Genomic DNA, 143,055 nt, shown 5'->3' with positions numbered 1-143,055 from the left:
AGTATGGACATTGCTGTCACTGCTAGAGCAATTTCGTGAGGAAAGACCTGCTGGCTGAAATGCTTTTTTCTACACACAACTACTTAGGGCAATGTTGCTCATTCTTAGAGCAACTTTACATGTGACAAAATGAGTAGTTTAGGGATGAGTAGCCTGCCTCAGGTGGCTGGACGTCAGGCCCCACCATCCCTCACCATTAGATAAGCCTCCTGAGAAATCAAATCTTGTAGGAATCCCAAACACCTAGAAATTTTCTGACAGCAGGCCATCATCCATCAGGTGGAGAAGAATTTTACTTCTGTTAGGCTGCGTGAGCGGCTCAGAAAGAGCAGATGTGGCCAAGCTCACATAGATACCCCTCTACCTCAGTATTTGGTGTGTTTAGGAGCAGCACATTGAACTGAAACCTGAAAATACAGGAATTTTGGCATCCTATTTAGTGCTCATGTTTATTTATTTCACAAATTTATATCCCACCTTACTCTCACAATAGGATTATTTCTGGCCTGTAAATAAGGGACACCCCTTACAAAGAGTGCAACCCAGCAAATCTGTCATTAATCATTGGTGAGTTACAGGAGTGATACCAGTTCCAGGCTGCTTTGGCCCTTGTTTCCATTCCCACCTTCTCCCAACAGCTCAGGAAAGGTGATCTTCACATTTATCTTGTGTGTCAGGTAAAGGCAGAAATGTGAATATGGATTTGCTTCCCCCACATGATGCAAACCCAGCATTATTTGCTGCACCATACTGGTTTTTTCCCTAGCTCCCAGTGCTTTTCATACGGGTTCCTACAGGATAGTTCCTACAGAAAACTGTATGCTTCACTTAGGGTTGTATCTACCATTTTATTTGTGCTTTTCCACCCTCTTTCAGAGCTGAAGGGCTTATCGCAATGTGGAGCAGACAAGGTCTTTCTCCAAGGCCAAGCAGGCATCCCAGGAATTCCCGGTGTGCCAGGAACAAATGGATTGCCTGGGATGAAGGGTGACCCTGGCCCTCAGGGGCCCCCAGGTGAGCCAATGCCTAGCTGGGCTGGAGATCTGGGACTGGCAGATGCAGCAGCTTTTTTGCTGTGTTACATTATTAATAATGGGAATCAGACACAGAATGCTTTTGGAAGAGAGAAGGTTCCTTGGAACTATTGTTTAAAATGTGAAATAAAATTGGAATTGCATTGCATTTCACACACACACACACAGCATTGTTGCTTATTACCTCTGTCTTTCTCTGATACAAAATAGGAGCAGTGTAAAAAGAGAGAGATAGCTGAATTTAAAATAGCCATCTCTCTCTCTCTCTTTCCCCCCCCCCTCCCCCCTCTCTCTATGTGTATGTAAACAAGCACTGCAAGAACCAGTGGAGTAGCTTTCTGGAACCTTGGCAAAAACACACAGCCCTTTAAAGATTTCTCTTTACAAAATAAAATGCATGGCCAACAACATGAAGAGGCACAAAACCAGAGCTTTCTCCAAATTGCCATGATTTTTCTACCAAGTTCAATCATAGAGTTGGGAGACACAGGGCCCTCACTTCCAACCCCCAGCCATGCAGTATTTCACGGTCAGTGACAGATGGCCATTCAGCCTCTGTTTAAAAACCTCCAAAGGAGGGGACTCCAACCCCCCCCCCCTTCAAAAAAAAAGGCAGTGTGTTCCACTGTCAAATAGCTCTTATTCTCAGCAAGCTCTTCTTAATATTTAGGTGGAATCTCTTTTCCTGTAGTTTGAATCCAGTGCTCTGTGTCCTGGTTTCAGGAGCAGCAGAAAACAAGCTTTCTCCATCATCAGTATGACATCCCTTCAAATATTTAAACATGGCTATCATGTCAACTCTTAACCTCCTTTCCCCTAGGCTAAACATACTCAGCTCTGTAAGCTGCTCCTCATAGGGCTCAATGGTTTCCAGACCTTTCCCCATTCTGGTAAAAGTTATGCACAAAACTCCATCTATTCCACTCCGTATGAGGAAAACGATCTCTCTGAGGCTTTGTTCGCATTGCACAGGAATGATTTTTAAAAGAAGGGGGAATCCCCCTGTTTTCTTGGAGAGGGGAGGGAACCAAAGTCTCAAAGGCTCTTCTTGCTCCCCTCCCAGATCAAAGTCCATCAGAATTTTATTAATTTCCTTTTAAAGCTAGCTGTAAAGTTAAAGGGGTGTTTTCATCAGTGAATTTGAAAACATCGCATTTCAGCAGAAAATATACATACATAGTATTTATTTAAACAGATGACAAAACCTGTTCAGGGAGCCAAAGCAAGTTACAGAAATGCATGCATGCACTTTTTTGAAGCAGGGAGAAAAAGCAAATGATTAACTGTGATTAAAGGGAAAGAGCACCTTGGGGAAAAGAAGTTGAGCTGCAAGGCTCTGTAGTATAAAATGCACAGCCAGCAAGCCATCCACAAAGGCAGTGATGGCATATCTTGATGTGTCATTCTCATGCTCCAGAAACAAATATTTCCCCTGCTTCCATTCCACATTTTCCTCCCCACATCTCCAGTACAACTGTGCTCTGCTTCTGCACTTTCCTTCTTCAGTTGGGTACAGCAGGTGGGTGGGATCATACTGCTATAACTGTGGGGTGTGACAGGGCCTTGATTGTCCTTATAGTTCTGATGTAAGAGAAAAGATAGATGCAACATGGGAGGAAAATGTGGGCTGACTACAAATGGATCAGTGTTATCTGGATGAAAATAAATGAACCACTGTGGCCACACAATTCCACACCCTCCATCAGTCCCAATTTAGCAAGGACAGTCCCAGTTAGTCCCCTCTTGTCTCATGCTTTCAGCTGCATTTAAAATGCCCCACTTTTCTCTCTCCTCCTCCCACTTTCTGAAAACCAACAAACCCCAATCTCTCGGCTCTCTCTCATAGTCTGGTCTCTAGTGATTCCTGTAATTTAGATTGGCTGTTTTGAAAACACTGATTCCAGAGATGTGTCAAATTTTCTCTGAAAGATCACTGATCTCTTCCTCTCAGGTGAGAGAGGCTCTGCTGGGACACCTGGAAAGGCTGGACCCAAGGGAGATAAAGGAGACCAAGGTAAGGCCCCTACAACCTCATTTGAAGGAATGGAAGAAGGGTTGCAGGTGAAGCCTAGCCCACTCAGAACATCAGAAATTTCACTTGACTTTATGCTTTACCTTATTAACTCAGTCTGCAAAAACAGGATGAGGGTGTAAGAGCGTTTACTTACCTCTACTACTCCATATGAGGAGAAAGGTATATATTCCCGTTTTACTTCTGTTGTGGGCTTCATTTTTGTTCACTTCAGAATAAGTTGCTATTCTCTTCCTACAGGAGAGGCTTGCAGCACAGAAAGTCTTGCCAGCTGTCAGCAGCAAGGTATGTCTTGTCACCACTACCATCTTCTGCATGGAACCAGAATGGGGTGAGGGTGGGTAGTGCACTTAAGTTAGCCTAGGCCAAAGGACCAGAGCCTCCATGTTGAACCAACGTGAAAATGAGTTGCCTTAGGAATTATCAGTAAGAAGTGTCTTAAATGATCAAGCACACACACACATACACAATAGATTATTATTATTATTATTATTATTATTATTAGCCTTTATTTATGAAGCACTGTAAATTTACACAGCGCTGTACATGCAATCTTTTTAGTTAGACGGATCTCTGCCCTCGGGCTTACAATCTAAAAAGACATGACACAGAAGGAGAAGGGAGTGGTGGAGGGAAAGGGTAAGAGGTCCAGCAGTTCCTCTCTACCTCCGAGGCCTGGACCAAGGCAGATGGACTGGAGGGAGGGCTTGGCTTCAAAATGGAAGGTTAATCATTTTCCAGGGAAAATACATACTCTCAAGTAGGATAATGCATATACAGTACATAGCAATACAGGAAATGGTTTGATAAATAGGCACCAAAAGAACATCAAATAGTAAGCAACAATTATGCAATGCCTGGGAAGGCTTCTCTGAACAGGATGGTTTTCAACTCCGTTTTGAAGCTGGTTAAAGAAGTGATGGCTCTTGCTTGTGGGGGAAGAAGGTTCCAGGAGTGAGGGGCAGCAAGTGAAAAGGGGCAAATCCGAGATGGGGCAGAGGAAATCCTGGGCTTGGACAGCAGACCTTGACTACCAGAATGGAGGGCCCGAGTGGGAAGGTGAGGAGAAAGAAGGTCTGATAAGTAAGGAGGGGCCAGTCCATGGAGGGCTTTAAATGTCGACAGCAGGAGCTTATACTGAATGCGGAAAGGGAGGGGGAGCCAGCGAAGGGATACCAACACAGGAGAGATGTGGTCAGAGTGGTGGGCGGATGTGATAATGTGTGCAGCTGAATGCTGGACAGAGATTAAAGGATGGAGGTGAGAAAGAGGAAGCCCAGCCAGGAGGACGTTACAGTAATCAAGTCGTGAGATCACTAGGGCATGGACCAGGATCTTGGCAGTAGAGGCAGAGAGATATGGTCGGAGATCTGCATGTGAAGTATGGTTATCAGGTTCCCTCAGCACCAAGCAGATTAGTCTTTAAAAGGGCTTTTGTTCCCTCTTTGTCCACATGTAGGGTAATAAAAAGGTGGTTGTGTGGCTATGTCAAGAGTGATGCTTGGGACACAGGTGGAGGACTGTGTATTGTGCATAGGGTTCATTCCATTTCAAATGGTTTCCCACACTGATGTTGTAGAGGATTGTAGCACATAATTAAGAATTTCTAGGATACACAGTCAGTTAAAGTAAAAGAGATCAGGCCTACTGGTTCTCAGTGTTAGGATATGTGTATTGAGAGTGTGTGCTATAATGTACCCACCACTCCTTTCTGATTAAAGATAGGGGGCAGCATTTAATAGTAACAATACAAAGTACCCAGCTTCATGAGAGATAGAAGTTGCCATATCAACACAGACCTTCAGTATCGGCTGTGCATCAACCAGACGTCCCCTTTGACTCTTTCAGTCAAGGGCATACTAAACTGCAAGTCCAGCAGATATACCTCATGGATTAATACACATGCACACAGGCCCTTTTCAGTGGAATCATCATCAGTTATTCAGCCTTTTTAAAATAATTGGGCAGTCACCAAATCAATTTCCAATCATTACATATAAAATTCACACATAGGCTGAGATTTTACATGGTCATTTGTAGCATTAAAAGGTCTGCATGCGAAATTCTGCCACGGTTCCCCTGTCATCCACCCAAGAACTCACACATAGGCTCAGATTTTACATGGTCATGTATGGTCACTCCACCTGTAGCTGTTGCCCACAGCTGTCTTAAATGTATATATATGCATTTACTAGTCCAGATTTCCTCCTTGATATTTCATCCAGGGGCAGGAGCCACAGACTGCAAAGAGCTCCTGGGACGTGGGGAGACACTGAGTGGTTGGTATATGATCTATCCTACCACAGGGAAAGCAATGACTGTCTTCTGTGACATGGAGACTGATGGAGGAGGCTGGCTGGTAAGCTTTAACAAACAATGCAAAACAGATACGTGAAATAGTTAAGCCTCAAGTCTGCACTAGCAATCACATAAGGCGGAGGAAAAGTTACTGAAGTTTTCCAAAGGAAAACATGGTGCAGAATGATTAAATCCAGAACTGTTGTCTGAATCAAAGGCCATGGGGGCAAGATAGAGAGAACAAACCTTACAATCCTTTTAAAATCATCACCCAAAATCCAACTGGATCATTATGCTCACACAACTCCCAGTTGCACCCATGGTTCAGCATTTTCAAACCTTGCACACTTGTCCTGTTCTCTGTGCTGGTCAGGAAAAGGTCCACACCATCACATCACACACACAATCATTGACCCAGAACAAGACATTAGAGGCACCCAGCCAACTCAGGGAATGCCAGAATAGCCTATCACTTTTCTGACCACTGCTGGATGCTTCCATCCAACTCGGAAGCAGTGTAAGTAACTAATCAGGCCTTTGGACAACACCAATATTATACTGGACATCAGATATCATATAGAAAGCCACCATGGTGTAGTAGCTTGAGCTATAGACAAGAACTCTGGAGATCACGTTTGAATCCCCACTCAACCATGGAAACGCACTGGGTGACCCTGGGCTAGTAACACACTATCAGAGGGAGGCCAAGAAACCCCTGTGCTATATTTACACTAGAGTCATCATAAGTTGGAAATGACTTGAAGGCACACAACAACAACAACAACAACAACAACAACAAAAGCAGACATAGTGTCAAGTAGAGAAGGTCTGGCTGATGTTCATCCTCTGCCTATGGTTTCACCAAGGCCTTGTTTTGTTTTTTCTTCTTCTGTTCCTTTAATGGTCTGATAGTAGCAATCAAGATTCTTTCCTTGATTCTTGATTTCCAATAGTCTTGATTCATCACAATCAATGTGTGGGATAAATTCGGCTGAGAGAGGTACTTGTCCAGGAGCATCATATGAGCTTGAGGGCATAGTAGGGGACTGGAATCCATGGGTCCCTGATGCTATTCCAATACTCTAACCACAATACTGCATGGCTCTTTCCACTACATAGTGCAAATGATGCCTCTTTGTACCAGGAAAGGCTTCTTCAAATCCATTAGGCCAGCCTACAAAAGCCCATACAACACTGATCCAGAAAATAGCTTGCCTCTCAGTGGGTACATTGAAATATCACTCTTCTGTCCCCATCTAGGTCTTCCAGAGGCGACAAGATGGATCTGTGGATTTCTACCGTAACTGGGAGTCCTACAAAAATGGGTTTGGAAACCAAGCATCAGAATTCTGGCTGGGAAATGATAAAATCCATCTCCTCACAAGTTCAGGTAATCCGCTGCTGCTGCTGCTTGTTGCAAGTAGAACAGTATTCTCAGCCTGATGTAAAACAAAGTGAGTATTTCTAAGGAATTATGCAGAACAGTGTGGGTATGTGGCTTGCTAGAACGGATGTTGGTTGTGAATCCGATTGTGGGAGAAAGGCAGGATATAATCCTTGAAACAAACAAACAAACAGTTTGGATCTTATATTTCCCCATAAAATCTAACAATAAAAGCTCAAGAATCTGCCACATGAAGGCTTTCTGAATGAGTTTATTACAACTATTTTGCAGGAGAAAATAGTGATTTTTATGGATGCTACTTTTTAATATTCCTCTAAAATTGGAATAATGTTTGTAAGGGCCTCCAGATGTTGCTGGAGTGCAGCTTCTGTCATCCTTCACCATTGGCTATATGGCCTAGGGCTGATGGGAGCTGCAAGCCAATACAATCAAGAGGATTACACATTGCCTACCTTTACACTCTTCAAAGGTACTGAGTCTAGAACAAAAAGATCCTGATATCACAGATCTTGGGGTCACATTAGCCATACTGTGCACCCACACTGCATAACTGCATAGTGCTTTGATACCATTTTAAGTGTCAGGGCTCCATTCTCCAGATATCCAATGGTGAAGGATGATGAAAGTTGGTGAGGTTACTTAGAATTCTCTACTAGAGAGCTCTAGGCCACTCTTCCTGATCTATGGCTCTTCAGAAGCCTTGATTTAGTGCCTCCCATCTTAGTGTATTTGGGCAACTGTGCTCTCTAGCAAAGAATTCTAAGTACCTCACTAAGTTCCAAATCCCAGGATTCCATAGGATGCATGTATGGCAATTTAAGTGGAACCAAATTGCTGTCAATGTATAGTGTGGATGCACCCATAGCTGCCTTCACTCATGCCATGCCACTAGAATTCTTGGTTTGTTCTTCTGATTCATGGAAACAGACCAATAGAGACATTATTTGAAGAAAACCAACACCTTACACCTTGATCCATTTCGAATGGGCTTCAGGACCAGGTATGGGGTGGAGACTGCCATGGTTGCTTTAACTGATGACCTTTGTCTAGCCATCGACAGAGGGAGCATGACCTTGTTGGTGCTGCTAGACCTCTCAGCGGCATTCGATACAGTAGACCATGATATTCTTCTGGAATGCCTGAGAGAGTTAGGAATTGGAGGCACTGCGTTTCAGTGGTTCTGCTCCTTCCTCTCGGGCAGGTTCCAGAGGGTGATGCTCGGGGACAGTCACTCTTCAAAAACAGAGCTTAATTGTGGTGTCCCTCAAGGCACCATCCTGTCCCCGATGCTATTCAACATCTATATGAAGCCGCTGGGAGAAATCATTCATGGATATGGGGCTGGGTGTTATCAGTATGCTGATGACACCCAAATATATTTCTCCATGTCCCAGTCATCAGTGACAACAACAGATGGCATCTCTCCCCTCAGTCAGTGTCTTCAGGCAGTAATGGATTGGATGAGGGAAAACAAGCTCAAGTTGAATCCAGACAAAACAGAGGTATGTACGATAGGGGCCCCCAAACCAGGTATTGGACTGCAACCTCCAGTCCTAGAGGGGCTCACACTCTCCTCGAAGGACTGTGTTCACAGTCTGGGGGTGCTTCTTGACCTGTCGCTTCAGATGAGGATGGTGAATGCGATGGTCAAGAGCACCTGTTATCAGCTTCAGCTGATACGCCAGCTGCACCCTTTCCTGGAACAAGGTGACCTCTAAACTGTAGTACATGTGCTGGTAACCTCAAGACTTGATTTTTGCAATGTGCTCTACATGGGGCTACCCTTGTGCCTAGTTAGGAAACTCCAGTTGGTACAGAATATGGCAGCCAGGTTTGTCACAGGAACAGCAAGGAGTGACCATATAACACCAATATTGAAGTCACTCCACTGGCTGCCTATCAGTTTCCAGGCACAGTACAAGGTGTTGGTTATTACCTTTAAAGCCCTATATGGCTTGGGCTCAACCTATCTAAGGGATCGCCTGCTTCCATACAATCCGCCCCATACCCTCAGGTTCCCTGGGAGGAATTTATTACAACCCTTAAAGACCAGGTTGAGGGCGACCTCCCAGAGGACATTCTCTGCAGCCGCTCCCAATTTATGGAATGGCCTGCTGGACGAGATCCGTCAAATTACCAACCTAGAGAGCTTTTAAAAGCCATTAAGATGGATCTCTTCCAGCAGGCCTTCCCGGAATAAAATACTTGGCCATGAATAAGACTTCCCATCTCTTCCCATGATGATTATTTTTTGGATTAGTTGGATTGGATTAGTTGGTTTTTAATATGTAGTTTTTAATCTTATACTGTTTAATCTTGTTTTAAGGGGGGTACTATGTATATAAGGTTGTATTTTAACTTGTTGTACGCCGCTTTGATTGCTTGGCAAAAAGCAGGATAGAAATAAAAAAATTATTATTTATTATTATTATTATTTAAATTTTATTACTCTTTCATTTCCCATATCTTTGACTTGAAATGCCACACTATCCCATTATGAAACCTGGAACAGGAGTTTTCTTTCTCCAGTGTGATCTAAAACAAGGTTCTTCTTATGGGTTGCAAACAATATTTATTCTGTGACATCTCTCATCAGGAACACAGCAGCTGCGGATTGATGTGAAAGATTTCAATGACTCTAGAACCTTTGCAACATACAGTAGTTTCAAAATATCAAGCGAGAAAGAAAACTACAGACTATCATTGGGCTCTTATTTAGATGGCAACATGGGTGAGTTACACTTTTAAACACAAAGTGTCTCTGTAGCAACTACTGATAAAGATGTGGAGAAAGAAGTATGTAATTTTAGTGCAACTTCTTGAGGTGTCAATAATAATAATAATAATAATAATAATTTTTATTTATATACCGCTATTCCTTTTTTAGATCATAGCGGTGTACATACACGTCATTGCCCCTGATGGTTATGTCCTATCCTCCATAAATGTGTTTGAAACCTTTGAAAAACATAGATGGGGTTCTAACCATTCAGTGCCACATTGTGCATAGTGAATTCTGTAATTATGTTTCATATACAGAAATGTGAGCCAGTATGCTTTAGTGGTTTCATTGCTGGACTAGAATTCTGGAGGATCAATCTCTGCTTAGCCATGGAAACCCACTGGGTGACCTTCAGAAAATCACACACTCTCAGCCTCAGAGGAAGGCAATAGCAAAACTCCTCTGAATAAATCTTGCAAAGAAAACCCTACAATAGGGTTACTGCAAGTTGGAGTTGACTGGAAGTCACATAATAACAACATGACAACAATGAAGGAATATTTCTTTATAGCTGCAGTTGTAACAGAGGAAAGTCTTCCCTCTTAGGAGGAGAACTGACCTCAGATCCTCACCCCCTTTGGGTTGTGCCTCCTGGTATTAGTAAAAGCAAAAGGCTGGGAGATTGAGGTTGTGGGTGTGTATTATCTGGATGTACTGAAGAAAGCACCAGAAGCCCAGACATGCCTCCAGCAGTGCAAGCTCTAGGGCATACACTAGTTCAAGTTTTATTATCAGAATAAAAGTCAAAGCAGTTTCACCACTCCACTGACATTGAAATCACTGACGACTGCTTTTGAGCTGGCCAAACCCAATTTGATGAGATGACTCTCAAGTTATTATGTTATAAGTCAATGGATTATTTGGTCCTTTTGTTGTTTCTTCAGTTTGTAAGCCACTAAGTGGGAAGAAAAGTAAGATAGCTTTATAAATGCTGACTGGCATCCTGTTTAGTATTTACAATGACATAAACTGTACTTACAATATTGGAATTATTGAAATTCATGATTAGGATCATTGCACCATTGCAAGAGCAGAATCACTGCACCATTGCAAGAGAGAATGGGTATTGCAATCTAGCCCAAATGCCATGACTTGGCAGCTCCTGCTTTAGCCTTTGTTAATAGAGATGTTAAGGTAAGCTCCTGAGGCCTAATAATCCTAGGTGCCTTTTCTGGAGCTTTTCCAGTTCTGTGGTATTCTTGTCTAAAATGACATGACCAGAAATGCATGCGGTATTCAAAATTGAATTGCACTTTAGAGTTGTGTAATGGCACAATGCCATAAAGCGTGTTTATATGAGACATTGGGCCCCCTAGCTCACTATGGTGTATACCTAGGTAGGCAATATATGATCCCTGTATGTTTTTGTTCTCTTCCTTGTAAGTGTTCCCTCTTGTCACCACAGCCACTATGAGTGGGGGGGGGGGGGGGCTGCTTAACAAGCAGCTCAGGGCTTCCAAAAAAATTAATTTGCTTGTCCATGAATCAAGGTTTTCTGGAAGAAGCCATATGTTAGATGTATGTCTAGCCCCACTAAGTTGAAGTGAGGAACATGACTTTCCACTCCTTCCACCTCAAAGGTTTCCCATACCCTAGTCTATATGGACTGGCAGTGGATCTTCCTGGTCCCAGAAGGGGTCTTCCTCAAACCTTCAGGGAAAGACAGGAACTGATCATAAAACTTTCTGCATGCAAACAATCTCTTTTGTTTTGATCTCTTGCATAAAACTTCCTAAGAATGAGTTTTCATTTTTATCACATCCATAACGCATACTGAGTTGGTTTTGAACAGTCCCAAAATTTATATAGGGTTTCCCCCTTTTTCTTTTCATTTCAGGTGATTCATTTTCAGGTCACAGGGACCTTGCATTTTCCACACGAGACAAAGATAACGATACCCATGAAACAATAAGCTGTGCTGTGTCTTTTAAGGGAGGTTGGTGGTATGGTGCTTGTCACTCATCCAACCTAAATGGCCTGTACCTCGGAGGAGAACACACCTCTTATGCTAATGGCATCAACTGGGCTTCTGGAAAAGGACATCATTATTCTTACAAATATACAGACATGAAAATTCGACCTCAGTAAAGGAAACACTTCTTTTCAGACTCTTCTATAAACCTGGTTCTTGAATATACAAGCAGGTTAATTTTCTTCTTAACTGTGCACCTGACAGAGCAAACTTTGAATGTTGGGCATTTGAAATGCTGGGTGCAAGGCCTATAACGTACCCATACAGTTTCTGTGTAGGTGATCTCCCTCTTCCTAAATGGCTTGTGAAAGTCTTGCATGATACATAGAGGACAACAGCAGTTCAGTCCAATGACTGGGAAAAGCCAGTCTCTTGCGTTGGGCTTCCTTTTGTCCAATTTGGAATGCTATAATGTTATGAAAAGGGTCTTCTTATGAAGAAATCTTTTAGATGAAGAAATTGCTAACACACCACACGCACTCACACACTGATTCTGTAATGATCCTGGGGTATGTTGAACATCCACAAGTATTAAATAATACTGGTGCAACTGCTTGTTTAAAAACAATTACAACATTCAGCCTTAGATCTGAAGCTATGACAGGAAGAGCAAAGCTGTGACTGGGACAAAATCCAACTCAAGGAAACAAGAGCATTTTTGAAGGCACACAAAAATAAATTTGAACTGGCAATGGGGTATGCATGTTTAGGTCATCTTGTTCTGGCTTTGTCAATTTTGAGTTGGTAAAGATGGGGAAAACGTACCATGCTGAAGGACTTACCTCTTAACAAGACTGTCCTGTTCATCAAACAAGATGAGGTTAGCCTAGTAGTAAACAATTCCTGGACCTCCTCTGATGTGGCCTCTCAGATGTGGAACATCCTCTCCTTGGAGGGCCAACAGGCACCTACGATGCCGTCATGTTACCGCCATGTGAAAACATGGTTGTTCACTAAAGCCTTTGGGCCCTATTTGTTTTACACAACCCTCTCATGTATGTAGTTTTAAAACATTTTAAACTATCTTAATTAGTTTTAATTTGTCTTTTTAATTCCTTGAAGCATTTTGAGCCATTAAAATATTTTTAATGATTTGCACTGTTTTAAATGTGTTTCATTGGTTTTATTATCATAGAATCATAGAGTTGGGAGAGACCGCAAGGGCCATCCAGTCCAACCCCATTCTGCCATGCAGGAAATCTCAATCAAAGCATCCCTGACAGATGGCCATCCAGCCTCTGTTTAAAGACCTCCAAGGAGAGAGATTCCACTACACTCCGAGGGAGTTTGTTCCACTGTCAAACAGCCCTTACTGTCAGGAAGTTCCTCCTAATGTTTAGGTAGAATATCTTTTCATGTAGCTTGCATCCATTGTTCTGGGTCCTAGTCTCTGGAGCAACAGAAAACAAGCTTGCTCCCTCCTCAATATGGCATCCCTTTAAGTATTTAAACATATCACCTCTTAACTGTCTCTTTTCTATGTTTAACACCCCTAGCTCCCTAAGTCGTTCTTCATAGGGCATGGTTTCCAGACCCTTCACCATTTTAGCTGCCCTCCTTTGGACATGCTCCAGTTTCTCTATATCTTTTTTGAATTGTGATGCCCAGAACTGAACATAGTATTCCAGGTGAGGCCTGACCAAAGCGGGATAGAGTGGCACTATTACTTCCCTTGATCTAGACACTATACTTCTATTGATGCAGCCTAAAATTTCATTGGCCTTTTTAGTTGCTGCATCACACTGTTGACTCATGTTCAATTTGTGGTCTACCTGGACTCCCAGATCCCTTTCACATGTAGTCTTGTTCAGCCAGGTGTCTCCCACCCTATATCTGTGCATTTCATTTTTCCGCCCTAAGCATAGTACCTTACATTTCTCCGTGTTGAAATTCATTTTGTTAGCTTTGGCCCAGCTTTCTAGTCTATTCAGGTCATTTTGAATTTTGATCCTGTCCTCTGGGTATTTTCTGTCATCCAAATCATTTATAAAAACGTTGACTAGCACCAGACCCAAGACAGAGCCTTGTGGGACCCCTCTGGTCACTTCTCTCCAGGATGAAAAGGAGCCATTGTTGAGCACCCTTTGGGTTCGGACAGTCAACCAATTACAAATCCATGTCACAGTTACTTTGTCTAGCCCACATTTTACAAGAATGTCATGGGGAACCTTGTCAAAGACCTTACTGAAATCAAAATATACCATATCCATAGCATTCCTTTCATCTACTAAGATGGTAATTTTATCAGAAAAAGAGATTAGATTTGTCTGGCACGACTTGTTTCTCTGGAACCCATACATCTCCCTGAGATCTCCCATTATACATCTCCCTGAAATCTCAAAGTAGAGGTAAACAAATAATGCCTAAACTGGCATTTTCTGTTCTGAGCAATTGCACTGCCAAAGAGGTGAATAGGTTTCTGCCCACCAAGCAAGGGTCTCTTTCTTGCAGTAGGTCCACTAAGGTTACAGGCTCACAACTTGGGGTGGGGAGGCAGAAATTCTAAAAGGAAAGTCTTGTTCATTATCCAAAACCTGGGAGCACAGCACTAAAAGGCAAGCTCACTACCCCCCACAATCTATTTTAAGTAGACTACCTAAAGGAAATCCTTTGTGAACTCATTGGCAAGTGCAGTCTCACTTGTCAATAAGATACAAATCATAATCATTGGCTTAATAGAAACCACACCTTTATTGGTTACAGCTGAAGAAGCTTGGCCCCAGCATGGTTCTACATCCAAGTATTGGTCAACCCGACTGCTGACCACTGACAACTGCTGGCTATATTTGGTGTAACGGATGGAGGATTCCATGTGAGCAGCATTCCTAATGTCATGTATCTTTTGAGTTATAAAGTATGGCTATGCCTTTCTTCCTGTACCATATAATTATGCAATCTTGACATTTCTGAACAGATTCCCTCCTATTTACCTGGAAATGCTCAGCCATTTAACTTGTGAGCAGGGCGGAAGAGGTACTCCCACAACCATATTTTCTCCTTAGTGGAACATTGCCTCCAAACTTGAGTTTTGATGCCATCAGTTGGTTGATTTTCTAAGGCTAACATTGGTCCTTCAATCCATTTTTCTATGTTCATTGGTGTCTGTTCACAGATGTTACTTCAACCACTGGATGACAGATGGCATCTTGTTTAGTGGTTACAATATTGTAAAATGGTTTTACAATATTGCAACTATTGGGGAACTAATGTTTATGGTCATGAATGATAGAATGTGACCCCCCCCCCCCAAAAAAAAAAGAAACCCTGCCTTCACAGCCGGACAATACACCAACTGAAGCATTTCCAGAGTGCTGGGTAATGTCATTTGCAATGTACTCCCAGCCACAGAGTGCCTTGAGACAAGCAGAATTGGCAAGACTTTGTCTCTCCAGCTCCATATTCTCAAGCCACCCCATGACCAGGAATGCACTGTGGACATCATTTCCCAACACCCTAATCTTCAGTACCTTGGGAACACTTTGTTGAGATGCTACCAGCTACAAAGAAAACTTTGGAGGGACAACTTCAGTTATAACTACCAGTGGTATCCCTATGCCTGGTGTCACCAGGCACAGGGGATGCTGCCAGCAGGATGGCATAACCTAAAAGGGCATGTTCAGTCCACTCCTTTGCCACAGTGATGGAAGCTTCCTCATGAGGCAGCTGATGGCACTGCTGCTGCAAAGCTGGGAGAGGCACGCTCAGTGTTTGTTACTCTGCAGCAGGAGGAGGACCCAACCTGGTGTCACCCAGTGGGTGTCACCCAGTGGGGGCCACATCTCTCACACACACTTTTGATACCACTGGTAACTATGATGATGGAGCTTGTCTCCATAGTTACAAAGATGATGCATGATCTTGAACATCATTTCAATTCTATTATCTGGAAAGACTCAGTGCTTTCACCCCAACTCCTTCAGAGAAGTTCTCATTCATGACTGGTGCTCATGAGGTCAGTGATAGGTATGGGTGGGATTAGTGGTGTATGTATCAGCCCTTGGAGACATTGTAAGAAAAGATCATTGAAGTATGAAGAAAAAAGTCAAGAAAAATCTATTCCTTCCTTTGCCGGTATCAAATTTCAATATTAGATCAAGGGAAGTAATAGTTCCAATTTATTCTGCCTTGATCAGGCCTCACCTGGAATACTGTGTCCAGTTCCGGGCACCACAATTCAAAAAAGGATGTTGAGAAGCCAGCTTGTGTCCAAAGGAGGGCCAGCAAATTGGCGAAGGGCCTGGAAACCCTTGTCTCAATCAAAGCATCCCTGACAGATGGCCATCCAGCCTCTGTTTAAAGACCTCCAAAGAAGGAGACACTTTTCTCATTTTCCCTTGTACAGTACATAATCTATTTTGTTTAACAAAAACAGCTCTGGTTGGAGCAGAATATTTATCTGCAATATTTCCTGCATCACCTTATGTATATTCTTCCAATAAATTTTAACTCTTTCACATTGCCACCACATATGATACATGGTTCCTACCTTATCTTTACATTTCCACCAGCTGTTATTTTGTTTTGTCATTTTAGCTAGTCTGGAAGGTGTCAGGTACCATCTGTGCAATATTTTATAGTAATTTTCTCTTAAATTATTACATTTTTTATTATTTCTCCATGTATTTTCCCACCTCTCTAAGGGTATTGATTTATTTATGTTTTGCATCTATTTGATCATACTCTCTTTAACCTTCTCCTCTCTTAACCCTATATCTAACAATAATCTATACATTTTTATCAGTTTTTTCCCTCCTTCCATTACTGTCTTATCAAAGTCTGTCCATTCATTTTCTATTCCACACTTTTCCATATCCTTTTTAAAGTCTTCTTTGATTTGCAAATAGCAGTTCCAGTCTGCTCCTTGTCCTTTTTGTTCTAGTTCTTCTTTTCATATTTGGACCAAGATCCTTTAAAATACTTTTTTTTTAATGGAAACTTCCTATGTGGAAGTCCATTTGGGTATTTTGGAGTAGAAGTGTCTCTTGTATAATTTCCAAACTCTTATTAGGGTTTTTCCTATGCAGTGCATATTAAATTCTTTATCAAAGTTTCATCTTTGGTCCTGCTAGTTCTAACAATTTTTGATTTTCTAGTAAAATCCAATCTTTTACCCATGAAAGGGGGCAAGCATTATAGTACAGTTCTAAATTTGGCAGACCTAACCCCGCTTTCTCCTTTCTGTCCTGCATTACCACACTTTTAATTTTAGGCTTCTTCCCTTGCCATATGGAATTTGTTAGGTCTAGAAGGCAATGCCATAATCACAAAAAGTCAACATGGGTTTCAGAGAAACAAGTCATGCCAGACAAATCTAATCTCTTTCTTTGACAAAATTACCAGCTTGGTAGATGAAGGGAATGCTGTGGATATAGTATATCTTGATTTCAGTAAGGCCTTTGACAATGTTTCCCATGACATTCTTGCAAACAAGCTTGTAAAATGTGGGCTAGACAAAGGAACTGTTAAATGGATCTGTAATTGGTTGACCGGCCGAACCCAAAGGGTGCTCAACAATGGCTCCTTTTCATCCTGGAAAGAAGTGACCAGTGGGGTCCCACAAGGCTCTGTCCTGGGCCCAGTGCTATTCAACATCTTTATCAATGACCTGGATGACAGAATTGGGAGCATACTTATCAAATTTGCAGATGACACCAAATTAGGGGGAATAGCTAATACTCCAGAGGACAGGATCAAGATTCAAAATGACCTGAATAGACTAGAAAGCTGGGCCAAAGCTAACAAAATGAAATTCAACACAGAGAAATGTAAGGTATTTCACTTAGGGCGGAAAAATAAAATGCACAGATATAGGATGGGTGACACCTGGCTGAATGAAACTACGTGTGAAAGGGATCTAGGAGTCCAAGTAGACCACAAGTTGAACATGAGTGAACAGTGTGATGCAGCAGCTAAAAAGGCCAATGCTATTTTAGGCTGCATCAATAGAAGTATAGTGTCTAGATCAAGAGAAGTAATAGTGCCACTGTATTCTGCTTTGGTCAGGCCCCACCTAGAATATTGTGTCCAGTTCTGGGCGCCACAATTCAAAAAGGACATTGAGAAACTGGAGCGTGTCCAAAGGAGGGCGACAAAAATGGTGAAGGGTCTGGAGACCATGCCCTATGAGGAACGACTGAGGGTGCTGGGGATGTTTAGCCTGGAGAAAAGAAGGTTAAGAGGTGATATGATAGCCCTGTTTAAATATTTGAAAGGATGTCATATTGAGGAATGAGCAAGCTTGTTTTCTGCTGCTCCAGAGAACAGGACCCGGAACAATGGATGCAAGCTACAGGAAAAGAGATTCCACCTCAACATTAGGAGGAACTTCCTGACAGTAAGGGCTGTTCGACAGTGGAATGCACTTCCTCGGAAGGTGATAGAGTCTCCTTCCTTGGAGGTCTTTAAACAGAGGCTGGATGGCCATCTGTTGGGGATGCTTTGATTTGGATTTCCTGCATGGCAGGGGGTTGGACTGGATGGCCCTAGTCGTCTCTTCCAACTCTACGATTCTATGATTCTATGATTCTACTTCCAGATTTTAAATGGTTGTTTATTATTTAATATGGGGAGTGCCTGGAATACAAATATCATTTTAGGTAGTACCATCATTTGGAATGTAGCAATTCTGCCCATAAGGGATAATTGTTGCTTATTCCATCTTTACAAATCTTTCTTGATATTGTTCCATGTTGTCTTGTAATTGTTTTTATATAATTCCATATTTTTATTCGTGATTATGACACCTAAGTACCTATCTTTATTGATTAACTGGAATTCTGTAACTTCTTTCAAGGCCTCTTCCTCTTCTGGAGATAGATTTTTAGTTAATATTCCGCTTTTACTTTTGTTAACACCTGCTACTGCTCCAAATTTTTCTAAGATTTCGTCCAGTTTTTGGATACTCTTTGCTGAAATCTCTAGAAAAATTACTATGTCGTCTGCAAATGCCCGAAGCTTATATTTGTATTTACTTATTTTTGGTGCTAATACTGCTTCCTCATTTCTTATTTTCTTATTCAAGATTTCCATCATCATTACAAAAACTAATAGTGATAGGGGGCATCCCTGGCATATTCACTTAGTTATCCTACAGTTTACTGTTTTTTTCACCATTTACTATTATCTGTGTCTTTTGTATCTTATATATGTTCTGGATTCCGTTCATAAATCTGCCTCTAATTCCACATTTTTCCAACATTATTTCTATACAGTCCCAATTTATATTATGAAATGCTTTTCGTAGATCTAAAAATATAGCACCTAATTTTCTATCTTTATGCAACTCTTAATATTCCAATATGTCCACTGTTGCTCTAATATTATTTTTTTTAGATATCTTTTTGGCAGAAATCCTGATTGATTCTCATTCATCCATACAGATTTAAAAAATTTCAATCTTTTTGCTAATCTCTCTCTCTGGCTTTTCTTAGCGAATGAAGATTTCTGCTAATATGGATGCATAAACCTTATAATCTAGATTAAGCAGTGTAATTGGTCGATCATTATTTATATATTCCAGATCCTTACCTTCTTTCAAAATTAAGGTTGTTAAAGACTGACCCCAAGATTCTGGGAACTTCCTCTCATCTATTTATTTAATTGTACTATACAACATTACTGATAATTCCTCCTTAAAGATTTTATAATATTTTGATGAAAACCATCTTGGCCTGATGCCTTGTTGTCTTTCATATTCAATATAGCCTTGTCCACTTCTGCGAGTGTTATTGGAGCATTTAATGTTTTTAATTGCTTTTCTGAGATTTGTTCAAATTGGCATTCCCTTGTGAATTCCCTCATTGCTATTCTTTTTTTGTTGAGTTATTTTTCCTGATGTAAATAATTTATGGTAGTGTTTTCCGACTATATGCTTTAAATCGAGTAATGTAATATTTCCCTCTTTTGAATTTGGAGTTTAAGCCATTAACATTCAAGGAAAATATCTTTATTGGCATTTTGTAATTTAATTAGCTTTTGTTTTGTCGTAATATTTTACATTTGGTCTTTTACCTTTGCTGTTCCTCGCTATTTGTTGTATATATTTTATTTTCTCTGATGCGTTTCCCCTCCCTGAATCTTTCATTTGAGATGAAGTTCCTTCAAATCTTTCAGTTTTCCCTTCTTGTTTAGCATATTCTTCATTTAGATTATAATCTGTTGAATTTCCTTCTTCTACATCTGATAGCTCACCTTCTTTGTATTCTTCTGTTTCTGATGGGTGCACTGCTGAGTTTTTTGGATCGTTTTCTCATTGTTTTTCCCATTCTAACTTTCATTTTCTCTTTTCCATTCTTGTTCTCATTTGATTTTCTTGTTTCTTAATTTTGGGACTTGTTTTCACTCTGTCTTCATCTATTGATTCTTCCTTTCCTTTTTTGTTTTTCTCCAGAAACTCATTTGCTTTTTTCCTGTTTATCAATCAGAAGCTTTCTTTTGTCAAATGAAAATATAACAGTCTCTATTCCCCCCCCCTCCCCATTTATAGTCTATATTATTCTGTCTGGGGTATTGTATCAGTTTGTAGTAGTCTTTTCCTTTTTTAGTATTTGTGACAGAATATCTTTAAATATTTGTAATTCCTGTTTCTGATCCTCAATAAAGATTTTTTTATAATAGTTAACCTCCAGGAAAATTGCGTACCCTTCCTCGCACAAAATGGATTATAATATCCCTCAGCAAATTTCTGTTTGTGGCCACCCATGCGTTCACTCTGTATAGTTTGTCTATCTCAAGGTTGAGTTGTTTTGTGGACCAATCAATGTATTGCGCCAACACTGGGATCAAACGTACACTAAGATCTTCATTATATTTTTCCTGTAAGCCTTGTATTTTAATGCTTTATCTTTCAATCACAATTCTATTGAGGCTTTATAGTTTTCTTCTTGTTGATATGTTTTTTCTAAGTGATCAGTTTTCTTCTCCAGCTTGGCTGCTTTCCCTTCGACTTCTGTCACTTTTTTTGTGCTGTTTGCATTTCTAAATCTTCTAAAAATGTAAGTTTTCTTTGAAGTCGAGTAACTCTTTAGGCATTTTTGCCTTTATTTCCTCTTTCCATTCTCTTATTTCCAATCTTATTTCTGCACAGATTTCTGCTTTTATGTCCACTCTAATATCATCTAAAATGAGCCTATTTTGATCAGTGTTTTCTATCTTATCAGTTTTTGTCACTTCCAGTATATTTTCTTGTTACTGGGAGTTAATCTGTCTTTCTTCTCCAGATACCATTGTAATGATTATAGTTTGGATGATTTAAAAATTTAGTACTGAAAACAGAGTTATCAAACGACCTTTCAAGGCAAACCCAGTAATCACTGCTAATTTTCCTTCTTGAAAACTACTATCAGAGTTTATATGTTATAGATTATTGATTATTTTAAAACCAGAATTTTAACCAGAAATCAGCAGGGAGACCAAGGAGCTTGATTGGAAAGGAAACGTTTATTTTCAGCTGCAGCATTGTTCCCAGAGGAAATTCATATTCCAAATTCTGGGACCCCGAATTCAAAGTGAACAAAGTTTTTATAGCATTTTGAGCAAAGGAAACTACAAATCACATTTCATTGATTACACTGAATTAAACATTTACACCTCTGCATATTCATTGGATATCCTAGCCTACGTCTCTATCCCATGTCAATCAATCTTTTATCTATATGTTTTGTTTCACTGTTTTCAAACTGTATATGCAGTACTTCCTTTTATTTGGGCTAGCAACTTAAAATCTGGAGCCATTCAGAGTTGTTTACATTCCTAAACAGAACATTTGACATGACCTCAATAACAACTTTTGCTCTAATACATTTCACATTTCAGCACTATAACCTTCAGCTCCTGAGCATAGTAAAATTCCGATTTTAACCATGCTACCACATATAGACCTGCAATCCGTTATTTATACAAGGTTTAACATAAAGCTATATTGTCCAAGTATCCTAAATCAGGATAATTCATACATAATGTCCCCCTTACATATACCCAATGCTTTAATTATTAGCTTATCAACAGGGAAAGGTTTAGTATAAAAGTTAATTTCCCAGCTTAGTTTAAATAAACTAGAATAACAGTTAGGTTAAGCCTTTATTAACATGGGTAACTCAATGTTTTCCTTATGAATATATCCATACAATAATATGGGAGTTGCCCTTAAGACATTCAAATCAATAGGTTCTCTAATTTGTAATATGAGTTTATTTTAGTATTATGTTCTTCTCTAGTCCTTCTTCTTTTCTGTCAAGAATGTTCAGATTTTCTTCGTTATTTTAAAAACTGGTGGGTATTACTTTTGTCCGGGGGCTCAGACAAAGTAAGGTCAGAATCCCATTTCCCCATTAACCACCTATTTTTCCATTAAAAAAACCCATTAAATTCAAAACTTGAGGGATTTGCTGGGTTTCTTCAAATTCCCTTTTGCAGGGAAATTCTTTGTTGGTTGGTTTGTTTTAGTATATTATAATTCCTTATTTTATTAATTATTTTATGAATTTTGAACTAACACAAACCTTACTGCTAAACTGATTTAGGGAGTTTATTCCCAAAATAAGCTGGGTGTTCCGCCATTCACCACCAGGACTGCAGCCCACTGCGTGCTGAAAATTGATTCTCCTGACTGCCGTCGCTGGTGTTAAGGGCAGTTGTGGGTGGAGGTTTTAAGGCCTCCCTTCCATGCTGGCTTGTTCCTCCGCTGCCACACCCTGCCTGGTGCTGCCACTGCCGCTGGTGTTAGGGTAGTTGGGGCTGGAGGTTTAAGGCCTCCCTCACTCGCTGTCTTGCTCTGCCTCTGCTGCGCTGTGCCCAGTACTGCCACTGCTGTTAGGGCAATTGGGGGTGGAGGTCTTAAGGCCTCCCTCCCACACTTACTTCTCCACCGCCACACTGCACCTGCTGCTGCTTCTGCTGCTAGTATTAGGGCAATTGGGGTTGGAGGTTTTAAGGCCTCCCTCCCTCGCTGGCTTGCTCCTCTGTTGCCCCGCCGTGCCCAGTGCTGTTGCTGCTGCTGATGATGATGTCAGACTAACTGGATGATAATTGTTGGGATCCTCTCCCCCCCCCCTTTTTTTTTTTTTATGATGAGGACAACTCCATTGAGACTCATGTTCTCTGGATGCTTCCAGATAGCAGGGTCCTAGTGGCAATAGTTAGAAGGCACTCTGCAACTGACTTATCTTATGAATCTTAGGTTTTCTGGATAAGCTGCATGAGAGCCAAAGTGGTGTAGTGGTTTTGGTATTGGACTAGGATGCTGGAGACCAAGATTCGAATCCCAGTTTGGACATGTAGACCCACTGGGTGACTTTGGGCAAGTCACACACTGTCAGCCTCAGAGGATAGCAATGGCAAACCTCTCTAAAGAAACTTGCCAATAAACCCCATGATAGCTGTTTATCATTACCATTACATTCAGTGATATATGGGAAATATATTGTCAGATTCAATGCAATTTATGCACAACTTCGTATGGAAACCATTTGCGCATTTGTGGCTAATACACTGGATAATCACGGGTTCTTACCCATTTAAACTTCCAGTTTTCCCTGTGTGATAAATTCCTAAGATTCCATACAATGGAGCTACAGCACTTAAATTGGTATCAAACTGCATCATTTCTAAAAGTGGCATAGTGGTTTGAGTGTTGGACTATGACTCTGGAGACCAGGGTTCAATTCCCAGCTTGACCATGAAACCCACTGGGTGACCTTGGACAAGTCACACGCTCTCAGCCTCTGAGGAAGGCAGTGGTAAACTCCTTCTATGATTCTATGTGCGAGCATTTGCTTGCCACATCTTTTTTCTCTGGGCCCATCCATCCCTCTCCCATGTACCTGCTCTCCCTGTAATTTGCTTTTGCCAGGCATCTAGGCCTATCCCATATATGTCTGGCTTCTGGCTGCATTTGATAGTGTGTGATGTGTTGTGTACACCTGTGTGTGCTCAGTTTATTGGGCTGGCTATGGGCATTATGCAATGCCATGGGTTGCACAATGGTATTTCCAGCATAGCCTCTTGCATGTGCCCATAATACAATGTCATGAACCATAATTCTTCTCTTCTGCCTTTGCCTAACAAATTTGTCTGGTAGGCAATGCTGAGTTCTTTGTTCCCTGTGCATAGCACCTATTGCGCATATCAATATTGCTTCCTGAATTCAGACCTATAAATTGTATAACAATATGATGCCCACATTAAGCCACGTTATGATGGATCAGACTTCAATTTTTCCAGCTAAGAATTGTCCACACTAACCATCAGTTGTCCCTGAGAATCTCAAACAGAGGTCTTTCCCAGTTGCAAAGAGTCCTCAGTGGATTTCTTCAGCCTTGCATAAGTGGGATAATGCTGGTGTAGGACATTGTCATAAATCTCTCCCACATGGCCTGAATCTTCACTCTCTAGCAGAACAGGAAATTGTGGGGAAGGAAGTAATGTATCAGGAGCTTCGTAGAGACAAACTACATGTCCAGGCCTCTTTTTGGGTAGCCTAGGTCTGGAGATAAAGAGGTAAAGCCTGTCCCTAACCTTCTCCCACTTGAACCCTGTGTACCACTGTGATTGCACATTGAAACAAGATGTGATGATAATCATGGGCGAATGGAATGCAAAAGTAGGAAACAGAGCAAAATCAAAAATGGTTGGAGAATTTTTGGCCTAGGATCAAGAAAAGAAGTAAGAGAGCAACTAATTTAATTTTGTGAGGCCAACAGTTTGTTCATTGCAAATACGTCTTCAGGCAAAAAAACAACTATATACAAGGATGTCACCTGATGGCTAATATAGAAACTGAATAGATTGCATAACTGGAGACAGAAGATGGAAGAGATCCATTCTTTCTGCAAAAACAAGACCAGGAGTAGTTGTGGCAATGATAATGAACTGCGAATATTAAAAATTAGATTAAAACTAAAGGCAAACACTAAATTAATCATCATGCCAAAATGTAACCTGAAGAACTTCTCTGTAAAATGTAAAGATAATGTACAAAAATACATTTGCACTATTAAGTTGAATTCACTGGGAGACAGAATGTTAAACTTAGGGTTGCCTTAAATTCGAAATGACTTGAAGGCATACAACAACAACAACAACAACAACAACAACAGAACAACTCTGGACTGGAGTCAGGGACTTTGGACTTTATCACATGTGAGGAATTTCTCTTAATTTCGAATGAAAAGAAAGTGGGGCCAGAACGAATTCATGTGAATTTGCTAGTTCAGCGAATTTACATGAATGTGAATTGCATTTGAACTGGCTTCCTATTGCCCAATAATAGCATGTCATTGCCTGAATTTGTCTGTGGTAGTCTATCACGCAATAACGTGAAACCCCATGATTGTGCTCGGACTGACTTCCCATTGCCCGAATTTGTGTGCAGTAGGCTATCACGCAATAACGTTAAACCCCATGATTGCGTTCGGATTGCCATTGGATTATACTTCCAATTTCTCTTGTCTCATAAACTCCTTTGTGAAGGAAGATTTCAAAACAATACTATCTGCAACCAAAAGAAGAAGAAAACCTCGTTGGGTGACAGAAAAAAATTCTTCAAACAGTTAAGACACGAAGCAAAACTAAAGGGCGATAGAGGATCCTGAATCCAACTCTTCACCAACTTGTACACAGGGACAAAGAGAACTATTGCAATAGTCAATGCAGAGAAGTAGGAGACAACAAAAAGGTATAACAAGAGGCCACTTCCGAGTGCTGAGAAATTAAAGGAAGATTTAAACCAAGAGTGGAGATGCTATATGCCCAGCAGGAGTACACACTACTTGATCAATAAGAAATTAAAAAGGTGATAGAAACAGTACACTGAAGAGCTATATAAAAGATATGAAAGGATGATAAATTCATTTAAGGAAGTCATTTGAAGCTGAATCTACAATCTTAAAAAGTGAAAAAGCTGCTGCTCTCAAGTCCCTTGAGAGAAATAAATCACCCAGAACAGATGTCATACCAGACAGAATCCACTCAAATTCTAAAATCCGTCATACAGAAAACAAAGCAATGGCCCATAGACTGGAAATGCTCAATATACACTACAGCTCCCAAGTACTGGAAGTGCAGTAACCACCAGGCCATTGCATTAGTTTCCAGTGCAAGCAAAGTGGTGTGAGAGAGACAGAGACAGAGACTTTGACTTCTGGCATGGCAGAGGGTTGGACCGGATGGCCCTTGTGGTCTCTTCCAACTCTATGATTCTACATGAAATTAGGAGAATGCCAGATGGCCATGCTAGGTTCAGAAAAGGGATCATATTGTCAACATACATTAATAATGTATAATTAATCATTGATCATGGATAATGGAGGACATGGATAATGGAGTGCGTATCAGAATTTCAGAAGAAAATCAGCCCATGCTTTAAAGCTTATAGCAAAGCCTTTGATTGTGTAGCTCATAAAAACCAATAGCTCACTCTTAAAGAGAGTAGTGTACCGCAACCTTTTTTTTATTGTACTGTGTGTAGCGTATACTGTATATACTCAACTATAAGTCGACCTCATGTATAAGTTGAGGTCAGATTTTGGGGCCAAAATTATGGCTTTTGCTATGACCCGTGGATAGGTCGAGGGGAAAAACTTGGGGGCTCCTTCAGTGTGTGTATGTGTGTGTATGACAAGAGCGACTGTCACTGAGACGTTTCTTCATCGTTTCAGCTTGCATTTCAGCCAGGCACACTGGCGGGAGGCAGACTCTTAAACAAACAGCAATATCAATCCATCACCCAGGGCTCTTTCTGTTTGGCTATTTCATGCTAAACTCTTCTCCGCACTGCATGGGGAAATGTGAAATAACTGCTATCACGCTTCATTAGTGATCCATAAATAAGTCAACCTGGGATTTGGGGGTCAATATTAGGACATAAATGTTTAGATTTATAGACGAGTATATATGATACTTAGAACAAGTCAGCATATAGAGACCTTGTATTGGTAGAAAGGCAGGATAATAATAATAATAATTAATAATAACAATAATAGTTAATAATAAGTTAATACAATAATAGAGACATAGAACAGTTTGACATTGGCACAGAGGTCAGGAAAGGCTGTGTATTATCATCCTAATTCATACACTAACTATACCAGGGGTCGGCAACCTCCGGCCCGTGGGCCGGATGCGGCCCGCGGGCGCCTTTTTGCCGGCTCCCGGTCCCTCCTGCCGCCGAAATTGCCGCTTCAAAATGGTGGCGCCCATTAGGAGGCCCGATGCGGCCTCTGGAGCCCTGAAACGGGGCTCCAGCAGCAGCACCGGGCCTCTGGGAGGCCCGATGCGGCCTCCGGAGCCCTGAATCGGGGCTCCAGGAGCCGCACCAGGCCTTCAAATGGGCACCGCCCACCTCCCTCCTGGCTCCATCCTCCCTCCTCCCTCCTATAAATGGAGGGGCAGGGGGGGAAGGAGGAGGAGGCAGAGAGAGAGGGAGGGAGGGAGGGAGGGAGGGAGGGAGGTAGGGAGGGGAGGAGGAGGAGAGAGAGAGAGGGTGGGAGGGAGAGAAGAGAGAGGGAGGGAGGGGAGGAGAGAGAGAGAGAGAAAGGGTGGGAGGGAGAGGAAAGAGAGGGAGGGAGGGGAGGAGAGAGAGAGAGAGAGAGAAAGGGTGGGAGGGAGAGGAAAGAGAGGGAGGGAGGGGATGAGAGAGAGAGAGAGAGAGAAAGGGTGGGAGGGAGGGGAGGGAGGGAGGGAGGGAGGGAGGGAGGGGAGAAGAGAGAGAGATAGAGAGAGAGGGGGTGGGAGGGTGGGAGTGAGAGGGAAGGAGGAAGGGAGAGAAAGAAAGTGGTTTGAGACAGTGGCATGCGTGTTTTGCTGTTTTGTGGCCTTGCCTAGTCGCTTCCATTCTTGCAAATATTGCTATTATTATTGTTGTTGTTATCCTTTGGTATTCTCTTTGCAAAATCCCCCCACATGGACTTGTTTGCTCTTTTCTGGGTTGAGACAGTGTGCATGCATTTTTCCTGTGTTATGGCATTGCCGGCCCTAGTAGCTTCTTGCAAATATTATTATTATTATGTGGCTCCGCCCCCGGAGGGTGGAAACTCCGCCCCTGATATGTGGCTCCGCCCCTGGATAGTGGAAGCTCTGCCCTGGCATGTGGCTCTGCCCCAGAGGATGGAAGCTCCACCCCCCATGTGTAGCTCCACCCCCGGAGGGTGGAAGCTCCACCCCGGGCTTCGGCCCCCCAGTTGTCCGAGGGACAGCAACCCAGCCCCCAGCTCAAAAAGGTTGCCTACCCCTGAACTATACCATACACAAGAATAAATAGAGTTGTTAAATGAGCAAAGCTACTTCTGTTCTGTGGGAGAGTTGATGATGACACCTTGTTTATGCCTTTAATCTCTCTTGGCTGTTTTCCTGGGGAAAACATTTCTCTGAATAAAGATCTGCCTCCTGCACAGATTAGCAAAACCTGAACTCTTTTGTGTTCATTCCCAAAAGAAGTGTGGAACTGCAGCCCAAACATGACAAGATGCTGTTGGAAAACACAGGGCCATCCCTTGGCACTCTCCCCACTTAAAACAAAAGAGAGCCAGTCAATCCAGATCAGGATTGTGATAGAAGGGAAGGCATTTAAAGCCCCAGTCTTTCTTTTTAACCAGCTGAAACTCTCCTGAGGGCCTCCTTTGTGATTTTCTGCATTAATTGCCATGTTGTTATGCGTGCCTTCAACTTATTTCTGATGGCGAGCGACGCAGTGCATCCACATTGTAGACATAATGCAGTTTGACACTACTTTTATTACCATGGCTCCATCCTACAGAATGCTGGGATTTGTGATTTGGTGAGGCACCAGCACTCTTTGGCAGAGAAGGCTCAAGACCTGGGGAGACTACAAATCCCAGGATTTCAGATAAGATGGACCTACAGCCCTGAAAGTAGTGTCAAACTGCATTATATTTCTGCACTGTAGATGCACCCAGAGGGGGATTTATCATGGGGTTTTCCTGGCAAGGTTTGTTCGGAGGAGAGCTTTGCCTTTGCCTTCCTTTGAGGCTGAGAGAGTGTGACCTGCCCTGGGCCACCCAGTGGGTTTTTTAATGCTCAAGTGGGGATTCGAATCCTGCTCTCCAGTGTCGCTCAAACCACTGCACCACTCTGGTTCTTCATTGCCATCCATGGTGGCAAAGCCTTTTATTTAAACACCATCCTCCACAAGACTATATATATATATATATATATACGGCTGTTTTTAATTTTTTTTTTTAAAAAAAGATGTAGTTTTGTACAAAATGAGCCTCTCATTTCGCTGACTCTTCTTTTACACAGGCTGCCTCCGCACTGCAGAAATAATCTGGCTTGATACCACCTTAACTCCCATTGCTCCATGCTATGGAATCCTGGGAACTATAGTTTGTTGTTCCACAACAGCTCTCTCTCTGTCTCTGACAGAGAAGGCTAAAATGTCTCCCACAAAACTACAAATCCCAGAATTCCATGGCAGTTAAAGCAGTGACAAAAGCCACAGGCCCAAAACACACCTCAGAAATAACCCACTTTGAGACCGCTTTAACAGCCCTGGCTCAGTGCTAGGGTATCCTGGGAACTGTAGTTTGCTGTGGAAGCAGAGCTCTCTCTTTGACAGAAAAGTCTAAATGTCTCCCAATTCAGTTTGATACACTGCTTTAATTATTATTAATAATAATTGTATGTGGGTTTTTTTTAAAAAAAGTACTGGTTTAGTTAATATTAAATAGTTTAATATGAATAAGATTTAGATAAGGTAGTAAAGAATGGATAATTAAGGTGATTTGTTATGTATTGTATGCGGAATATTATGTAAAAGATATTTTTAAAATACTATTGTACGTAGGTTATAATATTAATAAAATTAAGTGACAGGGCTCCATGCTGTGGAATCCTGGGAATGTGTAGTTTGCTGTGGCACCAGGCCTCTCTCTCTGACAGAGAAGCCTAAATGTCTGAGGAAAAAACTACAATTCCCAGAATTCCACAGCACACACGGAGCCATATGTTTTCTAAATGTTTGAGGTGTTCTAGATGTTTTAGCTATTTTATTGAATTAACAATAATGTCAGTGTTTTATTGGTTGTATTTTATATCTGTACTGTGTTAATTTGTTGATGCAATCCCGCCTCAATCCGCAGGGAGAGGCGGGAAAGTACAAATAAAAACATTATTATTATTATTATGGCAGTTAAAGCGGTGACCAAAAGTCACACTTTCTCAGCCCGAGGGGGGGAAAGCCACAGCCATTAATTAATTAATTAAAATTAATATAATTATTAATTAATTAATTAATTAAACCTCTCTGAAGAACAAACTCTTTCCAAGATATAATTCACTTTTAGCAGAAGCAATAACATTAGGGCCGCTTCCCTTCACACAGCCATGTTGTCTGGGGTTGGAAAACTGTTTCCCCCCTGAGGTGGCCAATAGGAGCAGAGCGCTGATCCGGTTCGGGATCGGGGGAGGCGTCCGCACTAGTTGCTGTTCTTCCTCCTCGCGCCTTCTTGCTGCCGAGGGACAGGGGCAGCCTTTTCTCATCATCTCCGACGCTTCAGGGGCCTTTTGGATCTCTCTCTGCGAAGCCTCCCCGCAGAACCATCATGCTGCCTTTCCAGAAGGCCTCCAGGGTCCTGATGGCGAGGCTGGGAAGGAGCCAGGTCTTGGTGCAGCCCAGGGCGAACATCGTCCCTAAGCCCCCCAAAGACCCCATTTCTCCCGCTGTGAGTGCGCCCCTCTCCTCCTCCTCCTCCTCCTCCTTCCCCTCTTCAGGCAGAGGAGACCATGATGGTGATGATGACTATGATGATATTGTAACCGTGCCTTACAAATGAGGGGAGGCATTTCACGCTCACTTCTTTCCCCAAGGAGCAGAATGCAGACTTTCCCTATCCCTCCTTTTCCCAGGACCCGTCCTCCATTTCACCCTTCTGTCCAGGAGGAGCTCCCAAAACGTCCTCCATTTTGAGCAGCATCAAGGAGCCTGGGTTAACACTTCTATCATTACGGTTTTTTTGAGCTTTTGTTTGGTCATGGTTTTTGTTTTGTTTTTTTAAACTTTTTACTGTTTTGTGTTTATTAAAAGTGCTGTTTTAGTGTGTGTGTGTGTGTGTGTGTGTGTGTGTGTACACATACATTAAAACAACACTTTAAGCAGCAATTAAAATAATCCAATTAAAACAGTAAAAACGTAGGACATTTATTTATTCATTCCTTCCATTTTTATCCCGCCTTTCTCCCAAGCTGGGACCCAAGGCGGCTTGTAACTATATCTATATATAGTGAGCTGCCTTGGGTCCCAACTTGAGAGAAAGGCGGGATAAAAATGGAAGGAATGAATAAATAAATGTCCTACGTTTTTTCTTGCCCTCCATTTCCACTTTCTGTCCAGCAGCAGTTCCCAATTTGTCCTCCATTTTGCGTATTACCAGTGTTTTTTTAGCTTTTGTTTGGTTATGTCCTATGCTTTTCTTGCCCTCCATTTGAACCTCATGTTTAGAAAGAATTCATAAACGGCCTCCATTTTGAGCAGGACTAAGGAGCATGGGTTTACAGTTATATTATTGGTGTTTCGAGCTTTTATTTTCCATTTCCCCCCCTGGAGGTCCTACATTTCACAGGGCCTTGTCCTCCTTTGAGGTTGTGACATGTGGTCAGCCTGGCTTTTCCAAAAGTGAAAATCGAGTAGGAAATGGCCTCAGTCAGGTTTTGGGTTTAGCTGCCCAACAGAAACCGTATTTGAGGCTATTTTTAAGAAGAGCAAAGGAAAAGGCAAACAAGGATTTTTAGGTAACCTTCTGGTACTTTTGTGGTTTTCCTAACAGAAGTGAGCTAAGGCTGAAGGTGAAAACATTATTATTTTCTGGGGCAGTTATTACCGTTATGGCAGTTGCTATTTGTATCAATTCAAGGTGAAAGTTGGACATCAAACTGCAGCTAAAAACATACCCCTGCCCCCAAAAAAGTGAACAATAAAACAGATCAAACTTTTGACAGTAGTGAGATGATTTAAAAGTACACATGAAAAGATTAAATACCATTAAAAGATAAAATGCTTATTATTATTGTTTTTATTATTTCTATCCCGCCTCTTCAAAAATGATCGGGTTTTAAAGCAGTCCAGAGTATATAGAGTCCCTCCTCACATTACATTGCTAAATTAAAACCGTTATGTTAAAAACTGGCCTCTGTGTTGTGTGTTTGTTGTGAGCCTTCAAGTCATTTCTGACTTATGGTGACCCTAAAGGATTTTCTTGGCAAGTTTCCTCAGAGGGGCTTTCCCATTGCCATCCTCTGAGGCTGAGAGAGTGTGGCTTGCCCAGGGTCACCCAATTTCATGGCCAAGCGGGGATTCCTCTGAGGCCGAGAGAGTGTGAGTCGCAGAGAATAATTCTCCTTTCAGGGCATCATACCACTAAAAAACTCACCCTTGCCACTGATATCTGAAAAACCTAACATGGATGAGGGGAGGAGAGTACATTTCAAGAACAAATTTTGAAGAGAAGCAAGCATGGCATAATGGCTTGAGTGCTGGACTCTGGAGACCAAGGTTCAATCCCCACTTGGCCATGAAACCCACTGGGTAACCTTGAGCAGGTCACATGCTCTCAGCCTCAGGGAAGGCAATGGCAAACCCCTCCTGAACAAATCTTGCCAAGAAAATCCCGTGACAGGGTCACTTTAGTGTTGGCGTAAGTCAGAAAGAACTTGAAGACACACAACAACAAAGCAGACAGCGTTGGAGGCTTGAGCCAACCACTTTCCTCCTGGTTTTTGTTAAGGTGGTGTTGACATTAGTATGCTTAGTGTAACATATAGTTTGGCCAATATTCCCCAGTATTGAGCCAGGGCAGTTAAAACAGTCTTGAACTGGATTATTTCTGCAGTGTGTTTTGGTACTGAGGACATAATCAGTGGACTCTTGTCATACGCTGGTGTTTGGTTCCAAGATCCCCGTGGATAACAAAATCCGTGGACTCTCAAGTCCCTTTAAATATAATGACCTAGCAAAATGGTATCCCTTATAAAAAATGAAAAATCAAGGTTTGGTATTTGAAATTTATACTTTTTTGAACATTTTCAAACTGTGGATGCTTGAATCCATGTATGAAAAATCCATAAGAAGGGCCAACTGTATACAAATATCAAGTCAAGAGAGGCGGGATACAAACATAAGTGCTTTCTAACTACATGAGATACTGTAAGTCCTCCCTCAAAAATCTAAAGGTGAGGACGTTATACCTTCTTCCCCTACATTTTATTTGCAAAGGTGCAGTCCTTACAATTAAAAAATTGTGGCGAATTGGTTTCTATTCATCAACAGTAGTAGGCTGAGTATAGATCTCAGTCCTGCTGCTATAAACATTAGACTGTTCCCATGAAGGAATTAGCTGCAGCATAAACATTTATCAAAATTGTGGTTTCTCAACTGAAGTCTCAATTTTTAGTTTTCCAAAACAGTAACTCCGTCTCACTTCAAGTGTGGCTCCATACATCATTCAACATGCATAATCACACACAAAAGCCCGCAATATGCCACTGTCATCCATAACCATTTGAGAACTTTGAGACCAAGGGTGTTTAAAGGTATGTTTGTGTGTTTTCTACTGCTATCCCTGCTTTGCTACAGGAAACACATGTGAACTTAAAAGGGGAACTACCCAGATGGGGAAGCATTCTTAAATTCCTTCCCCTAAAAGTGACTGAAAACTCCAGGAAACTTGGAGGAAAAAACATTGTAGTTTTGAGAATCACACACAACCCCCCCCCCCCCCACACACACACACATGAATGCCAGTTGCACACTGAGATACCATATCTTATCCTGTCTTAAGTACCAAATCTATCCATAAAAAGAACAAGAATAATTACACATTTTCTCAATCTTGCCAGCTGATTGTCTGAAAGGCATCAGGAACTTTGGCAGTATGCTTCTGTGAAGCCATTGTTCCAAAGATCTGCCACATCTACCAGGAAACAGAAATTCAGCTTTATACAGTGGACCCTTGTCATACGTTGGGGTTTGGTTCCAAGATCCCCCTTCTATAATAAAATCCATGTATGCTCAAGTCCCATTAAATATAATGACATAGCAAAATGGTGTCCCTTATAAAAAATGGAAAATCTAGGTTTGATATTTGAAATTTATATTTTTTGAACATTTTCAAACCGTGTATTCTTGAATCCGTGTATAAAAAATCCGTGAATAATAAGGGCCAACTGTACTCATAGAAATAATTTGAAGCACATGTCAAATGAACTCTGTCAAGATGAGAGCGTACATAATTATATTAGTACATAATAATTCTTCAACTTTGCAGAGTTATAAAGTTCAGGGAAGCCTGGATAAATTTTCACTAGTTAAGTAAAAATAATTTTAAAAATAGCAACTTCCAATCCTTTACCAACTTCATTGGAAAACATATGTATAAGCCCTCCAGATGCTACACAAACATTATTTTTAGAGAATATATAATTGGGTACTCCTCGGTGTAAACAGGTTTTTTAAAAACTATTTTACAAATTACTTTAATCTTCAATTTTTGTAGTGTACAAATAATTTCCTAGGTGAAGAATTTGGAACTTATTTTGTACCATGCCATGTTTTGAGAAAACACCAATTTCAGGGGGAAAGATACCTTTTTTGTTCTTTCATTCTGTGATCAAGTCATTTTTTTAAAATTAATTTTCATTATGATTTTCTAGAATTTCAAAAATAAAAAAATGTATACATTCATATCTACTTTTATACAAAGCTTACTTAGAATATTGCATAATGTTCTGGGCCACTTACTCATTTTAATTGTGGATATTCTACCTAACAAAGTCAACCTTAGTCCTTTCCATTTTTAAAAAAGATATTCCTTTATTTCCCTCTATGTTTTCTTATAGTCATTTGAAAGTAAATCTGAACTTTTATTTGTAGTCACTATGCTAAGATATTAAGTTTGTTGGTTAGTTTTAGGCCTGATTGCTTCTCCAGCATTTGCTTTTTTTGGTTATCTGTATTTTTAGTTAATATTGTTGTCTTGTCCTTATTAATTTTCAGACCTGAAATCTTCCCAATATTCAATTTTATTCAATAAAACTGAAATATCTTTTATAGGATCACTTAACGATATGGCAATATCATCAGCAAACACTAGGATCTTAAATTATGAGCCTGTGATCTTTACCCCTTTTGTGTTTTTAGCTTTTTAGGTTTTATTTGGCTTTGTAGCTTTGTAGCTTTTATTTGGTAATGGCCTACGTTTTCCTCAAAAGCCCTACATTTTGCAGTGCCTCGTCCTCCTTTGTGGTTATCACATCTGTTCACACTGTTGAGTGCTCTCTTAGGCTTTCCTCAAATTGGCTTGGGAAAATCTGACAGTTTTTTGTTGTGTGCCTTCAAATAGTTTCTACCTGAGGTGGCTTAAGGCAAACTTATCAAGGGGTTTTCTGGGCTGAGTGTGTCTGGCTCACCAAAGATCAGCCAGTGGGTCATGGCTGAGTGGGGAGTTGAACACTGATCTCCAGAGTCATAGTCCAACACTCAAATCACCACGCTGGATCTACTGTTACTCAATAGAATCATGGAATCATAGAGTTGGAAGGATTCCCAGAATTCCATAGCCTCGAGCCAAGGACCCCACAACAAACTCCAACTCCCATAAGAAGAATACTTTATTTTTAAAATAATAATAATTTATTATTTTAAAATAATAATAATAATAATAACAATAATAATAATTTAAGTTATTAGTTTGCTGAGGCACCAGAGCTCTCTGGAAGAGAAGGCTCACTGTCTCAGGACACTGCAGTTCCCAGAATTCCATAGCACTGAGCCAGGATAGTTAAACTGGAGTTAAACTGGATTATTTCCCCAGTGTTGATGCAACCTAAGAGAAGGCAACTGCTACAAAGAGAAGGAGAGATGTAGATGAGAATGACAGGAGAATAGATGTAGATGTGGATGAAATGGATCGGGGCTCTGACATGGGGGACCCTTTGAATTTGGCTGCCAGGGATGGGAAAATAGGAGGAAGAAAGGTGCAGCTGTCATTCCTAAGAAAGTGGAGGGGAAATAGCTGTCATTCCCATGAAAGTGGAGCCAGGCTCCCTTCTTCACCCCAGAAGTGCAAAGGTTCAGGATGCCTTCAGGACCCCACTGAGCATGTGCAAGGGTCCCAATCCGAATCGTTGAATCCCCCATGGTATGCACCAGTGTGGAAATACAATTTGCACTCACTCCACTTTCCCTGAATCCGCATCACGTGACTAGCCTTGGATTCGATTCCCCCTCAGTTCGGAAGGGTAACGGAAGGGCAACCAGGTGTGATAAAACAGCCACGTTATAACGTCAATCCGCATCATTCGACCCACACTCACCCCTGATCTTAGCTCCAATAACCTCAGAAAATATACCAGTCTAGAGAACTAGTAGGGGTTGTACTACTGAAGCAGCTGAGAACTTTTTCACACCATGATTACCACTCTATATGCAATGTAGTATGAAACTTCACTTGGTCAGTGTTGAACAGCTGTTACTGTCAGGAAGTTCCTGTAATTTGAATACATTGCTCTGTGTCTTGTTCTCTGGAGCAGCGGAAAACAAGCTTGTGCCATCCTCAGTATAACATCCCTTCAAAATTTCTTTTTTTCATTCACAGGGGCAAGTTTTTGCGTTCACTGTGATGTCTGCAGTCTTCTTGATCCCACCAAGTTGGTTTTTGTGCCACCTTGAGGATTACAAGAACCCCACCAGAGATTGAAGGCTTCTGCTGTGAATATGGCTACCAAGACAGCACCAAAAAAGAAAATTGTATCCTGTTTCGTGGAAAGCTGTCCCTGGAGTTTGTTATAATTCAAGGCAGTTTTTAAAATTACAGTAGCCAAATATGTTTTCTTTGAGAAAAGTGCACTACTAATAGCAAAAAGGGATATTCAGTGTTGTGTTACCAAAAAAAGATATACAGATTAAATAAATAAATCCTTGAAAATATAAGAAAAAGCCATTGCGATTTCTATTTCAGTTTTCAATACATATTCTTAATAACATCTCAATAACAGCTGCTTCAATAACATCTCAATAATATCTACACTGATCTGTACTGCAGTTTCAAATTTGTGATGCAGGACAGATGGGCATAGATTTTATGGGTGCACCAGAAAAAAGATGTATTTCTGTGACTTGTGTGGTGACCAGTGTTTGCTATGGAGATTGCCTTAACTTTTAACAGAACTATCAATCCTTCCTTCTACCTTATCAGGTAGGAGTCAGCTGTCTCTGCCTCTGGAACTCACATTACACACTCTAAGACAGAATACACTACACTGTAAACTGTAGATGAGGATATCTCTACAAATTCACTGCATATAAAAGTCTACCTCCTAAGAAAATGGCTAGACTACAATCCTAATTTTTAGGGTCCCTGCTGTTAACACTAAAGATATGTGGCTTGGAGAGCCCCACAATGACAGTGGATGGTTTTTTTGTGAGTTTTTCGGACTATGTGGCCATGTTCTAGAAGATTTTCTTCCTGATGTTTTGCCAGCATCATTAATAATAATATTTAATATTTATTTACTTATACCCCGCTCTTCAGCCAAAAGGCTATCAGAGTGGCTTACAAATTGTTAATGGAAATTTTGAGTTAATAGAAAAGTCACTCTCTCTTAACGATTCCAGGATACTAGAGGTAGCTCATGATTCCCTAATGCTGGGAAATCACTTCAGTGTTACACACATGCACGCTGCCTTAACAATTCCTCCACGATTCACTCACATTAAGTCCTCGTGTGAGGGAGGGAAAAAATTGCAGCCAGCAAAGAAGCTTGGGAATTGTAGTCTGATTTGAAGGCAATCCAAGGGTGACTGAAACATGCGTTCCATACCTGCCAAATTCGAATTGAATGCAACTTTGGAGTGGAACAGGATTTGCAAATTCTGCATTTCCCGAATTTACACATCTCTTGCTTGACCCTGGATTGGGTTCAAATTGACCTAGCATTGACTTTGATTACGTGTGATAACCTCTCGTGCAAAAATGTGAATCCACATGATTGCATCCGGGATCACACTGCATTGACCTTCCAATTACCTCCAATCTCCCCTGTGTGGTAACGTCCAAAGAGCTGTTGTAATCTCAGTTGGTGCTGATTTTTATGTAGGACAAGCCACTTAACACCTTTAAAATTGTTAGTAGCATTTGAAAATGTCATTCTTCTTCACCATCACCATTTCTGTTCAAATGAAGCCAATTCAGAAAGAATGTATCTGGTGCTGTGATCTCACAGGAATTTTTATATCATAGTAATCCTACTTCCCCCACTTGCTTCTATCTCCTCATGTCCAGATGTTTACACTAAGAAAATTATTTAAAGCACATTATATGTAATTGTTCCCAACACTCAATGTAAGACCAGCTGATCTCAATAAGCACGCATTTTACTTTCACTAACTGCTATGTAATCAAGACAAAAGTCAAATGCACAAAGTACTTTCAAAGTGCTCTAATTTTAACATGGGGCCCCAAACGCAGCTGTGCTAGAGAACACATAGTTAATATGAAGCCTCACCCTAATGTCAATGTGTTTAAGATACCTACTGCACCTTTAAAAAAAGTTACCATATTCTAAAAGCTTACTAAAATCTTTGAAATTTTTCCAAGAAAGGAATGGTTTTAAATCCATGCATTTGCAAACTGTAGTCCATATTCTTTCCCTATCAAGTACAGAATCATCTTTACTGCTTGAGGGAACTAGCTAATAGTACTGAGGTCAGGATAATGTTTTATGATAAATCTCCAAAGAGTAAAAATACTACATCGGTGCTGGTCATAAAACCTCTTAAATTGGACTGTTGTTCAATTCAGGTCACTGTAAAACCACATCAACAGAACTGCACAAGAGGGAAGGCAGAAGTTTATTCGAGTAGTTCCCCCACACCCTGAATCACACTTCCAGATAAAATGGTCATAAAAGAGCAAACCCAAAGAGAATATAAAAACAAATCCATTAAATTTATGACTTTATTCTTGGAAAACTCATTGATGGGATTGAGCAGCGTTTCTACTGAAAAATGTGGGGAGGCTAGGAGAAAGAGGTGTGTCCTCTCAGCTATGCTGCCATTGGGCTAGCAGGGAGAAACGTAGCTGGGAGAGGGTCATGCTCTCATCCCGTATCTGTCAAAAGTGGCCCTTCCTTCCTGCACACCAAGTGCAAAATGGAAGACTTGCTGCCATACCACTGTTGAGTTAATGACCTCCACCCCCTAGCACATAGTCCCCCAGCATCTTCCACTGCAACAGCATCACACCAAGACTGATTAATCCACCATTACGGAGTCCTCACCTCCCCCCTTTTGTGACAACAGGATGGGAGCTCCCATGGAGAGCACTAATGAAATGCTAGTGCGTAAGAGGGAATTCCCGACTCCAAGCACCAAAGGGTTATACAGCAAAGGCCACTTAATCCTCTGTACAAGCATCAGAAAAGTAGTTCTTCCCCTCCTCCCCAGCCCCCCTTTTAATAGAATTCAGTACAGAGTCAGTGGCCAGGGCACTGCCACTTTCAGCAACAGCACAAGATATTCCTTCAGCCAGTGCAAAGTCCTTTATGTTAGGATATCGTGAGCTTGGTGTTCCACCAGCATTTCCATGCTCTTCACATCTGTGCACCAGAACTCAAGACGGTCTTTCATGCCCTTTATCTAGGAGACAAACACAGCATGGAAAAGAAGTTTGTAAAAGACAAACGTGAAACAATTCTATACCAAAGTATCCTACAAGAGTCAATACTAATTGTCAGTTCCAACTTGGTTAGGATAGTAATGCTCCTCTGGCTTCTATCAGAGCTAAGGGGGTCTGCCTTTTTAGGGCCATTGTGCAGAATTTCATGGGCAGAAATCTATTTCTAGCAGTGCCCCCAACAGTGACAGATGACACAGGATATGAAAACAAGGCAGGGTAGGGGAAGTTACATAACATAGGTCTGTTTCAGGGGGCCCAGAACTGAGTTTCTCACTCTGGCTTGGAGGTAACAAAGGATGTAAACTCCTCCACCTCCCCAAAATCCCAACCTGCATGGCTAATGGGGAAAAAACGGGGAGGGAAGCTGAAAAGGGATAAAATTTCTGTCCTGACTGGTAATAGTTAGCAGATTTTGGGTTAAAGAAGTAGATCCAGCACTCTCTGCCTCACACCGCCCTGGTACTAGTAAATGTTTAGAAGCATTAGAATGCAACTAATCTCCCATAGTTTCCACTTGTCCATTTTTCGCTTACACCATTTTTTAATGAGCTGAATGTACCAGAAACGTGAGCTGCTATGAATCAAATGGAATGAATCTGATTATTTTGCATGCTACTTCAATAAAGCAAACTGATTTAAGTTTTCAAGACACTCGCAAAAAAGTAGAGTGATGATTAAATTCAACTTATGAACAACCCTTCTTGTTTTCCTCCAAGAAAGCAACTTTTTCCTAAGAAGATGATTACCTGTTGTAAATCCAGCACTCGTGGTTGGACCCAGGTCATGTGAACCTTTTTATCCACTTCATCAATACTGCCTTTTACCAAACCTACTGAAAGTGCTTTCATCACTAGCAGCTCTACCTGAAAAAAGACAAAAAAAAAATTCTGTTGGCTTCAACAAAGAAATCAGGTTGTTTCTAGCTAAGTTGCTGTGCAGCACACCAGCCTGATCATGTTACAACAAAATGAAATTTACAAATAAAAAGAAGGCAAGGTAATGGTCCCTGTAAATATTTGTGTGGAAACAATACAAATTTAACACAAATTGTTTAAACAAAAACATGGAGTAAAACTGAAGTGGACACATTGCATGAGTTTAATCAATTAACTAATATGATCAACAAAGGCCCAGAACATTTAGATGTCTCCTGTATTAGGAACAAATGTAACTCACCTCATTTACAGTGACTTTGGCACTTTTAGCAATCTCCTCAAAAGTGAGTTGCCTGTGGTTAGCTGGTCGGGTGAAGGTCATCTGCAAGAGGGAAAAGAAATTAAAACTAACTTGATTAAAAAGAAAAGGCACCAGCCAGAAGAATCAGCAGAAACACTGATTTTCCCAACTGTACAACCATTGCTTGTCTATAATATAAAAATTAAGCATACTGATGACACTGAACACCAAAGACATAGCCATGTTTGCCTAGAAGACCAATATGCAAAGGGGTCTTATAGCACCTTTGAGACAACTGAAATAAAGAAGCTGGTAGCATAAGCTTTCCTTGACTTGTGCCTGCTTCCTTAGATGCCTGTTTGGAGTCTCTCCAAACAGGCATCTGAGGAAGCACTCAATTCTACAAAGATTCATACTACAAGCATCTTTCTTTCAGTTAGTCAGATGCTACAAGATCCTTTTGCTGAACTCGAATACTCCCGACAACCTCTCCCAGCAGTTTCATTTAGATGTTAAACAGTATGCACGACATAAAATCATAGAGTTGGAAGAGACCGTAAGAGCCATCCAGTCCAACCCCCTACCATGCAGGAAATCTAAGTCAAAGCATCCCCGAGGGACATCATAAAATAATGGTCAGGGCATCAAACAGACTTCCCCCAGCATCACCTTCTGAGTCTGCCCCTCCAAGGAAGTCTAGAGCCACTATAAAACAATGCCACAGAGTTCCATCCCAGAGAGGCAACCCAAAGGACGTCATGATGGATGCTATCAAAGCCACTGAGAAAGCCAGCAGAACCAACAAGTACACACTCTACATGGAGCTACCTTTGTGTCAAGTTCGGAAACTTCAATTGGTCCAGAATATGGCAGCCAGGCTGGTTACTGGCACACCTAGATCTGCCCATACCTTATCAGTTTTAAAATCGCTTCACTGGCTGCCTATTAACTTCCGGGCAAGATACAAGGTGTTGGTCTTAATCTTTAAAGTCCAACATGGCTTGGGTCCTGACTGCTTGCAGGAATGCCTTCTCCCATATTGTCCTCCCCGCGCTCTTTGCTCTGCCGGGAAGAATCTGCTTCAACCGAAAAGGACTAGACTCTCTGCAATGACCCAGCGTTCATTCTCAGCTGCTGCTCCCAGACTCTGGAATGGCCTACCGGACGGGATCCATCAATTACCACCTTGGAAACCTTTAAGGTTATTAAGATGGAGCTCTTCTGACAGGCCTTTCCAATATTATTATTAATATTATTATTCCTATCTCTTGTCCAAACGGGATATTGGAGATTGGCTGATAGTTCTCCAGTATGGTGGAACTAAGAAGGAATTTTTTCAATTATGGCTTCACCATAGCCTCTTTAAGGTAAGATAAGAAACCTGCCTTCCCATACCCAATCCACCAATCCCCCTCGGTGTGCTTTCAAGAGTCAAGAATGACATGGGTCCAATATCCACATTGTGGTTCTCACCTCTCCATGCATCCTATTCACATCCTCAATTTGCACAAATTGAAATGTATCCAGTAACACTGGACAAGCAAGCACTAAAGTTATGTCTAGTGATCCTTTATAAACTATAGCATCCAAGTCAGAGCAGAGCTGATCAATTTTATCCATAAAATGCTCTGCAAACTCTTCACAATGGGCTGCTGAATGGCTTATATACTGCTCTTGAGGGCCAAAATGTAAAAGGTCCCTGACCACTTGAAAAAGTTCCACTGGATGACTGTGCAGATACACAGGCTTTGTCATGAGCACTAGCCCATAATACAGTATCAAAAAATATTGAGAGATTTCATTTACATAGATGGAAGGATTTTATAGTTGGACAAATCCTTTGGTTGCTTCAATCACAATGAACTATGGGGAATGTGATCCTTTCCTTTGTAACATAAATGACAACTACAGTCCTCTCTCTATTCTTGCGATTTTGGAACCTGCATCCTTCACTTATGCACAAGGGATGAACGGAGGGGGAAACAATGGGGTGCACACCTTCAGCCATGCACCTATATTCAAACCAATGGGGCTTGAATATAGGCAAAACTCTGTTTTCGTGAGGGGGTCCGGAACAGATCTCCCGTGAAAAAGGAGGGGCGACTGTACTTGATGTTTCACAAGAATAATGGATAGATATTTCCAGAACAGCCACTCAATAAGACTACTTATTATTACAACTCTTAAGTATTATCCAGAATGCAATACAAAAGTCACATTCCGCCACAGGTGACTGCCACATATATAAAGAGGAATGATATAATAGAAGAATTAAATTAAAACAGAAGGCCAATACTCATAATTCATACCAATACTTTGGTGAAAAGGACTCCATACTGCCCATATGAGAAGGGGGAGTACCTCTGCTACAGACTCACCTCCATGAGGCAAAGCAACTGGATCTTCTGCAGGAGAAGAGCTTCATTTGCAGCCAGGTCGGGCTGTAAAACATGACAGTTCAGAACTTCAGTTATTGGAAAACCCTTTTCTGCAAGATGAATGCCCCATGCCCATCCTACAAATAGTTTTAGTCATTTCATTTCTCTTGATTCTGTGCTGTAATTTCAAAATAATTACATTCAATATTTTTAATAGCAAACCTTCAGATTTATTAATTCAGTATCTCCTGTGTGGAAGGAATGTCAAACTGAATCTTTAAAGGATTACATAAAGCCAATAGCTTCCACAAATAAAATTAGTAACTATTTTGGCTCAACCAAAAATGTTTAGCTAATGCCCAATGTAATGATAAAGCCCCAAACTGAAATTAGAATTGAACTTTCAACTTGTGACTCATCAAAAGACACACCACCAGTACATGTACTGTACTTTCCTGCTCCCTGGAAGGCTGCAAAAACAGCTGTTTATTAGTTGCTCAATATCCCTGTATCAGGTACCTACCTGTTGGCCCCATGCAGACTTCAAAGCCTGGAATTTTTCGACATTGCCACTGTTGAAGGCATAAAGTGTGTCAATCAGCCACTGTCTGTCAGTGTCCCTCAAAGACTCCAGCACTGGATGCATAAGCTGATGATGGAAATGAGGTAAGATACGGAAATATAATAACTAGCTTTCTTTACCACAATAATTTAACCAATAAATTTCTACTTACCAGTTCCCCAAAGTTATAAACTCCTTCACCAAGGAGTCCTGCCAGTCCTAAAGTAAAGGCTCTCTCCTGCTGGTCTGCCACTGGGAAGAAAAATGTCCTGGCTCAAATAGCAGTCCTACAGTGCAGTCACACTTTTAGTACTTATGTATTTTCCAAACCTACAATAGCTGACAGACCCTAGTGGCATCCATATCATTCTGAATTAGAAGATGGAACACCTATGTCCCATTTTATTAGTGCATATATATATCACTTAATATGCATGCAGATGTCCATAAAAAACAAAACAATTATTCTACACACTCACACAAAATGCAAAATTCCTATACTGAAGAGTTTGTGATTTTTAAAGAAGATAAATTGATTTGACTTTCTGAAGTAACAGGAAGAAAGGAGAGGGAAAACCCCCAAGAATTAGGAGTGAATGGCCAGTTTAGTGGTGGTGGTGGGGTAACTACAAACATAAGGGTCCTACAAAGGATTTACTTTAATCGCTTCTGCCTTAGATGGTTTCAGGCATAGAATTTAGATTACCAAGCCTTTCTGGACAATGAGAACTAGAAAACTTTAATACATAAGAACCCTGCCTCCAAAATACCCAACATTATTATATTACTGAGTCTGTTAACAAAACCCTTGTTATAATGTATTTTACATGTTCGTTTATATGCTGTGTATGTACTACTCCTGCTGTTATTTAATTTGTTGTTTTGTTTTTTATACTGTCTATGGTTTGTTAACTGAAATAAATACATTCATTCATTCATTTTACTGATTAAATAAATGATCTACCATGGCCAAGTATTTTTCCTTGTTCTAGACTTCCTCTTCTAAGACATAGTGTGCCAACAATAATCACAAGAGGAGTCTATCTCCATTTCATACATATCTCCCTAAGTACAAAAATGCAATTTGTTTGACATGGAAAGAAAAAGGAACACTACCTGGCAGATCTTTGACATCTACACATCCCAGAAACCTTAATGCATCCTTGTAGTAAGAGGCATGATTCCCGATTGTCTGGTAATACTTGCTGGAGAGATCATAAAAGCGACTGTGAACAGATGTCACACCAGGAAGATTATTCAGCATCTCCTCGACCTCCTCTATGGTTTCCTAATGGAAATAGATGGGATATCTTAATCTCCAACTACACAGGCTTTATACATACCAGCATATCACCAGTTCTTTCCTCTTAATATCACAAGAAAGCTACATAACATTCTCAAATGGTAAGGAAGACAATTATCAATAATATCTGAAATGAGGAAGAAGACTCTCCAGTCACAAAGAGTCGTACAAATCTGATTAAGTCAAAGTTCAGGATATAAACCTTCTTTTATTTATGCTCATACATTATGTTCCAACCTATCAAAGACAGAGAACTCACAGGTACAGAACATCTAGAGAAGTGATTCCCAAACATTGGCCTTCCAGGTGTTTTGGGCTTCAGCTCCCAGAATCCCTGACCACTGGCCAAGATGGCAGGGGCTTCTAGAGGACCAGAGTTTGGGAATCACTGCTCTAGAGTTTGTTTGTGGCAAATTCAATGCCAGCCTTCATTTCTGCAAATAATAAATGCATTGGAAGCTGTGCCTTTGAGACAAATGCTGGATGGCCATCTGTTGGGAATACTTTGATTGTGAGTTCTTGCATGGCAGGAGGTTGGACTGGATGACCCTTGTGGTCTCTTTCAACTTTATTATTCTACTATTTTTTATGAAATGTGAGATATTTGCAGTTGGTTATCAATCATAGTGTTGGATTACAGTGATGGGATTATAACCACCAAAATAGTCATTTAAATGTGAAAAGTTATTATCTCCACCCACCTGAAGTTATTATCTCCACCATACTTAATTACTGCACTCTTAGTAACATGCACTTGTTAGAAAAGCTCACACTCAGATTTCTAATAGTATGGTGTTTTGAGTGACATCATCAAAACTGAACTCAAGAATCAGCTGGACTTTAGTCTTCCCCAGAATTCAGTATTTAAAACATCCACATACACCAGAAAACAGGAACACTAATAACCAAGTGTTGTACAAAAATTGCCAGCTATCTGATAACACACAGCCAGACAAAACACATTAACATTCAAATATAAATACAGTCTCACCTTTGTGACTTGCAGGTCACCAATATTTAATTTCAGAGCCCCAATTGCTGTTTTACACAGAATCACAGCTTCATCACTGCTTTTCACCTGCAGCCACAATATATAAATACACATCAAAATCAGCTGTCAGCATGTAGGCAGTGCCAATTCTATTAACTTTATTCCCCTTCCCCAAAAGCTGGAACTCAAGCCAGCTTATCACACAGAACACAAGCCCTGTCACCTTAACTTGGTTCCAAGACTGACTTTTATTCCTCTTTCTCATCATCTCTTTACTGAGAAATGAAACTTAGTTTGTTGGCCAGTTTGCAAATGTATTGAGAACAGTTGCATGTGAATGGATCATACACTGTATACATATCATACTTGCCTTTTCTCGGGTCTTCTCCAGAAAAGTAAGGGCCACATTAGGGTCTAAAGAGATGTAAACAGAAATCACACAAAGGTTCACATTATTTCCAGTTATGTCCTTTCACAAAAACTCTTAGTATGTAGAGCCTGTTTTATGTTGTTTCCCCATGAGGTGAATTTGATGGTGATGGTGATCAGATAAGCTCCCTACTTCTATTCCTATGAAAAGCAAATCATCAAATGTTTACTCATACCTGTGGTCTCAAGAGCCTTCTATTTTAATGCCCAGAGTCAGAGACTGCATGCTCATTATCTATAAATGCCTCCTGTGATTGTTCCATTTCTCTCTACATGGAGGGGAGATAGTAAATCTCACAGAGTGTGGGACCCTCCTTGGGATAGGCACTCAACTTTGTTATCGATATTCCTTCACAAAGTAATACATATATTTCTATTAATGTTCTATAACATTAATGGTGGCTATCAACAGAAAACTAAAAGTGTGGCTCGTTCCCAAGACTGAAGGAGACAACTGTTGCCTGACTTTACTAGAGATCTGTTGCCCTGACTGCATCCCAAGCTGCTTCATTCTGGAAAACATTTTAGAATAAAAGAGGAGAAGAATTTTACCTGTCATCTGTCGCACTACATGAAGAATGATTTCTACAAGTGACAAAGGGTTCACCCTAGAATAAAAGAAGAAATAGGGACAAATAAAGTTATAAGCAGTATTTAATATTAAAATGTGAGATATTTTCATTTTTAAAGGTATTTAGAAATTTTACCTGTGTTCAAATTCACTAATAAAGTTCTCATATAACTGTAAATCAAACAAAAAAGAACCAACTTTAGCATAATATCATGGATGTTGATCACTACCACCTAAGATGAAATATTTTGATCAGCACTAGAAGAAATGTATGCAAGATAGTGAACACAATACTGGAGGAGACAGAATATCAGACACAAAATTAGGCACCTTCGTCTGTATGGAAGAAAGACTTGATGCAGCAAATTATAAAATAACTCCTCAAATGTTTTGCTCATTTGAGTTACTAATATCTATAAGCAGCAATGTAAAGTTTCAGTGGTATTAAGGTAAACGTAGGAGTGGAGCAGCTAAGTTTCTCTGAAGATACCAGCCACAGATGCTGGCAAAATGTCAGGAATAAACTCTTCCAGAACATGGTCACATAGCTTGAAAAACCCACAAAAAAGCTAAATGTATGCCTAAAACTCCCCTGCAATCAGGGTCACAGGAAGAAAGTTCAAACAAGTGAGTATTTCCTATATCAAGGGTAGGCAACCTGCGGCCCGCGGGCCGGATGCGGCCCGGCAAGGCCTTGGGATCGGCCCCAGCCCGGTCCTGCCGCCGATTGCCGCCAGAGCCTTTGGCCTCTCGCGTGAGGGCATGAGGCCTTTGGCCTATCAGGAGGAGGCGGGCAAGGGGGGGCAAGCGGCAGGCAAGGGGGGCAATTGTCTATAGAAGCCTCCGAAACATGCATTTATATTAACATTTTTTTAAAAATCAGCAAATTTTTTAGCGTGTCCTCCATTTTTTTAAAAAAGTGTCCTCCCTTTGAAATTTTTGTCCTGGTTTATTTTTTTATGTAATTTTTTTAAAAAAATTATTTAATTATTTATTTTTTGGCTTCGGCCCCCCCCAGTTGTCTGAGGGACAGCAACCCGGCCCCCGGCTCAAAAAGGTTGCCTACCCCTGTCCTATATTAATAAATTCTTGTAACACTGTTTCATATAATTCTCTTAAGAGAAATAACACCGTGAAATGTTTGACTACCATTAGTTCTAAATGATTTTAGAAACTTGCATCTGCCAGTAGCTGTATCACATTTAAAGTGGGCAGTCCTGCTATAAAGAATGAAGCGTGTTTTCAGAATCTAAACCTTTTGCACATGTATCTTCACAGAATTAGTGGGCTAGATAAAAATGTATCTTCACAGAATGAGAAGAGTTCCTTTTCATTGACAAATGGAACTGTGATCCAGCAGAGCCTACCAACTCTGACAATGTTCATCTTCACAAAAGATAAGGAACATACATTTCCTGTTCTCCAACACCGAGGAAACTTGCTATCTTATCGAAAACTAATGACAATTCCAAAACATCTGGGAAATGAAAATGCTCATAATACAAGCTATTATCATTACAACTTATTAAGACAGAACTAGGAACTTTACCTTGATGAGTCCATCTCCTTGGGCAAAGCAGGGGTCCTGTACAAAGTCCAAGACCTGCAGAGTCAGCTGGTGCCAGAGCCTGTAAAATAAACAACAGCACTGAAGGGAACTGAAAATGCCAATAGTGACAAGTCTACATGTGTAAAAACTGAGCCTGAGACCAATACATGCACTTGTGAATTAAAAGCGTAACTTAAGTAAGACAAGCAGCAAATCCACCCGCAGAAGAGGCAAACAACTAAATTAGTTTTATCAGAAAGACATCACAGGAAAAGAGGATGACTTATTGATAGGGCTGCAAAGTTGAATATAGGACATTCTTATTACAGGAGTAGGAAGATGTAAGCTAGCCCTGTTTAAGTATTTGAAGGAGTGTCATACTGAAGATGGAGCAAGCTAGTTTTCTGCTGCTCCAGAGAACAGGACCCAGAACAATGGATTCAAACTACAAAGAAAGAGATTCCGCCTCAACATTAGGAGGAACTTCCTGACAGTAAAAGCTGTTTAACAGTGGGACATACTCCCTCGGAGTGTAGTGGAGTCTCCTTCCCTGGAGGTCTTTAAACAGAGGCTGGATGGCCATCTGTTGGGGGTGCTTTGAGAGTTCCCGCATGGCAGAATGCGTTGGACTGGATGGCCCTTGGGGTCTCTTCCAGCTGATGTTTTACTAGTGCTATTTTAAAAAATGTGGCCTAAACATCCTAAAAGCACCAGATCCTGCCAGATCTTGGAAGCTGAGCAGGGTCAGTACTAAGAGGAGAGACTGCCAAGGAATATGGCATTCATGGGGTCGCTGTATGCTTGCATAATCCTCCTTTGCATACCCTCCCACCCTGAGGCCTGCCATTAGCAACAGAACAATACACATGCAAATCATTCCTGCCTTCCCAGGTCACACAATATATATACCCAACTCCTTTCCAGGCAAGCATTCTCTGAAGATGCCAGCCACAGATGCTGGCAAAATGTCAGGAAGAATCTCTGCTAGAACATGGCCACATAGCCCGAAAAACCCACAAAACCCACAAGATTGTGAGTTCAATCCCATCCAGGGGCTCAGGGTCGACTCAGGCTTGCATCCTTCCATAGGTTGCTAAAATGAGTACCCAGCTTCTTGTGTGCAATTAACTTACACCTTGTGAACTGCTTGGGGAGTGCTTAAGTGCACTTATAAGTGGTAGAGAAATGAAGCTATTGGTATTGCTATAGTGGCACCCTCATGGCCTTTAGAGCCACCCACAACAGCCTTTTGTGATCTATCCAACTGAGGGCTTTGCTGCAGTCTATAAAGCACAGGCTGGTTTTCTTTACAAATACCCCACTTTGCCTGAGCCTGGGCTCCACAGTTCAAAAAGGACGTTGAGGAACTGGAGCCATGTGCCCAAAGGAGGGCAACTAAAATGGTGAAGGACCTGGAAAAATGAAGCCCTATGAGGAATGACTTAGGGAGCTGGGTATGTTTAGCCTGGAGAAAAGAAGGTTAAGAGGTGGTATGAGAGCCCTGTTTAAATACTTGAAAGGGTGTCATATTGAGGAGGGAGCAAGCTTGTTTTCTGCTGCTCCAGAGACTAGGACCCAATGGAGCAATGGATGCAAGCTGCAGGAACAGAGATTCCACCTGAACATTAGGAGGACCTTCCTGACAGTGAGTGCAGTGGAGTCTCCCTCTCTGGAGGCCTTTAAGCAGAGGCTGGAGGGCCATCTGTCAATGGGGATGCTGTGACTGAGAGTCCCTGCGTGGCAGAATGGGGCTGGGCTGGATGGCCCTATGAGTCCATGGCTGGGAGGCCAGGGCAAGGGGCCCTGGGCCCGCTCCCTCCGCACAAAGGGCGCCTGCCCGGCTCACTTCTTGTTGTAGAGCTCCTCCAGGCGGTGCCAGACGGCGGCCTGGCCGGGGCCCGAGCTCTGGCTCTGCTGCAGGTATCCCGGGACGTCCTTCATGGCGGCGGAGCCGGAGGGAAGAGAGAGAGCCGCTCAAGCAGCAACCTGGCCCGCCTCGCCGCTACCGACACCGCCGGAAATGCACACTCACTTCCGGCAGTGGCGGCGCGCAGGGCATGCTGGGTACCGTATGGCCCCGCATTGGCCGCAGCAGCATCGCTTCACAATTCCGGCCCCGCCCCCGTTCGGCGAGAGGGGAGGGGGAGGGGTCGCCATGGCAACCGCGGCCTAGGCTGCTCCGCCGAAGCCTGCGCTTTCCTAACGGCGCTGGTCGGAAGGGAGCCCCGCTTTCCCTGCCTCTTTTGGCGGTGCCTTAGCCTGCTTCCCACCCCTCCCCGGTTTGTGTGACCGGGATGTCTATGCTCTGAACCTCTTGTGCCTCTCGCCGCCCCTGTTCTTCACAGAGTTTAAGTACATAAATACATACATGAATATGCCATAGTTTTTGTGGGTTTCTCGGACCAGCATTTTCTCCGAAGATGCCAGATGCCACAGATGGAGGCGAAACGTCAGGAAGAAACTCTGCTAGAACATGGCCACAGAGCCCGAAAAACCCACAAAAAACTGGATGCCGGCCATGAAAGCCTTCAACGTCACATAAATATGCCACATTGGTGCATCTACACAGTAGACATAATGTGCTTTGACACCATTTTAACTGCAGTCTGCCACAGCTCCATCCTAAGGAATACTGGGATATGTAGTTTCGTGAGGTGTTGGGCTTGGGACTCTGGAGACCAGGGTTTGAATCCTGCCTCAGCCATGTAAACCACACAAGGCAAGGGTGACCTGACCTCTGAGGAGAGCAATGGCAAACCACCTCTGAACAAATCTTGTCAAGGAAACCACAGAATAGGGTCGCCATATGTTAGAAACGTGAAAACACACAACAACAATAACAAAGAGGCAGAGAGGTTTAAAGATTGTAAGGCTACAAATCCCAGGATTCCATAGAATGGAGCTAGAGTACTTAAAGTGGTGTCAAACTGCATTATTCCTACAGTGCAGAAGCACCCATTGTTCTCAATTGCTGCCAAACATGTTCAATGTTTGTCAGGTGTTTTTTAACCCATGTGTGCTGCTTGTGAACATGCATCATTCAGGATAGCAAGCACACACTGTTGTGTAGCGGTTTGGGTGTTATTATTATTATTGAGCCGTACGTTTTGCACGGCATTTACATAATCATCAAAACAATACAGTTAAAATCTGCCTGCGGCGTACAAGTACAATCTACAATCAAAAGCAGCAAAGATTATTAAATAACAGTATCATTAAATAACTCTAAAACAGTAAACTATAAAAGCAACTCACACACTTATCTAACTATCAAAATTGTTGGACTAGGGCTGCATCCACATTGCAGAAATAATCTGGTCTGAGACTGCTTTAATTGCCCTGGCTCAGTGCTAGAGAATCTGGGAATTGTAGTCTATTGTGTCCCCAGAGCTCCCTGACAGAGAGGGCTAAATGTCTCACAATACTGCAGTTCCCAGAATTCCCTAGCATTCAGCCTGGGCAGTTAAAGTGGCCTCAACCCGGGCTATTTCTGCAGTATAGACACAGCCTTTGATACTGGGAGACCAAGATTAAAATCTCTGCCAGGCCATGGAAACCCACTGGGTGACCATGGACAACCACACTGTCTCAGCTTCAGAGGAACAAATTCTTCCAAGAAACCTGCCTTACGGTCCCCATAAATTGATAATGACTTAGGAGTTTATCACACGGGACGGGAGACTCTCAATTTCGAAAGAGAAGATAGCGAGGTCAATTCGAAAATTCATGCAATTATGTGATCACTTATCAGACCTTAAATTCGCTGTAATGGCCTCCCCGAACGCGACCCAGATTCTGTGCAAAGTAAGCCATCACATCGGTGGGTTCTTAATTGTGAATTGGCACCTTGCGCATGCTGAGTGAGACTCCAGATGACTGGAGCATAGCGTATCTAGGCGAGTGACAGGAACCAAGGAACCCCACAATTTACAAAAGAGGTTGGAGGGGAGAGGCGGGAAGAATGGTTGAAAGAACATTCTCTATTCACATTAAAACAAGCATATATTCACTCTTGTCATGTTAAAACGTGAATATAATGGTTATCCAATAGCTCCTGGTCCATGCCTCTAAATTAGCAGGCAGCAGCCCCCCCTCAGCAATGCTGAAGGACAAGTGGAAGCAAAATTGAAGCGGAATTGCAGCGTGGCTTCATGGGAAACCCCCCTTCCAGATTGGGGGGGGGGAACCAGAACCAAAGGAGACATGCACAACACACACCAAACAACAGCGCACTGAGTGCAAAGTTGCCTAGGAATAGGGTTTGTGACTTCGCTAGTTCACTGAATTTACTTAACTGTGGATTGACAGTTCGGACTGCCAGCGATTGCGTGTGGTAACCTTTCGCGCAATAACATGGATACGCATGTTTCCGTTCAGGATGACACTGGATTATACTTCCAATTTCAGTCGTGTGATATCCTCCTTAGATATATACAATAACAATGTGATGTGCAATCACCAGCATGTTTTGAATGTGGCAGCCAAAATCTGCATCTAAAGTTGGGGTGGGAAACTCTTGGTCCAACAGAGGTTTGGGATTTGAAATCCCAGGGCCCTCTGTCATTATAGCCAGTGAGAAACTGGAAATGGAAAATGGATTATGGAAACATAAATTCAAAACATGTAGACCAATGGAAGCAACCTTAGGAGGAAAAATCATGGAAGTGGGAAAGAAGGAAAGATGTAAAAGAACAATTCCCCCTTCCCCTTTACCATTAAAAAATGCACAGATTCTAACTTCAGGACATTAAAAATTTGTAGTATCGTTTCATATTTTAGGATGGTTGAAAACATCTTGCAAATATATTCAGTAAGTGAGACATAATGAAGTAATACATTAGCTTGGTGGAGAAATTGTAGTCATGATTCTTATTTTGAGATGTTTTTGTTGCATTATTTGCTGCATTATTTATATTCATTTGTTTTGCTCTTTCTGTGTAGTAAAAAAAAAAGGAGAGAGAGAAGCTGACAACAGTGACTACTACTGATAAGGTAAGAATACTCCTATATACAGGGAAATGTAGGTGGGGATCCAGTAATATTTTCCATCCTGTGCTGTACACAAATTTTGTTACATCCACAAAATTATAAGCAGAGGCTGGATGGTCATCTGTCGGGGATGCTTTGATTTGGATTTCCTGCATGGCAGGGGGTTGGACTGGATGGCCCTAGTGGTCTCTTCCAACTCTATGATTCTATGATTCTATGATTCTATAAAAAATGTATATAAAATTTCCTTGAGGCTATGTGTATAAGATGTATATGAAAATAAATGAATTTTTGTTTAGATTTGAGTCACATGTCCAAGTATCTCATTATGTATCTATATGCAAATACAAATATTCAAAAATCTGAAAAAATCCAAAATGCAGAACACTTGTGGTCCCAAACATTTTGAATAAAGGATACTCAAACTGTATGAGAAACATGCTTCTTTTTATTTGTCATGAATGTTCTGTCATTCAGCTTCAGTGAAGGATTCCAAAATCTAGTATTATGAGAGAGGAAGAAAACTTTCCTAGCCACTTTATATTATGTATGATTTTATGAAATTCTGTCTAATTTTCATTTACTTACCTTAAGTTAAAGGGCCTTAAACATTGTAACCCTTTTTCATAAGGGACTTGCTGTAGCCCCTTGAGCATACTCATTGCCCTTTTCTGCATTTTCCAGCTCTACAGTATCCTTTATTGTATGGACACAAATCTAGTCATACTATGGATTTACATAAGGGCAGTATTATAGTGGCAGTTTTATTTTCAGTTCCCTTTAAAATTATGACCAAAATGAGGTTTGCTTTTCTCTCCACAGCTGTACTAAACTGGGTAAAAATTCTCATCAAGCTGTCCATAACATTTACTCCAAGATTTCTGAGTTCTCTTCCTACTTATTATATGGACTTTTGTAGTCCTAACATTCTGAAAACCGTTGTATGTTAGAACTAAATTTTTATTGCACATATCACCCCAGCAAGACAATCCATATGAGGGACTTCAGTTGCCAGTTCTGTGCCACTAAGGTCACAAAAATGTGTTCCAAGGTTGTGTTTCAAGGTACATCCACCCATTCTGTGATGTTGCCTATGTGTGTTCTTGGATGGCATGCCCATCACCCAAACAACTGAGCAGTATTGACAGCTTTGATAAAAGTGATAATGAGTTGTAGAAGAAAAAGGGTTTATGTACACTTACATAATAATCCATGTACTCCTTCTCAGCTGTCTCAGTAATGTAACAGTTTCTAGTGTTTATAATGTTGGAGATGTGAGTGAGTACTTGCAATGCAATTGCAGGGGCTAGGTCTGTTGCACTCAGACATTTTTGGAATTAGATAATATATTTAATAATTTCTAACTCTGGAAGGTGAAAGGAGGGATTTCTAATATATTTTTCTGTGATGAATCCCTCTCCCTCAGTTGTACCATACAGTGATCTGGTTTGAGTGATCTCTGGACAGCTCAGTGGAGACCCTAGGGTTGGTGTCACCCAGTGCGGTCACTCATGGTGTCACCCCCCTCATTGACCTCCTCCTCCCATTTCACACCATATAGAATCCTTATATTTACATATACATAGTGAAGTTTTATTTTTACATTTAGTTAAAATGTAATGTTTTTAAATAATTTTTAAAAATTAAAAAATATAATTTAAAGAAATTCTGGGGCCCCTCCTTTCTTCTCCTACAGAGGTTCACCTCACTCCCACCATCTCTTAAAGCATTTTAAAGAAATACAGGCAAACACCACAATGTTTCTGCCAAAATACAGAAGTTTGAGCAGAAGTGGTGTCACACCCCCCCCCCCTTAGAGTGTCGCCTGATGTGGTCTGCACCTCTCACACCCTCCTAGTGACACCACTGGGAGAGCTGATGGGTAAATGGCTGCATTATGACAGAAGGTTGGACTATATGGATTTTCCACATTCCCCATAGCATATGTTAGCCACTAGTACCACACAAAAACATTTTACTATATGGCTAGCTTGCTAAATTCAGCAGTAATTTCATAACTACCAATTGTATAATTGTAAATTAGCTGTACTAATTTTTATTTGAAACAAGCTCTTCTGCAAAAGGAGTGATTTACTGAGACATTCAAGAGACCATGGACCTGTGGGGGGGGGACTGGGGGGTGTTGTAGTAGACTTTGCCTTAATATTGAGATTTTTGAACTCAGTTGTCTTTTGAATGAAATGTAGAATGCTTCTTGGGAAATTACAGCATTGAAACATGAGATGATAGAAAGCCATTATGATTCCCTAATATCTGTGCATTTTCCCATCTGTGATCATTTTTCAAAGGCTAAGCTGTTACCAAGAGTGAAATAAAACAAAAAAGTAAAGAATATTTTTTAGCAGGAGCTGATTTAGGTTCTCCTATTAGGAACATTACGGTAAAGAGCTATTCAGCTGTTCTTCCTCCTGGCTGAAGATCACTGAAAGCAAACAGAAGAGTGTTTTGCCCTATGCTCTAAATCTCCCTCCGCATTCACATCACTAGTAAAACAAGGGGGGTGGGTGAGGTGCTGTGCTGTGCTGTGCAAACCATTTATTTTTCACCAGCAACAGAAGGCAAGACACAGAAACAGATCAGACAACTTTCTCTTGCTTTTCCTATTTCTAGTAGAAGACCCGGCAGTGAAGGGGAAATGAACTGGAGATTACACTTCAGAGTCTCTGTGGGAAAGCATGTGCTTCGTGCTGCAAATTTTGAGAGATTAATGGGTGAGTAGAACACTAATTCAGAAAAGTAATGTCAGAGCCCATACAGACAGGCCAAAATAAAGCTGCTTCAAGTCACTTTGGTGGTATGCTGTTTAAATGATGCATGCATCCTAAGAGGCCAGAAGTCGCACCAAAGCCATACTCCAGTTCTAAGGACTAGAGCACAGCTTTGACACAGCTTCTGGCCTCTTAAGATGAGTGTTTCATTTAAACAGCATACCTCCAAAGTGACCTGAAGCAGCTTTATTTTGGCCTGTCTGTATGGGCCCATCAGTTAACTAAAAATACTGGGAAGACCATAGATAAGTGTGATGGGAAATCTCTCGCATATCTATGTGTAGTCTATTTTTATATTGTTATACAAGGAGGAAAGGTGAATGTAGAAGGCAACCTTATAGTGAGTGAGACCATTGGTCCATCTTGCCTAGTAGCAAGTAGTGACTGCTCTGGCAGTATCTCTTCAAGATCTCTGGTAGGCAGAAGTCTTTCTTGGCTCTGCTGTTGCCATTAGAAATGGCACAAACTGAATGTATACCACTGAGCCATGGCTTTCCCCCAACTCAGAACTGAAACTGCATTACATCTATCCTTATTTGTAAAACACTTTCATATGCTAAATGTTTTATCATTCCAATATCCTCTCAGCAGTCAAAGGAGAATAAAATGTAAGATCATATTCCCAATCTGTATTCCTCTTTAACTCTTCCCTTAGCCTACATAAATTGGTGGGCCTCTTTGGCGGCAAACCCTACTCTTTTCGCTGTACAGTGGCAAACACATCATAGACAAAAATAATTTAAGTTCAGGGGAAACCCCCATATAAAGCTATAATTAACATAACCGAATGGTTTTTATTCTTCATATAACAACCAGCTGCATCTGAAAGTGATTGTCTGTTTTGGTTTGGTTTTTGTTTTAAAGGTTGGAGGTATTTCTGGATATGTGCTCAACAACATCATTACAGGAGCTCTTCTGATTCTACAGCATGTAAAAATAGGCTCCTAGTTTCATTAAGACCTGCCTTCTGCCTTTCAAATGGATATTTATTACAGCCCAGGATTCCAGGAGATAACAAAAAAAATGCAAGCATGTCTGTTGTCAGGTATGAACTCATTTCCCCTTTTTGTGCACTTTCTGGTGTGGGTTTAATTTTCGGACCTTTCTTATCAAAATAAGTGTGACCTTCTGTTTGATTTACCTAATTACTTCCATGTGCATACTGAATGTCCTTGATGACTCTGATAATCTATACTACCATTATGTTTGCAGTTTCAGGCAGAGGGCTTTGCAAGCCATAGACCTGGGACAGGTTACACTATTTTAAAAGTATCTACATTATAGACAGGCCCTTCAGAATGTGGACTGCAACACATACCATTTCTCACCATTGGGTGTAGAAATTGTAGCTGAACAAGCAGGAGGACACATGTTTACCACTCTGGTTTATCACTCTGGCCTTGAAGTGTACCTAAAGGCTTTTGGGATTGCTTAGGAAAAAGTAATAAGTATAAAGTCCGAGACTTAAGCTTCCGGACAACAGTTGTTATTTCCCTTATCTCTGCCCTTTCTGTCCACTCATCAGAATCCTGTCTCTTCTTAGTACAAGAGCTGTCAGATTCAGCTCCTCTTATTTCTGCATATGTATTACCAAACACACTCCACCAGTATCCTGTAACTTGTCCAATCTGACATTGGCTGCCAACCACACTGCAGAAATAATCCAGTTTGACACCACTTTAGCTGCCATGGCACAATGCTAAGGAATTCTGGGAACTGTAATTTGTTGTGGCATCAACACTCTCTGACAGAGAAGGCTAAATGTCTCACAAAACTATAATTCCCAAAATCCATAGCACTGAGCCATGGCAGTTAAAGTGGTATCAAACTGGATTATTTTTGCAGTGTGGAGGTAGACATTGGAGTTTATCACACGGGAGGAATTTCTCTTAATTTTGAATAAAAAGAAAATGGGGCTAGAACACATTCACGTGAATTCGCTAGTTCAGCGAATTTATGTGAATTCAAATTGCGTTCGAACTGACTTCCCATTGCCTGAAAATAGCTTGCCATTGGCTGAAATTGCGTGTGATCACCTCTCACGCAGTAACGTTAAACCTCATGATTGCATTCGGATTGTCTTTGGATTATACTTCCAATTTCCCTTGTCTGATAAACTCCATTGTTATCATCACCAGTTCTAAAACAATGGTGAGATTATGAACTCTGGAGAAAGAGAATAGTAAAATAATTGTAATTTAAAATACACAGGCTCTTTGTTTCTGTGGAGAATGGCTGGATAAAGTACCTCCAGAGCTGGTGTCAGATTTGACAAGGCTCTGCAGAAAGTACTTTTGAGAATCAGCAACACTTCCAAGTTTATCAGGAGATAGTTAATGGTGTTTTAAAGGAATCCAATCTCTGTTTCTTAGGTTAATAGTTTGTCTCCACGGGTGTGTTGCTGGATCTGCTCTTTACTTGGAGTCTGTCTTAAATTCCCTGAAATGGCAGCCTTGGACTTACTCTATTGCCTTATCCTAACTTCAAGTCCCTGGTGTCCAAGACAATGTCAGACTCCTACGAATCACACTGGATAAAGGCAGTGATGTATAAAATCATCTCAGTAGGCTTATCTACTCTCCAGTCTTTTACCCATGGACCTAGATGAGACCAAATCAATTGTCAAACATAGGTTAACTGACACTAGAGTTTATCAGACAATGGAAATTGGAAGTATAATCCAATGGCAATCTGAACGCAATCATGAGGTTTAACATTATTGCATGATAGACCGCCACACACAAATTCGGGCAATGGGAAGTCAGTCCAAGCGCAATCATGGGGTTTCACGTTATTGCATGATAGACTGACACGTGCAAATTCGGGCAATGGCATGCTATTTTGGGGCAATGGGGAGCCAGTTCGAATGCAATGAGCATTCACGTAATTTCGCTAAACTAGTGACTTTACGTGACTGCGTTCTGGCCCTACTTACTTTTCATTCAAAATTAAGAGAAATTCCTCCTGTGTGATAAACTCCACTGATTATCAAGAGCTACAAGGTGCTGCAAAGGGAATGTTTCCCCCCAGTGGTTGCTTGGTTTACCATGCCCTCCTTAGCAGGACAGAATGCCTTGTCTAGGCTGATTAACAATCCCACAATACAGAAAGCCTTTTTACTTGACAAGGTTTAATGTTCTTCCCTGTAACCTATTAACTGGCAGATTTAATAAAACACCATTGAACAAGAGATGCTGCCCCTGTTATAATTATGAAATTGAAACCATATCCCAACCATTTTTCCACTGTAATTTCTATCAGGGGGCCAGAGAAGATACATCATATCCCACCACACAATGTTTCCCTGGGCTCTCTTTCAAGTCTCTTGTGACCGTCCTGCTCCAGGGCTCTGATACTCAATCAGCAAGTGGCAAAATTTATAAACCTGGCCATTTCATCCAGATTATCCTTGTCTATGTAATTTTAATATATGTAACACATTCTTTTTCTGTGAGTTATTTTTGTGTTTAGTTTTCTCCCAGCCTCTGTATTTTCATTTTGGTGAGTGGTATTGATATGTACTCCTTTGTCATCTCTTGCATGTGTAACATGTTGCCAGAAGGATCCAGGAAGTGAGGCCATTTTCCCTATCCACTGCTCCAATGCTGTTCTTTGGAACTGGTAAAGGAGGAGATAATAGTGGAAAGGAGAAGCTCACCCTGAAAAATGTGACAGAATTAATTCAGAAGAAAGAATGCCAAAGGGTAGTGGTGATGGCTGGAGCAGGACTCAGCACTCCCAGTGGCATCCCAGATTTCAGGTAACAACAAACTGCTATGGAGGCCTTGTCCCCCTTGACTGTGCAAATATTATCCCACCCCTACCCCCTAGTTATGTCTTTATCTGTAATCTTTTTTTTCCCAGCAGCCTTCACTCCATTCACATGAAATAGCCTTGAGAAGCAGAGCATAGGCAGAAATAGTTAATTATGATGCTTTTTAAAATTGTAGGGAATCTTTTAACTTTATTATTTCCTGGCATGGTACTGCATTAGGTCTGTTCCCATCTCCTTAATGGGGAGAAACAGTTCTCTTAATTTGACCATAGCCTCTTTCCTGAACAATTGAAAATATGATTTACGTAAATTCAATCTATATGATGAGAAAATTGAAATAGTTAAAGATTTCCATACCATGGCTCAATAATTGATCAGAACTGAAAGTGTATTCAAGAAATTAGAAAAATACCAGGACTGAGAAAGGCAGCTATGAAAGAACTAGACAAGAACCTAAAGAGCAAAGATATAAAACTGAACACTAAAGTTAGGAATGTCCAAGCCATTATATTGCTCATCACCATGTGTAGATGTGATAACTGGACAAGAGAAGAGTCCTGAGGATACCATGGATGGCCAAAAAGACAAACAGATGGGTCATGAAACAGATCAAGCCTGAACTCTCACGTCAAGATTAGTAAACTGAGGCTATTGTACTTTGGCCTCATCATGAGAGGGCATGACTCACTAGAAAAGACAACGATGTTGGGAGGGCAGTAGAAAGAGAGGGAGACGGCATATCAGATTGTTAAGACACAACCCAGGAGGCCAGGGACCTGAGCCTCCATGATCTGAGCAGAGCAACTGAGGATAGGAAGGCTTGGAGGTGTCTCATTCATGGGGTCACCATGAGTTGAAGTTGACTTGAAGGCAGTTAACAACAACAGACATCAAAACCAGGTATTAAGCCTGGTCTTGATTTGTGCTGTGTTAAATATGTAACCTGTGGAGCAGATATGATACAAAAATAGAACTTATACAAATTGCACCAGCTCCTATAGAAATAAAGTTTCTTCCCAGTTTTGCAATTGAAATGGCAGGCATACATTCCCATTAACAGTATGCTGGCTGAGCCATCAGTCTAGTCCAGTGATTCCCAACCTGTGCTCTGAGGATACCTTAGGGCTCTGAATACACTTCCCAGGTGGTCTGTGGTGGCTCCAGAAAAATGAAAGAAATATAATTGAATGAAATTAAAGAATAAGAAACAAAAAGTAACACTACTCCTAAACACTATTAACTTGTAAGACATAGGATAGGCCTCTTAGGGGCTCCACCATAAAAACTGATTCTAAAAAGGGCTCTGTAAGTCAAAAAGGTTGCGAACCCCTGGTCTAGTCTATCGTTACCAGCTTCAGGTGAGCTGTCCTTTAAGCTTTGAATGCGTTCTATCATGGTCAGGAAAGATTACTTGGAATAGGTATAGTGAGCAGCTCAGTTGCAGTTTAATAATAATAATAATAATAATAATAATAATAATAATAAATTTATTTATATCACACCTCTCTACAAAATGCAATCGGGGTGGCTTACAAGATTAAAATATACAGTCCGAATCCTCAACCCACCCACCCCTTGAAATACAATTAAACAATGTAGAATTTAAAACATAAAGCATACTTAAAAACAATACAATAACTGTGGTGAAGTCAGAGGTCAGCAATTAGATTTTCCTTCTGATGTCCAGACAACTATTCAGGAAAGGCCTGCCAGAAGAGATCCGTCTTTATAGCTTTTTAAAAGCTGTTTAGAGTGGTAATATGACGGATCTCGCTCAGTTTAGTTTTAGCCTATATCCACACTGTACAATTATAGCAGCTTAATAGCAAGTTAACTGCTACGCTGGCATTTGTTTGTTGAGGTTCTGTGCTTGGCCCCAAATAGGAAAACATGGAAGCCCTGAATATAACGCAGGGTATGCTGGGTATGCTAAATGACCTTTGGACATGTGAATTTTCCATGGGAAGAACACAAAGACCCAAAGACATATGGAAGACCCAAGTAATACCAAGACAAAAGTTAATGGATGTGCTCATCACGCCTTTCTCACCCAGGCTTCCTGTATATGCTCTTGCAACAAAAGACAATTGTGCCAAGACTATTGCAAGTTTGACTCATGGCAACCCCCTGAATGAGACACCTCCAAGCCACCTGTCCTTAATCTAATTGCACCAAGATGAGTAAGCCAATACTCCCTACTGACCCCTCTGCCATGTTCCCAGTCAACTTCCCTATCTACTTGGGGTTGTCCTAAATTGCTTTTGTAACTCTGAAGTTAAAGCCATCAGCCGTTACGGAATTCCATTGTCGTTTCCTGGGAAGACCATCAGGTCTTTGTTGCATTGCAAGATAGCACACCCCTTGAGGCTAGAATCTCAGATATAAATATCAGTCCCAAATCTAGCCTCCTCACACACAGTGGGCATCTATCTCTTGCACATAGTTGGCCCCCAGTCTGTGCTCCATGTCACAGAGAGATTCTTCCATTCATTGTGTTGCCCTCAGACCTCATCTGAGCCACATGCTGCTTTCTCCCCTCCAGGGCAGGTAAATATTACCCCCTCTATGCCCCTAAAACTCCACTATACAATTTCCATACCTCCACTTTGGTTAGCTCTGAATGGTGCGTCTGTCTGAATTAGTATTGTTTGTTTGATTGCACTCCTGCATATTTCCAAATAAAAAGTTTGTTTACTCAAACTTGGAGTCTTCCTCAGTATTGGTATACATAGATAGAAATGATTCTCAAGTCTCCCAGCCTCTCACATGTTTCTTTGAGCTAGGCCAGTTCCCCCAGCATTTAAAAGAGAAGCTGACACAGTTGGTGGGGACCCCACCAATCCCCCCACCTTTTTGGGTAACACAATTAGCAATTAATCTGTAAATCCCCTATCTAGTGTTGATTTATTGCACTAGAGAGGCCAGTTAGCAATCATCCCTCCCATTTTCATGTTTAATTCTGAACTCTTTCTCACGTCCTTTAATATTGGAGTGGGGAATCTTATGCAGATTGAGGCCCAAGATGGCTCCAGAGAAGCACCATGGCAACACCACCTCCATTGCAGGCAGATAACCCTTGGTATGTTTGCCTTGATTCCATTTATTCACACACACACACACACACACACACACACACACACACACACACCATCCACTAACAGAGAGAAGATACCTTGTAGTACCTTAATTTCCAAATGTATTCCACATCTCATTTTATTCTCCCCTTTTCTTTCCTCTGCAGGTCCCCTGGAAGTGGGCTATATAGTAACCTGCAGCAGTATAATATTCCATATCCGGAAGCCATCTTTGAGCTTAACTACTTTTTCCACAACCCTAAGCCTTTCTTCATGTTAAGCAAGGAACTGTACCCTGGCAATTATAGGCCTAATTATGCCCACTACTTTCTCCGACTTTTGTTTGACAAAGGGCTCCTGCTGCGTCTGTACACCCAGAACATTGATGGACTGGAAAGAGGTAAGTTAGAGACATACACACACTAGACTCTTAGAGAAAAGTCAGCATGGAAGCATTGTCAGTCTGCAGCAGTGAGATCTGAGGTTGTGGGGTTGGGGTTGTCATCTATTTTACTGAACTGTGCTTGGTGAAAAAAATTGACTCAATTGATCTTCTCTCTGCCTTTTCTGTTTTAGTTGCTGGAATTCCTCCAGATAAATTAGTTGAGGCTCATGGCACATTTGCTACAGCTACTTGTACTGTCTGTCGAAGATCATATCCTGGTGAAGACTTCAGGGTGAGTGACAGTACAACAGCTATACTCCTTTAGGAATATCCAAAACATATTTCAAAATGATATAACATTGTCCTTAAATGTCAGGATTCTAGTTCTGAAAATCTAACGGGGTTGTGTTTGGTTTCATTAGAGCTTGGTGTGTACAAAATAGTGTCATTTCAAGCTTGTGATGTCTCATTGTGACTTACAATATCAAATATGTCTTTATATTCTGTTACCTGTTCCTTCTTTTAGGGGGATGTGATGGCTGAGAAGATCCCCAAATGTCCCGTGTGCACCGGAATAGTCAAGCCGGACATTGTGTTCTTTGGAGAAGAGCTCCCTCATCGGTTCTTCTTGCATGTGACAGATTTTCCTATGGCAGACCTGCTGTTTATCATTGGAACCTCTCTTGAGGTCCGCACTGTCATGGGAAGAGAATAAAAACTGGGTTGTCAAGCCAGATTGGTTCAGGGACACTGAAAAGTATAGAGTAATCAATGAGAATCGAAAAGGAAATAGAGGGTGGCTGTTCAGGAACCAACAAAATCCAGTGCATCTTAGGACATGTGTGAGACAAGTTTATAAAGAGCTTGGTAAGCATGGACTATGAACTCCTAAAAAAGGATTCTTGAATATCTAATAATGAAAGGACAAATAACATCTAACAAGTTTTGAGCTAGAAAAGATGAATTTTCTAGTCATTTAGTGACTACAGAAATAATGTTGACATCAGATTACGCAAGTATTGTGCACAACACTAAGAATATTGGAGATGCAGATATATTTCTTCTGGGACACAATTATCCCTGTAATTATGCTAGAAAGCGGAATATGCCATCTTTCCTGTATTCCAGTGCATTGCTTTCCCAACTGATCCTGTCAGCTAAAAATGGAAGTGCAGTACCTGTATATATCCATAGTAAGGATCAGATGTGGTGAATAACAGTGTCTGAGGCTATGTACAGACTGACCTTAAAGGCCAGCTTGGGGGCAAAGTCAGGGCATAACGTCCACATGATGCATGCTCTGACTCTGCCCCCAGGGTGGCATAATGTTGCATGCTGTTCCACATGGCATGCAGCATCACAGCCCTCCTCTAGTGCTGCATCTGCACAATGTAGCACCAAAGGAGCGCCGTAAAGCCGCGGTGCCATGGCTTTTGCACCCTTTGCAGGGCACAAAAAGGAGCTGCTTTTTGCAGCACCTTTTTGCGCCCTGCAAATGCCAGATCGGGGTTGCAGTGTGCGGTTGCTATAGCACCAATCTGGCTGATCCAGATCTGCACAGCCCCTGATCCCCTAAATACGAACCATGTAGCATGTTAGTTTATGTTGGAATGAGTGAAATGAGTGTGTGCCTGGTGTAATGTGTAGTTAAGAGAATTAGATATGAGACAGTAAAACCTGAATTCAACTATTAGTTCAGCTATAAATTCATGTTAAGGATGCTCTTAAGCCAGTCATTATCGCATAGCCTTACCTAAACTGTAATATAGGGATAAATATTGTTGGCTTACGTTCCTGGATTCCTGGAAGGATAACTTAAAATAATGTTTGAGCACTTTAAAGAACCACTCTACAAATCTAAAAAATATCATTCTAAGTAGCATGACATAATCTTTCTTTATGTCAGCAGGCTGGTTTGTAGTACAGTACCATATACCCTTGTTATTTTAAAAGTATTTGAGCAGGTAATAAGAAAGAGTCCATGTTTTAGTTTTGCAGCTGAAGCTTTGCCATTGTTTTCTGATAATAAATAGAGAGCAAGGTACTATGAATTTATTTGGTGCTGTGGCTTTTGGTTTGGGACAGATGCAGCCTTTTTCTCTTGGTGTTTGGGTTTTAGGTGGAGCCTTTTGCTAGTCTGGCAGGCGCAGTCCGTTCTTCTGTTCCACGTGTACTGATCAATCGTGATTTGGTGGGGCCATTTGCATACCAGCCACAACATAATGATGTGGCTGAACTGGGAGATGTCATCAGTGGAGTGGAAAAAGTGGTGGAATTCTTGGGCTGGAAGGAAGAGTTGCAAGAACTAATCAAGAAAGAAAAAGAAAAGGTAAGAAAGTTTGACTTAGAAATGTTGCCGTGCTGTTCTTAATTCATGATTTCTCTTAGAAAATCTCTAGTGTGTATGAGTAGAAACAGAATTAATAGCCAGCCCTTATGTAGTAGTCTAGATAATTAATTCATAAATCTGTACCCCCCCCCCCCCATTGTTCAGTTTTATATTTCTGAGTATTCATAGTGTAAATTTCAATCCAAATGTTGGGTGAACGACTTGGAGAATATGTGATTAGGCAATGTCCTATTGCTTCCATGTATAACTGTAGTTCTGCAGAGTTAGAAAAATTAAAATATATTATGGTTGTGAATGTAGTAATATAATCACATAATCTGGAACTCTGTCCAAGTGTATGAGAAAGTACATCCAATCTATGTGAAAATTTATCTTTTTTCTGTTCTTCTGCTGTCTTACAGTGAAACTCTTGATATTTCCCGTTTTAAGTTGAGAAATATTTATAATAAGAGCTATTTAACAATAGAAACCAAGCAGTTCAAAATAAAGTCGAAAGGTTACAGTAAGATAACAGGCCTTAAGGTATTTATTCATCCTTGTGGATACTAACATCTCCTACATAAAGGAATCAAGGGGAGTCTTCGTGTCATTTTTTTATAAAGAGTAACAGTACAGGTGTGTATAGGACTCTTCAGCTGTAAGTGCAATCTTCTGACACATTTGTTTCTTTTATTCTTACCAAGCTAATGTAGTATAATGGAAAAGACTATTTACATAGCAGTCACTATTTAAGCCAGGTGATACGAGAAAGATTTTGCTGTAGCCAGTAAGAGAGTAAATCAAGTTGCCTTATTCGTGAGGCAGTGTTTCCCTTGAGAAAAAGTGGTGTTTGAAACCTATAGGAAAGTAATATGCATAATAGCAGTCCTATTTTGTTTTAGTGTATGAATATCATTTATAAAACCCATTTGCCTCTGTAGAAAAATTGAGGAAACACAGCACCAAGGAATTGTACACCAGGCATATTCTGTCTGTGCCCTATTCTGGCTGACATGAATAGTTTGTTTTTATCTACTTTTTACTTTAAATGATGCTGGATTCTGTGGTTTTCTTTTATGTATCTGTCTTGTTAATGGCAAAATGTTTTAGATGCTGCCATTTTTTTGTATCTCTGCTGTTGCTTTTTCATTTTCGTAATGATCAATAGTTGAACTGACAGCCTTTGAAACAAACAAGCTTCATAAACAAACAATGTTTGTTGTTTCTAATTTTAGCTGGATGCAAAAGACAAATAGAAATTCTGACCTTTGCCAGTGCATGTGATGTGATGAAAGCAGAGGTTTGGAGGAAAAGGTGCTGCGCCTCTTAGTAAAAATTAATAGATCATAAAAAATAAGAATTTGGAGAGCCATTTGAATTACATTTGAATATCTTCCAAGCATCAACAAAGGACTCTTTGCAAATAGTGATCAAATATGAGGTTGTAGAACTGGTTTTCACAGAAAAAGAGACTTGGATGAAGAGAGAAGAAAGTTCAACATAGATGCTACCTCTTCCATTTCTACTTTTTTCTGTTTGGATTCTTGGAATGCTTGATAAAGCATGACAGATAGTTTGTTGTTTCACTTGTAACCTTTTCTGGAATAGTTTTTCATCATCTGGCCTTGCTGAATGCCCGACATTTACATGCTTTTGATATCATGCAGGTAAAATGAAATGATACTGAAATTTTCATCAAAAGTGATGGGAATCCAGCTGTTGAGTCTCATCTGCTGCTATAGTTGCTGTGAAGATCAATTTGGATACAGGGTCTTATAATAATGTGATATATATTAATTTGCAGTATATCTTTGTAACATGCAAAGATAAGTTGATATCTGTACATTTACATTTTTAATGAGAAATAGCACATAAACTATTGCTGCCCAAGTTAAAGTTCATGCAGCTGGTTTTTGAACTGGCAAAAATATTCATCAAGCAGCAGCAAGTATTAATCAGAATAAAAGCACCTTTCAACACTCTGTTCAGAATGTTAATGATTTATTCAGTTTACTAAATCTAAATGTGTTACAAAAGTTTGTTTCCTATCCCACAACTTTACACATCATTTGTGAAATTTCTCTGAGTATAATGAAGGTTGATGAATGACAGGCATATATGTTCACCATTTCTTTAACACAGATGTGGCTGATACACACTGCAGGATGCCGTCTTTCATTATTTAATTGTAGACTGAGATATTGAAAGTGTGTTGGGTGTACCATCTCTAATATTCTGTGATAGTCACCTTGGTAACAGTAAAATTCCTAAACCAGTAGTGCTGTATTATAAACTGCAAATTACTAGTATAGTCCTCTTATTATTGGCATTTCAATATATCATTATGGATAGATATACTATTAGAAAACAACTAGACTCAGATCCAGCTTCCTCTTGTACAGCAGCTGTAAGTAACTAGGTGCATGCAGACCTGGTCACTTGCTCTTACTATTTCTGAAGTTAGTTGGAAGGGAGTCAGTTGGATGGGAAGTGCATGATATGCTGGCCACAGTCCTATATGTAAACATAGCTCTGCACACTCAGATCTGCATTTCCACCTTGCCCAGCAGCTGTCAAGGTCCAGGATGGGCCCCTTACTGCTGTTGCTTACTGGCAGGGAGGGGAGGGAATGAGGAGATGAAACTGGTCTCATCATGGTTGGGAGAGGGTATAAGAGTGCTTTCTCAAATAGAGTGCAGTCATATTCTCCTTTCCCCCAGGAGCTCATAACAGCTGGATCTTCATAGTCTGAATTGCCTCCTCCTTCTCCTTCATTCTGATTAAGTAGATAGAGCAACATCCATCATGTATTGGAAGTTTTTGAGTAGAATACAAGAGCAATACATGTGACGGTCACAAAGAGGATGGCAGCCATAAACTAACCCTCCAGTTCTGTCATAAAGTGTCTAGAGCCTTCTGCATGCCCACAGTCTCTCACCTTGCTTAAAGATCAGTACAGTAATTCAATAAACAAATGCAGATTTTCTTTTCATGCTAATAATCTCCCAACTAAATGGGAATGATTGTCCTTATAATCACAGTCACTCAGAGACAGCCATACATGTTTAAAATTCCCCGGTCCCTCCACAATTAAAATTCTGTCAGTTCCCCACAGTTGGAAGGCATTTATCAATCAATTTCCTAGTTCCCTGAAGCAGCTAGATTGTTTTTGTTTATTAATGTTCTAAACCTGTATTTGCAGGAAGGAAGTTTTTGCAATGAAATCCTGATTGCACTTTCAAATGAACAGATTTGTTTATCTGAATATATTATTCAAATACTGGATTGGCAGGCTCTTGAGTTTGCTATTCAAATAAGACATCTGAATCATCAACCCAGTGAAGAGCAGAAATGCTTTTCCTATATACTGCAGCAGACCATGTAATTCATGAAGAGATGTGTTTATGGGAACAGTTGAAATGTCTTATTACTTCTAAACAATCTATCATGTTGGACAAAAAAGCTTGTTGTAAGATTTATAGAATTCTGTCCCACTTCTATAATTTAAAAACAATTTAAAAAGTGCTATATTTCTGTCCTACCAATCCCAGACTTGTTAGAAGATGAATTCCATAATACGTACATTTTACTTACTCTGTACCAGAGATAGGCCTCTGTGAAAGGGCCGAAGCCATTTTTCTTCATCAGATTCTCAAGGGCACTCCAGGTTCAGATGTGACTGGAAGTGATGTCACTTCACTGTGTGTTTTGTTTTTTGCTTATTTTTTCAGGATTTGTTTTCCTTTTTGAAAAAAATATGGGGGGTCTCTGTGGAAAAAATGGCTAGAAGATTAAGGGGCTGCAAAATGGAGACCCAAAGGCCATAGTTTTCCCCTGGCTGTTCCAGAAAATTTATTCAACTCACTATTTGACGACGACGACTACTACTACTACTACTAAGATGGCATATGGAAGGCAAAATTATTATCAATGGCTTCTAGTCATGGAAGCTATGGAACTGCCAGACTGAAAAGCACTTTGACTCCGCATACTCTTTGCTGGGAAGCAACAGCAAAGGAATACCCTGATTGGATGGTCAGCAGAGCTCCCTTTTTATGATCAAGTTATTTCATTGTTTTGAAATACACGTGAATAATGGGTCTTAAGTCTTTTACCTGCATTATATAGAAGGGATAGAACACACATCAGGAACAGCCACTATTATACTCCAGGTGAAGACAGTTTATGTCAACAACCTGAAGTTTCCAACATTTTAAAGTGTACAGAATTTAACACATTCACAGGTAGAAATAGCTGAAAAATCAGTCTCCAGTGTCATGCACTAGGCAGGATCCTCTATGCTTATAATAAGACTGAGCCATATAATCTACAGTCCATGGATACTGAGGTCCCACTGTACTTTACCTGTTCTAGAAACAGCTGTCTGTCTCTTAACTGCTCAGAGATGCAACATCCCAAGAATCAGATGCATACACACTGTTACTTGCAGGTTGTCTTTATTCTAGTGAAAATCTTTTAATTTACATTAGTGCTAAGTTCAGAAACTGTTGGTAAAGTGGAAACAAGCAGGAAAGCAAGTTTCCCATTTAAAATACAGAAATGTCTAAGATCAGGGTCAAGGATGAAGGTGCCTGAGAGCAATCTGTGAATGCAGAACACTGGGAGTATGGGAACTAAAGCACGTATTTAAGAGTGCAGTCAAGCAACTACTCAATGCCTTTTATTTTGAGAGCACAAAATTTATGATAATTTAGAAGACTAAACATGGTAGAAAGAAGAACACAGTACAGTGCCAGATTATACAGGAAGCAGAGCCCTTTCGGCCCCAGATAATCTGGAAATATCAACATATATGACACTGTAAGCAAAAAATGTTTCAGACTCTCACCCACTACCATTTTCCCAATAAACCTTCTGGCACCTGCCCCACAAATAACACTATTTTCACAATGTACATTTTGTCCTTTCCTGAAGTCATCTGTTAACATATCTTAAAGGAAGCTGCCTAAAAATATGTTTAGATCACCATATATGTTCCATTTGCATGCCTCCAGTGGTACAAAGACTTACATATCACATATTTAAAAAAAAACCCTAAAGCCAGGCTCATCCCAGTCACACTGTTTGTAACTATATGTTCACAGCTGTTTAGAATACTCATGCTCTCTTAAATACCACTGCATTGCATGGTTGCTACATTATGTTCTCAGCACAAGTATCAATACATACCCTTGCTGCAAACACACAGACATGAGTATATACCATAGCAGTAGCTGCACACATGCACTCAAGTGTGCTCGATGTGCTACCAAACCCCTGGATTACAATGAAAGATTGCTTTTCCCACTCCCTCCTTCCCTTTACTTCCCAGTAAAATATGCTGGAAAGTCCATGGAATGAGTCAGATTGTGAAACTCTTAGGGATACTGAGGGGAAAAAGAGAGCATGAGAGCACCAAGGTGTAAAAAGCTCTCATAGGAGTGTTACAGGGATAGAGAAGAAGCAGGTGTTCTAGTAGTTTGGGCATAAGAATCCAGCCCGTTAGGAATCCTTTCTTGGGACTGATCTTCTGATACAACACCTCTTATGGAGGGAGAGTAGAGAATCTCCAGGGTATTGAGGAACCAAAGAACCCGTTTAGTCTAGTTCCAAGTCAGAGTCAGATGATAACCTCTCCTCAGCCAACTGATCAACAGCATCATCTAGAGTGGTTAAATTGCCATCTGGATCCATTCCCATTGGTTGGATGACTTGCTGCCTGAAACAGAAAGAGGGGAAAATCACATTTTGATGGGAGACAGGTTCCCAAAGATAAACCACAGTCAAGGGTATCCCTGTGTCACAATCAGATACGTGTTCACTTTGATATATATATATGAATGGGACAGTATCAAATTAATACATACAGATAGGCAGTATAAAACCAGCCTCAACATTCTCTCATACTGGATTACTATTACATGTGCTGGCACTAGTTTTGCTCACATCCTGAATAAGAATACTTGTACCACTGAAGATTGCCTTTTCTTTTCTTTTTTTTTTTTTTGCTTTTTTAAAGTATTGTACAGATTGTCTTTTTAGAATTGTATTATGTTATTTATTTATTTATTCATTCATTCATTCCACAATTGGTAGGGGTACTGTAGCTCCGCCCCTTGACACAATGATGCTACATGCCCTTCTTGATGATGCAGCACCAAAAAGGCATCACAAAGGCGTGCCGCCGTGGCTGTGATACCCTTTAGAGGGCACAAAAAGTAGCCCTTTTTTGAGGCTCCTTTTTGTGCTCTCTAGAGGCTGGATTGAGGCCACGGCATTCGGCTGCCGTGGCACTAATCTGGCCAGTGAAAGGGCGGCTTGTATAGCCCCTAAATTTCTTTTACTGGAGATAGGGGAGATTATGTTTAGAACCCATGTATTGACAAATCAGACATTCTCTCACTGAAGTATGGAACTCCTTCAAGATTTACTGAGCATCAGTAGCTTTCCCATCTCCTGCGACCCTATCAGTCCCTCGAAAGAACCTGACTGACCATGGTCTGCCTTATGAACAGACAAACTCATGTGAAGGTTTTTAATTAAAGCGAAAGGCAAACAAATGGGTGAAAGTTTCTTTAAAAGTTTCTTAGCATGTTTCAAACATAAATGTTCTGCAGGGGAAACTAATGAACAAGAGGAAATGAATTCATTTGGAACAGAAACATCTTAATCTGCTTTGGCTTGTCCCACAGTAAACAGAAAACTGTACATTTAGTCAGCCTGTTCCAAGTGCATCATTGGGGTTTCCTAAGCACAGAGTTTGATAATTTATGCAGAGAACAATATTTCATGCTCAGAACACTCTTTCTGGATGCATCACTAGCTAAAATGGCATCCTTCCTAAGCATCATATGCTGTCAGCCTTCTAAAGTGTTTCCTGATGGACACCTTGTTAAAGGGTAAGGGTATGTTCCAGACTTAGTATAGTTCATTTGCAAAGCCAGGATTATTAAAGAAGTAGCACTGAAAACTACTGATTTGGTTACTCTTAAAATTTTCCTTGCCAGTCTGGCTGACAAAGGTTTCTAGAATTCCTGCTGATCAGTCTCAACAGCAAGAAAAGTGAAGCTGTGATGGAAACATGGTTAATCTAATGTTCATGCCAACATTTCTGTCCATCCAACAGACACTGAAAACATGGAGCATCTGCATTAAACTTGTCTGTCTGCTGCCCTTTTCACTGCTTTCCAAGACATCCTTTGAATTCTTTAGGTAGTTCCTGGAAATCTGTCTTGCAGTTCCCTTAAATGATGCATGAGCAACTACTATAAAGTGCCTGTCTGCTGGGAAGGAAAACTGTAGCATCAGCTAGCCCCTGTCTTTGGAACAGAGTACTTTCTTGTAGTGATCATCCACCAAGATCACTATGGAACCTTCATGATGTATTTCATGGTATTTTGTGACAGCGGTCAAAATCATGTGGCAGATAAAAATAACAAATAAGCGTTCCTGGTCCAAAATCACCTTATCATATTTATATCCCACTCTTCCTTAGGACTCAGGGCAGTTTGCAGCAATTTTATTAGTGCTACAAATCCTGTCTGTTAGGGCTCATATTCTAAAACAAATGATTTAGGAAATAAAAGAGGCCAAATGAAATTAAATAATTCAGAAAGCATTTGACCAAATTCATTGTAAGTTCAGTATTTCAGCCTCTTCAATATTATAGTGGTTTTACTATGCTTTTCTGTTTGAAATTTATTTCTGTGCGGCCCAGTGAAGTTTGGTTACTGTGTGTTCAAAACGCATGAAAATTATTTTAAAATATTATTCAAATAAGTGCCATCTTTCAAACCACTCTTCAAATAAGTTATTCCTAGAACTTGTTGTACCTGGAGAGTTTGTCAAACATGTTCACCAGTTTCATTGCTTCATGCTCTTTCTGTTCATCTGTCATTCCTTCCATTGGGTTGGGAAGTTTCTCTTCCACACGTCCAGTTATAGGATTAATGCTATAAAGATAAATTAAAGTGACAAAAAAGACAAAAACAAAGAAAAGTGTAGGAGTGTTAATTTAAAAGCAGACAGAAATACTAACTACAGGCATAAGGAATCAACTGATCTGTTTTGGCCTTACCAGGGATATAGCCAATGTTCTTCAAACTGTATACTCCACAGACCATCATGTAGTCCCATTTCTTTACTACTGAGAAACCAATGGTGCAAAGGACTTCAGAAGATAAATGGTGATATTGCTACCACCAAAAATATACTAGCCCCCCTTCTTCCAATTTGGACAAGTTTTTAATAGAGGCAGGAGGTTAGCAGTCCTCAAATTAATTGCTCTAATTGACTTGACTACATAGTGGTTTGAGTGTTGGACTAGGACTCTGGACCAAGGTTTGAATCTCAGCTTGGCCATGTAAACCCACTGGGTGATCTTGGGAAAGTCACACTGTAGTAAGGGAGGGGAGGAGGAAGTGAGGATTGCTCGGAGCGAAAGGGGCCAGGTGGAGGGAATGAAACTGATGGACCCGGGGGAGGGGCAAGGGGAGGAGAGGAGGGAGCCCCAGGGAATAAGAGGAGAGGGAGAGCAGCGTGCGAGGAGGGGAGGACGCGGAAGACTGGGACGTGGTGAGGTGGACGCAGTAGGGAGAGGAAAGATAACCCATAGCCCCAGGAGAATGGGGTGTCCAGTAACTCTGCAAGGGTGACAAGGCCTGCCGCCGGTAGGACCCCAGGCAGAGGTCTGTTTGCTGGACCCTCGGGTGGAGGGCGACTTCAGCTACCTGGGCGAAGGAGACTGGAGGCGCCAGGAGGAAGGGTCCTTAGAGCGAGAGTGGTGGGACCCGAAGGGCGAACGTTGGGAGCAAGCACCCACTCCCACAGTGTGGGAGAAAGCCAACTGGGAACCCTCGGAGAAGAGCCGCTGGCCTGAGCAGGAGGAGGTGACTCCCCAGGAGGACGAAGGGTAGAAGGACTCATTGTAGTTGGGACTAAGGGTGAAGGGACAATAGTTGTTTGGTGCGTTATGTGGTGGTTGGTTGTGTTGTTACATTAAAGAGTTATTCAGCATCTGAGCCACGCCTCACATGTCGTAAAGGGCTGAACACGCGCTGGGGAGGAGTCTAGACCGGCGGCATGCAAGCTGGAGTGCAAGTCCCGCCCACACAGAAGCACACTTTTTAACAATAAAGGCAACAGGAACAATACAGGATAGGAAAACAACAATTTTGAGTTTTTCCTAAATCACACTCAGTACAGCATTTCCTTCACATTTCTATTGAATGTGGTCTTTCACTGTCCATGTACTAATCTTCCCCCTAGAATTACAGGGAGGGAGGTGTGTGTGTGTGTGTGTGTGTGTGTGTGTGTGTGTGTGTGTGTGTTTTAAGTGCTGTGTATGTGCAAGGAAAATGGGGGGAAATTGGTGCAGGAAGTGGGCCAGAGCACTTTGCAGTGTGATTGTGAATTGGCTGCTGATAAAAACAATAAATTGCTTTATCAATGAATAATACAAATTATGTATGTATTTTAAAGGGGGGAGGAGGATCTTCGAATATTGAAGGTATGGGGCAAAGGACAGGTGGAGGAAACTGTCTGGATTATTTCTGGTAAACTCTTTAATGATACAGAAGCTTTTGTATCATTGCTGGAGTACAAAATAATGGCAAAAAATGGAATGCGCTGTCAAATGTGCCACATTTGATTCTTTATCAGAGATTACAGAGAAAACAGTAGTCTGCAGTTGTCATATACCTCCATGAAGACAATCTGGCAAACAATGACTAATGGAAACAAGTAACCAGTGTATTAAACACACATAAGAGTTGGCCAAGAAGAAACAAGGGAGTAAAGGAGTAAAGGACTGAACAAGACAGGACTCACAACAGAACACTAGGAAGAGAGGAATGTGTACTCAAAAGAGCAGTGGAAAAGTATGCAAAAAGGCCCATACTTGGGTTTTGCTTCCTTGTATTCTTCTGTATCAGTGTCTTCATCCTCAGAGTATTCCCCTTCAGTCCGACCTCCAGCCATGAGACCTCGTGCTGCCAACAGCCCAGCAGCATTCCCATATCCTGTGTATTTCACAAACCGTGACACTGTTGAGACAAATCAAAACCAAAGGTGTCAACATCTTTCTGCTTTCAAAGGGCAAATGAAGAAACCTGCTCAATTCAAAGGATCGCAAGGCTCTTATCATGCCAAGGAAAAAGATAATTGCAAACCTCTCAGTAAGCCATACATAACAAAACATGGAGGGATACTGCCTGGTGAAGTTTACTGGTACAACTGGAAGTCAACATGGTCAAGTCTGAACTGGAAAGGAGCAGAGGAATCTGCAGTCTCAGATTCTCTCTGATGGTGTACAGACCTTGAAAGGAACCCTGGAGGAAGGATGTGACTAGGAGCAGCTTTCAATTGTTCGCATCAAAACCAGGGTTGCAATATCCCTGTAGGGGCTCCAACAAATGGAAGGACAGGCAAGAGTGAGTGAGGGTTTGTTTGTTTTTTACATTGCCACTTGATTCTGCACCCCATTTGTTGAATAGGGCTTCTCATTCCTGACTGAAAAACTAGGAAGATAATTAAGTTGGGTCTCCTTAGGAAATGAGCTCTGAATTTAACTTTGAGTGGTTCCAGCGCAAGAATAAATTTGGATACCATGTTTAGACCCAACATAAACTTTGTGATCTTTTATTGTGGCCACCAATAAAGGAATTTACAGGAGGCAACTTACACAAGTGTACCTCCGAGGTACTTACCATCTAACACAGGAGCTTATCACATTAACAAATAAGCTGATTTATCTCTTCTGGCTTGAATTCAGGATCCGGGATGACCGCGGATGTTATCATACTTAAATCGCCACTGATCTGGGTGGGATGCTGCTGCCTGGATGCATCTTGAGTCGAAGCCTCGCTCAGACAGCCAATTTTTGAAGTCAGAAGCTCTTCGGGATGCATTCACCCAGGATGCATCCAGGCAGCGGCATCCCGCCTAGATCGGTGGTGATTTAGGTATAACATCTGGGGTCATCCCAGATCCTGAATTCATTTCTGACTGAAAAACTAGGAAGATAGTTAAGTTGGGTCTCCTTAGGAAATAAGGAGGTAAGTTGGCTTGTTAATGCAATTAACAAGAGAGAGAGAGAGAGAGAAAGAAAGAAAGAAAGAAAGAAAGAAAGAAAGAAAGCAAGCCTTTACTCATTTTCCATAATGCCAAGCAGACGTTACGTATTCTAACTGAAATACATGTATTAAATACGGGGGAAAGTTTACATTTTTAATATGATTTATTTTAATTCACATAAAAAAAACTGAGAAAAGTGAAACAAGTCTAGGCACTGTAGAGATCTTATACTGTGTATAGTCTTACACAGAAGCCTACTTCTTACATTGCTTTTAGAAATAATGTTGGGCAAGTAAATATATGATAAGCTTGTCTTAAACATTTTATTCACCCATTTAGCCCTCCCCCCCCTTTTTTTTTTCATTTTTTCCTCCAATTTGGGGAAAGAGACTGGGAAAACAAAAACAAAAATCTGTTCCTATCCCCCATTTTTCCATGTTTTGTTCTGAGCCTTCATATTTTTATATTTAAGGTGCCTTATTCAGAATTGTTCCATTCACCATTTGTTCCATGAAATGTGATTTTGAACTATACTCATGAAATATGCAACATACTCATTTTTGCACCTAACTTGGCACTAAGCACTTTATGGAGGTTAGTATGCTAGATGGATCAGCCTATTCACAAAATTCACAGTGATATTCACCGCTTTCTTTGCAGAGGACAAAGAGGAACTCTGCTGCACAGTGCTTCACATCTGTGTCAATGTGGGTCATGAGGCGCACCAGTTTATTTCTTAGCAGGTTTCCCACCTCTGGTCTATTCTTCACATCCCGTAGTGGAGGGAGTACCTATGAACACAGAGAATAGGAAGAGTTAGTGAGAGAAAGAGAGCTTCCCATTAACTTGGCTCTCACAAGGCCTTGCCTCAACAAAACTCACCTTTACAAACTCTAATTCTCATATTTATCACTTTTATATTAGATACCCACACTAGACTTACACAGTGGGTTCTTGGTAATCCCATGGGGTTTGGTTCCAGGACCCCTCTGTGGATACCAAAATCTGTGGATGTTCAAGTTCCATTGAATACAATGGCCTAGTAAAATGGTGACCTTTATATAAAATGGCAAAATCAAAGCTTGCTTTTTGGAATTTATATTAATAATAATAATAAGTTTTATTTATAAACCGCTTTTCCGCAGTGATCAAAGCGGTGTACAGGTAAAAATTGCAATGACAGAGTAGATAATACAGAATAAAAATTGCAATACATAAATAAAATTTAATAAAAACATTACAGATATACAAATTAAAACCATTACATCAAATCCAAGCTAGCTGAGTGCAGTCGACAGTACAGTACATATAGGAGAGAGTCACATGATATCAAGGAACATTGGGGAAGGCTTGCCAAAACAAGAAGGTCTTGAGTTTCTTTTTAAAGAAATCCAGGGAGGTGGTGGAGCGGAGTTCATCGGGAAGGGTGTTCCAGATCCTAGGGGCCGAGATGGAAAAGGCCCTTTGCGAGGTTGAAACATATCTCACCATTGGGATCCTCAGCAAATTCTTCCCGGCTGACCTGAGTGTGCAGGGCGGATTATATGGGGAGAGGCGGTCCTCCAAGTAACCTGGGCCCAAGCCATTTAGGGCTTTATAGGTTATAACCAACACCTTGTATTGTGCCCAGAAGCAAACAGGCAGCCAATGGAGATCTTGCAAAACTGGTGTTATATGGTCAGCCCTGGAACATCCAGTGACCAACCTTGCTGCCATATTCTGCACTAGCTGAAGCTTCCGGGTTTGGTACAAGGGTTGCCCCATGTACAGTGCATTACAGAAATCCAACCGAGAGGTTACCAGAGCATGTACCACTGTTTCAAGGTCCCCCCGGCCAAGGTAGGGTCGCAGCTGGCGTATCAGCCGAAGCTGGTAGCAGGTGCTTCTGACCATCGCATCCACTTGAGAAGTCAACTGGAGCAACGAGTCCAAAAGCACCCCCAAACTGCAAACTGAGTCCTTCAGGGGGAGTGTGACCCCATTCAGGACAGGTGGGCAAATTTCACCACCCGGACCAGGAGTGCCTATCACTAGTACTTCCGTTTTCTCTGGATTCAAACTGAGTTTGTTTTTCCTCATCCAGCCCATTACCGACTCCAAGCAGGCATTTAGAGGAGAGATGCCATCCCTAGTCACTGCATCAGTCAGAGACACAGAGAAACATATTTGGGTGTCATCAGCGTACTGATAACACCACGCCCCGTGTCTCCGGATGATCTCTCCCAGCGGTTTCATGTAAATGTTGAATAGCATGGGGGACAGAATAGCTCCTTGAGGGACACCAGATGTTAGTTCCATCTTATCAGAGCAAACGTCCCCCAGTTGCACCATCTGGAATCTACCCGAGAGGTAGGAATGGAACCACTGGAGCACAGTGCCTCCGATACCTAACTCCCTCAGGCGTTCCAGAAGGATACCATGGTCAATGGTATCGAAAGCCGCTGAGATGTCCAAAAGCACTAACAGGGACACGCTTCCCCTGTCCATACCCATATTTTTAAAAAAGATTTGCAACCCATAGATACTTGAATCTATGAATAAAAAAATCCATGGATAAGGAGGATTGACTGTATAACAGGATCTAACACACAAAAATTAATAACAATAACAATATTAACAACAACAATAATAATAGGTTTACAAACAGTGTGGGAATGTGGAAAGGCTCATCTTCCTAGTCCTCCCAAATGTTACAAAAATATGCAACAGGAAGCCCCTGTATTGGAGGCAGCAAAACATGGAGTAAACATATACAAACCAAGCAAAAAATATGTCATATACTGCATGTTTTTTATGTAATCAGCTGATCATAAAGAAAGGCCCATAGATAACTGTATAAGTAAAAATATGAGAATAAAGTACAGTTTTGGACAAACTCACTCCACAGATAGCAATATATGTGGGGCCTTAACTTCCATTCTTTTTAATGCGCTCGCACCCATTGAGAAAGCTGGGGCTTGCCATCCTCAGAAGCTCAAACCATGGATGGCAAGCCTGCAGTTGGCGTGGGCGTGCTGTAGTAAAGAATGGCTGTGATGCTACATGGGCATGCAATGAAGCAACTGCTCATGATTGTAGATAAAGGGAATACTGTGAATGTAGCATATCTTGATTTAAATAAGGCCTTTGACAAGGTCCTCCATGATATTCTTGCAAAAAGTCTAGTAAAATGTGGGCTAGATAATGAAACTGTTAGGTGAATTTATACAGTTGGCCCTCGGTATTTGCTGGGGATCCGGAACGGATCACTCTATGAATACCAAAATCCTTGGGTGCTCAAGTCCCATTGTCCTCACTGGTGGCATGGCTATGTGGCTGCACCACCATTGGGGACCATGGGCCTTTGCCCCCGCCCCCCCCCCCCGCGCAACCTGAAGCCTGCCTTGCTGCTGTTACCACAGCAGGTGGCAGGCAGGGGAATGCCTCCTATTCCTCCTCCCTACTCTTCCCCCCACCTCCTTCTTCCTCCTTCTTCCAGCACCTCCCTCCTCCTTTTCTTCCTCCCTCCTCTTCCTCCTCCACGCCATCGCCTCTTCCTCCTCCCCCCCCTCCCCACAGGCTTGCCATCTGCAGATGCTCAGATCTGCATGGATATGGAGGGCCTACTGTAATTAGCTGATCAACCAAACTGAAAGGGTGCTCACCAATGGTTTCTCTTCAACCTGGAGATAGGTGATTAGTGGGATGCCACAAGGTTCTGGGCCCAGTGCTATTCAACACCTTTATCAATGACTTGGATGAAAGAATAGGGGGCATGCTTATCAAATTTGCAGAAGACACCCAGTTAGGAGGAGTAGCTAATACTTCAGAGGACAGGATCAAAATTCAAAATGACCTCAACAGATTAGATAATAAGCGGGCAGAACAAACAAAACAAAGTTCTACAGAGAGAAATGTAGGATATTACTCAATGGTAATAAAAATGAAACACACAGATATAGGAAGGGTGGCAACCTCGCTTGAGAGCAGTACATATAAAAGGGATTTAGGAGTCTTAGTGCCCCTCACACTAAGCATGATCAGCAATGTAATGCAGCAGCTAAGAAAACCAATGCAACTGTAGGCTGCATCAATAGGATTATAGTGTCTAGACCAGGGGTAGGCAACCTTTTTGAGCCGGGGGCCAGGTTGCTGTCCCTCAGACAACTGGGGGGCCGAAGCCAAAAAATAAATAATTAAATATTTTTAATAAAAAAATAAATATATAAATAAACCAGGACAAATGTAGGACAAAATTTTCAAATGGAAGACACTTTTTTTAAAAAAAATGGAGGACACGTGAAAAAATTTGCTGATTTTTAAAAAAATGTTAATATAAATGCATGTTTCTGAGGCTTCTATAGACAATTGCCCCCCAAAGGCCCCGGCGGCAATCAGCGGCAGGATCGGGCAGGGGCCGGTCCCAAGGCCTCGCCGGGCCGCATCTGGCCCGTGGGCCGCAGGTTGCCTACCCCTGGTCTAGACTGAAGGAAGTAATAGTAGCACCCTATTCTTGGGTCAGATTTCACCTAGAATATTGTGTCCAGTTCTGGGCACCACAATTCAAGGAGGATGTGGACAAACTGGACCACATCCAGAAGACAGTGATCAAAATGGTAAAAGATCTGGAAACCATGCCTTATGAGGAGTAGCTTAGGGAGCTGGGGATGTTTTCTCTGAAGAGGTGACATGATAGCCAGTGGAACACACTCCCTCTGAGAGTGATGGAGTCTCCCTCTTTGGAGGTTTTTAAACAGAGGCTGGATGGTCATATGCCAGGAGTGGTTTGTTTGTGTATTCCTACATGGCAGGGGATTGGACTGGATGAACTTTGAGGTCTCTCCCAACTCTAGGATTCTATGATTGCTTCACCATGATTTTTCTTTTAATTAGATGTATAAAACTTTATAATCAAAATGGTAATACAGCTCATCTTTCATCCATCATCCCCTGGGTTTTCACAGTACTCTACTTCACTCAGTGCTGTTGGAGTAAGCACTTTTTATTTTTTTTTAGAAAATTGTACTTGCTTTCTATACTAGCAGACACAGAAAGTGACTGCCACATGGCCATGTGTCCATGTACATAGGGACTGAGTGCTTGGAATCTCTAGGACAGGTAGAGAAAATATTTTTCCAAAATCAAGCAAAGCTACTGAAAATAATGTTGCAATGCCAAGTCATAACATAAAACAATAGTAATATATAGTTGTTAAAAGAGAAACTTCAAAAACAGAAATAAGTTAGAAAAATACAAAGTAGTATTACAACACACAATAAAAAAATGTTAATAAAATTTAAAATGCTAGCTATAGTTTGGCCAGAGATATAGGAGGAACAGCTCCCTTTCTAATTTTATAAGATAAAAAAGTAAAAATAACAACTTGATAAGTAACATAAGGGAATGCATCTGCCAGTAAATAGATGATACATTTCTCTTTGAATCCTGAGAATCTTACAATAGCAAAGGCAATACAGTGGTCCCTTTGTATACATGGAGGATCCATTCTGGATACACACACACACCCATGCGTATGCAAAAAAACCACGGGACCTCAAGTCCCGTTGATTCTAATGGTGGTGTGCTCCTGTGCACACCCGCTTTGTCCCCCTGGGCTTGCTGTCCACATGAACTCAAGTTTGCAGATGGCAAGCCCGCATATGGCACAGACGGACTGTAATCTCTGTTGCAGGTTGCCATCCAGTTTAAATTACTTTGCATTACAAAGCAAGTTATCATACCAGTCATGCTGTAAAATGCTAAATTGCAATGAATTAAAGAATGCAAGTTATTAAACTAATATTGCAGCATGCAGCAAATCACAGAAATCCATTTAATATGCAAAACAGATGCAATTTTGTTGAAATATTTCATAAAAGTGAATCAGTAACACTGGATCTCAGATAAATGAGAATAAGTGTGCATGCTGAAGTAGGCAAGCCACATTTCTCTCTCTCTAATCACCTGTTGTGCTCCTTGATCATATACTACATGAAGACAGCTTATATAGTAGTACTACCACCTAATTAGGAGGTGAGGAAATTTCTCCCTCAGGGTGAGAGAGACTTCCGTATGTCAGAGAACACCTTTCCACAATATGGCATAAAGAAACACTGTGTACTTCAAGTGTGAATAAAGCATCCTGCAATTTCTGCAAGGTAATTTGACAGCAATACATTTCCAAACTGATGACACAGATGGGGCTTGCCTTATGCTTTTGCTTGCTCAATACAAGCTTTGTTTGATGGATGCAACTTGATCAAAATACAGTACCTTAGCTTTAAGAAACTTCCTTGTCTGCCGATGGGCCCGGGCACTCTCAGTCAGCAAGTTCAGCACAGGGGTCAGGCTTTCCTTAAGTTTATGGCCCTGTGAAAGAGTCCAAACGAAGCAGGAGGCCATCATTACATCCTCATCCTGTTATTTACAAATATCATGTATGCAAAAACTCACAGGAATAAATATTTTTTCTAGAAAGAAAACCAAAAATTCTAGTCCTGGTTCTCTTGTGGTATGGATAATAGCAGGTCAGCTATTGGCAACATAGTATTAATGAAGGTAGACAAGTTTCATTCAAGTCTCATGTTGAAATGTTATGTTATTAAAAACTCCTCCAAAATCGTATCTCTGTGTAAAGTTCACCCCTTTTCTTTATACCTGTATTACAGGTGGGCAAAGTCTAGTCTACAGGTTGCATGTAGCTCTCCAAACCCCTTTTTTCAGACTCTCAGTACCACCAAGAATTTTTGTTTTTAAAATAACTAACACTTGCCAAAACCTGTCATCGAACCACTCAATGTGATTAATGGAGAAAAGAACTAAGCAAACCACTATCAATGTCATAGCAAACATAGTTTCCTTTAGTTAAGTATCAATAATCAACATCACAGTCCATATTATTTGTTGTTGTTATGTGCTTTCAAGTCAACTCTGAATTAGTGGCAGGCCTACCCTAGGGTTTTCTTAGCAAGATTTGTTCATACGATGTTTGTCATTGACTTACTCGAGGCTGAGAGAGTATGATTTGCCCAATGTCACCCAGGTGGCTTCCATGCCCAAGCAGGGATTCAAACCCTGGTCTCCCAAGGTCCTAGAGGCTATTTCATGAGAAAACAAAGTGGAAATGGAGACAGAGAGTAACAGCCCTCTCTTTGCCTTACTACATGATGTCGTGTCATGACTGAGGTGCCAAGAGCCACACGGGAATGGGGCGAGCCCTGTTTCCCCTTCAAGGCCCTGAAGTCCATTCATTAATGGTAGTTCCTCCTCTTACCCCTTCAGGCAGATTCTGGCTACTACTTGTCCCATATGGCTTGCTGCCATCTCATCTGCTCTCTGCTTGTTTCCCAGAGCAAAGGCTCTGGTTTTGCTTGTGTATATATGTTGTCCTGCTATGACGGTGGAAGGGGAAAGGTGACCAAGACCTATGCCAGCTCTGGAATTGGGTGGTGGGAAGGAGGAAAAAATGGATTTTAAGTGTTGGTGGAGTAACAAGCAGCTGTACTAATCTCACTTTTTGAGACACTCTTGAATGCATAAGGACAGAAAGTTTTAAACTGGCTAGCTACTCCTGTTAGCAGTGGGTATTTTTATTTTTGTATTAATAAGGGAAAAGAGGGGCTTGCTCTAGAGTGGATGAGTGCCGCCACCACACCACTCTGCCCCTCCTTTCTCTTGTGGCAACATACTCAGGTTGTCATGCTCATCACTTCTCTTAACACCCCCTCCCTTAAACTCTCTTTACTGGGGTAATAGAAGGTTTTTAATTTTTTTTTAACCATTTTTCAATTTATGTTTACTGCTCTGAAGTGTGATTTTCTGTATGCACAGTTCTGACAATTGTTTGTAAAATTGCTTTGTTTTGAAAGAAAAGATGAATATTACAGAGCTGCTCCTGAGTCTGGCTGTTTTATTCCACACACAAAAAAAATCAATAAAACAGTTTTCCACCTGAATGAAAACTGCTTTAAAAACGCATTTGGTTACTACAGATATGTTAGTGTATCAAACACATCTCACTGAAGACATTAAAGGATATTAAAGGCCAGCGTTTGTTCATTTTACTTTACTTTGTGTATGAGTATGAGTTTTTGTGTATATAGTGTTAATTTAGCTTTTGTATGCATTCAAAATTGATATATAGTGTTTTATTTATGTTTTTCAGCCGCTAAAATGCATTTGCAAGCTAAAGAAACCTGAGCTCCATTTTTCAACTGATTCCACTTTCTGACAGTGCTCTGGTCTCTAACACATCAGAGGCTTCCTGTATCAATCTTGATAACTCCAAAATGGAGGTGAAAATCTAGGAACACACTTTGTATGGGAAAAGCTAGAGTGTAACTATGGAAAAATACTGGAAACCAGAGAGTTATGCAGCAACTACAGCCTGAAAGGCAGAGAGCTAATCTGTTCTATTTTTTTTTATTCCACCTACTAAATTCTTATCTCAAAAAAGCAAAAAGCAGATAACATTCCAATTCATTCAGTTCCAAGCCAACCAAATGCTTCAAAAATGAAACAGTTAACTTTTTAATAAGACAAATCATGTATCTGATCATGGAATGTTCTCATTCATTGTGTGAATCACCCTTCATCCTACTCATACTTCACATAACATGCTTTAGCATATGGTGTTACTGCCTCTTCAATACCATTGCTGATTGCTATTATAGTAGTTATCGGAGAAAGCAATAAGTTAGTGAGACTCTGTGAAAAACACAATAGGGTAATGTCAAAACATCCAGTCAGGACCCCAAAACCTGCCCTGCTAAGCATTAATGCTATTGAAAGTAAAAACTAATGTCAACTGATTGGAAATTGTGAAAATTATTTCACCCACCCTGTCAAGACGTCGGTCAAGGAAATCCAGGAGAACGTTGACAGCATCCATGTTGACTCCCATATACTCAAGTGACCCTGGATGTACCTTAGGGGCCAGCAAGACATCCAGACATTTGAGAGGCAGATTGCCCAAGAGATTGACGGTGTGGCTGAGCAAAACAATATAAGACAAAGCAAAGAAGAATTAGCAGAATTACATAGCAAGGATGTCTTTTTCACTTATAAAACATCCAGTAATTTCCAAGTTCTAACAAAATGAGAATAAATTCCCAAGCTGTCCTTTCCTGGCACTATGATTGGAACTTAAACACCAATGAGAACATCTAATAACAGTGTTTTGTTCCCTGTCCAAGCTTCCATCTCCCTCCTTTTCTTCTGTTATTTGCACATTATCCATTTCTACATTACAAAAATGGACACTGTGTCCATTTAGATTTCTGTCAGACTTATTGTTTGCAAAGTGCTGTGGAAAATTATTTTTATCTAAAAAACTTTTGTATTCTAACCCCAGATAAGCTGTCAAAAATAGCCCAGAATGTTTCAAATCAGTGTTGGGGGTGTCAAAACAATATCCTTTTTCATATGTAGTGGACTTGTAAGCATGTGAAAAGTTACTGGTCTAAGATTTATATGTTAATTCAAAGAATTCTAAAGGTAGATTTTGCAACGTTACCAGAAACCATGCTGGGGGACATTATGAATAAAAAACTGGACAGTAAATATGGATCATGTCTTAGATATATGACAATAGCAGCAATAATATTGTTTGCTCAAACTTGGAAACAGACTGACAGTAGAATAATGGATTATTAAGGCTGGTGAGTTGGCCTGAATGGCCAAATTAATGTGGGTTCTAAAGGATAAACCAGCTGAAAACTTTTTGAAATACTGGAAGCCTTTGATAGATTTTTTTAAGCAACAAGAAACTTAACAAAATAATCTGTAGCTATGGGTATTTGTACTTTTAGTAGGAATGTTTAGTTGGCCCTGTAATGGTAGATTTTTTTCTCTTTTTGTTACAGTCAGGATTAGGGGCCAGAGCCTTACTGTATATTAGTTGCATGTCTTTTTTTTTCTTTTCTTTTTTCTTCTTCTATTCTTTTTCTTCTTTGTGTTTCTTTATCTTTGATTGTATATTACTCTGATTACAAATTAAATTGTTTGTGTAAAAATAATAATTAATATAAAAATACTTTTGTATTAAGTCAACATCATCAAATGCAGTAAAATTCATAGACAAAGCTATGTGAGTCTGGAAACAGTATGCAAAGGGATTTTGCAGCACCTTTGAGACTGTGTGAAAGAATTATGTAGAGAGATCTTATAGCACCTTTGAGACTAACTGAAATAAAGAAGTTGGCAGCATGAGCTTTCATCTGAGGATGCATCCGAGGAAGTAGACTGAAGTCTAGGAAAGTTCATGCTGCCAACTTCTTTATTTCAGTTAGTCTCAAAGGTGCTACAAGATCTCTCTACATACTGATTCTACAGACTAACACGGCTATATCTTTGAACTGTGCAAAATAAGGTGCAATGTGAGCTTTCATAGACTTGGTCTACTTTCTCAGCAACATGGAGTGAACTGATGACCAGAGAGGACCATTATAGACTATTTTTCATACAGTCTATACAGGTCCTCCCTGTATAGTTCACTCCATGTTTCTGAAGAAGTAGACCAAGTCTATGAAAGCTCATACTACAATTTCATTTGCAGGGCATCTCATAAGTGCTGCAAGATCCCTTTGCATACTCATCATCAAATATAACTGAACACTGGGATTCTTTATACCTGACAAAAGCTATGTAGCTCATAATGGTTTTTCATGTTAAGGTAACTTCAGCAGTGGCACTCTCTCTAAGAAATATCTCTTTTAGCAAGATAATTACCTGTGAAATTCTTCTGTCCGATCCTCTCCATCTGCTGAAATCATCAGGCAGTGACGGAGGAGGGCACCCAGGCGTCTGTATAGAGCTGCATCTTCCTGGTCCCAAAACATAATGAAAGGGATGAGGAGATGGGAATTTACAACTCTTTTGCACAGTTTGTTGGATACAAGTCAGGTTTACTCACATGATTCAGAGCAGAACATGCTTCTGGACATTTGACCAAGAAAAAAAATGCATACAAGGAACTTGAGAATCTCCACTGAGAAATATTATGCCTCAAAATGCAACTTCTGCATATGTACTGCCTCCCACTTTTATGAAAGAACAGCAACAAATGTGCAGCTGAATTAATTAGTTTGGGACTGCTAATTTCTTTCACCGTGTCCTTTCCACTTCTCTCTATAATATAGCCACAATTTTTTAAGCCCAAGGGAACCGCTCTTTTTCCCCAAATACCAAATTTAACAAAGCTGCACCAGTAGATAACACTAATTCAAACATAAGCAAGACAAACTTTCAAAGCAAATTCCAGATACGTTCATGCAGAACACCAAATTTTTAATTTTAAAAGGTGAAGCAAGAGGCAAATATTGAAAACCCTCCCTAGAAAGTACTTTATTCTCACTTCATTCTGTGTTGTACTCTCTCTCATACTTAAAGTCTTCCAGAGCAACTAATTGATTATTCAGAAACTGAAAGAGATCAGTTTCTTATGACATGAGCATCAAGGTCCATCATTATCCTCTCCATCAGTTAATAGAACAGGCACAAAAGGGACCTTATCCTAATTGTGGTTACACATGTATTTCATAAACATTTTAGGGGCTATACAGATGGGTGGTATACAGCCGCTCCTTTTCGCTCCGGATTGGTGCTGCGGCAACCAAATGCATCAGCACCAATCTGGTCCCTGAAGGGAGCAAAAAGAAACTGAGAAAAACGGCTTTTTTTTAAAGCTCCCTGGAAGGGGCGTCATAGGTGCACGATGCACCATGATGATGCCCCTTCAGTGCTGCGCCGTTTGGGTGCTGCGCCATAGGTGCGTCATCATGGTGTGCACCGTCTAGAAGGGTACATGCCAAAATGGCACCCAGGCGTTATCATTAGGGCTTGGAGCATGAGGACACTCAGCCCTCACCCTGCCCACAGGCCGCCACAAAGTGCCGGTCTGTATAGCCCCTTTCGTCTCCTTTCCTCCCCAGTATAGCTGAGGGGAAAGATAAAGTTTATCACTTTACTGATAAACATATTCTACCAGATTGTAACATATCTAAGTTTACCACATCTCAGAGTGGATTTGACAATTTGTTTCACTTCACCAGATGTTTTAAAATACAACTTTCATTAGCCCCAGATCCCATCCACTTCATAATATTGAAAGGGCCCTGGTTGCCTACTCATCAAAGAAGCAAATATGCTGTCACACAATTTTAGAAAAAGAGACATCATCACCAGTGAATAATTCTCTTCTGTTGATAAAGTAAAACAGATTTGTGCCTTTGTGTACCTAACAAACAAGCATGTTTATGAGTCAGTCAATGAACAGAGCAGTAAGCTGGTCAAATATGTAAGCACTCCCACAGAATAAATCTGAAGCACAAGGGACCTCTTATCATGGGAATCATGGATAAAAGGAAGCCAGAGACCTATGGAGTGCCTTACCTCATCCACTTCCCTCTTGTTGGTATCAAAGGTGATATTGAACAGCACCTTCAGGATCTCCATGGCCCGTTCTGCCTCCTGCCGGGGTAAAGGCATGGAAGGGTTCTCCACAGCAGCTACCTCATGGGGATCTAGCCACTTGACTCCCAGTGTAAGTTCCAGGGTATCTGTCATAAGACTGATGCCCCGGAGTTCCTGTGCCAGCTGCTGTCGGATGTCCAGCCTGAGTGCCGTTAGCAAAAAAAGAAGACGCAAGTCAAAAAATTTTATGTCATGGGGAAAGTTTCTCTCATTATACAGCTTGATGCGATCTGTGAGGCCCACCACAATCCGGGCATCAGAGGTCAGCTCCTGAGCCTCTCGGCTGCTGAAGACAATGTTGCAGAGGCATTTAAGAGCCTCCAGGATGACATCCAGGTCTGGAACTTCTACAATGCGCTCTTCTGTGTAATCAATTCCAGCATGCCTGGCTAGGGTCTTCAAGCCTTCCATGGTGGCAAAAGGTTCAAGGCAGGTTTTATCCCGGGACAGGATCCGGATGCTTTCTAAACATACAACCTGGCAGGATGGTTGGAGCTCCCTCTCCAAGAACTTGATCAGAAGCATGGCTAGTTTCTACAGCGTAAGAAGGTGAAAATGAGAAATTTATAAAATCTAGTAAACAATGCAATACGCTTCCATATAAGAAAGGAGACTTAGTCCATATGTGTACTTATTACACAATTAATGTGTGACTTCATGTTCACTGAATAAAGATCTGTATTTTGTACAGATTATCACAATCCATCTAGTATTCTAGCCACAGAACTACCTGTACTGTAAGCAGAGTTCACACTGTGTCCCCATGAGAAGAACACAATGAGTCAGGAATAAACCTGAAAGACCCTGCAGGTTATTTAATGAGTGCATCATTCCTGTTTCATTTCTGATGCTTAACACCACTCATTTTGTAGCCAAAACTGCAACATCCTCACAAGAGGCTGGTATCACTTTGATTGAGAGTTCCTGCATGGCAGGGGTTTGGACTGGATGGTCCTTGTGGTCTCTTCCAACTCTATGATTATATGATTCTGTTATCATCAGGCTTGGAAGAAGCTGAAAGTTTGCAAAGAAACAAATAATGGGGAGGGAGGATTTGGAGAGACCTTAAGTGTAGTGGACAACCTCCCACCTCCCCCCCCCCCATAGGAAAAGCCCTGTGAAGACTGAAAGTGCTTACTGTGACCATTCAATGCTGGCTGTTTTTTTGTGGAGGGAGAACAAAAAATCAGGATAAGGAGAAGTAGCAGAACACTGAACAGTGTCACTCTAGTCGGCAACAGTTTGCTGCAAGTCCCACTAGCTTTGTCAAACATCTAATTCGCCTTTATGCATTTGGAGAGAACTGACCATACAGGTAAAAGTCCAAATGTGTAATATCTGTGGCTGGATTCTAAATTCAAGTGATAAAAATACTCCATTGTTACAAGTAAGTACCAAGGGTTAGGAGTAGCATTTGATGTTATCAACCCACATTTCTGTCATAAAATGAGCCATGTAGCATAAGACTAGATAAACCTGCTTTGCTAGACCTAAAATAAAAGGACCTATTGGCTGACCCGTCAAATGTTCAGTCATAGAATCAGGATGATCAGGCTAAGTAATCATGCAAGATTTGAGGAAGAGAATCCAGGCTTGGCTTTAATGACCTGTGAGATTTTGCACTCTCTGTGTCATAATAAAGGAGCAAGCTGGTCCAGCAGAGAGTGCATTTTGCATTGCAGAGCTTTAATGCTGAATCTAAAACTGGAAAAATTTAGGTTTGGCAGATATCTCCTTTTTATTTTCCTTCTCTTGGCACGACTGAGTTCTGCAAGTCATGGTGTAATTTCATCCAAATTTGATCAAGTCTTAGGAGAACTCCGTTTTTGAAGCATTATTAATAAACGTTGCATGGGATTCTTGCTTTAGTGCTCTTTTAACTAATATTAATGAATAGCTCTATTTATATATATGTAACAAACTACTGTCCATAAAAATTGGTGACTCAGTTGTGGCTCAGAACAGTGAAGTGAGACTGTAGTCAATTGGGAGAAGAGAATGAGACAAAACAGCTATGTGCAACAGCAGGATATGCAAGAAAGATACCTTCCAAGTCACTGCATGTAGCCACAACCTAATTCCATAATCCATCTTTAAAGAAGCATTTAGGATGGGCTGAACAGTTCTACATTTTTGGTAAATAAAGCTGTCTTGGACTAATTCAAAACAACACTGGTCTCTGTGCACAGTGAAGAGTGTGTTTGCCCCTGTACAGAGATGGGCAGTATATAGACCTCCAGATGTTGCTAAGCAGCTCTCCTGAAAATCCCATTATCCCTCACCATTATTTCTGTTGGCTGGGGCTAATAAGAGAGACAAACCACATTTCAAGGGCCACACAAAGGGGCTATACAGATGGGTAGTGGACACCACCCCTTTTTGCCCTAGATTGGGGCTGTAGCAACTGCATACCATGGCCTCCGCAGGGAGCAAAAAGAAGCCCCAAAAATGAACTACTTTTTCACTCCATGGAAGGGGCATCATAGCCATGATAGGGCAGCATGATGACTGTCCACACTGTGCCGTTTGGGTGCTGCGTGTGGGTTGCGCCATGATGCCGTACACCATGTAAACGGGTGCGCGCCATCATGGCACAATGGGGGCTGAGTCAAGGCAACGAGAGTACAGACACTACACTGTGACTCTGCCCACAGGCCAGCACAAAGTGCCAGTCTGTATCCCCCCAAACTCCCTACTCCTGCTCTTTCTGATGTTACTATTGTTGTTGTGTGCCTTCAAATCATTTCTGACTTACAGTGAACCTAAGGTGAACCTATCATGGGATTTTCTTGGCAAGATTTGTTCAGAGGAGGTTTGCCATTGCCTTCCCTTGAGGCCGAGAGTGTGTGATTTGCCCAAGGTCACCCTGCTGGTTTAATGGCCAAGATGGGAATCAAACCCTAGTCCAACACTCAAAACCGCTATGTCACGCTGGCTCCATAGAGACCCCACTTTTCCACACAATGATGCCTGAAGAAACTAACAGTGAATAAGTTATAAAGAAACACAAACCTGTTCTACAGTTACAAACCAAAATAAAGAAGCTTTTCACTAAGTAAGTATCTGTAATAATTATACTACTGCTGTTAACATAGTAATTTTTTTAAAAAAAATTCTATAATAGCTGGTCTGCTGGGCTAGGCACATATCAGTGGATAAAAGGATAAAAAAAACTCCACGGATTTACAAGACTTAGGGTAGCTCACTGTAATTGGCTTAACAGAACTGCCTAATGATAGAGCCAAACCCCTTAATTATTATGATTTGTCTGGAGAAAGGCCTTCATCATGAAGTACACTATTTGTTACCAATGACCACTTCTTATAATTTCTTTTAATTTATATAGAACATTTATACAAATGTGCTCGTGGGAGTTACCGTATATACTCAATGATAAGTTGACCTCATGTATAAGTCGAGGTCCGGCTTTGGGGCCAAAATTATGGATTTTGCCATGACCCGTGGGTAAGTCCAGGGTAAAACTTGGAGGCTCCTTTGATGTGTGTATGTGAGTCTCACTGAGACTTTTTCATAGTTTCAGCTTTCATTTCAGCCAGATGTGCGGGTGGGAGGGGGAACTCTTAAACAAACAGCAATATCAATCAATCACCCAGGACTCTTTCTGTTTGGCTCCAGAGAGAAATAAGCTCCTCTCCACATGGCATGGGGAAATCTGAAAGAGCTGCTATCACATTACCATAGTGACCCATAAATAAGCTAACCTGGGATTATGGGGCATACATTTTTTGGAGTTATAGACAAGTGTATACAGTTCTCCTGGAAATTAAGGTGTATAATGTAATGATGCCAAAACATTATCAAGTATGCAAGTAACAACTTCAGAGACAAAAAAAAAAAAAGATTTTAAGATAATTTTCATACACGCATCATTTCTCCAAAAGACACACAAATTACAGTACAGTCTTCAAAGATGTGCCAACTATAGCAGGTTAAGCCTCTTCTCTTAGAAGAAATCTTCTTCCCTGGCAGAACCTTATTCCACTTGTTGATCTCAGAGACCTGATGACAAAGCAGTCCACTACCAAAACTACTCTTCTGGAAAAGGTCTACCAGCAGAAAAGCCAAAAAATGGGGACAAAATAGGCTAGAGTGAGGGAGAAGCCAGATTACACCAGATCCAAACTTTCTCCAGTGACATGGGGTGAATCACACTGAGGAATTAAAGCAGTCGGATGCCACTTTAACTGCCATGATGCTATCCCATAGCATCCTGGGATTTGTCACGGTGAGGTATTCAGCCTGGTCTGTCAGAGAACTCTGGTGCCTTATCAAACTACAAATTTCAGGATGCTGTAGGATAGAGTCATGGCAGTTGGTGCTGTCAAACTGCTTTAATTCTACAGTGTGAATACATCCATGATTGCAAATCTGCTACAAAATTGGGCCATGCTGAAGATACTCCTAAGAATTTTTCAACATCCCTAAACTTGAGAAGGTTTGGATTCAGCTATTTAAACAGACAGTAGAATTTTCAGTTTTTTCACTTAAGAAGAGTGCCTACATATGTGTAAAAGTGCTGCAGAACTGACAAGAGTTGACAGCTGCAGTATGCTGCCTTATTTTGTTCCATAGTGTCCATCTTCATCTCCTGCCTGCTATACAATGAAATTAGAATCCTTGTTTCACCATCACATAAGAGTGGAGGCTGGATGAAGGGACTAGTGCAAAGCAGAAGGTGCCACAGCTGTATCCTGCTGCTTCAGGTATTTATGGGTATCATATTCAAGGAAGATTAGAACCTGGCACTTCTAATCTAGAGATAAGATGTGTAGACAAGCTGAAAAAAAATTGTTTTTTGTGGGGGGGGGGGGTTGGGCTATGTTCTAGAAGAGTTTATTTCGCCAGCAGTTGTGGCTGGCATCTTCAGAGAATGCTGACATGGGAGAGAATGGGGTATATATACTGTTAGTTGAGAGGAAGCGACTTACATGTTAATCTGTATATTGTTCTGTTGTTGAATAGCAAAGCCTACAGTGTGTCTATTTAATTAACGATCCATTGTCTTTGGGGAAACCCCTCATAAAATGCTGTTTTAAAACACTGAAATTCTGGACCATGCCAACAACTATTAAGTCAGGATGCACAGGGAAGCCATTGAAATCCACAAACACCTGGACAACTTCAACAGGAAAGTAGAAACTCTTAAAGTAAACAAAGTTTGGCTACCAGTCCTGAAAAACACCAAAATCAAGTCCCAGCAAATACAAATGAAAACCAGCCAGGATGAGAGACATTTCCCAGCAGACAATGGATCATTCATTAGACCCCCTGAGGCCTTGTCATTAAGCAACAGAACAATACACATTTAACATGTAAATTGTTTCCTCTCAACCAACAGTATATATACCCCACCCACTTCCATGCCAGCGTTCTCTGAAGATGCCAGCCACAGCTGCTGGTGAAACATCAGGAAGAAACTTTTTTAGAACATGGCCTCATAGCCCAAAAAAATCCCACAAAAACTAGGGATGCCAGTCATGAAAGACTTCGACTTCACATTGAAAAAAATATTTCTGACAAAACAAATTTAATGTATGGAACAATCTGTCAAATTATACTGCAGTGGTCAGTGGCATAAAACAAACATTACAAGGATATGATGAATACCCAAAGGAAAATGGCTGTCATTAGAGGATACTGGCTAGAGAAGCCAAAGAAACAATAAACCAGCCACAATACTCACTCACAATATCCTACAGGTCACCAGGCAAATGAATATGGCACACATGCCTTGTTTATTAATGTGTTTAAGTCATCTTCTTGATCACTGCAGTCAATTCTAACAGAAGGTTTTTGACATTCTGGACCACATGAAACCATTCCAAAAATAAAAGAAGAGGCTATAGCTCTGCAGTAGACTGTATTTGTACCACAGAGGAGGTCTGGAATTCAGTCCTGGCATCTCCAAATGTAAAGGCTGCAAAGTGGCAACACAATCACAAAGAATCTGTCAGACACCTCAAGAGCCATGCCCACTGGGAGCAGACAATACTGGGCTCCATGCACCAATAGTTGGGATCAACTTCCCAAGGCAGCTCTGTTATGTTTGTATCGAAAACTATCAGGAGAAATGGATCCTTTGTGTCTGGATATCAAAACATACTTCATTCCTTATGCAATGCTTTCCCCTACCAGTAGTTCAAACCCTGTGAGTCAATATTGCCCTCACTCTGGCTCTTGCCACTTTGACTTCAGAAAGTTATGTTGCATGTTATGTTAAGTACATTTTTAAACAACCATGCTCAAAATGGCAACCTTGGTCTGGAAGGAAAAGCTGTCACATGAAGAGGAGAATGTACTATTGTTTAACCCTTTCTCCTATTCAAAGAAATTACAATTTGTCAGCCTCATTGTTCCTGATGGATGAAACAAAACAAAAACAGAACTTACCTTTCTTTCTTCCTGTTCCTCATTTTCAAAGGTGAAGCACTGTGATTTCTGGGAAGGAAAAGCAGAAGACTGAAACAATGAATACTTTTTAAGCGCACAGAAAAGTTTTGAAAAAAATAATGACCACTGACTGAACACTCACCCACAGAATGTCAAACCAGTAAATAATGCAAAAGTAGGGATAGTTTTTAGTTTAAGGGAATGTGGGAGCTTTGAAGATATTTTGGGTTTCATGTAATGCAATGGTGAAGAGCACAAATAATACCCAAAGAGACTAAGTGGTTTATGATGCAAGGCACAGATTCAAGTACGCTTGGACTGTACTCTCTAAAGCTATTTGCACCAGGAAAGCCCTCTGAAGCCAACAGAAATGCACCAGGAAACTCTCAAGATTGCAGTCATATCCCCCCAGGAAAACAGAGAAAAGTTTCCTCATGCTTATGTCTTCAAAATAGGGTAGTTATCTAAAGTGTAATACACCATTATAAGGCTGAGGTACAAGGTTACTCTAGTTAGACAGAGTTTCTAAAGGAAACTGGTACCGCAAAGGGAAAATCCATGGGCACACAGAGCTCTGTTCATCTTTGGAATCTGATAAACAGCTGCTTAAGCAGTCAGCTGATTTTCAGTGGGAAAATGTCTTGCGGAAAAGGTTACATTTTCTCTCCCAAATTATGGTCACAATGTAAACCAAACCCCACACAGTTTTGGGTAAAAGGGGGAAAAATGGAGTTCCAATCACAAAACTCCCATATAATGTCTAGCTTGGTTCATAAAGCTGGGTGTTGTCAGCATAGATAGCACTACACTCCATAAACCTGGATTACCAGCCCCAGCAGGACCCAGTACATGTTTAAAGGATGGGGGGGGGGGGGGCTGACCTCCATGGGATGCCACAGGATAGCTCCCATGGAGAGGAACAACAGTGTCCCTTCACAACCTCTTCTGAAACTTGACTTCCATTGTGGGAGAAAGGCAGGATATAAGTCCTTGAAATAAATAAATAAAAATAAATAAAAACTAGCTCTGAAGAAAGAAGCAGAATAATTGGAAAATTCTAACTCCCATTTCTTTTCTCAAAACATTGTCCAGAAGGGTACAACAGTCCACACTATTTAATAATATTTTATTTTTGTATCATTGGGCCTGTACAGACAGGCCAAAATAAAGCTGCTTCGGTTCACTTTGGAGGTATGCTGTTTAAAAGGTGCATGAATCCTAAGAGTCCAGAAGCCATGCCAAAGCCATGCTCCAGTCCTTAGGAATGGATCATGGCTTTGGTGCAGCTTCCAGACTCTTAGGACGCATGTATCATTTAAACAGCATACTTCCAAAGTGACCTGAAGCAGTTTATTTTCACCTGTCTGTATGGGGCCATTATTTCAAACCTTCAGAACTCTTCACATGTGTGCTCCTTGTCACAATACTTAAATGTCTTAATTATCCCCCATATGACAGACTGGGAATGACGAAGGCTGAGAGACAAAAAGAAGTCTGCATGAGGTTATATTGCCTTTTGTTCCTAATCCCTACATGGCCAAGAAAGGGAGTGGCCTCTCCCTGAATTGAGATCCCTCTAAACCACCACATTTTGATAGAGGCAAGATCTGCCTTTGCTATGAAACACTACATGTATTGCAGAGGATGAGTACTAGGAAGCATATCTTATAAGTCTGCTGGTATTTACCATTGAACTGAGAATGCACCCTAGAATATGTTTCACACTCCTACAGCTACCTATTGTGGTGGAAGAACAGTAATACTGGGTGGGTGTTTAAGCTGTTTTTCAGGGTAACATGGCCATCTTTAGTGATCTTCTCAATTAATTATTGGTTTTTCCTATTATTGTCATCTCTTCTCACCCCATATTTTTCCTCATGAATCCATTATGATATATGTTTGGGGACCCTGGCGATATCCAAAATACACATCAAATAAATAAAGTTGTGAACTCCCTGATAAGCTTCCAAGGAACCGCAGACTCTTGTATGCCACTGTTTGACAAGCCACCAGCTTACCCAACACAGCTCAACATCTGAAATACTGGGCCTCCTGATCAGTAACTACAGATATCCTCCACATACAGTGGAGAGAAAATGAGAGACCATGGGGTGGGGGGGAAGCAAATAGGATTTTCCTGCCTGTGCTTGAAAGGGGAACTTGCACTCCTGTACAACTCCCTGGTCAGCTCCCTAGAATCCTGCAAAGGGTTTTCCATTTACTGAATTATCTTAACTTTTCCACTATCAAGTACTACTACTACAACAACAACACAGGTCCATATAAAACTCCTTTCACTCCTTTCACTTGCCATCCTGAATAGTTACTACAGTGCGCCTGTTATACGCGGGCGCACCATACATGGCTTCTAGCATACGCAGGAAGCCTACACTGGAAGAAGCCTCGGCATGCCTGGAAGCAGTAATGGGGCACGTGCCTGTTGCGTGTGCCCTGCACCGTGCTGTAGGCACAAGCCCCATTACTTTTAATGGGGCTCCAGCATATACGTTTTTTCCCTTATGTGGGGAGGGGGGGGGTCCGTACTTGTACTTCCTTAGTAGTATATTTCAAACTTTTTAAGTCCAGGAAAAGCTTTCCATGTCTAGTAAGAAACCACTGTATAAGCTACAGAATATTTTGAAGTATGTTTTAAGACAGTTCACGGAGTTCACTAGCTAAGCTTAGTGGTCCCACGTGAATTAAGAATATGTGGCACATGAGTTTGCATTAACACTGTCCTATAGCTGCACATAACAAGAAAAATGTAGAAGTCTTAGGCAAACCATCCCTCAAAGAAGTTTCCCAATTATTACAGATCTACTACTGATCCTTAGTAGTACACTTGCAGGTTTTCCCATCTCTCCATGCAATTGGAAAACCTCTGTTTCAGATAACATCTTGGTTTGGGTTTCATATTGTAAGTGGCAAACATCTGCACGTTAATGGATGAGGTTCCTTCTTAGTCTCAAATCAAGATCATTTATGTCCTGAAATGAAGTACACAATAAAAGTGCTAATTTTATGACAGGGCTTTTGGAACAAATGTCATTCAATTGCCATTGTAATGAACAACCAGCTCTGTGGTAACCATGCATTATCTACTGTGCCTCATCATTTGGGGCTCCATGACACAAATTCATAGAACATTTCAGTTTATCTCTTTTCACAGTGAGAAGTAACCCTGAATCATTTATGAACATTTTCTCTTTAAATATTTTTCTATTTTACATATATACTAAAAGAAACAAAAGAGAGAAAATGAGGAATACTATAAGAATGATCATTCTATCCATAAACTAAAAGAAACAGTTTAAACTGGACTGCTTGTTAACAAAGCTCTTAATTGTTCTACAAATGTCTAAGTTGAGCGGCCTGACACACCTACCCTCACACTGATTTTGCTATCTGCCTTGAGTGACATTCTTTGAGACAAAAGTGGAGCATATATCCAATTTGGGTAAAACATCCCAAATTATCTAAAAGAATTTCCTGTAGTCCTAAAAATGTAGGTGATCAATTTAGCCTTGCTGTGTTTGCTGTAAATAAAATTTCACAGAGGTAAAACTTTCCCTTATAATTCAGGCAAAAAATTGAGTAGCAGTACACATGTTTTGCACAAAGACAGTCCCTGGTGCAATTCCCAGCATTTCCAATAAAAAAAGAATCCAGGATGATGACTGCTAGTTGAGGCCCCAGAATGCTGTTGGCTGAAGTCATTTTTTAATCATTTTAAATTACACATCACATAGGAAATCTCCTCCATGTAGAGCACATCCTGGGCCAACATAATTGTTAATGCCATACATCTTCCCTTCTGCTGACACAAATCTGCCCATCTATTTCTCTGGCAATCTCACTTTGGCCAAAACAGCACAACCATTAGGCATGTAAATCTAATTTTTAGCAAGAAAGGGAAAGAGAGCGGTCATAAAGCTGAATACGCTGCATTCGTTTAAAAGAGCATTAAAGACCAATCTCCTCCAGCAGGCTTATCCAGATGATTTTTAAATTGTGAATTCTGAAATTATGACTTTTAAATGTGGGTTGTTTTAATATGTGTAGATCTTATTTGTCTTTTTAAACTTACGTGTATTTTAAACTGATATGTTTTAAATGATGTTGTTTGCTAATTGTTGTTGTCTCAATCTATGGGGAGAGGTGGGTAAGAAATAATAATAATAATAATAAATAGAATATGTTATCAAATTTAGCCTTGCTGTGCTTGCTGTAAATAAAATTTTCACAAAAGTAAAACTCTCCCTTATAATTCAGGAAGAAAACTGAGTAGCTGTTTTCTATTATTATTATTATTATTATTATTAAGAAGAACACGCAGAAAAAGCCTACTGTCTTGGCAAGCAAAACAGATGCTTGCTTACAGAGGTTAATAACATTTGATGGAAGCAAAGTGCAGGCATATTAAACTGAAAACAGCACACCACGAACAGCACCAGAATGATTCCCTGACAGACCCATCACAGTGGCATCAGGCCAGCCACTCCCAAGGAACACTCACCTCTTGGTTGTAGATCTGCAACACCTTGAGGACAGTGTCTTGTTCCCCACTTTCTACCGTCTCTAGCACAGTCTGGAGCGCCATTGCTCCACAGAATGGCGGTGGCCTGGAACGCCAGGGATTGTGGCAGGGGGCCTTTGTAGTCTGGCTGGATAATTATAGATGTGCAGGGGGGCTTGTTGTCACACAGCTGAGGAGAGAAAGGAGGAAAACAAGTGAAGCTGCCCACTCCGGCACACCCGCCTGAAGCACAGAACAGATGGATGGTTCTAATAAAACCAGCCAAGAGCTCCTTCTCCTTCTCTCACACACAGAGTAATCCTCTTTCTCTTTGAGCTTTTTAGCATTTAATAAATGCCCTCCCAGCAAAGCACCTAGCAAGCCTCCCCCTCCCCCAGGCTGAGGATTACCTCAAAACAGATAACTGCCTGCTGCAGCTCTCTCAAATAGCCTCTTCTCTCCTCCACCCACTGTCCTGATTTCTGCTACTGCACAGAAAAACCTAGAATGCCCAGGGATATCAAAACATGGCAGGCACAGAGCAGATAAACATGGACATGCATCCAGGCTCAGTTATGTGCAGCGGTAAATGTTTTCCAGGTGTAGAAAGGAGGAGAAATGGAAAGACAAATTTTCCATGCTAGCTGTGTCTGCAAATCTGAATCTGTCAGATTTACTTGTGATCCACATCTCTGTACCTGTTCAAAAACACTGTAGTTTGTAAGGGAGACAATGACTTTGATGACCTCAGACCTTGAATCTGGCTGAATTTTTTCTGGACAATACTTTTGATGTAAAGTACAAAGGGCAAGCATTCTATAAATCTAGAATTACCCCTAAGCACAAGCAATCTGGGAATGTTTTACAGTAATATAATTTGGCTGTTGTGTAGCTTGCAAGTCTAGGCAGACGTGCACCGTGTCCAAACCTTTCCCAGTTATAAGGGCCAGGGCAGTTCTGTAAATGGAACACGCTAAATTATAAGGCCAAGCACTCAGGATATTATTATTTATAGCCTGCCCAATCACATAGAATCTGGGCGAGTTACAACAGTAGAAGAATAGAAAATAATACAATACAAATCAAACAAAATTAAGGACAGACTCAGTTCCCAGAATTTTCTAGCACTGAGCCTGGGCAGTTAAAGCAGTCTCAAACTGCAGTGTGTTTTGAACCTATGTTAAACATCCCATCTTAATTTGAAATACCTCACCACAAAGCTATTTGTAGGCAGCTATTTAAGAGTGGAGTGGTGTTGCTTTCCCTCTAGTAGCCAATCTAATCACCACACACTTCACCATACATGATGGAAGGTTTGATGACAGGGTTGGGAGACCAACAAGCTGTCAGCACACACACTGCAGAAGGCGATGAAGAGTCTGTCCATAACTCAATCCATATCCTGAGCACTTGGCCTTATAATTTAGTGTCCCATATACAGAACTGTATTTGGCCTTTGTAACTGGGAACAACTTGGACATGATAAACATCTGCCTAGACTTGCAAGCTATGCACCAGCCAAATTATATTAAAACAGGGTAACATTCCTAGATTGCTTGTACTAAGAGGTAATTCTAACTTTATAGAATGCTTGCACTTTACATCAAAACTAAGGAAAATATCTGTGAAACTCATGTATCCTGAGTCTGCATAAATTATGAAGTGGCTCTTCATGTAGACATATTTAGCTGCTTGCCATTCTTTGCAAACTAGGGAAGAAGAGAATCCAAGCAATATTCAAATAATGAGGGCAGGGTGAGGAATAATATCTCACACAACCAAATAGGGATCTTACTGACTAGTCATAGGGAATCTCAATTCTGTTAAAGCATTAACAGCATTGGGCCCTTTTGGCTGCTGTCACACTGCAGAAATAAAACTGTTTGACATCACTTTAACAGCCATGGAATTCTGGTATTTGTGGTTTTGTGAGATAGAATCATAGAATCGTAGAGTTGGAAGAGACGACTAGGGCCATCCAGTCCAACCCCCTGCCATGCAGGAAATCCAAATCAAAGCATCCCTGACAGATGGCCATCCAGCCTCTGCTTAAAGACCTCTAAGGAAGGAGACCTGTCTCCACCACACTCCCAGGGAGTTTGTTCCACTGTTGAACAGCTCTTACTGTCAGGAAGTTCCTCCTAATGTTGAGGTGGAATCTCTGTTCCTGTAACTTGGGTCCTAATCTCTGGAGCAGCATAGAACAAGCTTGCTCCCTCCTCAACATGACATCCCTTCAAATATTTAAACAGGGCTATCATATCACCTCTTAACCTTCTCTTCTCCAGGCTAAACATCCCCAGCTCCCTAAGTCATTCCTCATAGGACATGCCTTCAGAGAGCTCTGGTGCCCCACCAAACTACAACTCTGAGAATTCCATTGCACTGAGTCCTGGCAGTTAAAGGAGTGTCAAATAGTTTTATTTCTGTGGTGTGGCAGCAACCTTAATGGATTATGAAGGCCTCATTTCATTAGTATTCAGCTCTCTTTTAAAATAACTTTAGTCCACTTCAGAAAGGAGATGAAAGAGTCTGAAAGCATAATCCATTCTAAAAAGAATTATATGGTAATGAACAGCCTCCTTCTGTGCACAAAATAGGTTCACTTCCTCATCCCAGGACACTGCTACCTGCAAATAATTAATTGCAACTAGAACTGTGATTCAGTTCTAGCCCTAGATTCCTCTGGACTTCATGGGGTAAGAACAATCGTCATAGCACCCACCCACCCACCCAACTCACATTTATTAATTCAGTGAGCCCTCCACATTCACTGGGTTTAGGGGCACAGGACCTCTATGAATGTGAGAAAAAATGCAAATAAAAACCCACTTTTTTTTTAACCTAAGATAACATCTAGGAATCTCTAGGTCCTTCTATGCAACTCTGTGGTCAACATCTGCTGGAAACTGACCGCAAAACCACGCTGGAGTTGGCTAAAGAAGTGTTTTCTCTCAAAATTTCTAGGTCATCCAGCATGACTTATGGTCAACTTCTGGCAAGTCATGCTGGAGGACCTAGATCCTAGAAAGAGCATATTAATCAAATATGCAAAAGTAGAAGCCGCAAATGTGGAAGGCCGATTGTATTCAGATCATATTACTCTGTTTTTTTACTGCTTGGTCTTGTTTTGTAAAAAGATAAAAGTGACATAAGTTTCCACTGTTGCCTGTGAGCATTTACATCTGTCAAGATAAAAAAAATGATGTCTCAGGGGATCATGCTAAATGCTTGTATTTCTTCTTGCTGTGTCATTCCTGAGCCACCCTATATAAATTCAGTCTCAGTTAGTTGGGTTTGTCTGACAAATAAGAGCTCAGGAAGTTTTTATGCTCTCTCTTTTTCAAACCACTACAATTTATGTTTTATTATATTTATCTAATTTAACAAAGCTGTTCATCCACACCAACCGCCTCTGCATAGGTGGATGAGGTTTAACCACATGCATTGCTGATGGGTCACTGGAGTGCTTAGAAATAGAAACAGGTAAAAACACCAACTTGGTCCACTGTTTTTCTCAACTCATATTATGAAGGTTTCTCATGGAATGGCAAAGTGCCTTCTGTTCCCAGCATTTGCTACTGAACTCAATAACAATGTACAGAATAATCGCATGAAATGGCTTCTAACAGCAATATACAGTTTTCAATATTCAGACTGGTTTTTCTGTACATGATGCAAATAATGCATTGGAATAATTGAAATGTATATACACTTTGGAGCAGGGGGGGAAGGAAGGTACAGGTAACATAAAATATTCCAGAATGTGGAGCAAGGAGCACCCTTTGGATCTGCTCTTGCCCATATTTCCTATAACAACTGGTACTGCACAAACATCTGTTCATATTGAAAGTTTCTTTGTAGTGGAAAGTGTTCGTTGCAGCTCTCCCTGAAACTGCCATTTATGGGAATAAGCATTATCAACAAGTGATAGTTCATCAATGGTAGATTATCAAACCACAAGGCCAGTGTCTCAGCTGATTGGGTTCAGTTGGCTTGTACTGGTTTGTGAAACAAGGGGCCCATTCACATTACAGAATTCCATCACTATTATTCCACTTTAAGGGCCATGCCTGTATCATATGGAGTCCTGGAGTTTGTAGTTTAGTGAGGGACTGGAGCCATTTGGCTGAGAATTGTAAATAATCTCTCTCACCAAACTGCAAATCCCAGGAGTTGATAGGACAGAGGCATGGCAGTTAAAGAGGAACCATAATGAAATAATTCTATAATATGAATGGGTCCAAGGCCCTGGGAGGTCACAATAGTTAGAAATAAACGGAAAGCATGTAAAATAATGCTAGTTCCCTTGAAATAAGGAGTATTTGACAAAAATAGCTGGCACTTGATGCAGTGGTTTTAGTGTTGGACTATGATTCTGGATGCCAGGGTTTCCCAGTTTGGCTACAAAACCCACTGGGTGACCTTGGGCAAGTCACACTCTCTCAGCCTCAGGGGAAGGCAATGGCAAACCCTCTCTGAACCTTGCCAGGAAAACCTTATGATAGGATCATCCTAAATTGGAAACAACTTGAAGACACACACACACACACACACACACACAGAGTTGCCACTATGTTTGTAGCTACTGATCAGCACTTGTGTATAACGAAGTACCTATTCTAGTTGTCATCAGTATATTTTTCACCCCAAGGCTCAACATAAATATTTAGGGGGGATTGGCAGAAACATTCATAAATCAATGAATACTGTACACAAGTGAAAGCCTGAGTCTGTTATGCAGAAAAATTGTAATGCTGGGAAAGAACCTGGATCCGTTTAGCCAAGCCATGGCTGCATCCTCCAAAAATTCATCAGACTCTGTTACTTTCCAAATTATCTGCCTTTGGAAAACGTCCAGAAAGGGGAAAGTTAAACGTTTAAGGGAACAGTCTTCTTTTCTTAATCCAAACTGTAGAAACTAACTGCATCCCTCTTTAACCCAACTGCTTAAAAATATCCCCACCATGGTGTAAGAAAGAAAGAAAAGATATATTGTTATAATTTAGATAATGTCAGTATTGTTTAAAAATAAAGTTACAAAGTTACCTTTTAGCTACAAATTCCTTTCCAGCTCCAGCTTAATGCATTTGGAACTGTAGCAAAGGCACACCAAGCAGAAGGAGAGAGTCAATCAAGCGTTGCCTTCCTTTTGTAGCTCGGCAAAGCTTGCCTTTTGTAAGCTGCCTTCTCGATCAGGCTTCCTCCTCCTTCATTTCCTGAGCCCAGTAGGGCTGTTGTTTCCTTGGCCAAGAAAGCCAGTGCCTTTGGGGACCTCTTGCAAGAAAATCCAGCTTGCACTAAAAACAAGAGGGCGCAGGGGGAGATCTCCAGTTGCTGGGTACAGGTCGAGAGATGATGGGAGACAGAAGAGAAATAGCGATCCCTGGAGAGTTTTCTCCGCCTGCTCTTCACCCTGATAGGAAATTGTGAATGCAAAACCAGGCGGAAGGAAGCCAGAAATCCTGGCACTGGGAGGGTGATCTGCTGCAGCAAGACTCACTTCTTGACCTGGAGGCTGCTGCTGTTGCTGCTTCCCAAATTTATGATTTTTCATTTGTTTGTATCCCGCCTTTCTCCCCATATAGGGACTCAAGGCAGCTAACCAAAAATTTTAAAACAGTACAGGTTAAAAAAAAAAAAAAAAAGCAATACTGGCTGCATCCGCACTGGAGAAACAATCTGGTTCCACGCCACTTCAACTGTCCTGGCTCAATGCTCTGGTATTGTGGGGATAGTAGCTTTGCAAGAGTCTTCTCTGTCAAGAGAGAGCTTTGCTGCCACAACAAACTACAATCCCCAGGATTCCATAGCATTGAGCCATGGCAGTTTAAAGTGATGCCAAACTGGATAACTTCTGCAGTGTGGATGCAAGCAGAACAGAAAGAAAGAAAGAAAGATGGTAGCATGCATTTTCTTAGACTGGAGCCTATTTCCTCAGATGCATTGTGGAGACACTCCAAACATGAATCTGAGGAAAGAGGCTCAAGTCTAGGAAAGATCATGCTATCATGTTTGTTGTGGCATCAGAACCACACGGTAGTTACAGTGGTGTCAAACTGCATTATTTTTGCAGTACAGATTATTATTATTATTATTATTTACATTTATTTATAAAGCGCTGTAAATTTACACAGCGCTGTACATACAATCTTTTTAATTAGACGGTTCCCTGCCCTCAGGCTTACAATCTAAAAAGACATGACATAAAAGGAGAAGGGAAAGGTGGTGGGCTAGTAGGCTAGTACGTATAAAGTACATAGCAATACAGGAAATGGTTTGATAAAACAGGCATCAAAAAAACATCAAATAGCAAGCGACAATTATGCAATGCCTGGGAATGCTTCTCTGAACAGGATGGTCTTCAACTCCGTTTTGAAGCTGGTTAAAGAAGTGATGGCCCTTGCTCGCGGGGGAAGAAGGTTCCAGGAGTGAGAGGCAGCGAGTGAAAAGGGGCGAATCCGAGATGGGGCAGAGGAAACCCTGGGCTGGGACAGCAGACCTTGACTACCAGAACGGAGGGCCCTAGTGGGAAGGTGAGGAGAAATAAGGTCTGATAAGTAAGGAGGGGCCAGCCCATGGAGGGCTTTAAACGTCGACAGCAGGAGCTTGTACTGAATGCAGAAAGGGAGGCGGAGCCGGTGAAGGGATGCCAACACAGGAGAGATGTGGTCAGAGCGGTGGGCGGATGTGATAATGCGTGCAGCTGAATGCTGGACAGAGATTAAAGGACGGAGGTGAGAAAGAGGAAGCCCAGCCAGGAGGACGTTACAGTAATCAAATCGTGAGACCACTAGGGCATGGACCAAGATCTTGGCAGTAGAGGTGGAGAGATAGGGTCGGATTTTGGCGATATTGTATAAAAAGAATCTACAAGCCTTGGCTGTGGTCTGGATCTGAGGGATACATGACAGAGAAGAATCAAAGATGAAACCAAGACTGTGGGCTTGCTGGACTGGTTGAATAGAAATGTTGTCCACAGAGACAGAAAAGGAGTGTTGAAGGGTGGGCTTAGGAGGAAAGACAAGAAGCTCCGTCTTGGACATGTTGAGCTTCAAACGCCGATGGCGCATCCACTGCGAGACAGCTGTGAGATATGATGAAACTTGCTGTTCAAACCTTGGAGAAAGGTCAGGGGTGGAAAGATACAACTGGGTGTCATCGGCATACAGATGGTAGGAAAAACCAAAAGAGCTAATGAGTTTTCGTAGAGAGAAAACAGAAGGGGACCCAGAACAGAGCCCTGGGGCTCACAGTTTGGAACTGTGACTGACTGGCTTGAATGCCAAACTGTGATTTTCAGTGACTGTGATTCATTCTGTTGCTGAGCTCCAAACTGTGATTTTCACAGAACTGCTACTTTTTCTGTGACTGTGATTCATTCTGCTACTGAGCTCCAAACTATGAACTGCTACTTTTTCTGTGACTGTGATTCATTCTGCTACTGAGCTCCAAACTGTGAACTGCTACTTTTTCAGTGACTGTGATTCATTTTACTGAGCTCCAAACTGTGATTTTCACAGAACTGCTACTTTTTCTGTGACTGTGGCTACCACACTGCAGAAATAATCCAGTTTGGCACCACTTTAAATGCCATGGCTCAGTGCTATGGAATTCTGGAAACTGTAGTTTTGTGAGACACAATTAATCTTCCCTGTCAACAAGCTCTGGTGCCACAAGAAACTACAAATCCCAGGAATCCATATGGTACTGAAAGTGACTGAAACTGGATTATTTCTGCAGTGTGGATGCAGCCACACATTCTGCTCCTGAGCTCCAAACTGTGATTTTCACAGAACTGCTACTTTTTCTGTGACTGTGATTCATTTTACTGAGCTCCAAACTGTGAACTGCTACTTTTTCTGTGACTGTGGCGGGTTATAGACCGCCATTAAAGTACGCGTGGAGTGCGTACTAGGGTTAGGGAGGTGTGGTGCTTCCGCACCTCCCTAACCCTAATACGCGCTCTGCACGTAAAAAATGACGGCGGCCGTTCCAGACGGCCGCCGTCATGAAGACGTCACGGCCATGCCGCCTCTACACGGGGCGGCGCAGACATGACATCCTCGCTTCGCGCCAGGGCACCTAGGGCGCCCTTTGCGCGAACCAGGAAGGAGCTCCGTTTCAGAGCTCCTTCCTGGTTTGAGGCACCGCTTTGCTTCGCTGGGTGCAGCCTTCAGACGGCTGCGCCCAGCAAAGCAAGGGAGAAAGGGGCCAAGCTTGAAGCCCCAAGGACACCCCTTTTCAGGCTGCTGGGAAGCAGCGTTTTGCCGCTTCCCCGCAGCCTGAAAAGCGGCGGATCAGGGCCTCAGCAGCTGCCGTTCTGGCCACTGAGGCCCCGATACACCGGGGAAAGGGGCGGGTACAGCCTGCCCCAAATAGGCGGTCTGTAACCCGCCTGTGATTCATTTTTACTGAGCTCCAAACTGTGAACTGCTACTTTTTCTGTGACTATGGCCTGTTACAGACAGCCAAAATAAAGCTGCTTCGAGTCACAGTGGAGGTATGGTGTTTCAATGATGCATGCGTCCTAAGAGTCCAGAAGTTGCGCCAAAGCCATGCTCCAGCCCTTCAGGACTGGAGTGTGGCTTTGGTGTGGCTTCTGGACTCTTAGGACGCATGCATCATTGAAACACCATACCTCCACTGTGACTCGAAGCAGCTTTATTTTGGCTGTCTGTAACAGGCCTATGATTCATTCTGCTACTGAGCTCCAAACGGTGATTTTTTTAGTGACTGTGATTCATTTTACTGAGCTCCAAACTGTGAACTGCTACTTTTTCTGTGACCGTGATTCATTCTGCTAAGCTGAGCTCCAAACTGTGATTTTCACAGAACTGCTACTTTTCCACAGATCACTGCTGAGAAGTGTGACTGGGCCAAACTGTGATTTTCAGTGATTGTGGTTCATTCTGCTCTTTTTCCATTCTGCTAGTTTTGAGTTTTGCAACCTTAGCTGTTGCATTTTCATAATTAATTGAATAGTTATTAATGTTATAGCTACATAAATAATTGATGTCTTAAAGTGAATAAAACACAGAAATTTAGGAGTCCAATTTGGAGTTTTTTTCCTCCAAAAAGTGACAGTGCAGAATGCAATTTATGTAAAAACAAGCTATTTTTCAACACATTTACTTCCAGCCTAAAGAACAGCTCTTTGTATCGATAATGTCTCTTTAAAAAATGTATTTTTAAATTCTGGATAATGTACGGATCACAGAAATCACAGAAAATCAGTTTTGAATCACAGTAACAGTTGTCACTGATATCTGTAAGATTATTCCATTGCATCTGCTCTTTGTCTAGCTATCTGATGGTCACAAAGAAGCATTGACACACATCTTTTTACTTTCAGGATTTCAGCGACAATGCATTTCCAATATCACTTTACTTGTGCAACTGCATGTGATAATCATTCGCGCAATTACTCGCCATTTTCTTATTTGCGGGATGCTTTAAATGTGCTTTAATGTCTCTTTAATGTTGAAATTAGCCCCCGTGTGAAAAACTCCTAAGAATAAGTGGTTACTTCTGAATTGTACCTATTTGAACATCCAGTTTATTTAGGGACGCAAAATAGTAATTTCTTCCAAGTTGAGCAGTGGTTTGATCTGCTGTACAGTAAGCTTGGAGACAGTTCTAGCTCCATGGCATCAGAACCATGGAAAACCATCGTGTGGTTGCAAGTACACTGTAGAAATAATGCCATTTGATACCATTTTAAACTCACTCCAGCTTATGAAATACTGGGATTTGTAGTTTTACAAGGTCTTTAGCCTTCTCTGCTACACAGAACTACAAATCCCAGGATGGAGCCATAGCAGTTAAAGTGATGTCAAACTGCATTATTCCTACAGGGTCAATGGGACTCCTTGGGGAGGCACATGCAAGAGTTGCTAAAAGGGGGCCCCAAGACCTGGAAGCCCTGATCCCTGCCCCTTCTCCTCTTCTGCTTCTAAAACTTTTTCTGACCCAGAGGGGAAGAAAGGAGGGTGCTTGGAGCAGGAGGAGGAGTGTGGAGAAGTTCACTGGATCATGGCCTCTGCCAGGCCCATCCTGAACCCTCACGTCTTCTTCCCAGACCTGTTCCATTACTGCCCTGAGAATAAATTCAAAGATATAACCATGTCTGTAGAATCAGTACGTAGAGAGATCTTGTAGCATCTTTGAGACTCACTGAAAGAAACTGGCAGCATGAGCTTTCGTACACTTGTCTACTTCCTCAGATGCATTTGGTGGAGTGGAAGTCAGGTACAGACATATATCAAGTTTCTTGGAAGAGAAATTGGATTTCCACTCCATTCAGTTGAATTTGGTGCTTTCCATTGTGGTAGAATTCAAAGATATATAGCTGTTTTAGTCTGTAGAATCAGTATGTAGAGAGATCTCGTAGCACCTTTGAGACTATGCTGCCAATTTCTTTCTTTCAGTTAGTGCTACAAGATCTCTCTACATACTGAGAATGAATGTTTCTGTGTTACTCTGTGTGTGAGAGAGTAAATGAGTGAATGTATGTATGAGTGAAAGAATAAATAATAGCTTTATTTATACCCCTGTTTTCTGTCCAAGGGCAATCAAAGTGGCTTACAATTAAAAATCCATACAATACTGTACATACATACTAACCCAATTATTACCTCCCTCCCCTTAAAAATCAATTAAACAAAATAATAATTAAAAACTATAAATTATAATAATCAAAGAGGGTTGAATGAATCTGCACTGGAAAAATAATGCAGTTTGATACCACTTTAATTGCCATGTCTCCATGCTATGGAATCCTGGGAATGGTAGTTTTGTGAGATATTTAACTTTTCCTGTCAGAGAGCTCTGGTACCACAACCACAAATCCTAGGATTCCATAGCCATGAACCATGGCTGATAAAGTGGTATCAACTTGGATTATCCCTGCAGTGTGGATGCAGCCTCAGAGAGCTTTGGTGCCAGATCAAACTACAAATCCCAGGATTCCATAGGATGAAATTTACAGCGGTACCATACTTGCATTATTTCTGCAGTACATATTTCGCCTGGATGTGTACGTATCTGTGAGCGTGGGTGCATGTAAGTGCAGCTGTGTGTCAGCCAGTACAGTGGAGTCGCGCCTTATGTGGGGATCTGTTCCAGACCCCCCAGCGCAAGGCAAATTCCGCCTGTACTCAAGCCCCATTAAAATGAATAGGGCTTGTAGTCACGACAGTGCGGCGTGTGGGCGCCATTCAATTAACATAAACCGGAAGCTGCGTATGGTATATATTCAAAATGCACATGTGTTAAGCACTGAATTTACTTAAATAAGAATATTATTTTCTTATAAAATGCTAAAATATGAATATACATGACAACGTGTGAACAAAAATACAGACACTAAACAAATGAAATATTTTGATTCACATATTATGTCGAGGAGTGGTTTGAGTATTGGACTTCGTCTTTGGCTACCAGGATCTGATCCCCAGCTCGGCTATGTAAACCCAATGGTAGGGTGATGAGACATCCTCCTTTTCCAGGACATATCCTATATTTAAATCTTCTGTCTAGGAGGCATTCCAAAACGTCCTCTATTCTTAGCATAACTAAGAAGCATTAATTTATGTCAGAATTCCAGCTTTTATTTTGTAATGTCCTACTTTTTTTTGAATGCCCTACAGTTTATGGTGCCTTGCTCTCCTTTGTGGTTATGACATCAAGTCACACTCTCAGCCTCAGAGGAAGGTCATGGCATACACACACACCTCAGCTGAAAAAACCTTGCCAAGAAACCCCAGGATAGGTTCACCTGAGGGTTGCCATAAGTTGGAAAGGCGCACAACACACATTCATTATGTTTGGGGGGGGGGGGGGTGACATCCGTATGTAGATGTTAACAGGGATGTTTATCACACTATGCTCTTAAAGAGGTACTATTCCAGTGTGACTCCTCTAGCTGCCTCCTGTTGCATGCTGGGATTGGCAGTTTTAAGGAGGGGTATTTAGAATTCTCAGGCAGAGAAGTTCAGCTCCTTAAAACTGCCAATCCCAGCATGCAACAGGAGGCTGCTAGAGGAGTCACACTGGAATAGTAGCTCTTTAAGAGCATAGTGTGATAAATATCAGGGTGACCAGACTTGTCCTCCTTTTCCAGGACACGGCCTCCATTCCTGCCTTCTGTCCAGGAGGAATTCCAAAGTGTCTTTCATTTTGAGGAAGACGAAGAAGCATGAATTCAAAGATACAGCCGTGTTAGTCTCTGGAATCAGTACATAGAGATCTTGTAGCACGTTTGAGACTAACTGAAAGAAAAAGGTAGGCAGCATGAGTTTCCGTAGACTTAAGTCTACTTCCTCAAATGCATGCATTTATATTTAAATGAGTGTTTTGAACTTTTCTTTGGTTATGTCCTCCATTTTTCTTGAATGTGCTCCTTTTAGCGGTACCTTCCCTCCTTTGTGGTTAGGACCTCTGGTCACCATGAGATGTAAAGTCAGAGAACCACTGGGTTACTTTGTTGTTTGTTGCATGCCTTCAAGTCGTTTTCCGACTTATGGCCAAGCTAAGGTGAAACCTATTCATGGGGGGTTTCTTGGCAAGTTTCTTCAGAGAGGGTTTGCCACAGCCATCCTCTGAGGAGGCTGAGAGAGTGTGACTTGCCCAGGGTCACCCAGTGGGTTTGCATGTCAGAGTCTGGATTCGAACACAGGTCTCCAGAGTCCTAGTCTACTAGATGCACCCTAAATCAGGCAAAGAGGCCGGATATAATAATAATAATAATAATTTGTTTTATTTATATACCGCTATTCCAAAGATCATAGCGGTGAACAGCAAGTAAGCTAATTAGCAAGTAAGCTAATTTGCCCCCAACAGTCTGGGTACTCATTTTAGCGACCTCGGAAGGATGCAAGCCTGAGTCGAGCTTGGGCCCTTTTGCTGGTCTTGAACTCGCAACCTTGTGGTTTTGAGTGAATGGCTGCAGTACAGGCATTTAACCACTGCGCCACCAGGGCTCCATATACCCCCCCCCCCCCCCCATTGTCCCAGAAAACTGGTGAGGAGGGGATAAAAAGGAAAGAGAGGTCCAAACAAAACACAATGCAGAAATAATCCAGTCTGAGACCACTTTAACTGCCCTGGCTCAGTGCTACTGAATCCTAGAAATTGTAGTTTATGTGGCACCAAAGCTCTCTATCAGAGGCGGTTGGTTGGATTGCTGCACCACACTCTTATAGCGCTGCTACTCCACTTTTAGCTGCTCTGTCTGCCTCCTGTTGCATTTTGGGGTTTGTAGTTCAGTTAGGCCTAAGAGCTCTCTGGCTGAGAATTCTAAACGCTTCCTCCTTAAACTACAAATCCTAGAATGCAACAGCCAAAGCAGTTAAAAGTGGAATAGCAGCACTATAAGAGTGTAGTTTGGTAATATAGATGGAAAAGTCTACTCCCTCAGATGTAGTGAAGGCTAAATGTCTCACAAAACTAGTTCTGAGTTGTCTGGCATTGAATCAGGGCAGTTAAAATGGTCATAGTTGGAAGAGACTGCAAGGGGCATCCAATCCAACCCCATTCTGCCATGCAGGAAATCTCAATCAAAGCATCTCCACTGACAGATGTACATCCAGCCTCCGTTTGAAGACCTCCAAGGAAGGAGACTCCACTACACTCTGAGGGAGTGTGTTCCAGTCGAACAGCCCCTTACTCTCAGGAAGTTCCTCCTAATGTTGAAATAGAATCTCTTTTCCTGTATCTTGCATCCATTGCTCCAGGTCCTAGTCTCTGGAGCAGCAGAAAACAAGCTAGCTCCCTCCTCAATATGACATCCCTTCAAGTATTTAAACAGGGCTATCATATCACCCCTTAACCTTCTTTTCTCCAGGCTGAAGATCCCCAGCTCCCTGAGTCCTTCTTCATAGGGCTTCATGGTTTCCAGACCCTTCACCATTTTATTCGCCCTCCTTTGGACAATAGTAAACCTTTTATTTATACCCTGCTTTTTGTGTCTTACAGCATTAAAATATTCCACACATAGTACTTTGCATTACAATATCCCCCTTCCTTCCCCTACAAACAATCAAACAGCGCCCTTTTTGAACTGCGGGGCCCAGAACTGGACACAGTCTTCCAGGGGGGACTTCTGCAGTGTGCTTAGGGCAAAGAAAGAAAGGGAGGGCCGAGGAGGCGTCGGTGCCTTCCCTGGGGCAACCTCTGCGCCACAAACGGGAGAGGGCTAGGCCTGGGGCTACTACTTGAGGCCTGAGGGGGGCAAACAAAATGGCGCCCACTCAAAGGAACGGGGGGCAGGCGGCGGCCATTTTGTGAGCCCTCCTCCTCCTCCTCAGCAGTGCTGGCTGGGAGGGTAGGCGCCGGGCTCTTGGCACCCGAAACCCCTTTGCCTGCGGAGGAGGAGGCGGCGACGTCGCCTCCATTACCCCCAGAGTCGGTTAATAAGAATAAGAATCGTCATAATAATAATAATCCCTCTTCTTGGTTTGTATCCTTCCTTGCGGCCTCCCTCAGGCGTTGCCTCTCCGGCCCAGAGCCCTCCTCCTCTTCGCCCCGCCGCCACCAAAGCCAGCCTCTGGGCGGAGCGGGACACGGAGGCCGGAACTGGCGGCAGCAGCAGCAGCAGCAGCAGCCATGGCGGACTGGGGCCGAGGTAGGGAGCCTGGGTGATGGAGGACGACGAGGGCGGAGGGAAGGGCGCCCCTGGCTCCCTCCCTGCCCCAGCCTTGCCCTCTCTGAGGGGAACAAAAGGAGGCCTTGGACCCCCGAGTGAGGGCCCCCGCCTCCCCTCCTCTCTCTGGGCGGTTCATCATCCTAGCGCTATTGTGTATTTCTAAGGCGGGACTCAAGGTGTTCCTTTCAAGGCTGGCCAGGTGCGTCCTCCCCCGCAGAAGAGGAGCACGAGGGCCTCACGATGGAGGACGTGGCACAAGACGAGAAATGAGCCAAGAGCCCTGGCTCCTGGGAATGTGCATCCGTTGCTCCATGCTCAGAACGGAGGAGGGCCTTTTGCCATGCCTCCCGGGCAGAAGGAAGGAAGGAAGGAAGAAAGGGAGGGCAAGGCCCTGACGAGGAGGCTGCCTGGTCCCCCTGGTCTTAGGGGGGTAAAAGTCCCACCCTGGGCACCTGCGGCCTCCTCAACCTAGGGCTTTCTTTTACATGTGTTTTGTTCTTTCAACTGTATTTTAACACTTTTATCTTGTTAACTATGCCTTATTATTTCATGTGTTTTAATGCTGTAATGGAATCATAGAATCAGGGAGTTGGAAGAAACCACAAGGGACATCTAGTCCAGCCCATTCTGCCATGCAGGAATTCTGATTTAATGTCACATTTTTCTATGTTTTCAGTTGCAGTGTTTTTCATCTTGTAAGCTTCTATGAGTCCCAGTTTTGGGGAAAGAGTAGGATGATAATAATAATAATAATAAAAATAATAATAATTGCTGTGTTGGGTTAAATGCAAAAATAAAATTGTCTTTTACAACACCCCCAAACCTTGCCTTTTCTCTGCATCTCTTCTATTGGGTGTCATCAGTCTTCTTTGCCTTTAAATAGTTCTTTGGCCTCATTCACCAACAATTTTTTAAAATTTATTATTCTTATTAAAAGTCTGCAAAATATTTGACTTATACCATAAACTTTTCTTCCAAGACTGAGCCTCAGGATAGTTCACAACAAGATTAAAATTTATAACATTCAAACACAATTAAATTAGTTATGATCATAAAGTGCTCTGAAATAAAAGCGGAATAAAATACACCCGTCTAGTAAAAGCCCTTTTGGCAACAGTCAGTTGCCCAAATTATGCCTGGATTGAAAAGGTTTGACCAAGTGACAGAAAAACATCAGGGAGAGGACTCAGCTAGTTTACTTGGAAAGGGGTCCTCCACAGCTGGGAAGGAATACAAAGATACAAGTATTGTCTGTATCCCCTTTTGTTTTAGTGCAGAGGTGAGTTTTAGCTGTATTAATAATAACTGGTAGATTGTTTGTCTTTCTTGCAGGTCAGAATGCAAGTGCTGTGGATGATATGATAGATTCAGAAAACAAGCGCATGACAGAAAACCTTGCTTCTAAAGTCACCCGGCTAAAATCTGTGAGTATATCACTTCCTCTACTTGCAGTTTTTCATTACAATATTGCTTTGCTAATGAGTTCTGCAGCACATAATGTTTTTGATATTTTTGTTGTCTGTTTCTTGCTGCATATTTATTGATGTTAGGGACATGGGAAAGAGCAAATGAAGATTTTGTGTGCATTTTCTTAATCATTCTGTCTTAAAAGCATCTTATTACTAAAAGGTTTGAAGGTGGAATTTAACAAAATAAATGATTGGATAACAGTTGATTCCCTCTGTGTTTTCACTAGCTTGCACTAGACATTGACAAAGATGCTGAGGATCAAAATCACTATCTGGATGGCATGGTAAGCCACTCATTTCATAAAGCTGATGAAATGCAGTTGGTTGTATACTATTGAACAATTTTGTGCAATCACACTAGTTAAGAGTGAATGGACTTTTGTGCAATAATATTAGCATGTTATTGAGTTCTTAGTTCCAAATATGAAGAGTTCCTTTTTAAGATAATACACCTGTGTTTGCAAAAAAATTTACCATATAAACTTGCTGATAATGTTTTTATGGTATATATAATAATGATCAAGTAGGAGGATTTTTGTAGTTACTTTGCTGAATGTGCACATTTGGGATAGCCACAGGCAATGATTACTTTCTTTCACAACACAATGTAGTAATATATACTACATTTGTAGTATTCTTGTATGTCACAACTTGTGTCTTATGCATTCTAATTCTGGGATTGTCTGCACTGGCCAAATAAAGCGTCTTCAACCCGCTTTGAAAGGCTAGCTGTTTAGATGAGGCAAAACCAGATGGAAAGCGAAATGAAGCCACACTCTGGGACTAAAAAATGGAGTAAAAAGAATCTCCGATACTCAGAGATAACACAGAATGCTGAAAATCGCACCGGCATCTGAACAGGCTGGTGCCAATGTGGGAATGTAGCAAGCAGAAACCTGAAAGTACATCAAACAGGGCAGGTCACCAATAATGTAATGGTGTATGTACAACATACACAAACCAGACAGTCCAACAGGGGAGCATGGGGTGAAAGGGGCATGTATGGGGGGCCTCCATGATTATGTTTTGCTAGCGTATCACTGATGCGCTGTGTAGATGGTGTATCTCATGTGCAACTGTGGCCGATCATACAGATGGGCGTCCAATGGAATGACATCTGGGAAGGAAGAGGGAAGTAATTGGAGGTGGTGTGTTTGTGTGACGGTGTGCAAGCATGGTGGGGAGGTGACAAAAAAATAACCATGCAGCACAGCTTGACATGGCATGGTGTTTACTTTAGAAGCAGGCTGTGCAGACAGCAGGATTTCAGCTTTCTTTCAGAAAACCTAGGATCGAGCAGCTTTTTCCTGCCTGTCTGTTTCGGCCCTCTGTCCATTGTACCGAGTTGGAAAACCTACGTTCCACCTTGTGTTCCGTCACAAAGCTCACCAGTGGCCCTGGGAGAAATGATTTTTCTCTCATTTAATTATTGTGATGATAATGAACAAGATCAGAATTTGTAACTGGGAATTTTTTTTAACAAATAAGAATTTTAAAGGAGAGAGGTTGGTATATTGATTATGGATTTGCAGTGTAATTCCCTTTGCTCCTTGACAGTATGGAACTGTTTGAATCTGTAAGCCGTGACTTTTACTTATTTTACTTTCCCTTTGCCTTAGGACTCTGACTTCATGAGTGTAACAGGCCTTCTGACAGGAAGTGTAAAGCGTTTCTCCACCATGACCCGTTCTGGAAGGGACAATCGCAAACTTCTTTGTTATGTATCAGCTGGACTTGTTGCTATATTCTTCATCCTTTATTACTTGGTGGCAAGAGCACGGACTTGAGAAACTTTACCAAAAATATACCTGGATGCTTGCGTGTAAAAAGTGAAACAACCTTTTAACAAGAGGGAAGGGGGCCTTAAAAGACTTCCAGTTATGTATTTTGAGAAGAAATGCTTAGATTTCACGGTGACCCCGAGACTCCTCTATGGGCCCCAATGTTATTTCTCCAGTCTAACTTTTTTACTTTAACAAAGGATACAGTTTATATAGTTCCCTGTGGAAGCATAACTTCAGCATAATTCACTTCCATGTTGAAAAGAAACATTCTTAAACTAATTTTCTCTTTCTGCTGGACAGGAGGGGAAACATGCCAGTGATGTCACCTTCCGTAATTACATGATCTAGGCAGAAAATTCTGATTCACATCTTGACTGCAATCCATACTATAGCAGAAATGTCCCAGTACTCAAGTTAAATGAAAAATAAGTTTTGACAACAGGATGCTGATACAAGAACATACAAGTCTCCTTGAAACTAATTTAGCTATTGTAGCAAAGCTTGTTTTAAGAAAAATAACTCATATTCATCTCTGTTCCTGTACACACCAGCACTTATATCCTCTGCATGTTACTCTGAAGGACTTGCTTAATAGAACAGAAATGTGCTTGAAATCTCCAAAAAGAGGGAGGGGTGAAAACTTAAAACAAATGCTGTCATCTTGTCTGCCTTTTTTTGTTTGTTTATTTGTCTTTTTTGGTTCTCATTCTTGTCTAGCTAGGCTTTTTATATTTATCCCTGATTATATAAAACTTTATAAGAAGTCAATCTAACTTCATTTTTAAGGATTTGGAAAGATTAACCTATTAAATATGCATTATTGATCCACTGATAGCAGATTAAGTCTTCAGTCATATACAGACTTGGCTAGGGGTAAATTCCTTTGAACTCAATGAGACTTATTCTCAGTAGATGTGTAGAAGTGTGCTATAATTTCTATAGCAGGCTGTTCCATAATTAACTACTTCCATCTCGAAGCAAATAAGTTTTCCTACAAAACTCCTTAGTTTGCATTTTCTAATTTTTTTTTAAATAAGGCTAGATTTGTCGACAAGATATTAACAGCAAAATTAGAGTTAAACTAGTACGTATTCTTAACAGTACAAATCTATGTATGTCTACACAGAACAAAGTCTCATTGGATTCAATAGGACTTCCAGGCATGTATGGATATAGAATACATCCTAAGTTTTTCATATCTTGGCTAGTGTTTCAGTGTTTTCATTTCCCCAAAGTAATTTGCCATCATCTACTGTTCCATAATAAAAAGTGCAATGTAAGACCTTTTCTGGCTTTTGGTACATCGCTGATATTTCCTTGGGCAAATGGCACGTTTTGTTGGTCAGTTAGTCCATTACACCACATCATATGCCTTAGTTAACAAACTAGATGTGTTCCTGGGAATTACTTATTTAACGGAAACTTTGGTACCAGAGGCAAGAATAACATGGAATAGGGTTAAGTTCCTACACTGCAAAAAAAAGAAGAGCATTAAGTTTTGGCAAACTTTTTATCTAAAACTAACAATATGGACATGTGAAATGAACATAACCAGCTCAAGTAAGCTTTGCACAAGTAAACAAAAATCATTTTCAGCATTACAGAGATCACTTGAAAGTTATTCCAGAATGTATCTCAGGACAATTTTTTCTTTCACCAGCTTCCAACTTATGTTTTCCATTTTGTTGGCCAAACATACAAATCTTTGCTCTTCTTTTTTTCCCCATTTTATATACTGAGGGGAGCTGGTCTTATGTATTCTCCCCTTTTTATATTTCATGAATACTCAGGGATTCTGGAGGGAACTGCTCTTTAGCCTGCCAGGTGTAATCAGGTACATAGCTACCTACCCTAGGATGGTTACAGTGGAATCCCAGTTTTTCCCACTTTAAGTTTCATTGCATAGTTCACTGCAGACATGCTGCTGCAAACTGACACTGTTTTTCTAGCCCTCTTTTACCATCTTCCCAATGCTAATACTGCTAAAAAAGCTTCCAGCCTAACAAACAAAAGGGGGCTGGGCAGGTGTATTGTCAGAGGCTTTGTTAACTGAGGTATGCCTTAGGTCGGATATATTCTGGAATGCTGTAGATCGTTTCTAAGACTCCTCTAGCTTTCATAAGGCTGTTGTCTTAGAAAGCAAGTGTTTGCTTACATGGCTACAAGCAGATTTGATAAGACAATGGTGCAGCTGTAACAGCCATTTACAGTGTAACACATGTAGTCTTCACTGCTAGATATTTTTGACATTAAGAATAATTTGGCTTACCAGACAGGCAACTTTTATTTTTTGCAGTTCATTTGTAAATATATAATTTATCAGCCTGTCTTGTCAGTTTTCCATACCTCAGACATTGGAGACTACTGAGAAGCAAAGGCATTATGTGTATACCGTACTTAAATGCCTGTATTCTTAGATAAGAATCCCATTATATATGTGGTTGTAAAAAAAGTTTATTTTAATACTACATCTTTAGATGTATACTCAGTGCAATGTGTGAAATGGCACCGAGGACACTGTAAAGCTAAGTAGCCCTTAGTATAGATGTCCTGTGCAAAAACCTAGAATCCTTTGAAATCATTATGAATCACTGATCATTTTGTTCCAGTAAGCAACAAGGAAGGGTAGAATTATATAAAATTGGAAGAGATCACAAGGGCCATCCAGTCAAATCCCCTGCTATGCAGGAATACACAAAGCACTCCTAACAGATCACCATTCAGCCTCTGTTTAAAAACCTCCGAAAGAATCTATCACAATCTGAGGGAGTGTATTATACTGTCAAACAGCTTGTACCTTCAGCAGGTTCTTCCTAATGAATCCCTTTACTGTAGCTTGAATCCATTGCTCCATCTACTAGTTTCTGGAGCAGCAGAAAACAAGCTTGCTCCATACATACCAATATTTAAACATGACAATCACATCACCTCTTAATCTCCAGGGTAAACATAGCCAACTCCTTAAGCCGCTCCTTATAGGGCACAGTTTCCAGACCTCTCACCATTCTGGTCACCCTCTAGATGTGCTCTCACTTGTCCACATCTTCCTTGAATTGTGGTGCCCAAACCTGGACACAGTATTCCAGGTGATATCTGATCAAAGCAGAATAGAGTGGTACTATTACTTCTCTTGATTTAGACATTATACTTCTATTGATGCAGCCTAGAATTGCATCGGCTTTATTAGTTGCCACATCACATTGCTGACACACGTTCAGCTTGTAGTCCACTAAAACTCCTAGATTCCTTTTGCATGTACTGCTGTCAAGCCAGTCCTATATCTCTGCATTTCATGTTTATTGCCTAAGTGTAGTACCTTACATTTCTCCCTGTTGACATTCATTTTGTTAAGTTTTGGCCCAGCTTTCTAATCTATTACGATCATTTTGAATTCCGATCTTGTTCTCTGGGGGTTTTGGTATCCCTCCTAATTTAGTGTCATCTGCAAATTAGAAGAGCATGTCCTCTATTATATCATCTAAATAGTTTATAAAGTTGTGAAGTCGAAGGCTTTCATGGCTGGCATCCATAGTTTTTTGTGGGTTTTTCGAGCTATGTGGCTATGTTCTAGAACAGTTTATTCCTGACGTTTCGCCAGCATCTGGCTGGCATCTTCAGAGAAATTACAGTCTGCCCTTCCTTTATGCAGGGGATCCGTTCCAGACCCCCCAACGTAAAGGGAATTCCGCCTATGCTTGAGCCCCATTTAAATGAATGGGGCTCGTGCACGCGTTGACATGGTGGTGCCACAAGCTCGCACCTCATTATTCCTTATGGGATGCACTGCCCCTTCTCCCAGAATGGTTTTCAGCATCCCATGTATGACATGGACGTACTGTATAAAGTTTATAAAGTTGTTGAATAGCACTGGACCGATGATAGAACCCTGTGGCACCCCACTGGTCACTTCTCTCAAGATGAAGAGGAACTATTGGGAAGCACCCAAGTACAAATCCATCTAACAGTCACATTGTCTAGCCCACATTTTACTAGCTTATTTGCAGTATCATAGGGGATCCTGTCAAAGGCCTTACTAAAATCAAGGGTAATCTCCATCTAGCTCTGGAACCAGACATTGTGTCATGATGTTACTAATCCAGATTTAAAAGTTGTGTGGTGGGCAGTGCGGTTACAGAAAGCATGGAGAGGACACTTTCCATGGTGGAAATATCCAATGATCCTAATATCCAATGATCTTTAAAAGGTGCACTTCACTTCTACATTACATTCTGAGAAATGTTTTATCCTGTATGTCATTTATCATGGTTTTGTACCATCCATAAAATTACCTTGCTTATAGAGTTGCTATGACCATGAGTAGTGGATTATGAATCTAGTGATCCCTGCTCGGACATGGAAACCCACTGGGTGACCTTGGGCAAGTCATACTGTCTCACCCTAAGCTGAAGGTGAAGTCAAACTCCATCTGAACAAATCTTGCCAAGAAAATCCCATTATAGGTTCACCTTGGAGTCTCCATAAATCAGAAAGAACTTGAAGGCACGCTGCAACAAGGGGAAAGCACTGGGTGGGATTTGTTTCCCTTCATCAAATATTTTCATATGTTGGTGGCAATTGCCACTCTAATGACAAGGGTTTCAGCTGCTATCCCAATGTGGCGGATTAGTTCCCTACTCAATTGCAAGACAATATAGTCACAGTAAATCTAAATTCTTACTGTCATTCCTATGAAAGCTTAAGTGTGTTTCTGTTTGATACTTTTACAGCTTGTATAGTGTTTCTTTGAGGTTTTATGAGCAAACTAGGACATGAACTAAGAATTGCTTTCCTGAATTATTTCTTTTCAAACACATTTCATAGTTGAAGACAGTAAAACAAGTATACAAAAAAGATTTATATGAGTTAATGCAGGAATAAATATGTTCCATGAAATGGTTCTATGTTCAGGAATATGGATGTTTTTACAAAAAATAAAATAAAATAAATACAAATATGTATATTTCTCAATACATCAAATCTTAATTTCTCCAAAAATTGTCTGTACACAGCATTTAGATTCTGTACTCAGAATTTAGACACATGTTCAGTGGGCTCAAAGCATTAAGGCAAGTTTGCAATGTGTCTTCATCGCAAGAAGGGACTGGCACATTCCTTCATCAGAATTTTGTACTTCAGTCTTCAACAATAACCAGCTTCTGAATATTTGAAATGTTCCTTCAGGGCTGGTATTTGTTTTGAAAACATACAAGCCAAGAGCTGCTAGTTAGTTTAGAAGCGTTGAAAGCAAGCAGCTTTAAAACATGGAGGAACATGATATTGAAACTGCAGTAGAAAAAAACTCAGTCGAGGTTCTGTGGCAGAGGACAACTTCAGCAGACATCCACAATCAGAGGTGTTGTATAATCAGAGTGCTTGATTCCAAAACTGACAACTGGAGCACAAGATCTGACCAGCGATACCTAAAAAGAGGGTGAGAAATTATGTAACCACTAGTCCAAGAACCTTTTTTTAAAGTTTTCTTAGACCTCTAATAAGCATGGCTTCTTTGACCAGCTCAGGTTAGATGTCTGGTGGCTTTCCAAACATTACAGCCACTGGCTGCAACTTTTGCTTAATTATAAGTGCTTACATTTCTCTAATTTCTACTTTATTGTAGAAGCAGATTATTTCCTGCTGCTTTAAGAAAAATAAAGCATAGAACTCCACTAGTGCAAAATAGCTAGCCTTGGGAATCTGAACTCCTAAAGGCAGATCTCCCTCTCCAGAATTAAATGTAGAATTTTTGTTATAATAACTGTCATTCCTCTTTAAGTTCCTGCCATTTTTCTTGTTGCAATGGGAGGAGGGAGGCTTACATGAACGTTACTTATTTGCACAATGATTCAGTGAGTCTTGGAGGCTAGAAACCCTCCAATGTGTTAATATTGATTCTGAGACTGAACCTTGCGAAAAGTAATCTTGCAACAGTAAGTGTTTCTGGAGGCAAGTTCAGATAATACACTCATCCCTCCATATTTGTGGCTTTGATATTTGCAGATTTGATTATTCATGAATTTGATTAATATGTTCTCTCTAGGAATATCTAGGTCCTCCAGTGCAACTCTATGGACAACTTTAACTAAAAGTTGCACTGAAACACCTAGGGATTCCTAGAGAGATGTCCTCTCAGATAAAAACATGGTGTTTTTGTTATTTGCAGTTTTTCCATATTCACGGGGGTCTTGTGCCCCTAACTCTAGCTAATATGGAGGGACAAGTATAGCTTCATATGTTACGCTGGGCTCCATCAGTGTAACCAGCATATGTGCATTCATATTGCCACAATTTGAAATATAAGCTGTGATGATCCCTGATGGCTTGAAATCAAGGATCTGGAGCCCACAGGACAGATGATTCTTAAAATTACAGGCTCTTTTGTTGTGCACAAAGTGGAAGACAGCACAACAAATTCTGAGCAATGGCTATGATTGTTTTCCTTCCTTCCTTCCTTCCTTCCTTCCTTCCTTCCTTCCTTCCTTCCTTTTTTTCAGTGACAGTGAGAAAGTGAGTTTGAGGGAATTCACCACTAGATTTATCAAGAAACACGTACCTTTATTGCTTTAACTGAAGTAAGCATACTGATTTCTTCTACTATGTGTAACTATAGTTTGGAATAAATAGTACATCTACTCCAGCAGCTTTAATATCCTGTGTCTGTCCTGGTTCTTCACAAGTAAATAAACAGTACCTCTGCTGTTTCCTCCTCCCAATGAGTTAAAAAACTGGGGGGGGGGGGGCGCACAAGAATGAAGGAGTGCAATCTCATAGAGCTACATAAATTGGATCCCATCTCAGAAGGAGGGTTCCTTTTAAGAACAACTGTAATTCTGGAACTGTAGTGCCTCATAAGAGAATTATTAAAACTGCCTGGTTTTTTTTAATGCCTCTGCTATGTATGGCATTGCTAATGACTATCAAACCACTAATAGTATTTATTTCTATAGGGAAACGTTTTCAATCATGGTTTGAATTGGTAGCCATTTTATTACTTTTCCTCTTCCATTAAACCATCCACAAGTCTGCAAAGGAAGTATTTTAAGTAATTAAACCACAACTGGCCATCATATTCATTTGCTATGAATCAGAATTAGAAACAACAGGTTGATGCCGGTTTGTATGAAACACTCAGTCCATAGTTTTGTAGTTCAAACATCACAGCAAATTGTGGTTTAACAACTGTTGTGCTCATGAAAAGAGGAGAGACCTCATTCCCTGGTCTCAGTCCAACATATCACTTGAACAAATCTGAACGTATGAATCTGCTTTGGATCAAATGGAACAATTAAGGGGGGGAAACCACCATTGATGGACGTATCAGAGGTAAGTTCCAAGGTACTTACTTCCAAATTTCTCAAAATAATAAGTATTGTTGCTCAGCTATATATTCCCAACTCCTTGTTTCTCTTGTCCCCACACCAGAGCAAAAAACAGCAACAAAGATCCCTGACAACTGGCTCTGTTGCTGTATGTGGGTCAAAAACACACTGATACAATAAATAAATAAATATTAATTAATTAACAACAGAAATAAATTTTCTTACCTTTCCTACTTCATAATCCACAGGCCCAGGTATTTTCCCACTTCGTAACGTCCCACTTCGCAGGCCCATGGAGTATTTTGGTGCTCTCTTTTTATAGACTTCTGTATTTGGCTTATGATATGCTGCAGGACCAGGGGTCTGTAAGTAAGAAGCAGAGAGATTTCCATGGATGACAATCAATGTATAGTCAGAAGCAATAGCAATAGCAAGTACATTTCTATACTGCTTACCGATGTACTATCTCTACATTTGTAGGAAAATTATGTTGCCCTGAAATACATGAAACACAGTTTTGTTTACCAGCATTACCTTATTTGTCTCACACTGTTTAAGCTTCTTCTAATTTTCAACCCCCTCAAGTCTTTTCGTCTGTTTTGAATTGTTCCCTTTAGCAGTGCAATCTTTGGTGTGTATGTTCAGAAATAAGTTCCAATGCATTCAAAGTGGCTTAGTTGCTGGTAGGAAGACTTTGCTATTGTTGTGTACCCTCAAGTTGTTTCCAGCTTATGGTGACCTGGCCTAGGGTAACCCTTTCATAGGGTTTTCTTGGCAAGATTTGTTCAGAGTGAGTTGGTCATTGCCTTCCTTTGAGAATGAGAGTGTCTGACTTGTCCAAGGTCAACCAGTGGTTTTCCATGGGCAATTGACGATTTGAACCCTGGTCTCCTGAAGTCTATGGGCACAAACCTATATTTCAGTTATGCTGACCCAGCAGTCCAGGCTCGACTATAGCCTTACATCCTGATCGTGTGTATGTGTGTGCATATGCCTTCAAGTCATTGTTGACTTACAGTGGCCCCATTAATTTCATAGGATTTTTTAAGGCAAAAAGTACTCAGAGGTGGTTTGCCATTGCCTTCCTCTGAAATACAGCAGGTCATCCCATCCTATATTTTAAATGGTGGCAATGTGAAAGCACATGCACTGAAGCATCTGTGCACACCATTTAATAATATAGTGCACAATAATTCATGGTTTTTGTCATCCGCAGGGGATCCTGGAACCAAACCCCACATATCTGGAGGCCCCACTGTAAAATTTAGCCTATAGGACCTGGAATTCAATGCCAGTCTCTCATCCAAGTACTAACCAGGGTTGACCCTTCTTAACTTCCAAGTTCAGGTAAGATCTGGTGCCTTCAGAGTATTTAGGCACTACATCCTGATCCTACCTGACCATTTGTCTCCCACTCCCCTGCCTTTGTGGGTCTAGAAACCTTGTCCAAGAAGGACTCTTCTGTCTATCTGCCCAGGAAACTAAAATGTGCACTGTCTTGTGTGAACCCTCCTTCTTTCCCTTTAGTTTTTGTCTTCTAACACCAAGCTTTTGAGGGGCATGGCTTAAGAAGATTCAGTCTTAACTGTAGTGGCAGTTGAAACCACTGAGAGAAGTTGTCTGAAGTTTTGGAGTAAGGTGTCACCTGTAAGCTGATAATACTCAGTTCTGTCACTCCTTTCCACCAAATTCCAAGGAAGCTGTTTTTGTCTTAAACCAGTGTCTGGCCGCTGTAATGGACTGGATGAGGGAAAACAAATTGAAGCTTAATCCAGACAAGACAGATGTGCTCTTGGTCAATTGAAAGACAGATCTGGGAATAGGGATTCAGCTTGTATTAGATGGGGTCACACTCTGAAAACTCAGGTTCATAGTTTGGGGGTATTTCTGGATTCAGTGCTGAGCTTGGAAGCCCAGGTATCAGCGGTGACCAAGACTGCTTTTTGCAAACATCTAGGGTTCCTCCAAAAGCTGCATATTTCTCTAGTAGAATGACATATATACCACTATATATTTTTATTTATTGTCGGAATATATAGGTTTACAAATTAAAATGAAGTGATAGTTTTCTGCCTCTTACTGCACTTTGGCCTACTGTTTTTAGTCACTTAAAATGAAAGGTTGTCAGCAGAAAACCTTTTTTAAAAAATCTAGGTGATCACTGTGCAAAAGTAAAAACTGCAAGTGAACATCTATAACAAACTTAAATTAACTTAGTAACACATTTGATAATTTTCAAGTTGTTGAGTCTCAGAGCTCTTATGTCCTTGCAAGTGATGGTGGTGTAAGCATCTGTACATCCCCTGATATATTCATCAAAATCAGATTTGTAATATTAAAGCAGTATCATGAAAGGATGTGGCTTGTGATGGCATTCATAGCACTGGGATAAATAGTATGGGGCACATATCCACAGCCATGTGAAGGAACACTGGTGCCTTCCCTGCACTCTGCATTTTAGACAGACACCAACCAGCCAAAGGATGAGTTCTGCCAGATCAAACTAGATGGAATCTCCCTTTCAACTCTTTTGCCTCCATAAACAACCCTTTCCTGCCACCTACTTCAGGGGACTCTCAAGATCTTATCGCTGGGTTGTAAAATCCACGAAGCATAATCAATCACAACCAGTCCCTCTCACCTTTGGAGTATCAAAACAAAGCGTTTACTTTGGAAACCTTTTCAGGTTCCGTTAAAGGGCAATCAAACTTTTGTTTTCCATGGAACCTTAGCACCTTAGATTGGCTTAAAGAGTATAAGAAGAATGAGGTGTGACAAGGTTAAGGAAGATGCAAAACCATATAATCAATTGATCTTTGCTAGAACTAAAGGTCAAGTTGGTGCTTGATTCTGAAAAAGTAATTTAACATTTAAAATGCCATGATCAAGTGTAACAGGTTATATTAGGTGTTGGCTGCACTACTAATCATCAGTATAAATTAGAGGTAATTAATTAGTATGCTTTTAAAAGAGTGAAAAAGATAACACCAAAATTTATTATTATTATTATTATTATTATTATTAATAGTATTATTATTAACCTTTATTTATAAAGGTTAATAAGGCATACTTTTTATTTATAAAGGTTAACAAAAGGCATACTTTTATTATTGGTAACCAACAGAGAAAGAAGAAATGAAGTGAGTTCATGAGCCTACCTTATGAAGGTCTTCATGAAAGCACCCAAGCATACTCTTTCTTGCCATGGAATAAGAAGGGCTTGAAGATTTGCCCACAGCGTGTGGTCCAAACACCCCTGGGATCACGTAAGTGTTAGGGCCTGAAAGAGTAAAGTACCAATATGAAGAGTGCCAAAGACTTTAGGTAGAGTCTAAGGAGGAGACATGCAATGGCTGGGATTCACCATGCTACAGTGTACTGCTAAGGGCTCAGAAATCCTGTGGGAATGATTGCCTATTTCTGTGTTGGATTCAGTGGCATGGATTATTTAATACAACCAGGGCTCAGGTTTTTTTGGCAATAGTAAACAAAACACTCAGCCTGGAGTAATTACTTGCAAACAACCAGCCACCTGTAATTAGTTCCTTTTTCCAGCAACAAACATACTGTATAACAAAGTTACAGTAACTTAAAGAAGGATACCTTCATGCCTTTTGCCACGTAACTGTATCTTTCATTCACTTTTATAGTTATGGAGTGCAGCCTCACTAAAAGGTGAAGCAAGAATATTACATCCTTCAAATTGTCTCTTGTATTGTGCCTCACATTGCTACCTTGTGCTCTGTTCTGGTTATTAAAAAATGAGGACAATGTGGATAGGAAGACAGTGTGTTTAATATCACAGGCCAGAAGTGTATAGTGTTCAAATATTTAAAATGTAATTACTTTAGAGAAATGGCACAGAAACTTTAGAGATTAGTAAAGAATTTTTTTTTTAATTTTTGAAGGCATGACAGTGTGACTACTTTGGGGAGTCTTGGAATTATAAAAGTGACTGGTGGCTTTTACAAATTGAGGGGCTGTGCAGATAGCCAGATCAGAGCCACGGCAACTGCAGGGCTCCTTTTTGTGCCCTGCAAGGGTGTGATAGCTGCACCACTGCGGCTTTATAGAGCTCTTCTGGTGCTGTGTTGTGAGGACACAGCACCAGAGGAGCGCCATGATGCCACATGCCATGTGGAGCGGTGCATAGCATCACACCACCCTGGGGGCAGAGTCGAGGTGTGTGTCATGTGGATGTACACCCCAACTCCACCCTCAAGCCGGCCTTTAAGACCAGTCTGCACAGGGCCTAACTTTCTAAGCTCCATCCCATCCAGCCCCATGCTCAGTCTTACCTGGTGTGCTGTCTACTTTAGCACCATGAGTTCTAAATGATAGAGAATGTACAGGTGCAGATTTATAGATAATTTTGTGAGACTTCTCTGGTGAATAATCGCCTAGGAAAGAAGGAAAGCAACAGCCACAGTTAGATTAAGGGTGAGACATTTCTTCATGCCTGGAAGCTGCCAGGAATGGCAATTCACCTTTTAGTAATATCACTCTCACTCTGTTCAATATAAAAACATTCCTGTTCTCCAAGACTATTTCTAGTGGCAGGTGCTGTTTTGTTTTGTATTTCTGGCAGTCTGTGATCCCACAGACAGAAAATTGTCTAGATCAGCTTCAGTTTTCTATCCCTTCCCAAGATACATGTAACTTGGCAGGGAATTGAGCCTGGATAGAATTTTTTTTTGTTATAGTCAGTGAGCAAACATTATGAACAATTTTTGCTGTTTTGCAGAGAGTATGTTCCATATATAGATATAGATATATTTAAATAGATACACCAGAGACAGTAGAGGCATGAATACCAATAATTTTTGACAAACATCCAAGTGCATTTTTAAACACAACATTCATATTGACTAAAAACAGTTCTGCAAAGTGAAAATGGAGAATGCCATGAATCTGGTCATTAAGCAACCTGTGTGATATTTCTTAACACACACTTCTATAGAATCCTTCAGAACGCTCCATTCATATGCTTCCTCTGTGTTGTTTGAACAGAACCATATCATAGGCATATATTTTGAATAGAGGAATCCAGCTTACCTGGACCTGGGGTAACCTCCACTTTCACTCTGGGCCGGCTACCCATTGAATAAGCTGGAGCTGACTTCCTCCCCCTATTTGTCATAGAGCTCTGCACATTATAGGGACCTGGAGAGCAGTCTTTGCTGAGGGAAGGCCTTGAGCCATGCATACTATAGGCTGGGGCTTTCCTTTTGGTTGGGATGTGTGATACATAACCTGGAGGAAAAGAGAATGGATACATATGATGCAAATAGTTTTGTTATAAAAAGCTGTCATTCAGAGCCAGATCACTGGTTTGTTTAGTACCAGCACTCTATCTGATCTTCTTGCAGCTGTGTGTGCTTCCCTACAGTTGTCTCTTACTGAGCATGCATGAATAGCAAAATAGAGAGAAAAGGGAAGAATATATAAATGTGCCTCACTAGCTTCCCCCACCATGTTTTTTTAAAAAACAATCCAGACATCAATACATTTGGCCACCCAAACGGAAATCATAAGCAAACTGGAGGCTGGAGAAATAAAAAGTAATTTTGTCCTCCAAAATGTTTTTGTTTACTTATGCAAGGCTTACCTGACCTGGTTGTTTCCTTTCATCTATGCCTAGTGTTAGTTTTGGATGAAAGGTTTGCCTAAATACGTTGAATTTCTCTTCCTTTTTGTCAAGTAGGAACCTATCACTATTCTTTCCATGTTTTTTCTGTCTCTGGTACCACATTTTCGGTTAAAGAAGTAATACCCAGGAACACATCTACTTCTTTAACCGAGGTGTATCTGTACAACTGTAGAATCCTACTTATTTACTACTTATTTATTTCCATCTTTCTGTCTACATAACAATATAACACAGAATATAATGCAGAACACATAACAGAGTAAAAATTAAAAAAAAAATAAAATAGATCAGTTAGACACAGCCAATAAAATGTAAATTAGCATAAAAATAAAAGACAAAAATTACAGTCAAATGCACAACTGTAAGCAGGTTTTACAGTTGGCTAAATATCAAATTCAGCAGCAGATCAGCTTAGATATGAAAAGTCTGCCTGAATAAAAAATGCCTTTGCCTATTGGCAGAAGGATAACAGAAGTGACATCTGGACTCTCTTGGCAGAGAGTTCCACAACCTGGGAGCAACCACTGAAAAGGCCCTCCCTTGTGTATTTCAGTGAGCAAAAATGAGCAGATTCAGCTGTGCCATTTTTGAAATGCACAACGAGGATTAGCAATACAGAGGCATCAGGGAAATCTGTCAGGAAATTTTTTTGAATCAGCCTCATTGAAATGAATAGAAGCTGCACAAGAGCTTTTGTATTCATTTCCACTGAACTTGTGTAGGAAGTTGGCTCAGACAGATATTTCTAACATGGAGATATTTCACTTGAATTAGAGAGCAGACATAAAACAAATTTGTTTGTCCTCCTTTGCATTTTAAAATCAAGAATGAATTAACTTAAAAACCCCATAATACTATTTTCCTTGCTTTTATTTACCTGTTGCTCCTTGTACGTAGTACTTTGGCCCAGGACCTGTATACTGGGCCATGATTGGGCCTCTTGGACGATGAGGCCTCCATGTTCCTACCCATGCTCCATTACTCATGATTGGATCCTAGATTCCAATGCCTGAGAAATGTAAAGGACAGAGCAGATTATTTAACAGAGAAACCTATATATGTTCTCTTACATTTGTCACTGAACAGCTGGATCATGTTATATGATTTAAAAAAATACCATGGATAGTGTAGGAAGGAAGAATTCCATGTCTGTCTATTACGGAAGAGAGATTCTGATTAAGTATGAATTACCCTACAGAGGTTGCTGGGCTGCAATTTCCCTTGTTGTACCTCACCATTGATTAAGCTGGCAAGGGCAGAAGGAAGCTGCAGTCCAAGAACTTCTGACCCCTGCATTCTGGTTTTGTTGCTGTTGTTATTATGCACACTTGAGATTTTCTAGGTTGTGTTTCTTTTTGGTAAGATTTATCCAGAGGAGGTATTCAATGGTCTTCCTCTAAAGCTGAGCAAGCATAACTTGCCCCAGATCATCCAGCAGGCTTCATGGCTGAATGGGGATTTAGACCCTAGTCTCCTGTAATCTTAGTCCAGCACTTGAATCACTACAGCATGCTGGCTCTTTCTGGGGTTGTATTCACTCCAAAAAGTAACTTTTCCAAGGTCTAGTTCAGACTTTGCTGTTTTCTGTTTGTAACATTTGGGTGTTTTCACAATAATTCCAGGTTGGGTTTTCCCCCCATTTTCCAAGGAAATCTGTTAAGGACAGCAAAATGTAGTACACTCGCCCCTCCCTCATTTGACAGTTTGACTTTTGTGGATTTGATTATTCAAAGATTTTATTAATATGTTCTCTCAAGGAATATCTAGGTCCTCTACCGCAATTCTATGGTCAACTTTAACCCAAAGTCACACTGAAGTACCTAGAGCAGGGGTAGGCAACCTGCGGCCCGCGGGCCGGATGCGGCCCGGCGAGGCCTTGGGACCGGCCCCAGCCCAGTCCTGCCAGCGATTGCCGCCGGGGCCTTTGGCATCTCGTGCAAGGGGCATGGTGGGGCAATTGTCTATAGAAGCCTCAGAAACATGCATTTATCTTAACCTTTTTAAAAAAATCAGCAAATTTTTTCGCGTGTCCTCCATTTTTTATTTAAAAAGTGCCCTCCATTTGAAAATGTTGTCCTACATTTGTCCCGGTTTATTTATTTATTTAATTTAAAAAAAATATTTAATTATTTATTTTTTGGCTTCGGCCCCCCAGTTGTCTGAGGGACAGCAACCCGGCCCCCGGCTCAAAAGGGTTGCCTACCCCTGACCTAGAGATACCTAGAGAGAACACTCCACTAGGAATTTGTAGCTCCTCCAGCACAATTCTATGGTCAATTGCTGACAGATGTTGACCATAGAGTTGCATTGGAGGACCTAGAGATTCCTGGAGAGGTGTTCTCTCAGGTGAAAACATAGTGTTTTTGTTAATTGTGGTTTTTCTACATTTATGAGGGGGCTGTGCCCCTAACCCCAGCTAATGTGGAGGGGCAAGTGTACATCCAGGGTGCTTTTTATTTTACATCACTCAGTAGTCAGTTTAAGACAGAAAGAAAGAGCAGAGGAATCCAGATGAAGTGAAATGAATGTATTATCTTTTAAACATTTCACCAGAAGACTGCAGGGCTCCCTCTAGAGAGCTAACTGGGCCTGTTACAGTTTTATTTTGTTGTGCATGTAGAAAATGGAAAATAGAAGATGGGGAGGTGGGAAAGAAAGACCTAGATTTGACTGTGATCATTTTGATGCGGAAAAACAAAACAGATTTCCATGAGGTATCTGAGAGGGCCTTCAGCCTCTGTAGAATGAAACAGGTTGACTGGACAAATTATGTCCAAAACACACTGCAGAGCCCACTTTAACTGCCCTGGCTCAGTGCTAGGGAATCTTAAGAACAGTGGGGATCCTCACCAGGTGTCACCTGGTGCAGAGGGCAGGACTACTGGGAGGAGAACTTCTGGGCAGGACTTCTGGTGGGACTTCTGGGGCTAGAGAAGTGCCTGTGTGGGCCAGAGAAATGGCCACCCACTCCCTACTGGGGCTGGAGACCCCCCCCCAAAGCCCAGATCAGCACCTATATGGGCCCAAGGAGTGCCTGCAGGGGGTGGGGGGGCTGACTGGGTCTCACCCCCCTTTTCTAGGGGGTCACTCCCCCTTCTGGGATTTTATTTATGGGTGTCATCCGGTGCAGCCCACACCCACCCAGTGGTACCATTGCCTGGGAATTGTAGTTTACTATGGCACCAGAACTCTCTGACAGAGAAGGCTAAATGTCTCAGAAAACTACAGTTCCCAGAATTCCTTAGCATTGAGTCAGGGCAGTTAAAGCAGTCTCAAACTGGATTATTTCTGCAGTGTGTTTTGGGCCTTAGTCAACCTATACACCACCAATCCAGTACATCAGGGATAGCAAATCTGTGGTCCTCTAAATGTTGACAAACTCTCACTTCCATGACGCCTCATCACTGTCCTTGCTGGTGCTGATGGAATCTGGAGTCTGACAACATATGAAGAACTACAGATTCCCTAGCTTTGTCATACATGTCTACTAAAAAGTAAATTCCATTGAATTCAATGATCTGTACTGTCAGGTAAATCAATATAGGATAGCAGTCTAGTTAGGTTTTGTTGTAGACAAGGGCATTGGTGAATTTTTTTAAACCCATGTTTTGTAATCTGATCAGGAAGGGGAACCAGAGACATTCCCTGTGTTCCTTTTGTTTAAGGTACAAAACTTAGAATTAAGCTGTGCAACATCTGAATGATTCTAAAAATAAAAGTGCCATTATCTGACCCTCCTTGAGAGTCATGTCATGTACAGAGCTGTGGCTTGTTTGTTCTGTTATTCTATTATATATTCCAGAAGTGAGCAATGGTATCAAGCAGAGATTACACTGTTCTGTTTTTGCCAAAATAAAGTCAAATTTTGTTGCATTTTCTTTCTCTCTGCTTGGGGGAGGTAAGTTCACAAAAGTACATATTAGGGACTGAGGGAGCAGGGTGGGGAGACTTGACTGTGCTCTGGCTCAAAATTATTCAGCATGATCCAAGGAACTTGCAATGCCCTTTAATATGTGTACAATAGGAATAGACTATCCTTGTCCAAGACATCTTACCTCTAGATTTGTCAGTTCTTTTCTTTTCCCACAAACCTGTTGGTAGAGTTCTGCAGCTGTGTTTCACTTTGAGATATCAGTTTCTGTGCAGTTGCTACTGTCTATGAATTCTCATAGATGATCAACCCACTTGTAAATATGCTTAATTCAAAAATATTAACAAACATAAACTACATCAGGCAAAGAACATACAGAAAGTCATACATTTATGCAAGTTGTGTCCTAGCTGCAACACAGCAAAGGAGGTGAGGCAAGGATTCATCAGAGGCCTGCTCATCCCTTGTGTCAGGTGGGATGGGAGTACACCTACGGACAGATCCACACCACACTTAGATTAAGTGGGTTGGGAGTACACTTACAGGCAGATCCACTCCACACTTTGGTACCTGCCTCCACACCTTATTCTATTTTGCTAAATTTTAACTGGGTACAATATTAATTCAAAGTGGTGCATCCTGCAATTTCTGGTTATACTTACTCTGACTCTAATTGACATTAGTTTCCAAGGGATCAGAAAAGCAAACTATACCATATATAACAGAGGAAAAGAAATGGGAAAAGTAAGGATGTTGTTTAATAACTAAGAGGTAATTCACCTTTTTATGCCTTTGGTAATTTAACTTATGTGAGCAACCTTGTTGTCTGAAGATTCCTTCCTTGATTCTTTTCAACAGGGTTGCAGGTGGTTTGAGAAGAAGATGGAATGTGGACCAAGCAGAACCCATCTCTATAGGTGGGAAATTACCCTCCCTTCCATAGGGGTTGAGAAGAACTTTCATGAAATTGTCATAGAAACAAACAATCGACCACCATAGTTCTTCCTGGTATTCTAGAACATAAAGTATGACTGGGAAACCCTTTGCTCTGCACCCAAGCAAAGGTCGCTTTGGAGGAATTGTGCCAATTGCCCATGCCATATCCCCATTCCACTGATCAACCAGGGCATCAGCAGAATCACCCACTGTCATTTTCCAAAGGCAGATTTAATTTGCCAAACTTGAGTTTGCATCATGAACCTTCTCTCTTGACTCATACAAATGGCTGGCAAGAATGGTATAATAGAAATGCTCTTCCTCCATAAGCTATTTTGGATTGAACCTATTTTGGTCTCATTTTTTTGTCTAGCGTTACTTGGGCTGTATCTACCAGGAAAAAAAGAGACTGTGCACCATGCAATTCTGCAGCCAGGCTTGATATATGATCTCTCAACTACACTCATTCTGAACTAATTTCATGGGCAATCCCAGTTTTGAAATTGTAAGACAATCCCTTTTTATGGATAAAATGAGCAGATTGTGGGATTTATTTGTTAGACCAATTGATAAGCCAAATCAAGAATTTTTGCCATTTTAAATACTGCTGTTCACATACCATTTAACCACCAACATGGGAAGGAAATATCTATGACTGGAATATATTTTGGTGTGAATACATAGGCCATCAGCTCCAATTGCTTCAGCCTTCTCTGTTCTGTTGGGGGCAATAACTATGTCCTCAGAGCAACTAAAATCAACATGTGAGGTTTACAAATATTTGTTGGAAAGCACTGTCAATGAAGTCAGAACTGTGGAATAAAGAATGTGATTATCCTGTGCAAAGCATCCAATAGAAAATTGCCTTAGTCTCAGTAAAATCTGTTTAGATTTAAAACTATGTTTGCCTCAGCAAAAATGGATATTTCAGGTATATTGAACTCCACTATGTCTTTTTAGAAAGAAACTGGAACACAAAGAAAAAATTCAGCTAAACTGTGATGATATAGTGCAGATAATTCTCTCTTATAGTATACGATGAGCGTGTACACAATGGTCACTCTGACTGGATATATTGCAATGTATTATTTGAATTAGAATTTTTTTGATATTTGTAAACACATATGTACTGATTTAATATATGTATACTGATTTAAAGTATATTTCTGTGACTTTGAATGTAATTCATGATCAGTATGTTTGGATCCTGTCTTTTCCTACTGTAGCTTACACATTACCTGGTTATACCACAATGGTTGCACTTTAATAGCCATGGCAGCAACCTATGGAATCCTGTGGGTTGTTTTTAGTGAAGCATTAGAGAAACTCTCTGACTGTGAATTCTAAATTTCCTTCCTTATGATGTCAGTCCCAGGATTTCATAGGATGGAACCATGGCTGGCAAAGGAGAATCATAATGCTATAACTGTGTAATGTGAAAGTGCCCAAATATGTTCCTTCCAATGGTCAGAAGAGCTCACTCTTTTAGCCATGTATAAGTGTTACAGTTCCAAAGAAACATCTTATGGTGACATAGGGTCAACATAGATTAATATACATACATGCTTAACCTTTGTTCATGCCCTATGTATTTCATCCCTTCCTTCCCCAGTCCTCTTTGCTTTACCCTCTTTCTTTGCATATATATTTTAAAAACCCAATAATTTTTAAAAGGATACTCAGAGTGGCAAACTGACTAGCTTTATCACTTTAGAAGGGCCCTATGGCTGCTCCATTAACCATTTCTCTCCGTACTTTGTTTCACCTATATTATTGTTGTTGTGTTTTCTAATCCATCTTTTTCCCAGGCCAGAACTCAATGTGGTTTATAACAAATTTAAAAATTTATTATTAAAAATCCACACGATATGAAAGTTAAAATGAGATTAAATAATAATTAAACCAGATTAAAATATATATCATTAAAATGCATGCACAAACACACACACCAGCACAACAATTAACAGCAGCCAGCACATTACTTGGTGAGGCAGGCCTTATATAGTCAAATGCCTGTCTAAGCAGAAAAGTCTTTACTTTTGCTAAAAGAAAGTAGGGAGAGTGCCAGTCTAACTTTTCTGGTAAGGGAGTTCCAGACCCCGGGGGCAACCACTGAAAAGGCCCTCTCCTCTGTTTCTACTAGATTTGCATGTGAGGGTGGTGGGACAGAAAGAAGGGCTTCTCCAACAGATCTCAAAGCATGGGCTTGTACTTCAAATAACCTGGACCTGAGTCATATAGTGCTTTATAGATCAAAACCAGCTATTACCCCAAGATTTAGCCCCCGTTCACCCCTCCATATTTGATATAAAGTGAATAAAGTTGGCAAAGAATAACCCCACTTTGGACACCCTGAATCTATGGCAGGCTTGCGAGCCAGTGGGTTAATTAATCTCTTTTGTCTGAGGTATTCACACCAATCACCCATTGCATTCAATTCAGTTTCAGACCATTCTCTCCTGTCTTGGGAAACCATCTAAAGCAATTTAATCCATTCTACTTTGGGTTTCTCCCCCCTCCCCCCGAGCTATTTTCAGGGTATGTATACAGGTAGTAAGACAAACATGCTTTGGTGTCAGTCTAGCAGCAAGCAGACACTGTTGGTTTACTAAGCTAAGCCCCTCAATACGCTGGCTAACCCTCCGTTCCATTGCAGTGATTGAGCCTCTTCTGTCCTGATCACTTGGACTCAAGATTTTTGTCCATATTATCATTAGCAAAGCCTCACACCTATTCACCTTTCCTACCTTTGATTTTGTTAGCTCTTGTGTGCGTGCATGGATTGTGTGTGTGTGTGTGTGTGTTGCTTTATTCACCATTAATAAACTATAATTCTCATTTGAAACCTGTATCTGGAATTTCTGGGTAATCCAGACTTGATATAGCTGGGCTAATACCTAGACTGCTGTCAAACAATATTTCTATAGTTTGAGCTAAGTAACAAATTCCCCTAAACACATTGGCTGTGGGCACCCTACTGGACTCCAGCATTTTGAGTAACACAGTACTTTGAACTGTGCCCACAAATGGCATAGCCATTGAAGCTGTTACAACAGGAGTGTTGTGTATTCCTGTAGCCAGTCTTCATTAGCAATCTGGCTGAATATGTTTGGATCAGTTGAAGTTTCTGAACACTTTTCACAGGCAGCCTCATGTAGAGTACATTATAATAATCTAACCAGGATGTAACTGAGGTATGTATCGCTGTTATCAGATCTGATATCTCAAGGAATGGGTGAAGCTGGTACATACGTTTCAATTGGACAAGTGAACTCCTAGCCACTGCTAAAACCTGGGCCTTCAGGCTCAGAGTTGAATCCAGGAGCACACCTAAGATGCAGACCTGCACCTTCAAGGAGAGTGTAAACCCATCCAGCACATGCTGAATTGTTGTTCCCTGAACTGTCTTTCAACTGACCAGAAGCACCTTCATCTTCACTGGATTAAATTTCAATTTGTTGTTCCTCATCCAGTCCATCACTGATGACAGGCTGTGGTTTAGGACCAAAACAGCTTTCTTGGCTTGTGATGAAAAGGAGTAATAGAGCTGGGTGTCACCTATACACTGGTGGCACATCTGCATCCTTGCCACATCTGCATCCCATCCCTCCCTCTTACTTGTCTTCCATGTCACTCCTTTACACTGCTGCCAGTGCTGTCTGCTCACCCTCTGTGTCAAGAAGTGCCAGTTGCTCGAAGAGGCCAGTAAATTTTATACAGACCTTATAAAGGCCTGCAATTTTTTTTACAAGGCAGGAACAGGAGGACAGGAAGGCAGCATGTGAGTAGGGGAACTTTCTGCAGGCAAAGCAGAGGCTCTTTCATTGTGTTGTGGTCCCTCTTCAGCACATGTGCCCAAGAGGGGCTGTAAAGATGTGGCACCACCAGTGGTGCTTCTCTTTCTACCTCAGGCAATGGGAGAGGTTGGGTCACCATAGTTTATTTTAGAATGCATGGATCTTAATTTACTTCTATAGGGTTTAATCTCTGTATATATGGCAAATATGCCCATTGCCAGAGGCAGAAGGAAAAGCACCTCTGTATGTGTGTTTGGATGCTGTGTGCTCCTATTGTAACTAATAGATAGAGGGAGAGAGAGATGTAACCAGGGCAAAATGTGAAGATGAGAAATGTCATCTATAAAGTAACAATTACTATAGCAAATATTAAATCAGAGGAAATGTTTGGGTTCTAGACTCAAGTATGGACTGAAAACAAGCAACACATAGAGAAGAATAAACAGTACTGCCCTGGCAGAATTTCTAATTTTGATTAAATTAATCCACCTGTGATGTTTGATTAGCTAATAACATTTAGATTATGTCACAATGAACATTTATGTGTTCTCTGATTTCATCTCAAAGATTATGAGTGGATAGCAGAGTAACTTGCTGGCAGCACCACTTTCACAAAATCTTGGCCATCTTATTCAGATTTATGGGGATGATCTCAAATCCCTCAAAAAGGGAGGTTCTGAAATGCCCCCATTTTGAAATTGGGGCATGCATTAATCCAGCAGTTACTCTCTAAAATGGTTTGAAAGTGAGATGATGACACAAGAAACACTAACATCTGTATGGAGTAGAGTGCAGGAAGTTAAAATTATTATATCATATACTTTTGATTTCTATCTTTATCAGCTGAACCTAGAGATAGAGGAGAGCTTTCACCAGAGGATCTGTAAGAGAGATTGCTGCTTATTTGTACACTCATCTTACTTTCATCTCTGGTCAACAGGTGCAGTGTGTTCTCTCATTGTTTCAAAAAATCTGCAAAACCTGTTGACTGAGGTGATTATGTTAAAACAATCCTACAAAAGAAATATGTATTATGCTACGGGAGGAAAAGGCGTCTTTAAAAGCACTTTTAACTATCTTAAAAACTAAGGGTTTGTTTTTTTTTTTGCATTAGGTATAGTTATGAAAGAAGAAATTAATAAAAATGGTAACTGCGTGTAAAGCTGATGCTTCAGATATCAGAAAATGTTAGCATGGGAGGTGCTTTTGCACATAGATAATCATGTGTAGTCATCAACACATGAAGATTTTTCCACTGAGAGTATATATGCCAGTAAGCCATGATTAGCCAACATGTGTACATCAGCAAAACAAAGGAACAAGAACATGGATATGTCATGGTCATACATTACTACTCTTCATGCAAGTAGCAAATTGTTCATGTTCTGTTTGGAGTGTGTGTGCATGTACACATATAGCAAAACCAATTACAGAAAAATCCAAGTTGAGTTAAATTCATTTGTGTTTCTCTTTACTGCCCAGTTATAGTCTTGTTACATATTCAGTTCAAGACACTGTTTTGCATCAATAATCTATGAAACTGTTTTACACTTAAAGTGAAACTCTCAGGTATTATCAACCATATAACATCACATATTAGCAGAAACATGAGTTACCAGAGGACTTGCAACTGAAAATTATGTCTATTTCCCAGTAATTCATTAAGAAAGACAATAGAACATTTGTCAGTTACTCAGATAGTAGAACATGAGGTAAGGAATTTAATGAACCACAAAGTATGAATGTTACACACATTTTGTAGAAGGCTTCTCTTAGTATTGTAGAGCATGATTAATATCTTCTAAAGAGAGATGAGGGGTGAAAGTGGAAAGTGGAAAGTGAAAGGATGTGTCATTCAGTCAGCATTGTTTGCCAACTGCAGCTGATCAGCAAACCTTCAGTATTTCTCCCTAAAATTAAATGAGCAGAAGAAAATTCAGCACAAAGCACAGGAATCCCAAAATAACAAATTTAAGTATGTATGTATTTAATATCTTGCCATTCTCCCAGTATGAGGTACAAGGTTAAGTACCAAAGACTGTGGAAGAGGATTCCAAATTTAATCCTTATCACAATACTCTACCTGCCTGGATGAAAGGCTATGAGACTACCATGCCCTTTCTCTGTATAATAGATGCCAGGATATGGATGATACTCTTCATGGGTTATAATTTGAAAACTCATGGATATTTGCTGGAACTGTGTCTGATACAGGAGTGAGATTCCTTGTATTCTACTTTGTTTATTGTGCTAGGATCCTTCAGTCAATAATACAGTATTGAGCAGTAACACATTTGTCTGTCAGGCAATTGATTTCACAGAATGTAGAATAATAGAGAGCAATTAATATTTTGTAGTCTACCACTTGGGATGTGTGTATGTGTCTGCGTGCCTTTAAGTCACCCATCATATTATGCTGACCCCGTGAATTTCATAGGGTTTTCTAAGGCAGGGCATACTCGAGGTGGTTTGTCATTGCCTCTCTATGAAATATAGCCTGCAGCATTTGGTGTTGCTTGATGGTCTCCCATTCAGGTACTAACCAGGGCTGACCTTGCTTAGCTTCCAAGATTGGGATCTGGTGCCTTTGGGGTATTTAGACCTATCACTAGAAACTAAGCCATAGAAAGGGGGATTTAAATTGTAAGTATTGCATGCATGAACAATGCCATTTGGCTCTGAGTTTTGGGGGAGGGAGAGCCCTTGAAGCAGATGGCCTCAGTGAATCCACTTTCTCCCCACTGCTCCCCATTTGCTTGCTTTCTACCTCTGGGCCCAATCTGCACAATGCCCAGAAAGAGTTGGCAAAGTGAGTCCTTGTCCCATCACTATTTACACATCTAGAGTGTGCAGGTAGGCAGCCAGGAGGCTCCAGAGTCTGGCAGTGGCAGACCCCAAAGCAACAGGTTTTGAGGCTTGTGCTGCCTCCATAACCCAGAGGCAATTGGCATTGCTGTTTCACTGTCATTAAGAAAGGCATCCAAGCAGAGATGTCTACCTTGGCTCTAGTCTCTTGCTCCTTTTGCAGTCCTGAAGGTGACTCCTCTGCCCATCTCACAATATTTGACAGAATCATTGGAATGGAGGCAAAATTAAAAGTCTCCACTCCATCTTGCATGAGCACACGCAAACACATGTGTGCCTATCCAAAGCCCCCACCAATATCTAATGGAGCCCTTGGGACCTAAAGCTTTGCCCCCACCCCACCCTCTCCTAGCACTTAGAAAGCATGCTCTTTTCATTCATGGAAGTCCATGAACATCAGCAATCCATTTAAGCTTAGTATGTAGATGCTAAAATATGTTTTCCTTATTCAATAAAATTTGCATTAACATGTTACGAGAACCCATTAGTGGTAGTGCCAAACAAACAAACAAACAGAGAAACAAAAAACAGACAAAAAGATGATTACCGCCAAAGTCAGTACAGCCACTTTTTGGAGGAGTGACAGTGAGTTGATGCAGTCTTTCAACTTGATTGCTGCATTTAAGGTCACAGTGTCAGTTGTGTACTTGGAAAGTTCCTTTTTAAGGTCATCATTTGATCTAAAGATCCCTATATTTAGAATGTCTGTGAGAGGTTTGCAGACAAGTGCATCTGGATTAAGACAAGAAAAAGACAAGTGATTT

General features: G+C 41.0%; 8 protein-coding genes across 16 annotated transcripts in view; 4 read left to right on the top strand and 4 right to left on the bottom strand.

Moving 5' to 3' along the window:
* The window catches only part of LOC149314285 (veficolin-1-like), a 12,845-nt gene extending 227 nt beyond the window's left edge, over positions 1-12,618 (top strand). The window contains exons 2-8 of the mRNA XM_089520789.1: positions 877-1,014; positions 2,986-3,048; positions 3,307-3,351; positions 5,292-5,425; positions 6,625-6,754; positions 9,366-9,500; positions 11,389-12,618. Coding sequence (XP_089376915.1) covers positions 877-1,014; positions 2,986-3,048; positions 3,307-3,351; positions 5,292-5,425; positions 6,625-6,754; positions 9,366-9,500; positions 11,389-11,639 — 896 coding nt within the window. The 3' untranslated portion in view covers positions 11,640-12,618. The remainder of the gene's footprint in view (positions 1-876; positions 1,015-2,985; positions 3,049-3,306; positions 3,352-5,291; positions 5,426-6,624; positions 6,755-9,365; positions 9,501-11,388) is intronic.
* A 17,249-nt stretch (positions 12,619-29,867) lies between these two features.
* Positions 29,868-36,445, top strand: COX8A (cytochrome c oxidase subunit 8A). The gene is made up of 2 exons (XM_089523424.1): positions 29,868-30,200; positions 36,126-36,445. Exons 1-2 carry the CDS (start codon positions 30,081-30,083, stop codon positions 36,225-36,227), a joined length of 222 nt encoding a protein of 73 aa, XP_089379550.1. The 5' UTR covers positions 29,868-30,080; the 3' UTR covers positions 36,228-36,445.
* A 2,023-nt stretch (positions 36,446-38,468) lies between these two features.
* Positions 38,469-50,207, bottom strand: PSMD13 (proteasome 26S subunit, non-ATPase 13). The gene is made up of 13 exons (XM_089520788.1): positions 50,012-50,207; positions 48,166-48,244; positions 46,753-46,787; positions 46,598-46,653; positions 45,987-46,030; positions 45,617-45,703; positions 44,439-44,610; positions 43,495-43,574; positions 43,284-43,409; positions 42,761-42,823; positions 40,383-40,463; positions 39,953-40,069; positions 38,469-39,166 (listed from the first exon to the last, which is right to left on the bottom strand). The coding sequence occupies exons 1-13, from the start codon at positions 50,104-50,106 to the stop codon at positions 39,071-39,073; spliced, it is 1,131 nt and encodes a 376-aa protein (XP_089376914.1). The 5' UTR covers positions 50,107-50,207; the 3' UTR covers positions 38,469-39,070.
* A 186-nt stretch (positions 50,208-50,393) lies between these two features.
* Positions 50,394-67,488, top strand: SIRT3 (sirtuin 3). Of its 7 annotated transcripts, none has more exons than XM_089520782.1 (10): positions 50,394-50,444; positions 53,107-53,157; positions 55,786-55,886; positions 56,808-56,988; positions 59,503-59,703; positions 62,960-63,192; positions 63,369-63,469; positions 63,704-63,865; positions 65,297-65,506; positions 66,742-67,488. In XM_089520782.1, exons 3-10 carry the CDS (start codon positions 55,811-55,813, stop codon positions 66,760-66,762), a joined length of 1,185 nt encoding a protein of 394 aa, XP_089376908.1. In that variant the 5' UTR covers positions 50,394-50,444; positions 53,107-53,157; positions 55,786-55,810; the 3' UTR covers positions 66,763-67,488. The 7 variants fall into 7 exon arrangements, 6 of the variants coding, with proteins under 6 accessions (XP_089376908.1, XP_089376910.1, XP_089376909.1 ...); XM_089520784.1 differs by lacking the exon at positions 50,394-50,444 and adding an exon at positions 51,329-52,975; XM_089520783.1 differs by lacking the exon at positions 50,394-50,444 and having other exon boundaries at positions 53,055-53,157.
* Positions 67,489-69,834: 2,346 nt separating this feature from the next.
* Positions 69,835-105,557, bottom strand: RIC8A (RIC8 guanine nucleotide exchange factor A). Of its 2 annotated transcripts, none has more exons than XM_089520779.1 (11): positions 105,006-105,557; positions 99,957-100,146; positions 95,441-95,488; positions 88,949-89,563; positions 87,287-87,381; positions 85,398-85,548; positions 82,832-82,927; positions 77,226-77,370; positions 75,405-75,549; positions 73,339-73,458; positions 69,835-71,225 (listed from the first exon to the last, which is right to left on the bottom strand). In XM_089520779.1, the coding sequence occupies exons 2-11, from the start codon at positions 100,038-100,040 to the stop codon at positions 71,105-71,107; spliced, it is 1,620 nt and encodes a 539-aa protein (XP_089376905.1). In that variant the 5' UTR covers positions 100,041-100,146; positions 105,006-105,557; the 3' UTR covers positions 69,835-71,104. The 2 variants fall into 2 exon arrangements, with proteins under 2 accessions (XP_089376905.1, XP_089376906.1); XM_089520780.1 differs by lacking the exon at positions 105,006-105,557 and adding an exon at positions 100,367-100,515.
* An 8,833-nt stretch (positions 105,558-114,390) lies between these two features.
* Positions 114,391-119,136, top strand: BET1L (Bet1 golgi vesicular membrane trafficking protein like). Of its 2 annotated transcripts, none has more exons than XM_089520777.1 (4): positions 114,391-114,582; positions 115,936-116,027; positions 116,300-116,356; positions 117,692-119,136. In XM_089520777.1, exons 1-4 carry the CDS (start codon positions 114,564-114,566, stop codon positions 117,857-117,859), a joined length of 336 nt encoding a protein of 111 aa, XP_089376903.1. In that variant the 5' UTR covers positions 114,391-114,563; the 3' UTR covers positions 117,860-119,136. The 2 variants fall into 2 exon arrangements, with proteins under 2 accessions (XP_089376903.1, XP_089376904.1); XM_089520778.1 differs by lacking the exon at positions 114,391-114,582 and adding an exon at positions 114,589-114,802.
* Positions 119,137-123,147: 4,011 nt separating this feature from the next.
* On the bottom strand, positions 123,148-131,808 carry LOC149314279 (ciliary microtubule associated protein 1A-like). The gene is made up of 6 exons (XM_089520775.1): positions 131,700-131,808; positions 130,228-130,425; positions 129,471-129,572; positions 128,331-128,452; positions 125,398-125,535; positions 123,148-123,276 (listed from the first exon to the last, which is right to left on the bottom strand). The coding sequence occupies exons 1-6, from the start codon at positions 131,806-131,808 to the stop codon at positions 123,187-123,189; spliced, it is 759 nt and encodes a 252-aa protein (XP_089376901.1). The 3' UTR covers positions 123,148-123,186.
* Positions 131,809-141,124: 9,316 nt separating this feature from the next.
* The window catches only part of SCGB1D1 (secretoglobin family 1D member 1), a 3,698-nt gene continuing 1,767 nt past the window's right edge, over positions 141,125-143,055 (bottom strand). Inside the window, exons 2-3 of the mRNA XM_089523423.1 lie at positions 142,839-143,023; positions 141,125-141,336 (exon numbers count right to left, since the gene is read on the bottom strand). Of these exons, the coding sequence (XP_089379549.1) occupies positions 141,313-141,336; positions 142,839-143,023 (209 nt within the window). The 3' untranslated portion in view covers positions 141,125-141,312. The remainder of the gene's footprint in view (positions 141,337-142,838; positions 143,024-143,055) is intronic.

This window comes from Sceloporus occidentalis, unplaced genomic scaffold, assembly GCF_023333645.1.
Source record: "Sceloporus occidentalis isolate IW3139 unplaced genomic scaffold, rSceOcc1.0.p SCAF_4, whole genome shotgun sequence".
NCBI lineage: Eukaryota > Metazoa > Chordata > Lepidosauria > Squamata > Phrynosomatidae > Sceloporus > Sceloporus occidentalis.
Note: the sequence above shows the minus strand (reverse complement) of the source record. Positions and strands in the feature narration are given on the sequence as shown.

Excerpts from the sequence above, each read along its gene's own strand:
- BET1L (XM_089520777.1), top strand. Across the intron at positions 116,028-116,299 it reads AAGTCACCCGGCTAAAATCT|CTTGCACTAGACATTGACAA; the intron begins GTGAGTATATCA and ends TGTTTTCACTAG. Across the intron at positions 116,357-117,691 it reads ATCACTATCTGGATGGCATG|GACTCTGACTTCATGAGTGT; the intron begins GTAAGCCACTCA and ends CCTTTGCCTTAG.
- LOC149314279 (XM_089520775.1), bottom strand. The coding sequence starts at position 131,808 with ATGAGTAATGGAGCATGGGTAGGAACATGGAGGCCTCATCGTCCAAGA. Across the intron at positions 129,573-130,227 it reads GGAGGTTACCCCAGGTCCAG|GCGATTATTCACCAGAGAAG; the intron begins GTAAGCTGGATT and ends CTTCTTTCCTAG. Across the intron at positions 125,536-128,330 it reads TTCATGAAGACCTTCATAAG|ACCCCTGGTCCTGCAGCATA; the intron begins GTAGGCTCATGA and ends TCTTACTTACAG.
- SIRT3 (XM_089520782.1), top strand. The coding sequence starts at position 55,811 with ATGAACTGGAGATTACACTTCAGAGTCTCTGTGGGAAAGCATGTGCTT. Across the intron at positions 55,887-56,807 it reads AAATTTTGAGAGATTAATGG|GTTGGAGGTATTTCTGGATA; the intron begins GTGAGTAGAACA and ends TTTGTTTTAAAG. Across the intron at positions 59,704-62,959 it reads AGTGGCATCCCAGATTTCAG|GTCCCCTGGAAGTGGGCTAT; the intron begins GTAACAACAAAC and ends TTTCCTCTGCAG.
- RIC8A (XM_089520779.1), bottom strand. The coding sequence starts at position 100,040 with ATGGCGCTCCAGACTGTGCTAGAGACGGTAGAAAGTGGGGAACAAGAC. Across the intron at positions 95,489-99,956 it reads TGCAGATCTACAACCAAGAG|AAATCACAGTGCTTCACCTT; the intron begins GTGAGTGTTCCT and ends TTTCCTTCCCAG. Across the intron at positions 82,928-85,397 it reads TTGACCGACGTCTTGACAGG|GGCCATAAACTTAAGGAAAG; the intron begins GTGGGTGAAATA and ends ACTCTTTCACAG.
- COX8A (XM_089523424.1), top strand. The coding sequence starts at position 30,081 with ATGCTGCCTTTCCAGAAGGCCTCCAGGGTCCTGATGGCGAGGCTGGGA. Across the intron at positions 30,201-36,125 it reads AAGACCCCATTTCTCCCGCT|GGGCAAGTTTTTGCGTTCAC; the intron begins GTGAGTGCGCCC and ends TTTCATTCACAG.
- PSMD13 (XM_089520788.1), bottom strand. The coding sequence starts at position 50,106 with ATGAAGGACGTCCCGGGATACCTGCAGCAGAGCCAGAGCTCGGGCCCC. Across the intron at positions 48,245-50,011 it reads GAGGAGCTCTACAACAAGAA|GCTCTGGCACCAGCTGACTC; the intron begins GTGAGCCGGGCA and ends TTTATTTTACAG. Across the intron at positions 39,167-39,952 it reads GAGTGCTGGATTTACAACAG|ATAAAGGGCATGAAAGACCG; the intron begins GTAATCATCTTC and ends TTTGTCTCCTAG.